Genomic DNA, 139933 nt, shown 5'->3' with positions numbered 1-139933 from the left:
ATGTGCATCTGTATACAGTCCAAAAGTTATTGTGGATGCATAACAGTTTGCGTGTGTATGTTTGGGGCGCCGATTTGAAATGTATAATTTGAATGATATGATTGATTTCCTTTAAGGCACTTGGGATCCTCGGCCAGACGCCTTGTCAGTGTTCAGGAGACCAGGCTAAAAACTCAAGGGGACAAGTCAAGGGGACCCTGACTGCTCCTGCAGTCAGGGTCCCTCTCTAGAATGGAGGGAATTAGGCGGTCAGAGTCAGTGACATCTTTAATGTCCTCTTAAAACTACTTCTGCCTAATAGGTTTTCCTGATTGTATCTGAGGTGTCTTATAACTTTATTATTTTATCTATGCAAAGGGCTGATAGAAGTATCTCAAACTGTACTTATACCAGACAGCCTTCTTTGATTTTATCTAGGCTTTTTTAGGGCCCAAGCACTGACAGGCACTGACAGACAGCGAGGCCCTATTGAAATTGTTAGGATTATTATTATAATTTTTCAGGCAAATGAATTGGCTTTTTGAGAGCTTTAACATGCTTAAATTCTCAGCAAAATTTGCAGAAAATTCGAAAGTGGTTAAAATTTACTTTTCATTTATTTTCTGTTATTTTGTTTTTATAAAATATATATATTTTTTTAATTTAATTACATTTTTTTAATTTACCTCCTGCGCAGAAGAGAACTGCGCACATCCTGCGCAGAAGCGGACTGCGCAGGATTCATATTCAATAAAAATTAAATTTATTTATTTATTTTTGTTTTTAAATTTACAAAGTGTAAGATATTGTGCAATTCATAGATGGTTGTAGCCAATTTTAGGGCTTCAGTCTTGAATAAAATAATATAAAATAGAATATCAAAAATGTTAAATAGAAAATAAAATATAAATATATTTTAATATATATATATATACACATGAAGAAAAAACAATAGTGCATTATCTGCAATAGTGCAAATATGCTACGGTGCTGGTTTAGTGGAGTTATTGCAGATCGGAGGAGTTTAAAAGTCTTATGGCCTGGGTGATGAAACCGTCGCTATGTGTTGTGGATACATAAGGAGCAGGAAGGTTCAAAGTGTAACTGAAGTCAGAATTAGTCATTTCGCACGTTGAAAACAACGGGATCTGAGTCAATATGATTTACAAACATGGCAAAGGAGGAACAATTGAAATATGGATTAAAAGAAAGTGAAAACAGAGCATTGCCTTGAATTAACCTTTATGCCTGCATGGTAAAAGCACATCTTATTATGGGCGAATGTAAGAGTCAGTGTGATAGCTGACAGCAAATGTGGAGATAAATAAGCCATGTGAGAGTATTTTAATAATATAGATCAGTCTTATTCTATGTACTGTCATAACGTGATAGTCAAGACTGATGCTGCGATCACAGCGCCCCCTGCAGCTCAGCCTCGGATCCCACAGTGAACATGGCTGCCGCGGTCGGGATGAGGACGTGGAGCGGTGCGACCGGAGGACTTTTCCCCGGGTGGGGAGTCCTGCTCCTGGGTTTACTCAGCTCCATACACGCGGCTGTCGCAGCTCCAGAGCGCGGACTGTGGAGGAACACCCTTGTAAATGTGAGTAGAAGCGAACCTGCTGGAGAACCACAGCACCGGGCTGCTAGCGTTAGCCACCTTAGCCTTGTTATGCTAGCTCCATGTCAGCTGTGGGAGTGGGACCTGTCCCGGTATCTGTCCCGTGTTAACACCACCGCTATAAACACTCTTTTACTCCACTTGATATCCTTCATAGGTTTTGACAAGGTGCGCCAAACAGAAATGGTGGAGCATGTTGTTAAGCTGGCTAATTAGCCCAGAGGAGTGAGGCTGATGAGCTCCAGCTAACTAGCGCCCACAGCTTATGTTTAACAGCAGTTCAAAGGTTTATTGTTTTACTATTTAGCCGAATTAGCAAGATAAACTACAGTGTTTGTCCGTGTCTAATCCTGGTTCCACGCCTCAAGCAATACCTGAGTCCACATCCTTGTCCTTGTTTGAACAGGGGGATCTGGTTTACTTAAATTGTTTGCTTATTTCCTTTTTAACAACCCTGCAACGTGTCATTTTAACAAATTAAACACAGCCTAACATATGATCTACAGAGGATTTATTCACGCCGGTATATCAGACCTATTCCTCTTGATTATCAGCATTAAGACCCGGGTCACAGACTCGATCCGAGAAGAGGTAGAAAGCCTCGATCAATAATTTAAGCAGTGAGAAGTCTCAGTTTCCCCTTTACTGTCGTCTGCGTCCTGCAGTATTTTGTGTGCTGAGAGGCACACACACAACCAAGGGCAGCGTTAAAGTTTCCACTTGGTCTGATCCACACAGAGAGGTCCCAGTCTGAACTCTGGACGCACACTTACCACTTATCCTCCACCCTTTTAAATGATTAATCAGTTCATTCATCTAACCATATCCTGTTTGATACGAAAACCAGTCCCCCGGCTCACAAACCTTGTTTATTCTACAGACCTCAAGACCGCTGCTGATAAGAAAATCCATGTATAAAGACACTGATATTGAAGTGAAAGGTAAGACATTGAAAGTGTGCACACAACCCACCACGATAATTCTAGTCCCTTGTGTTTATCGTCACTTGTGTCCTCTGTGTCATCTTTTTTAGTACTTTTGTTTGGCTGTCCCGAGGAGGTGACCTTCACCATTCACTGGTTTTTAAAATACTACCCCTGTCACAATGAATTCAGCAACATTGATGTAAGTACATGAACTTAATAGCACACTAATTACCAGTCAGTGTATCAGCCTGGACTCTATTGTCTATGAATGTTGAACCGGGACTGCCACTGTCTGCAGGAAATGTATGAGAGAACGCCTCTGAGTCGTGGAGAGAGCCTGGATCCAAATCCCCTCGGACAAGGGGAGTTCATCGAACACAAGTACAAGCCTGTGACGTGTAACGGTGCACTGCGCTCTTTCCCGATGCTCAAAGTAAGTTTGTTTATTTACTCTCCTCAGTGTTGTCACATACATCTATTATTTATTATCTATTTTCTGTATTACAGAATCTAATAACACCCTATGTTTTTCAGAAAGCCAAAGCAGACCCACGTCCAGTTGCTCCGCCTGTTGAGGGCAAAGTGCCAGTGAGAAAATAACATCAATCCACATACTTAGGATTTAACTTTTTGGATGAAGGGGATCTACATTGAATTATTTTTTGTTTGTCACACTGCAGGATGAAAATGAAATCAAATTAATTACTGAGGAGTATGAGAGCAACAGCGCCACAAAGAATGCCAGTGTAAACATTAAAGACGATGTCATTGCCACCACGTGGAAGGATGGGCCGTACCTGCTGGTTGTTAAGATTGTGCCCAGTAAACAGGACGCTAACTGGAATTTAACAGGTGAGATTTGACTAAAGACGTAACGACATCATGAGCATTTACCTAATTTATTGTATTGGCAACAGTCTTGAGCGATACGATCATCACCGGACAGCGTTAAGATCTTGTGTTCACAGTTGGCATTAAAATACGTCCTTTCCCACAAAGCAAATTATGCATTAAACTACATTTGTTTCATTGTGAAACTGTATTAAGTCAGAAGACGACTGACTAGGCGGCCCTTCATATGTGTCTCAGGATGCATTTGTGTTTGTACAGAGAAAATAATCTGGACCCAGTAATAGGATCTCAGGCTGTTTCCAGTACGTAGCTAGTTGCGTTCACTTGTGATCTGATGACTTAGGTAGCAAGTTAATACCAGAGCTGAATGGGATCTAAAAGTTTGCCACAGTGGTGCATTCATGTGCCGAAATGATTTCGGCCATGAGAAGCTGGCTTGTAAATGCAAAGCTGTTTTGCAGTCGTCTCTGAAGCGTCAGTTTAACGGACTCGTCACAACCAGCAAACTTTTCGTTGGGAAACACTGTCGCACTTCATTTGTTTACTGTCTGGGTTTTGTTTTTCCAGTGAACGTGGTGATGAAAGGCAGCCATGGCTACATTTCTATCACAGAGTGGCCTCTCATGATTGTAAGTAGATGATTAATACCATAAACACTAATTACTAATTTGTTAAAATAAATGTACCATGTTATTATATGTCCATAATTCTTTCCTGGCTATAAAAGAGGATTCTATTTTACTGTTATGAGTATGTGCATGTTATAAATGAACTGGTTATTTACAGTAAACTCTACAATTCAGAGTCAACTATTTGTCCACTGCTTTAAAAGGACAGCTCACCTAAAATACAGTAATACATACAGTTGTAGCTCTGGTCAGCCCAATGCATTTCACAAAATAGAGAAGGAAGTGGGTGACAATTCAAAAACGCAAGAGCAACATCTGAATTCAAAGATAAAGATACCATTTCTTGTAAAATTACAAAACCGAATGTGTTCACCAACTACCAGAAAAGCATGGAGGGTTGCTGGATTATCATGTGCAGCTTCACGTGGGAAGAGAAAGTAATACTGCCTTTTCAAATGTGTTTCTGAGTGTCACCATGTACAGACCCTCGTAAATCTCCCTGAAACTAGATGAAGAGCCGGCCCACTGAAGATGGTTTTGGACAGATTGTCAATTTCTTTAGGAATTTGGTTTGTAGCTAATGAAAACCAACTGCTCACACATGTGTTTTTGGACTAACTCCTCTCCCCTTTGTCTCTGTGTCTTTGTAGTTCTACATGGTGATGTGCATCGTGTACATCCTTTATGCCCTGCTGTGGTTTGCCTGGGCAGCGTGCTACTGGAAGGATCTGCTGAGGATCCAGTTCTGGATCGCAGGCGTCATATTCCTCGGGATGGTGGAGATGGCCGTCTTCTGCGCTGAATACGAAAACACCAATGCTGTTGGCTCTGCTTGTGAGCGTCACATATTATTTAAACCATTTTCATCTGAAATATCTGGATATTTGTTTGTAATATTTTTTCATTTTTTCCTTTCCTTTTTCCCTCTGTTACTGTGGCGTTTAGCTTCAGGCTTGTTGATCTTTGCCGAGCTGGTCTCTGCCCTGAAGAGGACTTTGGCTCGATTGCTCGTCATCATCGTCAGTCTTGGCTATGGAATTGTAAAGTATGTCAGCAAACGCTTTGACACAGATACAGGATACAGTTTTTTTAATGAAAAAATCGGGTAAGAAACTCTTTATTTTGCTCTCTTTTTGTTTTAGGCCTCGGCTGGGGACAGTGATGCATAGAGTCGTGGGGCTCGGTGTCCTCTACTTTGCCTTTGCAAGCATTGAAGGTGTCCTGAGGATTACTGGGGTAAGTAGAGATTTATTTCATTGATATTTGTCTATAGAAATATTAGTTATCGTAACAAACTTCAACCAAAGGTTAAATATAATCTGACGAAGAATCATAAAAACCTACAGATATATACATTTTGATCTAAAGAAGAGGAATTGCAAACTGAAATTTGAGATCTTGTGTTAATTAGCAAATTAAAAGTAACTTTTCGACAATCTTACATGATCTTTATCAAGTTTCTAATGATCAGTGAGTTGACTTATTGTTTCACCAGTTTTTGATTAAATGATCAGTTCTAAAGCTTTGTGGTTTGTCAGATTGTTGTTCTAGTAAAACTCATTTTTCAGTTTTTGTATTTTCTTTATTTTCCGTGTGGCCAAAATCAAGGGTACAGACAATGGCCCTTCTCTCATCACAGCTATTTGTCTGGCTGTGCTTGACTCCTGTACCATCTGGTTCATATCCTTCCAGTGTGTACACCTCGGCACCACAGACAATAACAAACAAAACGGACATATTTGTTAGTAGATTAAACCCATGTGACGCTGAGCATTCTTGCATTTTTGTGTTGAATGATTTTTTTCTCTTTGCACTTTTTTGGAATGATCCTATAGTTTTACTTCCTGTGCTGCTTCTTTTTTGTACCATCTATCCTCTCTGTGATTTTTTCCACATCTGTCACATCTGTCCCTGTGTCCTCTGGTGGTGCTCTTCCCCCCCCTCCAGGCGAAAGACTCTGACTTGGCCCTGCTGGCCAACATTCCCCTGGCTCTGCTTGACTCCTCTCTATGCTGGTGGATATCCTTTTGTGCACTTACAACCTTTCCCTATGTGGTTCCCCTCTGGTCCTCTCCTCCTTCACACAGGCCCAGATTAGACCAGGATCGTTTGGCCAGCAGCCGTTCACATCTCTGAAGATATGGCCTTGCTTTAATAATCATACATCTTCTACTGAGTTTTGCACAGTGTTTTTTTTTTCTGGTTGGTGGTTTAACTCAAATTTCCTGCACTCACTGTCTCTCTTTTTGTTCTTCACACAACCAGTGCTATTTTGCTTTGTTGATATTAATGGACTATCTAGGTCTGAACGGGCAAAATTAAGGATTTGCATGACCCAGCGACGCCCATTACACATGCTCCTGTTTAACGGTGAAATTCCACCAAGGTAGGAATTATGCATTATGGTTTAAGTATTTCAAATTTACAAACAATGAATGGCTTAAAATAATGATACTATTTTTCCGCATAATTAGAACACTTAAGTACTGACTACGGGTAAATTGATGGTGTTAACATGTGGTTCCATCTCATTGTAAAGGTAAAGACTGTCACAAAACTGAGTCAGAACCACATTCATCCAAAATCACACATACGGTAACATACAGTCTGATAGATATACTGGGTAAGTGAAGAGACCACTCTATCCTTTACTTCATTCATTTATGAGTCAGTTAATGGACACAAATTAAATATGTTATTGCAGGCAGATGCAAAACATGGATATTATCTACAATATCTAGTCACATGTAGAGGTTATAAGGTCCAATGGTGTCTGTGTAATGTTTCCCACATATTTACCTTGACTGCAACTAACATCTTTGTCAGCCTGGCACAAACCATCAAGACTCTGAAGCTGAGGAGAAACCCTGTCAAGTTGTCTCTCTACAGGCACTTTACAAACACGCTGATATTTGCTGTGATTGGTAAGTGGTATGACAGTACAGTTCCAATCAGACTAGAGTGTTTTAAGTATTCTGTTATGATTTCTAGTTATTTGTTCATAAAACCTGTAAAAACATTCAGTCTCTTCAAAACAACAGAAGATTTGTGTCTCAAACTTTGCTTTTGCTTTCCTCAGCTTCCATAATTTTCATGGCCTGGACAACAAAAAAATTCCGGCTTGCAGATTGTCAATCTGTGAGTGTGTGTTTTTAATCATGTTCATCATAAAAAATAAATTTAATATTTTAGTTTGATTGATATTTGTTTTTGTGTACAGGACTGGATCGAGCTGTGGGTGGAAGACGCTTTCTGGAGGTTCCTGTTCTCCATCATTCTGCTCGTCATTATGTTTTTATGGAGACCATCTGCAAACAACCAACGGCAAGAAATACATTATGACTGTAGATTTCCACAACATGAACTGAATGGGACACTTCTTGTCTTTACTGGCACTTTATGATTAATCACTACATCCATCCTCCACAGGTATGCCTTCACACCTCTCATTGATGACTCAGACGATGAGGTCGAAGAGTTCATCACCTCTTCAAATCTTGGTACAGCAACCTCACAGACATCTTATATTTAACCTGAACACTGCAGACACTTGCTGTCTCTAATACTCTTGCTATATTTATTTTTCTTTGTTGTTTTTTCAAAATTCACAGCAGATGGCATTAAGTTGAGATCAACTAAAGGTGACACAAATGGCACAGTGAAGCCTGCAGAAACAAACCCAGTGAGTATGCCTGTTGTGTTTGGTGTTGTGTATTGAATATTAGGAATACACAATAGGAGTTGTAAGTGTAGTCCACATATCAGCAGATGGCAGTGTTGACTTATTTTTTTTTAAACCCTGTTTCTACTTATCCAGGAGGATGACTTGAAGTGGGTGGAGGACAACATTCCCAGCTCTCTTGCTGATGTGTAAGCATCATATCACATTGTTTTTTATTCATCCACTGAGATTTGTTCAGACGTTTGATTCTAACACAGGGTCTCTTTGGTCCTTTTTTGTTCCTGCAGAGCTCTTCCAGTCCTGCTCGACTCAGACGAGGTATGAATTCACTTTTAAATACTCAAAACAGGATGTAGACATAGCACATAACCACAGTTGGTGTAGAAACGTGGAGCTTGGTAACATTCAACAAACACAGTAAGAAAGAGAGAAAGAAAGCATCATGATAGTGATTCATTTTACATTGCTGTATTAGTAGTGACTTTAGGACGCAGTGACAGGACCCAGGGCGCCTTTTATAAATACCTTTCAACCCTTAGAGGCCACTGTGTCTGTTTTTCCTCCCACTATAAAATATAGTGTGGAGTTAAAGAATTTGGGGATGATGTTTTACTCGTTACACTAGCTCTACACTGCAATCCAAGATAAATGTTTTTTTCTTCTTTTCCATTCTATCAGCTGGTGAGGATGATGACGTTTTAGTTTGGGAAATGCTTTAGCCTTATTCTTTCAGCATGACATCATGTGTGTCGCCATAAAAAGTATGTAGGACGACTTTAACAAGAATCCTCTTTTTAAAATAAGTTTGCAAAAGTCACCCGGGGGCAGCTTTTTCACCCAATTTTCATTAATTTACCGGATAAAATCTGAAATTAAGGAGCCCTAGATAGATTTGAGTGGTAAACTGCTGTGGAAGAAAGAAAACCTTGACAGACAACATTACATGTGGTTCTCTATATTCTATTCACAAGGCAATAACAATTGAAAATTCAAATTTGATTAAATAGAATGTATAGTTTATATTCTTTTATTTTTTACAGGAAATCATGACAACAAAGTATGAGATGTCAAAGCTGGAGTGAGACAGAACATTTCTGGCCTTCGGCTGACATGGAGGGAGAACAGAAGCAGGTGTCGCTGACTCTGCACCAGGGTCTTCTCCAGGATTTCCATTTGGGTGGTGGTGCAGTGCCATTAAGCTTTTTCAGGGGATCCTCCTGAATGTCTGCTACTTCGCAAGTGGTGCAAGTCGCAATTCAGGAGGAGCTCTGCTCATTTCCTCAACTTCTGAAGAACTGTACCAGAGGAAGAAGGGTCTTTTCACTGACCAACTGGTTCATCATTTCCCTTATAAGAACAGTTCTGAGGCTTTCTTTCCAAAGAGAATGTTTCATTTCGTATGACACGTTGTATTTATCTATGTTATTTGAATTTATTTTATCAGCGAATTAAGGACCACATGCATGGACGTACTTTAACTTGTAAACATTAAGTGTCTTTTTGAGGGTATTCACATATAATGGGTTGGTTGTAAAAAAAAAATTAAAATAATAAAGGCCTATGATGAGGAAAAATTATGAAAAGGCCTTCATTAACATCAAGAATGAATTATTGCTTGATTATTTTCCAAAAATTATTTAAACAGTTAATTTAGCAAACGTAAACGATTTCAGTGACACATGTGACTTTGTCTGATTAATCCTTTTTTTGTTTTATGCTACCATTTCAAATCTGACACTAGAAAATTGAAAAACTTTAAACAGAACATTTGCTCTAATGCACTTTTGAAGATCAAATCTGTGCCTACATGTTGTTCTTGTCTAGGGTCCCAATCTGTTCAGGAATCTGAGAGTATATAAAACTGTTGTTCATGTCTTTGAATCGTCCCAGCATCCTCTGTATTAATGTGTGAATGATTGAGAGAAGCACAAACCAGTGATTTCTACAAATGAGAGTCAAATGTTTTCCGTCAATTTGGTTTGCAGTCATGTTTTGAATCTACTGTAGGTGTGTGTGTGGCCTGGTGTTGTGTCTTCTAAACTAAGGAGCAATATACTGTTTGTATGTAGGTAAATTTAATTATTTATTTGTTTTTCAAGTGTACTTATAAGTTGTTAAAACTTTGCGTTCAACCAAGTGTGTTAACAATGTGTGCTTCCATGGTTTTTAATGACTTGGATCCTGAACATTCTCATGATGAATTAGGCAGATGGCAAACTGCAGCTTGTTTCTCCATTGTTTGCTGTCTTTGCCAATGATATCATCGTGTTGGTTTCAGAGACACTTTAATGACGCTCATGTTCTTTCAGATAAGTCTTAACCTTTTTTATTTTGTATGGTTCTCTTTAAAAATGGCTGGTGCAGTGTTTTTGTCGAAGTGGTTTTGGAGTTGGAACACTGTCGTCATCTTCTTCATGTTTGTTGTCTCGAGTAAATGTGACAGCAGTTCCTCTGTCCGGGAAGTCCCATGTCATAACACACTAGTTAAAGCGATGTGGTTAGCACAAGCACAAGCTGATCATCCGAAGGAGTTTATGGTGTCACTTTTTGAAGTTGGATACATGGAATAGTTGTGTTTACGATGGCAAGCTGTCCTCCTGTTATATAAAACTGCAGACACCTGCAGTGGACCTTTGATTATTTGTACAGATGGGTCGTGGCTCACTCCTGTTATTTCATAACTCCAGAGGTGGAACGGTGTCTGGATAATATGACTTTTTTTAATTTATTATTTTTCTCGAGTGTTGAATAACTGGGCTTAAACTTTTCATACCAGCAGTTTTCTTGTCCCTTCCTTCTCAGGAAGTTTGTACACTCTGATTAAATATGAATTGAATACACATGAGTGTTTGTTTCCTGATCTATGCTTTTCAGTATTAATTTGGCAATAAAAACACACCACATATTTTACTTGGATTTAAAGTCTTTTTTTAAAGCTTTCTTGCAAATACCAGATTTAAGAGGTTGGATCTGTTGAATGAAAAGGCTATTGTGAGGAAAATTATGATGGATAACTGAAACGCAGGGACTGAAATATTAACAGGCAAGATTGAATGAAGCCCAGTTGCCGTATTTTTTCTCTCTCAAGCCAATAGCCCTTAATGTGCTTGTAGCTAAGAAGCTGAAACAACAGAACATATAAAAACAGGCCAACAAATTTGTCATGTCAACTTTACAAGTAATTTTATGGAGACCATTCTGGTCTGACTTTTAGAAATTGGCCTGCACAATAACGTGATGATGGGTTTTAACGACACTTTTAAGAACCCTTGTACAGTTCTCAGTAAAATAAGACACATTTGGAAATCAGCCACAGTATTTGGTTTAAAAGACCAAACAGTAAACTTAAACTGCAATGACACTTGCATGAAAGTAGAATGCTGAATACCCACCAAGGATCCCATCACCCCATGTTAAAGAAAGCTCCTTCGTCCAGATCAGTGACAAAATATATCAAGTGTACTGTGGTGGAAAAAAGCCCCCTCACACTTAAATCCACAAAGGATCTGCAACAAATTGTACACACTCATAAATATCCATCCCCTTTAACATTTTTTTTTATCAAGATCTATGAGTTATTCCCTAGGAAATTGTGGAAAATTATTTTTTAAAACGACCTAACTTGGAATGTTAAAATATAACATCCTTTATCCGCCCGCTGATCTGGATCTGCATCAAATTTGAATGGGTGCTTCTTTGGTCCATATACCATCCTCCCACCAAGTTAAGCAAAATTATATTTAGGAGTTTTTGCGGGATTCTGTTCACAATCAAACCGACAGACGGGTGAAAATATAACCTAGTTAAGGTAATAAAACCATCACTATGTCTTTGAGGGGAAACACTATAACATAACTATAATATAATAGCTATGTGGGCTCATAATGAGAGAGGTCTGGTTCCTCTCAGCTTTATATTGAAGTAACCTGCAAAGTAATTCGATTCTTATACAGTTCTCATTAACTTAACTTAACTAAAAGACATAATTAATGGATCTATTAATGAAAAAAATCTGGCATGTTTTGGGGACTTATTTCTATAAGTGTGTATAATTTGGTGCAGCTTGATTGATTTTACTACTGAGGGCCATCCTTGTTATGTATACTTCTGTCTAGCCTGAAAGTAACACTGGTCATATGGTATTGTCTCATTCTCACTGTCCTCATTGTATTGTAGATTACAGGCCACTTCAAAAAGCCAAGAGACAAAAGCAAAGGGACGTTCAGTCTGCTTTCCTGTTCCTCTCACATATTTCTGGACCTCCTCCAAACATTTATCCCACATGAAAGTTGATCCACAGACGACCTCTCTCCTCTCTGGCATAATAAAAGTGGAGCTGAATTCCTCTACTGTGCCTTTTCATTCTGCGCTAACCCAGCCGCAACAACACACGTGCCTCTTTAACGGTTTGATGGCGATCCATAAAGTGAAAACGTTTCTGCTGTTTCACTTTCACAAATGATTTACGGTTGGGGTATGAATGGGCAATTTTAAGGGATGTTTCAGAGAGCTACTGCATTGACTGGAGTTCGACATTTTACCGCCCTTGGAATTTCAAGAATTTCTGATGAGGAGATTGTTTTCATCCTTTTTTTTTGGTGAAAAAATGTGCAGGAGCTTTAAAGTCCAGCTACAAATACACAGTAAAGCCCTGCAGCTAAATACCAGACGTTCTCATGTACCAAACTTCTGCTGGTTTTGTGCCCATTTCATGCAAGAACTTCACCGTTGACATTTAACAAAGCACAGGGTGCCTTTCATAAACAGAAGCAATTGTTCAAAAACAAATGATAAGATCTAAAAAACTGGAGTTACTTTGCTGTATTTTTTTTAATGGGCCTGCGTTTATGTATGATGATGATGCTCTGAAGTCACCTCGAGCATGAAGAGGAAGAGCAGACAGAGAAGGAAAGTCATCGTGTTTCTGTGACCACACTGTGCTGGCTTGGCCTCAAGGCTCCCACTGTATATTTTCATCATTACCCTCCACCAAATGGCTTGTGTTATGTAGCTCAGCGCTCTCCAATCGTCGCTGGCAACGTCCCTCAGCCAGAGAATGGATGAAACATGTGAACATCAAACGGCCTGAGCGAAAAGCTTGAAACAAAGGCTGCAATGTGAGCACTCCTGGTCCGGTTACTGAAGGGAATTAGGTCCTGCCATTAAGGCACGATGTCACTTTCAAAGCAGTGCGTGCCGTCGCGGCATGTGTTTTGATTCTCACCATCCACTCCCTCACCGAAAGCATGAAGCTCCTCTGGCCTCCTTTTATTGCAACGTAAACCCCTGGATGGAGCCGGCCGAGGAGTGAGGGAAGCTGAGAGAACACATGTGGGGAGCATTAGGCTCTTCTTTCTGAAACAAATAGACACACTGAGATATGTTTTCGAAATGTGACATCTCGTTCCTTGTGTTCAATTCAAACAGGAATACTGAGAGGCTCCTTTTGTTGCCATGTGTTCACTGTGAACCATTGGCTCAGAGTCAACGTATGAAAAACATATTTCTTCCTGTTTTAACCTTTTTTATCCACTCATTCAGAGAACTGTTCAGCGCCATCCAACCATTATATATCAGCTATGTGTTGGTTTGCGGTGTCGCTCATTAAATTTCGCTCTCAGCGGATGTAAAATGAGAACAAGCACCGACACAAGAACATTTACTAGCACACTGTTCAACATCAAGTGAGGTAGTTTTAACAAATGCTGAAAAGTTGGACTGGCTTTATTTGGTTTATTTTTGCAGAGACAATTAAAATTCCAGATAAATTATGTAGTGCGCCGGCAAGCTCGCTAAATCATCTATGAATTCGAAAATGAGAATATGAAGCTATTTCTGGGTAACATACAGAGTAATGTTATATTATGGAGTTTTTTTCTTATCTTTTTTCAAGAGCTTTTGGACAGGACTAATGGATTTCATGCTCAGATTTGGTTATGCTTTCACTCAAAACCCTGCGCTTGCACTCAAATATGCGCTGCTTTGCTCAAACTACACCCTTGTACTCAGTTTTTATTTTGTTGCTTTGAAAGACTTTCTTTACTTGAGCTTCAGCTTTTATTGTCATGCTGCCTTCTGTGCGTGAATAAAACCAAAAAACTACTTTGCACAAAGAATTTCAAGTGCAGAAGAAAGAATCCACGAGCAGAGGAGAAATCCGAGACGATTACGTTCACAAAAGCTTGAGCGTGAGAAGAAGAGCTGAAGTTGAAGAGCAGGAAGTCTGTCCAAGTTCAAGCAAGTGCACAGTTTGGGCACAAGCTGATGAAATATAAGCTCAAGCAGGGGCTATTTGAGTACAAACGCAGGATTTTGATTGAGAGCAATATAACATTTGAACGTGAAATCAATAAGTCCTGCTCTCAAACTAGAACACCACACTCTTGAATAGAGAATGAAAACAAACGCCCTGGTACAATACTGCGTCTACTTTTTTAAAAAAAACAACTCCCATAGTTAAATGACCGGTACTTTAAATGAAGCAAGCTAGTACAAAAAAAACAAATATACAGAATATTATAGAAGATAAACATGTGGCATTACAATGTAAAATCCAGCAACAATATTTCCAATAAATTAGAGCCACAGGAGCACTAATGTCTTATAGGGATTTATCACCAATAAAGCGAGGGCAGTGCATCAGCCCTGGGGCCGGACCCTGAGCTACTCAGACATGATCTATGATAGACAGAAATACAAACATAAGGCAGCAGTAATAGTTTCATCCCTCCCAATATGTTCATTATGCTTCAGCTAGATTTCATGCATTCATACTCCCTCAGTCAAACATCATCAGTCATAGCTCATCCTGACTAAAGAAGCTTCTATGATGTGTTTCTGCCATATACTGTTATATTCATAATATAACTGTTAAACTATGTCTTGTCACTCTCTCACGCTTTTGGTAATTAGGCCTGCGACTGGCAGCTCATATAAATTCATCTCTGATCGGGGATGAGGAAACGCTTTCTTTCTTCTTCCTCTTCTGTGTCCAGTCTCCCTCCTCAAACCCTGCCCTCAGAAGTTGTTAGGTGAGACCATAATGTGGACCCTGGCCACGTGCTTGGCCTGAAAGGCGCGGTCGCTGTACTCGGACATGTCCACGTCAATGCTGATCTCCTGCGGCCCGCGCAGCTGCTGGACCAGTATCAGCTCGCCAGTCTGTCTGTCCGAGCGCTGCATGACGAAAATACCCCGGGAGTTTCCTCCCACAATGCCGAATCGCAGGCTGTCTGGGCCTGTGCGCCCAGGAGCGGCTGCGGTCGCCATACGGAAGAGCGTGGCGGGAGTCTGAAGGTTGGAGGGCAGAGGCAGGTAGTGGAAAGACACGGTCTTTGGGGCCAGATGGCAGGAGCGGCTGTCCATGGGGCATGGGTTTCTCTCACACTGACTATAAGACAGAAATACAGCAAATGTTAATGAGGGACCATGACAGGGCAGGTTCTCTGTGTGTTAAACAGTTGTCATGTAATGACAGTGTTTCTTTGTGACACATACATACATCACATATGAGGTCAAGGGCCTGAAGACTCTAAGCTGTTTTGAGCAGAATGTTGAAACAACAAGAAAGTTTTGCTAACGTATATGAACCTTGCAGGTCAGAATCTTACTTCAGCTCTGACAGATGAATTCAAAAAAATTCCCCTCATGTTGTTTACTTACTTAAATGTAACTCTTCACCTTACTAATATGTTACCGCCCTCAAAGTGCCACCTGAAGCCGAGGAGCCTTTTCCAGTAAGCCCCACCCACAAGTTGACAGGATTGGTTGGTTAGGTTTGTGACTTTTATCATATAAAAAGCACAAAGGGGACATTTTGCCATGTTTGAAAACTATCTTTTTACCAGCGGGGGGCTTTCATTTCTCGCAGCTGTGAGTAACAATTTCATTTGGGCATTGCATTGTGGGATATACCATTAATGAAGTGGATTTTGATACACAGGCATGCGCATACAGCATGGAATCCGGACACAGCTACTGGCCTTCTCTATTTCCTGCTTTATTTCTCATTGCAAGTGTTAAACTAAACATGTATCCATTCCCTTTGCTGTTAGTGGAGCAGAATTTCACCACAGTGATGATTCACTAGAAGAAGACAGAGCTTTGTTTCATGCCTTGCTGAGGGCGATGAAAGATGCGATGACACAGACGTTCTACGTGGTTTCAAAAAACAAAGCAATAAATTACGTTGTCTGGTGAAGTTTTGCTGAGTGTGCCTGTTCTTTGTCAGAAATCTGTAATTCTGATAGAACCACAACTCTTAATCTCCATTACTTCGATTAGTTTTAATAACACCAAACTCATGGAAGTAAGGTCTGGGAACATCTCTACGATGCCACATTATCCAAACCCCTTTATTTGGAGGTAAAACTGAAAGTGAATGCACCAACATTTTTTGTAATAGTATATAATTGCACCGTATTACTGTTAATGCACAACTACAGCAAGTACAGTGTGCCAAAGTTGAGGCTGGTGGCTAAACTGAGATAAATGTTTACAGCAGTTTTCATCATGGTTTCATTGGCAGCTTTCAAGTTCACCCCCAAATGTTTGGTTAACTTGGCCGGTGGTGATGTTGCTGCGATGCCAGATCTAAGCTGTTGCCATGGCGGCTTGAATGTTATTTCAACCAACAAAAAAGATGACCAGAGGTACCAAAATAAGACCCAACTTGTATTAGACCTGGAGAACTTTAAATGCACTTCTGTAATGACAGATTTTCCTCTCCACGTCACCCATTGGCATCACAATGTTGAATATGATTTTTATACAGAGGGTCATGTGAAAGTTAACGACAATTCTCTACTGAAGCTTGGAAGATGCTTAAGTGTGGAAGATGTGATCCTGGTTTATTCACTGAAACCACAAGCGAGGTAGAAAACAAAAATGCCACCCGGTGCTATATCCACTTACAAGGGGGACGTCTTGACGTAGCTGATGTTGCCATGAGAACGGGGACACTCAGGGTTGACGCACTGGAAGCCTCCCCCCATGTTGATACAAGTCGTCCCTCGGCTACAGTTGTGCTGCTGGCTCAAGCATTCGTCCACATCTGGAGGACAAAACAGCAAAGGCACGTAAGAACGAGGAGCGGGGAGAGAGACTTGCCAGACTGACTCCCTGCTTCCTGGTTACCACAGCGTGAGCAGTGGGTGCTGTGCAATGGGTGTTTATTTTTTTTATTTTTTTTGTGTTTAGTCTCCCACAAACGCCTCATGCCCCAAAGATTCTCTCTGCAGGGAGACGGTGAGGTCATTCATTCCACTGGCAAAAGCCCTGTTAGCTTCAGGGGTGCTGATGGAAGCGGTAGCGAGGTTTGCACAGACACCTCTGCAGAAACCAAAAGCTCTGCGGCTACGAGGCTTTTTTTCAAGTCTTTTTAATTCGCAGGTATTGCTCTCTGGAGCTGCATGCCCAGTGAGACCAGCAGCCAGGGCCCTTCTGAATGAGCCTTTGTGCTCTGCTGCCCCTTGTCACTCACCCTCGCAGCTCCGCCCATCTGGGAGCAACTTGTAGCCGCTGGGACAAGAGCAGTGGTACGAGCCGGGAACGTTCACGCACTCGTGGACGCAGAGCTTGCCTCCTTGGTCTAGCCGGTATACTTCACACTCATTCACATCTGTCAAGGAACAGAAGCAGAAATTCATGTACATGTCCACCTTTAAAATGTAATCACATGACAAGACTGAGGCTGTAGAAGTAACTTGGGATATTGGTAAGGATCTGTAAGGACAAAAGGTACACTTGCACCATCTTTATGCATTTTCATCATCTTGCACATAGACACATTTGTTCCAGCTGCATGAAAAGTCTCATTTCAAAATCTTACTCAACCAATTACATCTTAAAAATAGCGCAACTGTGACCTAAATGCTAATCAGCCTGTGACCTCTCGAGAGGATTATTTTGTTTGTCACAGACTGGCTCTGCAGATTACTACCCATTTGTAACAACATTAATCACTAGAGGAGTGAAAGATTCACGCGTTCAGGGATCATCTCAGCATCCAAGTCCAAATAACATCTACTATCTGTCCAGCTCTGCAAGACGACTATTCAAAGTTCAAAGTATCTTAATTGTCCCTTTCAGGGAATCTGATTTGAAGCCAGGATAAAAACAAATGAACACAAACCCCAAACGTCAACCTACATAGAGCACTAACACATAGGTGGACAACTGACAGAAACAACAGGACATGTAGTTTACAGAGTGGTTCAGAGACTCTATAACGCACCAGTAAAATTGATATCTCAACTATCCGCCTTTGTTCAGTCTTAAATTCAGTAGAGAGCTGAAAAGCACTTCTAGTTCACATTCCTTACAAAGTTACTTCAGTTCTATTTGAGGGTATTATTTCGTTTTTACTTGTATGCGCCTGTACATTTCAGGAAGTACCAGCTACAGTGTAATCTTTTGCCTTGATTTGCCTTTCTTTACCAGGAGACTGAATTTTCCTTTTTGTTTTTTAATGCGATTTAACTTGCATTCTGTGTGAATTTCAAACCTTAGCTAATTTGCAATAAACAACGAACAAAGGACAGTCAAAGCTATCTGCCGTTTACCAAATGGCAACCGGGAAGAAGGAAATCGTATATCTCCTGTTTCTGGTAACAGGCACCTTGAGACGGCGATCTGAGGGTAACAGTTCAAACTCTGACCTATCATGGCTCTCCATGACCGGATAAGCCTTCATCAACACATGCTTGTTGTATAGTTCTGTGAGCTTGGCTTAAGTCCTCCCTGAGATCTTACTTTCTACTTTGGTGAAGCTACTGACCCTGTATTTGTTGGCCAAAGTCACATTACCGTACCAAGCAGCAATGCAGAACATCAGTCTCCGTGCAGGGATCAAATAAATACGACTTCATTTCAGCTCACCCTGACAGATGCTGTTTTCAGAGGTGCCGCTCATGTGAAAGCCTGCGTCGCAGCTGCAGTGTTGGGCTCGGTTCACCTGGGCACAGCGAGGTCTGCGGCTGAACGCAGGGTCATTCATGACGCTCCACTCAGGCGGTGCTGCATCAGGGGAAGACATATGATGCTTAAAATAGACATTGTGAACATGTGCATTAGTAGATCTCAGTATGGACTGTAGCACTGACCTGTCTGGGTCTGGTGCTGGCAGTGGGAGCCGCTCCAGTTCTGAGGGCAGGTGCATTTATACTGGTTCACACCTTCCACACAGGTTCCTCCGTTTTGGCAGGGGTTACTTGCACACTCGCTTATGTCTGTGGGTATAGAGGGAGGTTAACTTCTAACCTGCAGCTTCTTCAACACCTCCAGTGAGTTTCGATCTGGAACCCATGTTCTCATTTTTGTCATATGGATGTATATGTGGCCCACGGTGTTTAAGATGATTAAATCTGGTGCTGCTTTAAACCCCCTCAAAATAAAAATATCAACCCTAAATTGATCATAAATACCTAATATTTATTGATTAATTTTCAATTTTTTAACCCTTTAAATGACAGTTTTTAAAAAAGTAATTCCACATTTTCTATATAAAAAACACCCTAAATTTTCCATACAGCCAGTTACATGTCAATTTATATTCTAGGGTTAATACAGCCTTGCATATGTCACTGATTCCCAACAACATTTACTTTTATGCATAAAAAAATGTTTGTGCCACATTTAAAAAACTCTACCCTCTCAGCACCTGGACAAAAGTGTCCCATCCCTAAAAGTGCTACAAATCATTATATATATATTTATATTCTTTTCACTTTTAATGAATTAATTAACTAACCAACATCAGTCCTCATCATGAATACAAAATATTCAATTCTTTTCATTATTTTAATCTTAAAATACCAGTTTGTTTACATATGTTTTTATAGAATTTTTATTTTTTAAATAAATGATTTTCTACCTACTAAATGATGATGGGATTTCCTATTCATCATTGACATAAAGAAAAGCGATAGTAGGATAAAATCCTGTTTGAAAGAATATGAATGGATATTAATATGAAGAATTCGTTTCAGGTTTCACAAAAACAAAGTCTGACACAAAAAAAAAGAAGACAGGAGGTGGAATAAAGTGAAGAAGCCTCTAAGTCTTTCCTGTCTGCCATCCATCCATCCAAAGAGCGGGAATGAGTCCATGCATCCAGTTTTGATAAATGATACTTCAGAATGAGAGGCTGCTACTGTCATTATGGGCACAGCATGTCAACAGTTAGTCAGTAATGCCCTTTTATTTCTTCCATTTGTGGAAAAGTAGCGACTATATTCAAAGAATCAGAAGGGTATCATTATTAAAGTGTAATTCAATAGGATCCATCTGCAGCTTCAAAGTAAAAGTTGTTGGTGTTATTGGTGTATTTGGATTCATACTGTATAGTTCACTTTATACCGTTTTGAGAATTGTAAGGAAGTAGTTGTTTTGAAGATGTTAAGACCTTTTCTTTTTCTGTTCTGTTGACACCTTCTCAATAACGTCTAACTTTATTTATACTTTGTTAAAAGCTTTATATTACCTCTACCTTAACAAGTACAAAGTGGTATAACTGTAAATGCCTTACCATGCCCTACCAGTGCAGCAATGTAAGAGGTAGATACTTATATATACTTAGTACACACAGTATAAATTGTAGTACCATTCATTCACCCACTTATATTAGGTTTGTTAACTTATCTTTGGCATGTTTATAGTTACTAAGGGAAAACCCCAATAACTTTTGGTTTGGTTCTAGATCAGGGGGCAAATCCAAGTTTTTTTTTCTCTTTCCTTAACATTGTGAAATAGGATGTTTTTCAACATCTTTATTGATTTCTCACAGAATCATGTGTAAATCTTATTAAGGGAATGAATGGGAATCTTTTCATGTCGATCCATGAGTCGATCCACAAGTGTATACTATTAAATGATTATTGCAAGATTTCTCCATCTAGCTATACTGCTTTTAGCTGTAAGTAAGAGCACAGTAAAGTTGGAAATGACAGCATATAAGAGTTGTAACAATACTGAATACATACGTACACGTAGTGTAAAGTGCAGATCCATCCATTAATCCACTAATAAGTTTATTTACTTATCTGGTATGTAGATAATTAATCATCAAACAGTGGTCAACAGAGATTATCCTGAGTAAAATATACTCTTTTCTGAATACAGAAATACTACAAACTGCAAACTACTGACAGTAACAGAAGGTAAATGGATGAATGAATGTCCAACTGGATAAAAAGAACGTCATGCCTCATGATCTTTGTTCCTGTCGTCAGGACACAGAGTTGTGCAGATGTTCTCTGCTGCTCTTTGAGCTCCAGCACTGAAGACATACGATACTGGATGACAACCAATCCCTCTAATATTTATTTGGCTTCCTCAGGGGCCACCCCAGAGCCATAAGATGAAGAAACCCACTTCACTCCGCTGAATATTTTTAGACTCTTCTTAACTTTTGAGGGTTTCACACTCTGTCAATGCTGCTCTTTTGACATGACTAAATATAGACCTCTGATTCCAGGGCTGAAAAACTTGAACAGGGATAACACTGTGCAGAGTGGAACTTTCTCATGTTGGTTTAACCATGAATGTCAATAAACATATGTGCACATGTTAAACTGAGTGTGCCACTTGGAATTCTTTGGAAGCGCGCAACCGGAGCAGGCTGATGGGGCTATCGATAGCGTGCTTAGCATACTTGTGTGCTATCAGACGATGGTGTGGGTATAATGTCTGAACTTAACCCGTCCAGTGGGACCGCTGTCACAGAGCCAGGGGAAACATGAGCAAGAGAGGGAGGGCGTTATCTTACAGTAACTGTTCATGAGGAGGACAAACCTGGAGGGGAGAGCGAGCCTCGGTGGAATGCAGTACAGGTGTTTTTCTGTGTTCAGAGACATCTAATGCCATTTTAACGAGGGCTTCGTTCAGGATGCTGAGGAGTTCCAGCCCCTCTGAAGAATGGCCCTTTTCTTTGCTTGTTATCTCTGTGCTGTGTGTGTGTGTGTGTGTGTGTGTGTGTGTGTGTGTGTGTGTGTGTGTGTGTGTGTGTGTGTACTTGTACAAATATCTTTGTGAGACCATTTTGAGGCTTAACCTTACGGAGTGAGGACATTTTGGCCAGCCCTCGTGTTCTGGATCACTTAGGACTTGCTTTTCGGGGTAGTATTTGGTATAGGTCAGGGTTAGGGTAAGGGTTAAGGATTAGTATTAAGCTGTGGGATGGTTCTGGTTAGGGTAAGGGGGCTCACTATGTCAATGAGTGTCCTAACTGAGAAAGAAGTACACAATTTGTGTGTTTGTGTCCAGATATGACTCATTTAGTGGGGACCATAATCTGTTTACATAGTCACAATAAGGGGATTTGTCCTTCTTATGGAGTCCCCATAACGTTAATCATTACATTTTAAGGTGTTTAGGTTAAGGTAAGGTAAGGTTTAAGTTAAAGTTTAGGTATTAACAGTAGCAAGTTGCAAGTATTATGGTTAAGGTTATACCATGTGGTGCGTGAGTGTGTGTGTGTGTGTGTGGGTCAGGGTTAGGGTTTTTCAATAGGCCCGGGATTTCTGTAAGTTGCTGAACAAATAATAAACTCACCTTTACAGATGGCACTGATGCCGGTCCAGGTGCCGTTGTCCAGGCAAGCACGTGTGGCTGAGCCTACGAGGTGGTAGCCCTGAGAACAAGTGAAATGGACCTCGTGTCCGACAAGGTACTTTGAGCCAAACTTGGTTCCGTGAGCTGGGGCCTCCAGGGAGGGGCAGGTGGTGGAAGCTGTGGGAGAGAGCACGAGAGGGAGGCTGGTCACATGTGGAGTGAGCCTCCCGACATCCTCTGGCATTCCCTGCCCGGGGATATACACATGTCACTGAGCAGTCAGCGGAGCGCCTTCATGGGAAGGTACGCTCCAAACGCTTCATTTGCAGTCAGTTAGCAGAGAAACGGCCATTCCTGTGAGTCAGAGTTGCACCACGCAGGGGCCAGATGCTATGCTGAACGTCTGTAATATATGTATATATATAATGTAATCACATTACATAACAGTGTGGATGGATTACATTTCCGACTTTCATGAGCCATCACTCTTCCTTCAACTTGGAGGATTGTGAGAAATTGTTTCCTATTCTATCAACCTCAAGTGAAAACATTACATTTCAGATACTATATTATAGGTTCTGAGTGCCAGACCTCCATGTTGTCCAGCTCATATTTATTATTTCAGTGCAACGACAGCCAACTTTGACTCATTGAGGCCTTTTCTGACCAATTTTTGTGTAAGATGTTTTTCAGACAAATGTGAACAAAATGGCAGAGCCCAGGGAACACTTGGAATCAGTGTCTGTAAGGGTGATAAATGCATCATGTTATTAGAATACCCAAATTCAAATACTTTTGAATTTGATCCTGATCTGAGGTCGTACAATGATTTTACTTGTCTTTTCATTTTCCTGGGCCTTTATTTCTGCGAATGTTAAGTATCAGCCTCCCACTGTCTGGCCAAGTGCTCTCCACAGAGTTATAGACAAGACTGGTCCATCACTAACAAATTGGCTTCATGCTTGTCCACTGCCAAACAACACAATTCCACAATTCCACTTCCCCCTGTCGAGTGTACGCAGCTCTGTAACTGAGATGGCCTCGTGCAGTTTTGATGAATCTGTAATCCCATAATATGAGAAGCTATATCTGGCCCTCTGCTGCCACTGGTTGACAGGGGGAAAAAAAACAAGTTTGAAGATCAAACAATCGAATTTTCCCAAAAAAAATGTCATAAATCCTTATTCCGAACAGGATGTAAATTAATAACTGCTCATTGGAAGGGTCCTTTTTGGTGAAGCTAATGCATAAAATATTCCAAAACATCACAGTTTAAATAATGATCTAACTAAAGTTCTACAGCCAACCTCATACTGTGTGTGAGACTTATTCTGTCCGATGAATTATAAATATCTTTTGATAGATAGATGGATAGATAGATAGATGGATCAGAAATCGGATTAATGTTTATATTTATATCTTAGTAAATTGCACGGCGCAATGTGTGACCCAAGTATTTCATTGACAGTGACTGCTTCATGTTATCTCTGTGCATTTGACAATAAAAAATCTTGAATCTTGAATCTTTTGTAAAACAAGGAAGAGAATGTAATAGTTTCCATTTTGCTTGTTATGTATGAAATACTCTAGTGAACTATATGAACATCCCAGCACAGCTCACTGTGAAAAACACCTGTGGTTTTCCTACAAAGGCAAGTCAATAGTCTGCTGTAAAAAGAAAGGCCTCTATCATTGACAATGACATTGATCATGAGGTGTGTTTGATACCAGTTTATTAACTCACCGCCTGACTGGTCTGCTTGAGGCAACTTGGACACAGAGTTCTGCAGCGTCGCCAGCTTGGACTTCATGATCCTGAGGCCCTCGGTGAATCGCATCTCCTGACCTTTCAGGAACTTCTCCATCTGACGGAGCACCCCGACCACCTGGTGCTTGTCCATGCACGTCTGTGAACACAGGGCGAGCAACCGTGAGGGAGCCGCAAGAGAGCCTTGGCAAAATGTGACTACATGCAACCACTTTCCAACAAGTAAAACACGCACAGAAATAAAAGGTTTGCCTCAGTTAAATGGTCATAAAATATATTTAAAAAAACATGAGTGGTCAATAAACATTAATGTGCAGCTGTGGAACATGATGTCATTGAAACTGAATCCATCTTATTAGTGGGCACATGGTCGTTAAGGTTACAAAATGTTTTCCTTGATATTAACCGACCTTATGTAAGTCTGACGAGGCATATTAGTGACATGTTTTTATTGTGCTCACATGGCACGCTGACTCACCAAGATTTATTTTACTGAAATCGACTTGGATCTCATTGCACTCACTTTTGAGATATTCAAGGCCTCCCATCTCTTCTTCCATCTCTTTCCACTTTCTACCAGTTCTAGACACAGCTGGACAAAAGCTGCCTGGCAGATGTCGGAGGGACAAAGTGTTGTTCCTCTGTATATTTTCGCGTGGTGGCAGGAAGGCATACGCTCAGTGGATAATCCTGCGAACTGGCAGACTCCAAACAGCATGGGTGCCACTGGCAGTTATAGTTGAGGGGGGGAAGCTTGTCAAGCCGATGCAAAGTTCTTCAGAGAAAGAGCCTCTAATCCTTTCAGCAGGGTTTATTAATCACATGCTCATTGGAACAATTTTCTCTGTGAAAGCATACCTTAAATTCCCGAACAGGCATTCTGAGGGTAACGACCAATTTCGATGCATTACAATTCACATTGTTCACATAGCGTGGACCTGTGGGAGATCAGATAGTGCTCTGCCCCGGGCAAAGGGAAAATGCCACCAGCTGACAAGACATGAGAGGATTCAAATCCAGATGCAGCCATGGTTGTTCTTCAAGCACGAGGTTTTGAGGGATTTCTCAAGTAGAAACTGTGAACTGTGATCCCAAACCATGCAAAACATAAAATGTCCCATTACACAATGATAACAGATGGGAGCCGGATAAAGCAAAAAAAGAGAAAGAATGTGTTGCGTGTTGTTGTGAGTCTCTGTGGATAATATGATTAACGTATTACAATGAAATACTTCTCAAAAAGGCCTGATATTAATATTTCCAGAGGTTGGTCAGATTATATTATTTGATATAGTCACATTCACTTTATTTGTGCCAGATTTTCAGGCTCCAGATGTTCCTGGACAAGTGTCAAAGTCGGACAAGTCAATGACAAGAAGTTTTTACATAAACTTTTATAAAGTAAACTGGACTACTCTTACCTGGACTGCAGCATGACCACTCTGGATCACTGTCAAACACAGCAGCAGGAGACACCTGCGTCGGAAAGACAACTCCATCTCTCAAAAGTCCAGTTTCCAATTCAGTGCTGATGTTCTCCAAGATTTAACAGGCTTCTCTCTTTATGGGGCTGGGATAAAAATCCAAAGGAGCAGTTGTGGGATGAGGTCCTGTGTGGAAGACGCTCCTCAGGTGTCAGAGGGAGATGCGCTCTGGTGTGTGGAGCTGCGCGCTTAGAGGCTTCAGCCTGTGCGCTCTGCACAACACCACCAAGGGTTCCTCCTGCAGCAGGAATCCCTCCCACCGAGATGGACCCAAACACTGTAAAGCATTTCTTTATACATGTCTCGGAGGAGGAAAGTCCAACAAAATGCAAAGTGCCACAGTCTGCATCTGGCAAAAAGCACGACAAAGCCATATTAGATTTTAATACAGGGCAATTAAGGATTAAGATTGACTTGTTTGGTCCTACTTGAAAACTCGAATAAATATAAATGTATTCGTGTCAACATGTGTCGCATATAACAACCAAGCTATCGATCTGTAATATCTGTATTCACTGACACAATGCTTTGAAGACTTGAAAGAGGAAGAGCAATTTCCAGCCTTTTCCATTGATTTCACATACAACACTGCTGGACATGTATTATGATGATTGGCTCGTTAAAGTTGCGCAAGCTCACTATAGGCGAGTCTTTTACGGATTTTAATGTGTGGAACTACAGCGACGCCGGCTGGCACCTGACGGGAGGACAGCGACTGAGCAGAGGAGGAGAAGGAGGATGAAGAGGAGGAGGTGGAGAAGGGTCTCTCCATGATACGAGAGACCAGCCTGGCCTGGGGAACTCAGACTGTTTAGTATATTCAAAAACATTATTAATCCAAAGGGTAGTTCTTGTGGTAGATATGCTCCAGAGTTACAATAACAAAGTATTATATAATAGCATAACAGTACAATGGTACATAGTATAATTGATGTAGTATACAAATATCAAGTGTAACGGGGAGTAAGTTACAAACATTTATAATTAACAGAACAGAAATGGAAATGACAACTGAGAATTTCCTATTGCCCATGATAATTACCGGTTATTGCACATGATATTAATAACAACGAACATGATATAATAAAGGAAGTAATCAGCTTTTTTAAGGGTGACTAAGCTGCTTTCAGTATAAAGACAGAGGCACATCCAACATCTTATTTTAGCTTCAAGTTTTATGTTTAAATCAATTGTTTTAAACAGTTTTTAACTTTGGTCTAAACTTCACACGTCTAGACACACACTCCTGACCTCTGTGACCCTCTGCAAGACACTCACACACTGCTGTATTATGGTTATTTACATGTGTGTCCAGATGTGTTCTCTTACGCCACTGGTTTTAAATTTTTAGCAGAACATCGTGTAACTCTAGGGTATGGTGTATGATGTGTGTGTGTGTTCATGAAATGATTTATCCTTTTCTTTTCACATAGTTGAATAATTAAGATTTACTTTGACAATGTGTCATAAATTATGACACATTATTAAAGTTATTCAAAAGTCTCTTACGCCAATGCGGTTCATTTAAGCTGTCTCTCTACCTAAAAGAGAGGGGAAACCCTGCCACCTGCTGGACAGATAGCACAGATGCTACAGCTTGTCTCTAATCCACCTGTTTAGTGCGTTTGTGTCTCCTGTGCCACAATGATCCTGTGATGGGGCTCACTCCACACATGGAGGAGAGCCTGGCTCCTGGTGGAATAGTGTGAACAACACACACTCCGATACAAACAAACAAACACACTAGCTCATAGTTTACACAAATATGAACCTGTCTCCAAACACCTTTTCTCTGATTTGATTTCTGTAGGAATTATACTTTACGCATATTCAAAAGCAAGTACACACTTAACTATTTTTACTCAAGAACAAAAGTTAATGTGGTAATTTTTCTTTTACTCATACATTTTTGTCTATTTATTTGCATGTAAAAATGTTTGATTAACCTACTTGACCGCTTGCAGCAGTCAGGGTGGAGCAAAGTCATATTATGCTCCACAGGTGCCTCTTATTGTGAAAACTCATCTATTTATATATATGTATTTACAAATTTGACACTTACACTCTACAAATAATATCCATAGAATAATGTGTGCCTATTCTCTGTATTTCTATCTCATTTTATGTTCTATCTATGCTGTTGCATATATTAAACCATCACGTGTTCTCTTGTCTTCCTCATTTGTACTTCCTGATACTGTAACAAGTGAACATGTGAGCGTGTTATTGTTGTTGTTTGCGTGTGTGTGCGTAAGGTGGACGTCACCTGACTTCGTTGTAAATAACAGTAAATAAAAACGTATCTATAAGTAAAGCGATGATCTCTAATAACAACACATTACAGCGCAGTAACACACGCACAGAGGTGAATAACATTATTTACGCGGGAGCGAGCGTCATGTGCGCTTCCTGGTTGCAGATGTTGAAAGTTACTGACGTCGCTTTGAACCAATGACATCGCGGCTGTGTCGGCCCCCCTCCTCCCCCCCGAGCCGAGTCTGACCAATCAGCGGCGAGGACTCGCTGTGTCCATGTTAGATAGATCCGCATCGGACTATAAAATGAACGGAGGAATACACGGGCGAGGAAATGTGCCGCAGAACTCAGAAGCCATTTTGAAATAATGGTGGTGTCGTCCCTGTTGAGAGAAGCCGAGAAGATGCAGAGCCCCAGCGAGCAGGGCCCCTCTCCTGTCTCCTCTCCTGTCTCCTCTCCCGTCTCCTCTCCTGTCTCCTCTCTCCCTCCATCAGGGCAGCTGCTGTCTTCCGACGGGACACTAGCCGAGCGGCGCTGCTCGCTGAGTTAAAACGTCATTGACATGAGAGAGGACGGTGTCCGCTCACTGTCTCTGTGGGAGACGGGTGACACCGTGAGTTTTTCTCCAGTCTGAGACATCTTCCAGCATCTCTCCCAGTCTCCCCTCTCTGTCCCCGGAGCGAGGGGGGAGGCAGACCCGCTGTCCAATGGCCTGTGCGAGCCTTGTCTCCAGTCCCCCGGCCCCTGTCCCCGACAAAAACATGACAGACTCTGAGCTTGCAGGGGATGAAAGGTCGAGTAACCTTCTTGTGCAATTGTTCGATTACGCTCATATCTGTGCGTCGTGTCCGTGCTGTGGCTCTACGTGCTTGTGCTTCCTGTGTTCTTCTTCTTCTCTTATTCGGTGACTTGCAGGGTTCAGAGACATGTTCTCCCCCCCTCCTCCACAGAGGAAAAGACCAAACCTTCTCCATCTTTGCATGCCTCTGTGGTGCACTTTGAACGATCTTGTCCAAAACATCCATGGTTGTGTGTCCGCCCCCCCCCCCCCCCCCCTCCCTCCCATCACCGTGTCGACAGTCATGCTCATCCGCAGACCTCATCTCTTCTGTGTTGTTTGTGCGATCGTGGGCGTCACCCACCCTTTTGCCATCTGCAGGAAACTGTGCAAAAATCATGGAGGGGCCACGCCCATCCTCGCATTGTCACCCACCCTCTCCCATTCCCTAGCGGACACACGGCGGTACTGCTGAGACAGGGGTCATGCAAGGTTGAGATTATGGGGCCTTCCCTTGGTTGGGTTAAGGGCCGTGCGTGCTTGTGACTACTCTGTAATCCTGTAGTAGGCTAAGGACTTTCCAAGCTTTAGGGCTGAACTAGTTGTTTTCATTGACTTCAACTGGAGAAGAAGAATCAGTGTTGAGGGGACTGTTTTCTTCTTTTCACCGTTCATTTCAGGGCACAGAGACATTTCCACCGTTTTCTCCCCCCCTCTCAAAAAGAGAAAACCATCTTTGCATGGCTCCTTGGTGCATTCTAAATAATACCGTCCAGATAAGTCTGTTTTCCTATCACCATGCCGACATTCACAATCATTTCCATGCAAGACGGCAGGGTTCATCTCATGTGGTTTTTGGGTGATTGTGGGCATCAGCAGGAAACTGTAAATGTGCCTGGTGGCCACACAGCGGTACTGCTGTGACAGGGGTCATGCAGGGTTGAGGTCATGCACCTCTGGCTGGGTTTAGGGAAGTCCAAAAACAAGACTGCATCAAGTGGAGCACTGACTTCACCAAAGAATCAGGGGGTTTAGTGTTGGGCTTGGGGAACAAATCGGTTGATGGTTTATTTGACATGCCTCATCCTGGACACCTGTTACTCTCAGAGATTTAGACCTGTGAGTTATGTCCCTGAATGGGGGAAGACAAGTCATGAAGGGTTTCAACAAGGCCTTCAGGAGTTCTTCCTCTCCACAGTCACCAAAGTGCTTGCTCATTGTGGGAACTGCTGGGTTTCTCTATAAACTTTTTTTAAGTTGAGATAATGTATATTATGATTTGGCGCTATATACAAATACAATTAAACTCAGGCAAGACTTTTGTGCTCAGCAAGGAGATTGTTGTTTTTCTGCACCTTGTTGTGTTACTGTATAACTATGGTATCACCACCGAATACATATTAGCAGGATTGGCCACATTTGTTGTCAGACTTCTGGGTCTAATCACAGGCGAAATTGAAAATAGGACAGGGTAGTTTTGTGCCATATTTCCTTTATTATCAAATGATTTAAATTGGCAGCTGTTTCAAGGACTGTGCTGCTTCAACTGGATTTAAAGTGATGAAGTGTAGTTACAGTGTCGTGGTTGACGGGGCTGGTGAAGTGCCAGGTTGAAGCCTGAGCTGCACCAGTGTCCGAGGACAGATCAGCGGGTGGACATACTTTTCCTATTTCATAGGGGTTTAATTTCCCCTTCTCCTGCCCGCTCTGTATTTTTCAAGCAGCTGACATTACATGAAATGAAAACAATACCACTGTCACACTTGGATCGGAAACTGTACTTTAAACACACTCTTCAGGATATACTCTTACACAACTTAATCTGTATTGGCCATCTGCTATAACACAGTGTGAGTTCATTTCAATTTTATTTATTTCAATCGGATTGATGTTAAATTTGGACCAAGTGTTGTGAGAATTTGTTTCTCTGGTGCCTGCCAAGCTTTATTGTTCGAGCCAACTAACTTTATACAACTTAGCCTTAAATGGGAAAACCTATTAAAAAAAAAGTAGTGGCCAGACTATTTCCCTCTATGATGTTTTTTAAATGCAGCTTTGGGTTGATTGTAGATCCATTATTGGAAATTGTGTTTTCTAAACATTTGGTATCAAAAAAGTATGGATACATGGGCTGAAATCCTATTTTAATAGTTTCTGACAGCAGCTGGGTTTTGTGTAAAATGCAAATAACCCTAGTCTTTGAAATGGGAGGTTTTTATTGATGGTTTTCAACTTGAGGTAGAATGTAATTTAGTTTTCACAAAATAACTACACTGGAAATAAAGACTGCCTTGAATTATTAATATGATGGTTTTAGTTCAGGAAAGGCTTAGGGGCATTTTTCAAACTGTCTGGCATGCTGTTTGGTTCTTTGTTCCAACTGAAGGGAAAAAACATCATGTTTTTTTATTTCTTATCAATTTATTACAGCAGTCTCATCTGTTTTGCTCATGTAAAAAACATTTTAATAATGTCTGAGGCTGAAAAAATACAGCATATAAATCCCTATCGCTGGACTCATTGTACTGATCTGTTTTCTTTCTAGAGAGGATGGGGAACTAGAAGATGGAGAAATTGATGATGAAGGGATTGGGATTGAAGAAGAAAACAAAGAGGCCACAGAGGTGAATGAAGATAAAGAAAAAGAGCGAGTTAAAGAAAAAGAAGACAAGACACACAGGCACTCCAGGAAAAGATACAAAAAGACCAAAGAGAAGAGGAGGTCGAAGAGGAGGAGACGTGACAGACAGAAAGTAAGATTCCATTATACTTGTTGTAACAAATGAATATGAATTAAATGAAAATTCACTGATGTTGTGACCTCTCCTCAGCACCACTCCCCCTCCAGCAGCTCCAGCTCCGACAGTTATGACTCCGACTACGACCGACCAGAAAGGCCTAAAAGCAGGAAGAGCCAGGGATCTAACCGCGAGTCTGACTGCCTGCCCCCTCAGGTGACCTCAGCTCCACCGGCCTGCTGACACGTCATATTCATATGAGCATTATTGTTTGACATTTCTTCTCTTTTCCAGCATGGACGGGACTCAAAAGGAGGCCACGGCAATCCGCAGAAGTCCCCGCCGCACAAGAGCAGTGACTTTGACAAGTACAGTGACTACAGTGATGAATATGATGAAGAGGAGGGCGATTACGACGACGGCATGTCCGAGTATCCGCAGTCAAAAGATTCCCCAAGTCAGGGAAGGGGGCGCTACGCTAAAGACCAGATGAGGAGAGGAGGCATGAGGGGGATGAAACAACAGTGTATGGAGGCTTTTTCCTTTGTCATAACTCATATAGTCAATCATCTGACTGATGACCACTAACTTCACACTGTACTTTTCAGTTGGGCAGAGGGGAAGAGGAAGAGGGAGCGGCCCAGGCAGAGGACGTGGGATGCTCAACAAGAATAAGAAGCTGAAGGGAAAACCCTGGTGTGGACGTGGGCGAGGCCGAGGATGCGATCCGGGAATGGAAGAAATGGTGAATATGCCCCTAAAAACTAAGCCAGATGTATATTATATCTCTCATTTCTGCTGAATGGATTGCACTTCCATAGTGTTTTCTATGGTACTTGTGGAGAATCAAGCTAAAGTCCTTTTTTTAGTGTCTGGATCTCAATGTAATATGAATTTCACAGTCAAAATACAGAAAGCTTTTGTTTGACTGTTCATATTAAATTATGTCTACTATTAATATAACTATTAGACAAATTAATTGACTAATCCTTTTGTTTCTTTTTCTGTCACAGGAAGGAAGAAATTGTGGTTTTCAAAAGAAACGACCAATAATGAGCAAGGAGTTCATCAGTCAGCACACAGTCGAACACAATGGTCGATACATCTGCAAGTATTTCCTGGAGGGCCGATGCATCAAGGTACAGTAGTGCTAATGTTAGCAAGTCGTAAGCAGATTTACAGCTAAATATCTGGAAAAGATAACATCTTTTTAAATTGAAAGATAAAATCCTTTTGTCTTCTTCCAGGGGGAACAGTGCAAGTTTGAACACGAGCTGGTCGTGCCAGATAAGAAAAAGGAACTGTGTAAATTTTACCTCCAAGGATACTGCAGCAAAGGAGATAACTGCATTTACATGCACAATATCCTTCACTTCTGACAACACCTGTTTTTAATTACATTTGTATGTGTTGCACAATAAACAGAGATCTCATTACAACTTTGAACCAGTCCTGATCCTTAACCAGTGTTTGCACATGAATACCCGTGCAAGTTCTTTCACACAGGAGCCAAATGTTATCAAGGCGACAACTGCAAATTCTCCCACGAGGAGCTGAATGATGTGACCCAGGAGTTGCTTGATAAGGTTGGTATGGTTTTTTTTTTCTTTATTTTCCTCCTGGTAAACATCTATCTTATATCTGCTCTCTGCCTTATTCATCAGATAATTAACACTGAAGAGGAGAATGCCCGTGAGGACGAACTGGAGCTGGAGGATCTGAGAAAGCAGGGTATCGCCCCGCTTCCAAAGCCTCCTCCTGGGGTGGGGTTGCTTCCCACTCCTGGTCAGAGCAGTCCCACAGACGGAGCCTCCGGCCAAGCTGGGAAGAAGATCCCCTCCCTGTTTGAAATCAATGTCCAACCTACTGTCGACTTGGTGCAAAAAATTGTCAGGTAAGCAAAATAATCCGCAATTTATAATCTGTAAATCTGTAAACTATACAGTGCTTGGATCTTATCCTCTACCTAATTGTGAACTTTTATTTTTAAGTGGAACAAACTACTCCCAGAATCAAGACGATGGCACCAATCAGTTAAGTGGCGGCTCAGAGGACACGCAGAGTGGAGGTATGGGGCCTTCGGGTTCCACTGCTCCTTCCGCTCCTCCTCCTGGTTCACCTGGTGCCATGGGTCCCCCCACGGGACCTCCATTGCCACAGAGCCCGCCAGGTCAGCACCCTCCCCCCGGATTTCCTTGTCAACCGCCACCCTTCCACGGAAACCGACCCAATATCAATCCTCAGATGAATATGCAGAGGCCTCCGTTCCCTCCGATGCCAGATCTACAGATGCTGCAAAATCACTTCCCATTTCCACCGATGGGTCAGAACCCAGTGGACTTATTTGGCAGCTTCCTCCAGAACCAGGCCATGGGTCAACAAGGAGGTCAGTGTTATACCTCTTTTTATATTAAGTGGAGATATTGAAACAGTTTGCCTGTTATTTTTTTCCCTGGTGAGTCATGTTCGACCTCACAAACTTGTCGGAAGCGATCATGACCAATGTTTCAGAAACCTTGCTGCTTTCCCAGTGTTGCGTCTTGTATAATACAAAGAAACAAATTGCTTTTGCACATTTTTCCCAATGCTTAGAAATTCAATGTGCCTCGTAATGCCGCAGAGAAAAACGTGCAGCATCTAGGCTGCCAAAATAAAGAAAACTTTTTTTTTTTACTTAAGAGTCATTTGACCTGGAAGTGAATGACAATTGTATCCATTCCGATTGCAAACCAAACCCAGATGTTAGTGGGTTTTTTGACCAGCTAAATATGGTAAAAAAATGTGTTTAAGACGTTAATTAACTTTTTAGCTATCAATGAAATGATAAAGAATTCTTTTTTTCAACACAGTAGACCCTGGTCTGGCCTTCATACAGAACCTCCAGCAACATATTGGTGCAGAGACCCAGCTGCAGTCTTTACCACCAGCAGTGCAGAAAGCCATCTTTTTACACCTGACACAGCAACAGGGGAATGACCCACAGAGAGCAGAGGTTCAGGATGATAACAACACAAACAGAGGTAAGCGCATGTGTGAAAAAAAAAAATAAGGATAAAATAAAACCTAAAAAAAAAAAAAAGTCAGACAACCTGTGAAAAATATCCAAATACCTCATAATAATTTACGAAAGTGCACTGAAAGAAACATTTAAATATGATGTCTATCTTCACAGATGAAACTACAAACTGGTACTCGAGCGATGAGGAGGATGGGAGCTGTCTTGCTGCCATCCTCAAAGCTCTGAAAAAGCAGTGTGAGGAGCAGCAGTCTCAGTCCAAGCTTCCCCAGGCTGCGGTTTTGGTTCCGGGCTACCCTCGGCTTGTCAAAGAGAGGGCCCCACCCAGCGACCCGCGTGTGAAGACAGACCCTCGACAGCGACCTCCCGATGTGAAAAAGGAGTCGGATGGAGCTGCAGATGCCCGGCTCTCCAGAGACCCCAGGAAGATAAGGCCAGTGGAGAAAAGTCCATATCGCCAGCAGAGCAACCTCGTTCCTCAGAAAAATCCTACGGGAGAGGAGGATGAGGAGGGAGAGAGGGAGCTCAGGGACAGAGCTGTTCTCATCCCTCTTGAAGCCGGCCCCAGTGTGGTGCTGCGGGACCCTCGTTGCCAGTTAAAGCAGTTTAGCCACATCCGGGTCGACATTCTTCTCCAGCGGCCGGCCTTTGCTCAGACCGTGGTGTGGGGCCCTGAGGACCTCATCCCGTCCCTGATCCCCAAACAGGAGCTCTCCATCAACCTCCCTCTGCCCCCCCTCATCGCTGATGCTCAGATGAACCGAGCCAAAATGCCCGACCATCCCCCAGTGTCCAGCCCTCCGCTTTCTGACCCCAGGTTGATAGCTGCACGTTTGAAGGAACGTATGAACTGCTTGCCCTCTGGATCTTTAGAGTCTCGATTCCCCACAGAGAGACCAATAGACCCACGCCAGCAAAAGAGTCTAGACCCCCGACTCAAGCGTACAGGAAGTCTGGACTCCAAGCTGCAGGTTCAGAAAGAGCCCTCCTCTGGGGGAGGGGGTGTGGACCCAAGGCGACAAAAAGCCAACTCCTCTCCTCAAGCCGCTCGACTCAAGCCAGAGCCAGAGAAGCTGCCACCATACGCACCTCGTCTGGCCTCCAGCGGTGGAGGGCTGGAGAGTCCGACCACAATCCTTGGGGGCATCAGCCTGTATGATCCTCGTGCTCAAGCAGAGCAGGCCCAGAAGGAACAGGCAGCGCCTACTAAAAAAGCAGGGATTCTGAAACATCCTGCTAAGAGGGACAATACTGCGCCTCAGTCGCTCTCACCGACCCAACAAAGCAGCTCTTTTGAAGAGGTCAAAAGCACAGACACTGCCTCAGACCTGCCTCCGCTCTCCCCTTCTCCTGCAGTGACTCCTGCCTCACCTGTCAAACCCCCTGCGGTTCACAATCTCCCCATACAGGCTCTGGCCGGACTGATCCGACCCCAGTACACTGACCCCAGACAGGCCAAGCAGGCAGCACAGGGCACTACTGGAGCACAAGAAGAGGCAGAGCTGAAGGAGGAGAAAGTGGAGGAGGTGGCAAAGGAGCAGACGAACAAGGAGCAGCAGCAGGACGAGGAGGTAGCAGCTTTGAAGGAGGAACAGAAACCGCAGGATCCAGAGGGGGAAGCAGAAGACAGGACACTCAAAGATGTCTTCAAGACCTTTGACCCCACTGCTTCCCCTTTCTGTCAGTGAGGACTTTGGAGAAATGGAAAAGCTGCGTGAAATTTGTACATTGAGGAGACATGTCTATTAATCTTTATTTAGCTTTACACAAATCTATTTATGTCTGTATATGAATGATGCTGTATAGAATCACATATTGTCTCGTGCACAACATGTTTGTCAGTACAGAGATTGTGATAGATATGTGCACACACACTGTATAGTTCCTTTGAACATAATCACATTAATGCAGTGTTTTTTTGAAAGTGTTTTTATCATTCTGAATATTCTTGTTTGTTGTAAACAGTCCGAAAAAAAGGAATAATTTAAAGTTGTACAGTTCCTGAGGACTGATCCATATGTTGGTTTCTAAGCGTTGGGTTATTCTAGGCATTAAACCATGTCGAATACAGTCATTCATTCTCTACATACAGAGGTTATGAGAGTAATTGACTGAACAAAGGTGTTTTTGTAATTGCTTATTTATCTCAAGAGACTTTTATATTACGATGTAGTCATGTTTATGTTCACATTGTTTGAGAAGGGATTTTTCACGATAAACGAGGACAGTGATCAGCCCCTAGTTGCTTTTCACTGCTCCCTTTTTACAGTTTTTCCCTTTTCTCTATAATGACGCTATGTTGCAGAGTTTTTGTGCAATGCCTTGTGCAATATGTTTTGTTCAGACTGCTTAGCTTAGAAGAAATGTGTAATTTCCCACAACATTGACGTTTTTAAGTTTTCTACATTGTTGGTACTATTGTCAATTTAATTGGGCTGAATGCTTTGAGGACATTACTGTTGCGGCCTTTTCTGACTTGCTGGTAATGACAGTTAATGGAAAAATTTATATTGGATACCGAATTTGATTTATCATTGTCATTCCTCAAAATGCTCACTGCTGACAAGCTTGTAAGTCGCTTGTGCCCTTAACTTCAAAGAACCAGATAATCAGAAAAAGACGTCAGCAAAGAAAGAAAAGTACTATCATGGTGAAATTGTATTGTGTGTATGTGTTTAATGTGTTGAAAGTTCTGGCTATTTTGGATCTTATTTGAGTTCATGTTATCACATGGGGTATTGTGTGTTACAGAGGTCGATTGTTGTAGACCTGTGGCGGCATATCTGGGTTGACAGTTGTTTTTAGTTCCACTGAAACTAAGCTATTTCCCTTTTTTTAATCGTTTTCATAATTCACAATGTAAATGCCTATTTTGTATCACTTATACGGTGTGTTTTTTTTGGGGAGTGTTTCAATGAATACTGTTATATTTTTGTTCCTGTCAGTATGGTGGCTATAATAATACTTTAAAATATTGTAACAACACACATACCCGTCACATTTCAGTGATTTTATTATCATTATCTTAAATAAAGACATAAAACATCAATTTTACTTTGCATATACAGTTGAAATGTTACATTTTAGTGTGCATTTCCAAATATTATAACGTATCATTTTCAATACAATATTAGAGCATGGCATTCTGTGGAAATGCTGCAAGGGTTTAGAAGGTGTCAAATCAAAAATCTGATCAGTGAAAGTACTGGAGACTGGCACTACTTTTTGAAGCCTTCTTGCACATTAACTGGCGGGGCAAGACTGGGAGCTACAGGGTGCGATGAGGTCTTCCTCAAACCCAGCTCATCAGTCTTTGGGTTCGAGGTCTGCTGAGCTCGATGCATCTCCAGATTCCTCTTCCACTGGAAACACAGAGCTGTAGCCTCAGCGCCGTCCGAGTCTGGCTCAGGCTGCTTCAAACCCTGGAATAAGAGAGTAACTACAGTTTTGCCAGCTCAGGATATGAATCACAGGGCATTACATAAATAATGTGGGCTGAATCACAGAGGTGCTCATTACGGTTTTGTCAGTGTATGTCTGTGCTGCTAAATTTACTATGATGCAGGCTGTCTCAGCAGCATGGACCCCACGCAGCACCGTCTGGAGGAGATTCTGTGCGTTCTTCACCAGGATCTCATCAGAAGATTTGCACCCGGGTGTTACAGCATTGACGCTAAAACATGAGGATATTCATCACATTTCTTTGTTATCACTTTAGCCAAGGACCGTTCTAAAACATTTCCAGGAAACTTGGTTTAAGGTTGCAATATGTGTCTTGAATGAAACCATTACATTTTAGCGAAGATTCAGGATTGTTCCCACTTTCTTTAAGGGGATAGTGTCAGGGTTTAATGAGTAGGTGGACCCAAAAATGCAGGAGCGAGATAAGGTAACATATAATGTGTCCTTTAATTAAGGCTAAAGTTCTTACAAAACAAAATCCACTAACCGAAAAAAACACTTAAAACTAGGAAATTACTCAAAAAGGCTAAACTGAAAAAACATGGAAAACACTGGGGAACAAGGACAACTCAAGCAAAGGGTCTAAGGGTGAATGACGTGAACGGTCAAGATGTAAGACGGCAAACTGAACAGAGGGGCTTATATACACGGGAGGCAGGGATAATTGGACACAGGTGAAACACATGAGGAACAGATGCAGAAGACGAAAGGAAGTCAAGTAGAAAACACAGGGAGCAAAACTTCAAAATAAAACAGGACAGAGAAAGAAAGAAATGAACAAAAACCTAAACACAAGGAGACACAGGAAAGTCAATAATCTGATACAATTGAATTAAATGGAGACATACAATTCAGAAGTAATAAAACAACAGAATAAAAACATATCATGCCATCTCAAACATATCCATTCTGCTTGTGTGGTGTCACCCAAGCGTCCATTCATGTTCAACTCGAAAAGAGGTTGTTTACACTGGTTTTAAGCCTAAATGATGCCCTGATATCCCTTTAACATTGTTATATAGGCTGTTTTTCAATATTTTCATAATTTACATGGATCCTGATGAAAAAAAATCTGACATATTTATCTATCAGTGTGTGAAATTTGGTGCTGCTTGATTAAATGTAGGTAGACTGTCGCGCCTTTGCAGACAATTGCGCTCTACTTTGTACCATTCTGGTAATATTTTCTAGGTTTGTTTTCAGTGTGACTTTTGTGTTGAACATTTCTGACCTGGAGACGATGTGGAGCTGGTTGGTGATGGTGAGAATCTGTTCAACAATGAGTGACAGCTCGACTGTGCACTGTTTATCCAAGCAATGATTGGCAATGACTCCGATGAATTGAGTCAGGGATTGGCAGTTTGAGATCACATCTTTGGCTGCAGTGACAAATCCCTGTTTATTCTAAAAAGAGAAATCCTTGCATATAACTGTGTCTGCAAATATCAAGACAAAATGGAATAAGTGGCCTCTGATGGCTCTTACTGGTATTGGGCCTTTCTTCTTCAAGTACTGAGTCATGTAGCATATTGTGTCAGCCATCTTCCTGGTCACCTGGACGATTCTGTTGTCCTTGGGATCCCAGCTGTTACTTTCTTGTTTTAGAAACAGGGAGGTGTAGGTCAGTGAAGAAGCTTTGAATGCACCAAACCCGGCACCGTCCTTGTAGAGAAAAATATGAACTTGATTTATTGTGGCATTAAGGAATCTGTAAAATCTTGTCAATCATTAGATACCTACAAATTTGTGCATATATCCAGGTTCATTTTTGGCCACAGCTGCCACGTTTCTATTTTTTTCTGGAGTATCCACACGTTTTGTGTTGCCTTTCGGCCACAATGTCGTTGCCTTGTCAGAGGAAACGTCTACTTCTTTGACTTTAGATGGAACTGCAGCCAGCACGTCTTCAGGTGTTCTGCCCTGTAGACCAGTCCTGATGTGATCTTTGGTGTCATGGTGAACCCTATCCTGCTTCCTGATCTCCTCCACCACATAGTGAGCCTTAGCTGACCAGCACTGTATCTGCACTTCCAAACTGAGTGTGTCACATATGTATTGAGTCTCTACCACGAGCCTTGCCCTGCTGATTACATCAGAAACCTGAAAGGACAAGTGGTCGTTGATAGACCTCAGATTTGAACGGGCGCGTGCATCCTGGATGTAGTTTAAGCAGTCCTCCACTTTTTTTGTTGCAGCCTTTACATTTTCTAAAAGTTCTTCTGACGCAAATTCAAATTTTTGCCTTGTATCTTCTACGTCATTCTCCCTGTAGTGTTTGGCTGCAAAATAAGCAATGCTGACAATATTTTGCAGTCCAGCATCATAATCCCTATTTGCTTTGCTTAAATGACCACAGAGGACTTTAATTTTAATCAAAAGATGTCTCTTAAGGAATTCAGATTTTGCAAGTTGCATCACTCTTGGCATGAAGTCAAGCTCATCTGCAGATTCAACGTAGGCCTCACTCAGCATTTTCAGTTCATCCTGGTGGCCTGTTAACTGTTTTGATTTGAAATCACTTCTACAATTTAGGCTGGTGATCCTTGCGGCCTCCTGGATACGAAGTGAGCTTTCCGACAACGCTGACAGCTGCTTCTTAGGGCTCAGCTGATTAATTGCCGCTGATGTCCCCAAAATCTTATCGAGAGAATTTAGCAAAATCTGAATAGAGAGGCCCCAGAGGATACAGAGTCCCTCCAGCTGATCTACCTGTCCATCCATGGAGGCGGAGAACTCGACCAGATACTTTGTGTTGTTCTGGGCTTTGTTGAGCTTGTTGTGTAAAACACTGAACGTTTCTTGGCCGTCACTGTGTGAGGTTAAATCCGATGATGTCAACAGCTGGACAACGTCAGCACATAAATTCATCACTTCATTTAGTTGCTGTGTAGCAGTAGCTGCCCCTGTTGGCAGATTTCTTTGCAGCTCCGTGTAAACAGCTTGATGCCAGGATCCAGCTACTGGCAGTAAAACTTTCCTTATGTTGTTAATAAGGTCAGAAAACTGTGTGCTGTGTTTGTAGATGCTCTCTGTGCTCATTGCTGAGCTCATTGCCGTCTCTTGAGCCGTCTGGACGAGCAGCGGCGTCAGCGACACCAGCTCTGCTCTGAAACCTTCCAACGTTTGACAATCAACCGCATCAACAATAGCCAGAGCTTCCTTTGCAGCTCGAGCGTAACAATTTGACACCTCAAGAACACAAGTGCACGCCTGGTTGAGAACTGTCACATCTTTCTCTTTAGTCACAGTCACGACTTCATACAGGAGGGGTAAAAGGTCAAATTCTCTAGGCTTGTGGATCAGTTTGGGTACTTCGGAGACAGCTGGGCACTTTAAATCATCATTGTCAGATTTATGAGGCAGTTCCGCTTCTATGGTTTCCTCATCTGACTGCTCCTTCTCATGCTCGGTATGGGAATCCTTCTCCATAACCTCCAAAATAGGAGAATGAGAGCCTCCTATTATATGATCCAGGTTCAGTTCACAGGTGTCTTTTACTGGTAAATCTAACTGTGAGATTTCAGGCTTACGTGCCCCCTCTCGCAGTGGGCTCAGGAGATGTGGATGCTGATGGCCATCCAGTCCCTCTCTCAGCACTTTAAAATGCTGAATGACTGTGGATACATTGTCTGAGAAGGTAGAATATACCTCTACATTTAGACTGGTACCAAAAAGCATGTCCCTGATTGACTCAGCCACTTTGGTCTGAGATGACTGAACCTGTTTCAGCAGGACCAGGAGGCCATTCCTGTAGATGGGGTTATCACTTGTGTCCAAGTGCCTCCTCACTGAGTGGATCACCAACTTCATGTGACAAATAAGGTTTGTCGCATTTCTATCAAACCATCTGTAGCTCTGCTCTCTGTACGCTTCGTCACATCCATGTCGGTCATTGACCATCTCATTAATAGTAATAGTAGTGAACTCCCGCACATCCATTATATCACTTATAGCATCCTGAAGCTGACTAGTCTCCTCCTCCCATTTCTGACAAACCTCATGAAGCTTTTGAACAGTTTGCATCGAATTATCCGCCAGCTCCAGTGAAAGAGGCGCAATCCGAGCTCTGACTCTTGTAAGGCATGCTCGGGAGTTCTCCACATTCTCCAAACTCTTCGCGTCAACGGCCACAGCTGAGATAAAATTTGCCACTTGTGCTAGTCCATCAGTGGAGGTTATGAAATCCTCCACTAGTGGCTGAAAAAAGTTGAGATCCATCTTTGTAGAGGAATCTGCAGCAAGGATCTGTCTCATCGCACTTAATTGCTCCTCATGTGCTGAAGATGCTGTGAGAAATGTGTCCAAGACTTGATAGAGAATTGCACTCATCAAATCTTTGTCAAGCATTTGTATTTGTTGCACCAACAAAGTTGAGGAATTCTCAAGACTCTGATCATCAAGATTCTCCGACGAATTAAAAATCCTTTTCATGTCAGACCAGAACTGCAGGATGTGACGACAGTGACCGACCACTCTTTGCTGAAACTCTCTTCGAGAAGAGTTTGCCACAAGCATACAGTGAAACACAAGATCTCTTACCATGCTGTCCAAGCCACTGCTTCGGATTGAAGAGGGGGAGGAACTAGTCAGTATTTGCAGCAAACTGGTTTTCCTCCCTGTGTAATAGCCAACAGGACCCAGTGATCCTATATGACATTCCCTATTTAGAGTTATAATTATGTCACTCACTGTGCTCTGCACCTTGTACAGAATGTACCTCTTGGCTTCCTGTGCCTGTTCACTTGCTGGGTGTTTGATGATTGTGCACATGGCCGTGTGCAGCATGGAGATGCACCTCTTTAGTGTCTTCAGTGAGTCAAGAAGCTGTTTGGTTTGTCTAGGATCCTGTAAGGAATGTGCCCTCTCTATTGTCAGACTGTTGAGGAGTAACAGGGCTTCAGAAAACACCTGGAAAGATCTGAGCAGAGACTTCATGTCTGAGGAAGAGCAGAGCTCAGAGAGGCACTCCAACACTCGATCAGCAGCGGCAACAACTCTCCTGACAGTCGCGCCATCGTACACTAATAGAACCTATGAGCAGAGAAATAGATGAGGTCAATATGTTGCTGCTGCTGCATAGTTTCTTATACTTTCTTATCAATGTGAGCAGCGTGAAACTGTGGATTGATCGATCATTGGTTCTCAACTTCTGTTATATTGACATTCTGGGTCTCCGGAGGACAAAGACTTTTGGAAACTCTCGGCAATACCTCTAACACCATGATGAGGTTGACATTTTTATCTTTAAGTGAACAGTTTTGACAATACTGTTTCATGGTTTGACAATGAGCCTAGCTCAGCCAGTGCTGTAGCCATGTAAGCCAGTAGATAGCGTGGCTGATTCTTGTTTTGTCAATATTTCACACATACTATATTAATGTGAAACCTAGACTAGCTTCATAAAACATATAGGGATCAAACAGCGGCTTTTGGACATGCACTGAAATCCGCAGTTCATCCGTATTTTCTCCAGAGGAGGTGCATATGTGAACGCAAATGTCAGAGTGAGGCGCTCCGTAGTTTCTATGGACTTTCTCGGAAAACATTTGCCCCCCTCATATAATGTCTGTAGAAATCCAGGAGAAGTCAATGTGTGAACACTGCAGGGGATCCCCACCAGGATTCACAGTGAGTGACTAGGGGGGTTGATGACACTTTCTAATATATGAAAAATAAAACAAATGTGAAAAAGTGGTGACACACATAGAATGATTTGATGCTGTTGCAGACAAACTCAAAAATCGTACAAACTCTGGAAATACAGTGGGTTCCAAATAACTTGCTTCCTCTCTACAAAGTGCAGTATAAGTGCATGATCGAGTGCTGAAACAGATCCACAAAGAATTTAGGGAGAAGAGGAAACAGTTTGACTTTGAAAATTAAGCTATAACAGCTTATGACCGTTTTAGGACATTGGACTTGTGTCCTTTTTCCAGCACAAGGAATAGTTGATGTGATCCCTTTTCATAAATTACAGACGGTCTGTACACAGACATGACAACACACATAACCATCAATCAGTAGCTAACATTTGGAAAACATTTGCATTACAAGAAACCTTGAAAGTGAGCTAAGCAGATGCAGCTGCTGAAGATTAATCCATTGGAAGCCATCATTGTTATTAATCAGTCAATGTCTGGTATTGGACAGGGCAGACGTTCTTTTCTGCATATCCCTGTTCATTTCAGGATAAATATATTATTCCATATGGACTATTTGGTAAGACATTTGCAGACCCCCTTTTTTCAACCAGGACAAATAAAGGTCATACTATACTTTTACTACTCCCAGGAAGACGTTCTGTGTAGCGGTGATGAGTTCCTCTCTGTGCTCAGCCAAACTGGGCTGGATGCTGAGTTTCTGTGCTGCCAGCAGCACATGCTCTCCAGACTCAGTGACCGACTCCAGCAGGGACGACATCTCCATCTGCAAAACTTCATCGTCTGTCTCACGTATTCGCCTGGAAGTAAAGAGCCAGGTGTTGGTCTGATGATATACACTCACAAATCAGTCTCTTACGTAATTTAAATTAGATTATATGTCGTAAAGGGACTTTTACAATCTGTTGCACCTCCAGTAAATGTCCCCCTGTAAGTACCTGGAGGCCACTGCTGCCATGTTCTCAGTAGCTTTAGCCACAGCCTGTGCCGCTTCCTCCAGGTGGCTGAACTGCTCAGGCTCCTCCGCACTGTCACACAACAGCACCAAATGGCATAAATGACTCGCGATTGGCGCGACCACCTGCTCCACCGCTGTCGTCCTAATCAAGCCATGTCCCGGTAAAGAGGACATAGTTAGCAGAGTGATACTCTCCGGTCAATAGAATGTGAGCAGCCCCACTTGTTTCCTTCTCCAGTCAGTGTGGAAGCTGTATTAATAATTCATTGTGCATTACAGGGGAGCTTGGGCTAGATGACAGTGTTTCATAGCAACTGCTGTCACCTGACCAAAGGAAATTTAGCATTCTCCGTGTTGTATTGTTATGTGTACAAATGTGGCACAGCTCTTCCCTACAAGTGTATGTCATGCGCTTCAACTAAGGGTTATTATGAAATCAATCAACTTTTACATTAATCATCAACTTACTGGTTACTCATTCAGGAAAGTGGGATTAGAAAAAGTGGGACATCAAAGCTTTGACAGTTAATCTTTCTCAAGTTGAAATGTTGCCTCAACTTGTTATTGAACCGTAAATTCTATTTGTGACATGGACTTCATAGTTAAGCAAATGTTCAGGGAAAGTAGACTGAACAATAAATGGGGTCTTACCAAACATTGAGTTCTATGAGTAAAGTGGTCAGTTATTACAGATATTTAATAAAGATGCATTGTGTCTGATCACAAATCACAATCAGATCACACAATACCATGTTTATTTGACTTGGAAATCATTTTTTTAAGAAATGTCCCCACTACTGCTTTAAATGAGACAAAATTTGCCATAAGTTGATTGAAGCATTATTGATTAACACATTATCTAAAACAACACTATTTATCTTAGCAGATGATTGCCTAAAAAGGTTTGTAAGGAAAATGGGGTCTTATTAGGTATTGGAGTTTAATAAACAATTCCCAATTTATGTTCGGAAAAGTTCCAAAAATTATTATATTAAATGTTATTATATTTATTTATATATATTGTTGTAGTTAGTGCTCAGTAATGTGACCCACTTTTACTTATTCCTAAAAGTACAAAACCCACTTGTATTCAAATTATAATGGTATGACAGTGACAATACTCATATTTGAAAAGGTAGAAAGGTTATAACGATGGTGCTGTTTTCCATGCTCGTTAATGCCTTTACATTTACAGCAGAGCAGCCAGTAGAGAGCACCACACACCTTCAGAAAAAAACGGCAGACGGGAGCCATGAAATTTCACTCTAAAATTTATCAACAGATAAATACACAGCTCAAACATGACTTTAAAAACATACAGCACACTATAATGGAAATGATATTCAGTGACAGTAGTATACTCAGAACAAACCCCCAAATAACGGTGAGATTAACATTGACAACAAACGAACATAACAAAACAAAATATAACCATCACAGTTAAAATGTTACCAAAAATGTCAAGTGTCGGTTTCTCTGCATACAAGTGTGGCATCGCTTTACAGATGCAGAGGGAAGACGTGATTGTGTACAGTATATGCCATCGTGCCAGTGGAATTAAATGGTGAAATAAAGTGTAGCGTATCAGTAAAAGATCCATTCAACACAATAGAGAGTGAAGCAATAGTGAGCCATAAAGTGACTTAGCACTGACGTCTAAAAATATACTTTTTTTGTTCTTTGGCATTGCACATTTCAATCGGACTCAGGGCTGCTTCAAAATTACCCCAAGGTCCTGAGACTGCAGGTTTTTCATTAAAAAAATTATATTCTCATTTCATTCATTTGTAAATAAAGCTCTTTAACTGTATAAAATAGTTAATATTCTTTTTTGAGTGAAATTTAATATCAAATGTAATTCATTGTGTTCTACAAATTTATAGTCACGATCTAGCCCAACGTTTAAAACACATAACAACCATGAACGATGATGAGCCACAGACTTTAGTGGTGGGCAGATTTTTCGGGGCGCTGACATTCCTCCATGTTGACTTAAAATGAACGTTTCCCGTGAGCCCCAAAGAGCTCGTTTATGTGTAGTGATTGAGTGCAGCACATTCCCACCTATTTTTAGGGCATTAGTCATGCCATGGGCCCCTGAAAATGACTGTAGGTGGACTCCCATCACAGACTTTCATCTGGCCGGGGAGAGTAATGTATCTCATATTTCACGTCAAAGCCCAAGACCTAATAATATAATGGCAGAATTAAACAGTCGACTTAGCTGAAGTCTGGAAAGTTTTGTTTTTTTCAGGTCTTGTGTCTGGACATTTAGGGTTCCCTCTTAAAAGCCAGCTGTATACCTGAGCAATAGTTCTTTGTAAAAGCAGCTTGAGCTCCAAAACCTTTTACGTTACATCCACTTCAACACCTACAAACAACTTAGTTAATAGGGCGACCAGAACAAATGGAATGCTAATGGTAAGTCGCAAACCTTGAAATGTGAACAGCGCCGTTTGCAGTTGAATTTACAACCCATCGCGCTGCATTTTCAGCCGTGGATAACAAAGGAAACATGGGAAATAAAAAGTGTTAACGGAGAGCTCAGTACAAACAGAGGACTGTTGATTACTGCATCCTGAACAGGGGCCGAATGACCTCAGAGGGTGTTCTCTCTGGGCCTTCGCAGCCATGAGACAACTCTAAAAACACTGGTGGATGACATCAGGACACAGCGTCAATCATTGTGTGGGTGGGTGTAAAACAGAAGAATTAGCTCAGTCCGACTATCTGTGGGAGGCAGGGGCGCCCAGATGTGTAGAAGAGATATCCGTAAGCCGGAAACAGCACAGAAAAGATACAATCTTTCACTCGAATCATATACTATACTGGACAGATCTTTGGCATAAAAAGTAAAGCTGAGAAGCCACGGCATTCATTCTTATCAAACATCAGTGCTTTTAGGAAAACATACTGCAAGTATGTTTATAATGGCCTTCATAACCCCAGCTCTTCTCAAAGCCCAGTTTTATACAATATGGCTTAAAGTGAATGTATAAAAATAAAATTTGCTATATAACGCAGCCCTGAGGGTTTTGTTGTCCACCAGTATTCATGCCGTCTCCTTACGGATGTGGGTCTCCATCAACAGCCCCGCTCCGCTGTTCGGGAGTTACCTCCTTTGAGATTAGCTGAATTCTGCAGCAAGTGTCCTCTGGCAAGCCACACTGTCACCTCAGAAGCCTGTTTCCTGGACCCCCACCCACAAAAAAATAAGTCAAGTCTCCAAATAAATATGGAGAATATTCTTCTCTTCCACATATGGAAGACTGAAGGGCCCGGTGCCACGGTTGCGGCTGGGCCTGCGAGACCCCGTGCTATTGGATCCTTCCGGACCCAATCCTTAATCGCTTTGGCTCCTCTGGGACCCCCAGTGCCGGTTTCAGTGATTCTTTTCCATCCAGTCCCAGCTCTCATCACTGTCCTTCCTGTTCTTCTCAGCCTCGATGATCTCTCTGTAGCGCCGACGGAAGAAACCCATCTGTGAAGGAATGAGAAGAGTGGTGGCGTTGGTAAAGGTGTATCTGTGGTCAGATCTGACTGCATGGGTAAGAAACATGCAGTTTCATATTCCTCCTAAAAATCACATATATATTACATTAGTACTGACCACTTTCCAAAGAGTCTCATTACTTGTCAGGGCAGATTAGTCAGATTTTCCTCTTTTCAGGTGGTCAATGTTTTTTCAGACAAAATTGGATTATGTACAACCCAGAGTCCAACTGCTGGCTGATGTTATCACCCACTATTAAATTACCACAGCGATATTTATAATGGTAAATTTAAATAAGTAGTTTGAGATCATGCTTAATTGCTTTCTTGCAGAGAGTTAGAAACGTAATATTGTTTGTACAGACAGAGGACAAACATGCATGTTCCCCACAACGTAGAATTTTGGAGGTTAGAGCATGTCTTAATCAAAACTCTCTGAAAAGCATTTTCCTGGAATCCCAATCAAAAATATTCATGCTTTCTTGCTAAAAATATATTGTCTGACCCAGTGTATTATGATTTTCATATTAAAAAGTCCTGCAGTGGTCAGACTACAGCGTGAAATTCTTTGTAAAATGTATGTTATCAAGGGGGAACTGCTTCCCAAACACTCACAACACATCCTTTTAAAATCCTAAACTTTTTGAAATAAATATTTATTTACACCTACATTACAATGCATGTGCAACAACATGCATGTGTTTTGTAAACTGATCACTGAGTGGTGGAAGGGACTGTTGTTAAAACCCTGTAATGGTGCATTCAGGTGCACTATGGCACATACGATCTATGATATTTAGCTGCAGAACAGAACACGTTTTTAATGCAAGGGGGGAATTACGTAACATTTTTTTCTTAGTCGTCTTCATTTGATTTGACATATCTTGTAAATGCAGTGTTCTTCAGCAGGTTACTGCTAGGAGTGACACCGAAGGAAAATTGTTTATATAATCTTATTGCAGCTTTATAATTACAATAATGACATATCTATAATATAACTAAAGGAGCTCACTGTGATGGATTATATTTTTCTTTAAGAGTAATATCCTATTTAGAAATATATGAAGGTTATGATTTCTAACGCAATGACAAACATGGAAAAGGAAATCAATTAAAAACCACCATGGCATGGTTTGCTTTGACAAATGCCCAGCAGTGATGTAAAGCCGTCGATAGGCTAAACCATACAAAACCTCCTGCATGGATGGACACATTTCAACTCCTTCCCCTGTAGAAATGTTCTGTTTCTTTAGGAAAGTAATACTGTATTTAATTTCCATTAAACACACCAACAACATGCATTTACATTGTGTAATATAAAGGAGATATGAAGGGACAGAGGGGCCGGTGGAGTCTTAGCGTGTATGTAAACATAGCAGCCACACTGGGATGCCTGCTCCCTCACTGCGACTCCATTAATTTACTGTATCTACATTTGACTAAGTTTATTGATGCAGACCTGTGCTCTCCTCAGGCATTTCCTGAAAAGAGCAATACAGGACATGTGCTGCTCTTGTAAGTGGGGTTTATTTTGGCAAGGTCCGAGGTTCGGGGGGGGGGGGGGGGGGGGGGACGTATCCTAGGATCAACATTCCAAGGTTTAGTTGTGGTATTCCCAGTGGAAAATGAGGCAGTGCAAAAGAAAAGGAGTTTTGTGCTAACAGGGCCTCTGGACATCAGTGTAATTGCCGTTTCCCTTTAGATTCTTCTTTCATGTTAGTGGCATGGTGTGAATTATAGTCCGCTCTGTGATTTGTCCTTTTCACGGTTGTTAAAGGTCCGAGGGCTCTCTTCTTCCCTGGCCTCCAGCTGTCTCTGTACAACTGTATACTGTGCTGACGTCTGATGGGAGTCACAGGACTTCTGGCTGTGACACAAGTTTGTGACAACTCTATCTTATTTACTGTTCAGCAAGTTCTTACCAGAAAAACAAGCAGCCTTGTAAGTTTTTTTGACTGAGGTTTTTTTTGGGGGAGGATGAATCTGTGCTCATGTGTTGCATTACCTTCCATAGTAGCACAGCTAACAGCAAAAAGATGAGGATTCCGACCAGCAGACTGATGGCAATGATCCAGCCCACTACGTAACCCCTTGGCTCCTGACTGTGCAGAGCCTCGAACACCAGCTGAAACACAACAAGACTTCGGTCAGTGAGTGAGTCACACTCAAATACAACACACGCAGGCTGGGACACACACACACACAAGGAGAGCACATTGAGTCATGAGTTGCTAATGATGCAATGTAGTGCAACGATAACCAACAACTAAAACACGTTTGTTTCTGTATGCTTTAGCTGGCGTCAAAACTTGTGACTTGAGTTAACAGATGTAAAGCAAAAATACCATCATACATCAAGAAACTAATGGAATTTATTGAATAAAGTACACAATATTTAAAAAAAAAATGTATTATCATATATTAGATTATTAATGTCAGTTTATAATGTACATTATCATGTTTCGAAGTAAATCTTTAACACAGCCGGGTCAGGACCAGGGTTCTGTGATGACTTTTGTTCCACATGCAACACACAGCCAGTACCAACATCTCTTAGCAGCAAAAACATTTTTAATTCACATTATTAGTAATGTTCTTTAATTACTCTGGCAGCATGGCACTTTGGTAAAGGTTAAAATACTGTATCACAACAGTTTAAATGGATTACTGTAACATTTTGTACACTCGTGGTCTCCAGAGGATGAACCTTGCTGACTTTTACACTCCCTTGACCTTTCATACAGATCTGATTTTGATTTGTTCCACTACTTTGGTGACAGGAGACATATAATGCTCATTTTCAGGTTTATCATTTAAATTTGGTTATTACTTTAAAAGGTTTACATGCGCAAATCACTCATTACTGTCTACATACTGTCCATCGCTGCAGCTCCTCTTTACAGCCTCTGTCTGAAACACTTGGTTTTACCTCCTGTCTCTTTAAGGACCCCCCCCCAAAAAGCCCAGTCTGCTCTGATTGACCAGCTGATCCACTCTGTTGTGATTGGTTAATCGCTTCCAGTGCATGCAGGAAATGTTGGTCCCTGTCACTTTACCTGGCTTCATTAGGAGGCTAGCTAACAGAAGTATTGACAAGGTGTTTTTAAAGCTTCAGGATTAGTGTTTTTTGTGAGGAGCTCAATTTACAGCCGACGTTCAGCTTTTAAACTTTGCAGAATTTCTACATACATAAATCACTAGAGAGAAGAGAAAAAGCTAAAATACTTATATTTATTGCAACATAATAGAGCCGGTTAATAAGCTTGACCATTACTCTTCCATAGTACAGTGCCAAGTATTCATATGATCAGCGTAATTCAAACTAATAAATCCTCAACTCCCCTTTTCAGTTTAGAGATGCTGTTAACATGATTGGTTGAAGCTGCTTCTGAGCGTTATCTTGTAAAATTGGGAATGTTGGGAAACTTTAAAAATAGCTTTGTTCCATAATAAATAAGAACTGCTTAGACCTTTTCCCACGATGACATGAGTTAACACTGACCTCCAGTTAATTCCATCATGGACTGCTAGATAGAGAGTGTATTGCTCAACTACAATGTCATTTAATAAACACACAAAAAAAAAACCTTCTACTTTAAAAAAGTTCTTTGCTGTTAGATATTTGTGTGCATTTGTCATTTACCAAACAAATACTGTCACAACTTAGTTTGATCTGATTGAATTAACATTGGTTTGACTAGAGTGAAATATTGTATTACTCAGCACCACAGGTTATCCTGCACTGACTGGAAACTCCACATAGTATCATGGAATAGTTGATCATTAATTCACTAATGATCTTGAATAAAGGTAAATAATGTGCATTCTCTCAATTGTCACTCACAAGCCTGCATAATATGTCACTGCAGACAGTAGAGGGACACTTTCAGCCGAGACTGAGGAACTTCACTGCTGCACTACACACTGCACTGCTGCATGGGCTTTGAACACAAATGTGGCATGAGACGCCAACTGCGAGCCAAGATGAAACCGAGTGAAGATTAATCTCTGTTGAATACTTTCCCACATTAACACCTCCCCCTTCCCCCGAGCGCTGGAATCTAACCGTTGTTATGGATGCCAAAGTGCTTGTGTGATCAAAAAAGATGAAAGCTCTGCCGGTCGTTGCTCTTTGACTTTCCCAATTTAACATATGACATCGGTTAATTCTGGGAATGTGTGGCTGAAAGTGAGGTTCGTTCAACTCTGCTGTGTGATGCTTAGTTTGCAGCTCGCACACTTACAGCAAATAAATATGAATATACCTGGGTTTGTTTACATGTCATAGTCGATAAGGGGCGAGCGTGTTATTCTGCTGAAAATCCGCAGGCCTGCTGAGAGCAACACGAGCAGGGACCACAAATCATACTTTGCAGTGTGTATTCAAGACAGTAGGGATCCTGAGGGATGTAGTCAGTGGAATGAGCCCACTTATTGTGTGCTGAGAGAGTGGCATGGTTTGGATGTATACATAGCAGGTCAGAACTTTCCGGGCACGTCTGGAGCTCAGGGTCGGCAGAGCTGCGGCCTGGTCAGCACCCTAATCACTTATGGGATCCCACTGAGAGCGCACTGGGTGCTCAGTGTGATCATCGCATTTGATCTGCTGGGCCATTCAATCACTCAGCAAATAACAGTGGAGCCAGGGTCTGTCCTTGAGCACAGCTGAGGGCCCAGAAAACAGCCAATGGACATGGCCCCATACATTATACCCCCAGTCCCCAGCTGTTCCCTGGAATCACATCCTTGTGCAGAGTGAAGCACATCAGCGGCTCGAGGAATGTTTAACCACAGTCTGATAGACTGTACTTATAAAAATAAATATGCCTTATATGTGCTTATTGATGTGGTGAGGTCCGAGCCCAAACCTGCCCTGGCACAGTGCCCTATGAGCAAGGCACACTTGTTTTGCCGGCTGTTGCAGTTTTGCCCTGTGTCTTAACCTGTGACTTTAGCCAAGAAAAAAAAGGTAATGTAATTGATTTAATCCAAGGTTTAAAGGTTCAGTTCACTCAAAATAGACGAACACAATTTCGCACTTACCTTTAGTGGATTTAATTTCGGTTCTATTTCACCAAGTTGTGAGATATAATCACAGTAAACAGTTTCACAGTTTTAATAGAATAATTTCTACCAAATAAATAGTTACCATAAACACAGGAATTTGTGTGCATTATTCAGGGTAACAAAGGGTGAAATCTGTAGTTTAGAGCGGCAAAAGCACAATTCCATTTATCTGTATTGAATTGGCTATGAGAGCTTTAAGACACAGTAATGTTGAAATATTGTAATCTTACAAAACTCAATGTGATGGAACAGTTAGAAAACACAAACAGGGAGCTAACTAAGTCTAATATTTATTGTCCTATTAGCTACTGTTCTGGTTTTCATCGATTCCTGGGAAAATCCATCAAGCAGCTGAACGCTCTGCTTTATTCACCAGCTAATCTGATTTAGTCTGTGTGCGGTTTTGTGTTTGATAGATTGTGTTTTTTCGAGTTTGTCTATCTTTAAAGAGTTGTGCTGTTGGTGATGAGGTGGATGAAAGCATTGCAAGTGTCTGAAAACAATCAAATTAAATAAATGAGCTGAAAAGTGCAACAAGGTTAATAAGACCTGAAGGCAACTGTAGAATGTGGTAATAATTCTCTTATTACACATAGTCACATATGTGTCACATAGTCTGAGCCATTGTTATTGTAAAAAAAAGCAGCTTCAAGTACGTTTTGCACAGAAAACCTGCCTTTTGATGCACTGGAGATACATCATAGTCATTTGGGTGCATTATTAGAACTATTGCTGTCAGTGTAGGTAGATGCATTGACTACGATATACTCACAGAAATGTCCTCTGACAGACCATTTGGCACCTCCACTGCCCTGTCATTGACTTGCACACTGCCCCTCGTCACAAACTGGATCACCGAGGAGCTGTCCTGTGGGTTAACAGAGGTAGGATGAATGTAGCTGTAAGATATCACAACTATATGTCCTAAAAACTAAATGTATCAAGCCGGGGACACGCCTCTTACCCTCTTAAGAATTTCAGTGTTAAGCAGAAGTTTCATATCTATGCTCAAAGCTTCTTCTTTTAACTGTGGACCCAGAGTGCAGGAGACCGTCATACACGCTCTTCCAGGTCGGTCACAGTCCTTTAAAAAAAACAACACAGAGTAGGGAGAGTGAGGGGGGGAGCAGGAGAGGGCGTGTGGGAGAAAGAAGCATGTGTGATAAACAGATGTTGCACTGCAAAATAAAGAAACGAAGAATTCTTCAGGGGTCGACAGTCCGTGAACTCTGAAATGTCAAAGTGCAAAGCGAGGAGCTGCATTTTTACCAAGACTTTGCGTCCTGATTTGGTGAAGAAGGCGAATATGGAGTGGAAGATGCTATCTCTGTCCTGGGGGATGGTGCACGGTGTTGGGTTTCTGTGAAGGGAGCAGTTTCCTCGACCATCAGCCACCTGCAACATGACAGTGGTAGAGAAAAAGTGAGCTGTGTTGACTTTGGGTAAAATCAATAGAATAGAACTCAGTAGAGTGCAGACCTCCCTCAAAACACAACAGTCCCCTTAAATTAAAACAAGCCTCATAGCTTGGGCCACATTACCTTTCTCAGCAACACATTATAGGTTTAGTTACAGTTACCAACGAGCAGCTGAAAAAAGCCTTTTCCCCCTTGATACCACACAGAGTTTCATTTGGATCCACATGAAATTGCACAATGTTGAAGGAAGTGATGAAAAATTACTGGATCTGACCAAAATTGAATGGTTTCTTCCTTGGCCCATGGCCCATCCTTTCACCAAGTTTTGTTTGAAATCAGTTTATTTGTTTTTGTGTAATCTTGCTCACAAACAAGCACAAACCAACCAAAAAGAGGGGTGAAAACCTCACCTCCTTGGCCGTATGGTGTGTGGCATGTAGGTGAAAGACAGCAGGACTTTTGTCACGTGTCAAAGATCGGTTTGTATTTGAATTCAACATCAAAGATGTGGACACAATCAATTTTGTCACCTAAACTGGCCCAATCCCACTATTGTCACAAGTTTCCAGTGATCACAGGAAGTTCTCCCCAACAATAAGCCTGTACCCCTCCCTGACAGAATTCCCATATGGAGTGATTTAGAGGTGTCTGCTTTACTGCCCGACCCCCCCAGGGAACACTTCCCCTTTTCCTTCTTCCCAATCTGACCTGAAGCTCCTGAGGTGGAAATCTGCTCCATCCTTCCTCATTGTTTGCTCTGCAACCACCCAGCGTGTCTGAGCTTTAATTACTTCCACTTCCTCACGTCCTGCTTTCTGCCACCATTGTTGGTGTGAGGAGTCTTAGGCTACACTAACATTAACCTTTGGTGAGATCCCCCCCAAGCACAGTAAATAATGCAGCATAAGCGAGAAGAACTAGAACATATAGAGCAACAGTCAGGAACTTGTGTAGCATGTCCGAACAAATGGAGGTCTGTGTAGGTACGTAATAATATCTGGCAATAAAATATGAGTGTGCAACTGTCCGGTGCACCACAGGCTTGACGTGGTGTTAACAGTGTTTATGATGTGTGGTTCGAGACTGGGGATGGTACGAGGCAGTAGCCAGCTCCGCAGGTGTCCCATTCCCGTTTCGTGCAAGCTGTCTGATCCCCTGAAAGTGATTCCAGATGGGCTCTAGGAGGGTGGGATACAGTCTACCCTGTCGGCCCATTCACAGCAAATACAATTAACAGCTTGAGCTCCCCCATGATCTACCTATATGAAAGGGCGCAAAGCAAGGGTTAAGAAAACATTTCAACCCAGCGGGAGTATTATGTTTCTTTATCTAAATGCAAATTGTTGTGGGACAAAATGGTTGCACAGCTTCAGTAGCAACGTCAACACTTTCACTTAAGATTTTCACTGGCCCGGTGGTGCCTCACACTAAGGTAATTGCCCGTGCCATGACACAGAGGCCAAGTTTAGCAGCTTTCTGTACTTAAAGGTGGAGTGGATACAAACAGCTGTGCCATGAAAGGCATGAGCTGGAGAAATAAAAAGAATGTGGCCGCCTGCAGGTGAGTAAACTAATAAATAAGGATTTGGGTGGGATAAATGATGTAGATAGACTACTGTTGGCATCCACCTGTGTTTCTATGATGTGGAACATGTCAGCTCCGCTGCCAGCCAGCCGGTTGGGTATCCTGATGTCCACAGTGGAGCCAGGCAGCCGACTGGGCCCCTTGTTTATGGCCTGGAACCACATCACAAAGACACAGGGAGAGGGAAAGAAAAGTTATTATATATAAGGAACCGTAAAAATGTTGAAAATCCTATATACTCTGTGAAAGTTGTACCTGGAAAGTGAGATTAAGAGGCTGAAAGTTGCACTCCATGTCTTCCAGCTGGACGAAGCGCGAGGCGTCGATGGAATTTCCATAAACAAAAGAGCTTGGTGTCACCACGCTGCAGACAACAGTGTTCAGGAGAGAGAGACCAGACGATACATTAAAATAAAATAATACATTTTTACTGAAATGCACAATATATATTTCCTTTAAAACGCTTCATTAAAAAAATCTCTGGCTTCAGTCATGTTATTAGCTGGACAGCAGGGTTTTTCTTTCGGGGCTGAGATGTAAGTCAGATGTGTCCAGCTTTTCTCTAAAGCCTCCCCTCACTTTAAAGACAGCACACATTGCGGCCTTATCAGATGTCAGAGTTCTGCTGGATTTGGGCTGTTTTATATCTCTCTCCCGTCTCTGTGAAGCAGGGCTACGATAAAAGCGCTCAGAGATAAGGCCTTTCAAGTTGATTTGCTCCGTCCTGACAAGATCACTCCCTCTCCTCCCAGCAGATGGGCAACCAGCTCTAGTCTGGAAACATTCTTGTTCTTACCCAGTAATAGTTGTGTCAGTCTCATGAACCAGAGGGATGGACAGATCCAAGCTGTTGTCGGAGAGCTTGTGCTCAGGGTTGGCGCTAAAACAAACAAGCAGGAATAAAGTCATTCAGGATTTTTGTAAATCGTTTCAAGTAAAGGATTAAATTCAGCAATCATCTATGGGGCGTAAAGTCAACACATTTATGGGGATAAATAAGCAATTTATTTGAAAAGAAACATATTTTGGTTGGATTCTTACCTTTTTGCTTGAACTAGGAATTGCAATGTGTCGTTTTCCCCAGAGAGCTGACTTGTGTCATAAATTACTGCAAAATGATACTGAAGAGAAAAAGACAGATTAAACCTGAGTGTCATTGACTGTACTCTCGACTGTTTTCTGTAAGTTTGCTGCAAGATACTGAATTTTCCTCCAGATGCACAAATGCTTTCACCAGGTGGCTTCTGCATAACACTAGCACACACTCTACCGTGATAACAGCAACCTCTTAAACTGCGTGCAGGCATTTGTCAATTTAGTTCCAAGTCACTCACGCGTGTGTTCTTACCTTGGTCTGTGCTCTCATGAAGGGAAATCCCACGCTGCATTTGAGGAAGTCCAATTCAATGAGTTCACAGGAAATTCCCTTCTCTTCCTGCAAAAAGACAGATAGACATGGGAGTGATAAAGACAGACAGACTGGAGACAGAGTGGGTGACACTTGTGGAGACAGAAGAGATGAAGAGGAAGAGACTCAGTAGACAAGACACAGACTGGGACAGGGGCACAATCAGTTCAGATAACAGGAGGAAAGCTTTGGCAATGGCTTTGGATTGTAAACTAAATGCAAATCTCAAAGTTCATGTCATTGATTACACTAGTGCAGTGTCTGTTTTAAACCTGCCTGTGTTAATACTCCGGGGATATGTCAGAATTATTCATTGTCATTAGTGAGACTGCCTGAAACAGATCTATAATATATTGTCACTTTTCATTGCTGGACTTTGTGAGCTTTTTATAATCATTGGTGCAGAGTGAAAACTCTGTGTTTATCCTGCCTGGTTTATCTGCAATGAAGATTTAATAGTCAACGTTTTCAATAAAACTAAACAGAATTTGCCTTATTACTGTTCAAGTGTTGCTGATAAGTTTGAATGATTTACTGACCTGGTGTCATTTTTGCATATATATTCCACGTTGGCTATTTCAGATGTGAGTTAGGCATCTGAAACAATCATCAGAACCAAGTTCACAACTTTCCAAAATAAAAGTTCTGCATTTCAGCTTGATGCTTGATAGAAAGCATTGCAGGAACAAAACCAACGTGCTCTTACTTTGTAGAGTCATTGGTAAAGAGGAAGTGATTAAATGAATGTTGCTGCCATGACGATCAGCATCAGACTCTTGTGAATATTGAACTTGTCACTTATCCAAATCACACCAAATCTGACAGTGATGTGGAATTAGAAGGTAGATATACATGACAAAAAGCAACAGTCTTCTGCTATAGCTTTAAAAAAAGTACATATAGACACACCCCAGGCCCAGACACCATTTACAGTATAAGCAAAGTTTAAAGTTAGAAAAAGACCTCTACGTGTTAAAGAACAGGGTCTCATATCACATTGTAGTTCCAAATTAGGTTAAATGAAGAATGTACAGAGCAGTGATGGCACACACACTTCCTAGCAGGAGGGTAATTGGCCGGCCTCCAGGCTGTGTGTTTGGAAGCTTGTCTAAACAAAATGGAGCTTCACCGGCTGCGCTGTGTAAACACTCGGGCCTTGACCCTGCGAGGGGTAAGAATTCTTTTAGCGAGAGAGTCCGCTGAGAGTCTGTCAGCTGAGCTCGTGTGCTGGGAGCGGGGGAAGAGGGCAGCCATACTTTCAAAAAAGTGAAATAAAGAAAAGAAAAGAAGAGACAGATGGGTGCTTCTGGAAGATTTAGAAAGGGGCTTAAGGTAAGTCATACAAAATATCTGCGTTCTTGTTCCGCTGCCCAGTGTCAGCCTGTGTTTATAACATGTTTCCAAATACGATTAAAGAGGTGTGAAGGTCGTCTCTGCTGACAGATCTAGTGGTGCACGGCATCATCGGCACTCCCATTCCCCTTATTCAGCAGATTCAGGGGGTGTGGCTGTGCCTTCAATCTTCATTAAGTCATCTTAAAAAAGCAGCGTCTACCTTTTGCACGGAGACTAGAGCAAGACCCTCAGGGGGTGGTGGTGGGGGTGGGGGGGTGACGGCTCACAACTGGCAATGATGGAATTTCCTCTATTTCCTGTATTCCTGTGTGCTGCTGTGCAAACACCGCCTGTCCCTTGGGGCTGGGCAGGATCTGGGGAAGTCGGCCTGTTTACCCATCACCCACCTGCCAACCCCCCCGAGAGGGAGCAAAGCACTCAGGACATGCCGTCAGTTTGTGTTGGGCCTCCAAATGACAAAGTCTGTTTGTTCAGCACTTCTTCACTTTCTTTCTCTTGCTCACTTTCCCTCTGTGTCGGGAACAGATGCATGCTGGGCTTTTCACAAATGGCAGCACCGTTAAGTATCACAGCGGGATTGTTTACTTCTGCTCTGGTGTCAGCTGAAGCCTCTGCTGGAGCAGTGTGTCAGTGAGGATGACGATTCGCAGGAGGACCACTCTCAGCATCTCCTGCTCCATCACACGCACTGTATATAAAGATCTTGTCTTGGTTTAGTCTTCATGCTCCATCTACTCTTGTTAGATCTGACATTGGTATTTGTAAATGTGGCATTACTTTGCTCAACCCTTTCCAAATCACAGTCATCCCAATCTTTTATTTATTCTCTGCACAGGTATATTTCTCAGCTGAATTCCCCTATTTCTGGGCCTTTCACCACAGTGCTCCAACTGATAAATCACCATGTGTCAGCAGCAGAACAAATATTCAGACTCTACTTTACTCAAGTACAAGCTGTAATACCACAACATAATACTATTTGTTTAACGGTCAAAGTTTAGCACAAGTAAACAAAAGCATTATCAGCTAAATGGAGTATTAAAAGTAAAATTAGACTCATTATGTTCTGCAGTATGTGATGAAGCTTTAAAAAAAACACTGAAAACAAATGTATTCTTTTGTCTCACCATGCGCACAGTAAAGTTTGTTTTTGTTGTTTTTGTCTTTAATGCATGTATATATTAGGTTTCACTACTTTCCGGTGTTATTTGATTTATATGCAGCACTTTGTTATTTTGATCTGGGAACACGGTTGTATTAAATAAACTTTACTTTCTCGCTTGCTTATATTATGGAAGAAGTCCCCCTATAGAGATGTATATACAATATTTATACACCAATAGTTTAAATTGCTGAGTTGGGTTGATGAAAATTAAAAAACTAATGGCTTATGTAATACTGCAATGGAAGAATAGAAAAAAGCTTTTTATTGAATGAGTTAATAGATTTGTAGTAGTCCTGTAACGTATAAAGTAAGTTTAAATTTCTTTAGATATTTCTTATATATGTAAAACAGGAAGAAGATGTACTGTCGGTTTTTGAAAATTTTGTAGGGGTCTTGTGATACCAAGAAGAGATGGGCCGAATGCTTTGGCATGACACAGAAATAAAAGCTATATGAACAGTATGTACAAACACCTATATATATATATATCATAAAAACATTTTTCGAAATATGACCCAGCTCATGTCACATTAACGTAAACACTTTTTTGCAGTCTTAACCTCTGCCAGAAAAACATCAGCACAAATATCAGGCCACAGCTCTGTCTCTAAAACAACAGACGACTCAAATATTTTTGCGATAAAAAATGAAAACACAGGAGCTGGTGCGGGGGAGTGGAGGCTCCTGAAACCAATTCACCGCCGCAGCTCTCTGACAGCTTGTGTTGCAAGAACAACAGAGGAAACGACACGCCCCACTGTTGAGAGAACACGAGAGGAGAAGTCCACGCTCCACTCACTGGTGCAAAGGCCACGGGGGAGTAATGGGGCTGATGCTAACTTTCATTTCATAAGCTCGGGCTTCTCCGGCAGTAATTAGAAATGTCTAACAGGAGCATATGGCAGCAAATCTGCTCGGTGGCCTCTTTGTCATCTCCTCACTTCCTGTCCCCTTTGTGCAGCAGGTCTTCCCCGACTTATCAGTTTCCCCAAACACAACAAGCCTCTGTGGCTCCTGGAAACCCGACACTTAATGTGAGCCTGGGTAATTAGATTAGCTATGCAACTGAGACTGAAGCGCTGTTATTCTATAAATTCAAATTCAATTTCAGCTTTGTTGGGGGGTTTTAAATCATGTCACGAGTTTGGCGCTTGACAGAGATGGTCCTATCCATCACTTGGGGGGGGCAAGCCAGCTGGAGGATAAACACGAGGTCCATTATGGGAAGGGGGGGGTCCCGCTGATGGATGTGGCCTCTACCCTGGAGCATCTGAGCTGCTGAACCCGTGCAGGGCGCTTTCTGACGTGGCGTCTCTCTCTGTCGGCTGCGAGCGGACCTGCTGCTGCTCTTTGCAACAAGTGAGCAAACAGACGTGAGGCAGAGGCCGAGGTGGGCGCTGTGAAATCCATCCACACGCAGTGAAAGGAAAATCTATCAGGTTGAATGTGGGATGGTAGGGGGCAGATATTTATTTAACAGACTGTTAGTTCTGTTAGAGGTCGACGAGTGTGAGGAGAAGGTCTGATCAATACCTGGGAAACTTTGCAAACCTACGCCATTTGGCTTTTATGACTTTTTTGCTGTGATGCCGGTGTCACCTTCCCTGTTCCCCTGGGGCTGGTGACCCACAGGAAATAAAAAGCCCAAACTTCCTATGAGAGTCACTCTCTCACCCTCCTACTCTCCAACAACCTTGGGTTCTGTTTCATTGTATTTTAACTCCACATCCCAAATTTTGATCTGTTGGTCAAGCCACCTTTCACACCTGTCAGTTTGGCTCGGACAAACTGAAAAGTCCAATGGTCTGGACCAAACGAGGTGTGAAAGCTCTCCGACACATAATAATGTTTTTTATTAATTTACATCTGTGTCGTTTTTGTCATGACAACATGAATAACGACATTGGAACAGTGCATGCATGAAGCTTGAGGTAATATAAAGTATGGGATTTGTTCTCATGCACACAGCTCGTATGTTTCAGACACGCTGCGTCTGTCTTGTACGATTCAGAGAAGCTTACGACAGGTCGGCCAGAGGAGCCGATGTCTGACATGCGGCAGCTGCAGTTTCTGCTGCTGTGGCTCGCCTGCTCTTTATCCTTTCATCAGGGCTGCGTTTATGGCTCAGACACGGCTTTAAATCCAACTGTCCTTTCCCAGGTTGGTCCTTTTCTACGCTTCACTGTTTAGGCTGCACTCCTGACATATAATCAGTCTTTTTCTTGAATAAACCATCTTTGAGAAAATGGACATCCCCAGTGGAAAAACTTAAGATATTCACCTGAGTCTGTAAAATACGGTTACGTGTAACATTTCTACTTTGGTTTCAGCTTTCGGGAATTAACATGAGCACCAGAAAAAAAACCAATAAACAGATGATTCCCCAAGAGCCACAACTGACCTTCTGCCAGAAGTTGATGTAGAAAACCTCTCGGGTGAAGTTGAAGTAGATGTTGGTGTCGTAGGCGTCGTCTCCAGCGTTAGAGATGGTCAGGTTCAGAGAGACGTTCCTCACACCGCCGAGGGCTAAGTGGGGTTTGCTGTACAGCCTGATGGGAAAATGAAGTAAACAATGTCTTTCAGAAAATAAACAAACTGCTTATAAATAAATGTGAGATGTTAAAGGAAGGGAGAGGGCAAATATTTCTATCAAGACGGCATCTGAGTTTGTTTTACTTTGAAGAGTAAACAAAGAGAAGTGATCTTCAAGTAGTAATGTATGTTGCAACTGGTTACCATGACAGACGTAAACCTTTACTAAACTCCTACAGGGAGCAGATGATCCACAACAAAAAGAAAGGGAACTCCCTAGCTATGGAAAAACATATGGATATCCTCCAAGCATGTGTCATGGTTCCACTACCCACACCCACATGGCCTATGAAGTCAGCTTGCACTTGAAGAAAAGACAAAGGAAGAGAATTTAAACAGTGAAGTCAGAGGTTGTTGTTTTTTTTTTACCCAGAAAGCAACAGTTTCCCATGAAGCCTCAGGTCTGCGGCGCAGTCGTCCGACAGGCAGTTCTTCTCAAACCACGTCTGGAGAGGAAACAGCAAAGTACACAGTTCATATGAGCTCATGCTCACAACACACCAACTCCATGTTCAGACTAGGGGGCAGTGTTGTGCTGATGTTGGAGCCATGCAGCAGAAGGGCCAAGACTCTTTGACTCTCTCTTTTAATTAGTCACAGGTTGGTCGATTGGTTTAAGGCTCAAACCCTGAAAGGAAACTCGCAGTCGAGCGTTCGACTTCGATGAGTTTCAGATAAATGGATTCTGTAGCTGCTGAGAGACGCAAATCCCGCCGCTTTAGCGAGAAGTGCAGACAGTGGGGGGAAACACATGTGGGGCAGGTTAGAGGTGGTTGCAAAGAAAATAAATGAACCGGCCTTTTTTGGATTCCACTCAAGAAAAGCTAACACAGACAATAATAAGCTGGTAACTAACACCGAATCATTATAACCTCAATTTTGAGCTATTTCCTTCATTCCTTCTGTGGCGCTGCAAGGTGTCAGGTGTGGGCGAGAAGTTCAGGTTCAGAAGCAGCTAAGGTGATGAACTGTATCAGGATTGATGGAAAGCAACTGGGATCCTCCGAGTACAGGAGGAGGATTAACATTAAACAAAATGCTGTTGTAACTCGTCTGATCTCAATCTTAATAAAAATGCAGAATGATACATTAGCTGGATGAAGAGGCTTCGTTCCGGGGTAAGAAATCCTCTCTGATGCCTGTCTGGCTCAGAACAATAAATGAGTTGCATGATATTGGGGCTAGAATGTTTTTTGTTCATAAATAAGTTTTTTTTTTACTCTCAATCCCAAATTAAAAAAGAGATTTTTCAAGGTAAAGTTTGAAATCACTCATCCCTACCCATCTTTAAGACCTATTTTTCAGAAGCTAAATTTAGAGGGTTTGGACATTGAATAATTACTGATCGGTATTTCACCTCATTCCTCACTGCGATCTTGTTTCCTTTCCTCCATCGCAGCACAGGCGTGAGCGCCGGCAGGTCTCGCTCCTGGTGTCCGGCCAGCACGTGCTTCCCGAGGCTGTACGCCACCTCGAACGTGATGGCGGTGAACACGTCCTTCACGTCTTTCTGCAGGGAACATGAACAAAAAATAGAGGGCTAATCCAAAGAATGTGTCCTGACCATATATACACAAAACTATTAAAACTAATCTCAACCTCAAAGCAATAACTTGTAAGAGCCCTGGGCAATTATAGCAATTTAACATCTTTCTCCAATTGACGTGGGGTGCACACACAGATTGCACTGCAGATTATGAGATCACACAGTCGGGATATGATGTTATCAATCACCGAGCCAGAGATCCACATGGATGATTGCAGATGTAAGTAAACGATAAACCACAGAATCATCTCAACTGGTTTTAATGGCCGTGTGACACGACTCATCAATTAATCTTTCTTTTTGTCATTCTGCTGAAGCAGTAGAATTAGGGCCACTGTTCTCAGCAGAGTGAACACATGGACCTTCTTATTAACAAAAAAAACCTGCTGGCACTGCCTCTGAGAGCTATCTTTGCAGTTTCTGGCAGCTCCATGTGAGACCACAGAAGAAGTGTTGGATTTGGCATCCGTCTTGGAAACAATGCAGACAAAATGAAAACCGAGCTTGAACGTGATCAAACCCCATATCTTCATTAGATGACAGCGCTGAAATAAAGACATGGGAAAAGCAGATACGAATGTTGCTTTTTCAACTCTCCTTTCTATCACAGCTCCACTCGGCTCTTTGAAGGCCGCTCGGTGGGTCTGACTCTGAAAGTGATGCCTAAAATCTGCCGCAATCATACAGCAGGCAACCTGTGCCCCTTTGCCCAACTGATGTCTGCCGACACGGAGCCGAACCCAAAACGTCAACACAAAGGGCTTCCCGGTGTTTTCGTCTGGCCACTCGTACTTTTGCCCTTTCTCTCTCTTTTGTCTGTTATCAGAGTGTTTTTCCACCCATCCTCTTTCCTCAGGCTGGGCCGGTCTGAGCTTTGAATACATTTAGGCAACAGCAGCGGAGGACCCACCCAACTCATCAACAGTGAGGGAGTTACAGCAGGAAGGAGCGGCCGTTAGTGCAGGACATGAGTAGACAAAAACAGAAGATTCGGGGCTCATTTGGGAAACGGTGGTGCACACAGATAAAACATGCGGCTGCTGGTAATATAAGAGAGTTTAAGTGATTTTCTGAAACTATCCGATTTTCATTATTAGACTGACAGACCAAAATATGTCTATTTCATTGTTAATGAATCTGTTTTTCTTTTGATTTATTAGTTTTTAGTTTAACTGAGAACTTTTTTTGGAGTTTTGAGTTCAAAACCAAAAGATATTCACTTTACTTTCAAAAAAGACCAATAAGACTGCCAATATGCATATTTGAAACGTAGTAGAGAGTTTTTTTCCTTTCATATATTTATTTTCTTAAGATATTTTGGGGTAGTTCACCTTTATTAACAAGACAGTGCAAACATAAGATTGGGAGAGAGAATCAGGAGGACTCGCAGCAAAAGGCCTATGGGAACCAAACCTGCGGCCCTATTCAAGAGGACTGAAACCTCCGACCTGACCCATTTTGAGCATCTGCAGCCATTCTCAGCTCTGTGGGGCTGAACTCTTCACACAGCAGCGCTTTGACCTTCATGTTAAAATCACAATGTTAACATATTCACAATGACAGCGCTAACAAGCTGATGCTGAGCAGGTATCAGCAGCAGCTGAGTCGAGTGCAGTGTACATTTTTGTCCGGCTTTGCCGGTAAGAAGGGAAAAGTAATCAGTCACTACCTGCACTGCTTAAGACTAGAATTGGTAACACAGTGCATTTTAACCATATATATGGTTATAAATGCTTCCAGTTAAGCAGAGTGGACAGAAAAAGGCGAGAGCATTATTCAGTTACCATATCAGTTATTACTACGCCATGAAAATTATGTTTATTTTGCAATGATCAAATTGTGTGATAATAATGTAAAGAGATGTAAATAATTGAAGACTCACTGTTTTTCTCTGAACAGTGATTTTCATTGTAACTTAGGGGAAAATAAATCATGTAAACAGAAAATGCTTAATGCTTGACATTAGATGTGTCTGACTTGACAAACTAATGTTTAAAATAACGATTCTATATCCTTGAAGTGGATGCTTTATAGAGAAGTCGATTAAGATTAAGATAGTATTATTTGTCCCAAACACATGCACAAGCACACTCATGCAAGGAGGGAAATGTAACCTCTGCTTTTAACCCATCAGGACACACAGAGCAGTGAGCAGCCATGTACGGCGCCCGGGGAGCAGATGCTGGGGGAGTAAGGTGCCTTGCTCAGGGGCACTAGACAGGGTTGGGAGAATCCTCTTGGATTTTTGGACAGATCAATCCAGGTTCGTCTTTTTGTTGTTTCTCCGTGGAGTCGAACCAGAGACCTTTTCTGCCCATAGTTCAAGTTTCTGCCACTAGTCCCCCGCCTCTCCAAAAGAGGCACCACTGGGAATTGAACCCAGGATCTCCTGTTTACTAGACAGGCGCTTTACCAACTAAGCCATAGCGCCGGGTATCTTAGGTCGTCAAATGTAGTGAGACAAGAAAACAATAATCAATATGTATGGGATAATCTAATAATCTTATTTTAACAATTACACTTGGTTAGATCTGCAGTTTTTGCGTAGCCAGCAGATACGGTTGTAAACTTTTTGTATCCTACTTGTTCTTTGACGTTAATCTTGGGCCCAAACTACCCACTAAAACAGTAGCAGTGGTCAAGTAAGGCTGGGTAACAAAGCTGTTAAAAAGTAATTGACCTCACATCCATCCCTGGAGTACAATCCATGCCTCATTGGAGTTACAGAGGTGGTGTTGTTCTGCTAGTGTGTCGGCTCAACTGGGCGGTAACATGACACAGTGTGGCAGTCAGCGCCGGACAGGAGGTGGTAGACTATGTGTGGCACTGGCAGACTCCTCAGCCTCAGTGGCCATTAAAGCAGAATGCCTGAAATGGCCCCTGTCCTCTGGCCTCCGGGTGAACTGACCCCCTGGGAGTTGGCTGCTCGGGTCTCCAGTCCCAAACTCCCACCGCTTATCTCACATTTTCACAGGCCACAAGGGAACTGAGGGCATAATGACCTGAAATGAAATGTGTGTTTGCAAAATCTCATTCTTTAAGAGGGACTGTAAACAGGCCCAATCCTTCCATTAAACCAGTTTGACTTTGAGGGTTTTCCACATTTCTTAACAGAGCATATGTTATTATAAAGATACAGGATGGTTTTCTTCTTGAAGCACAGATTGCAAACTAACTGGGGAGCCCCCAAGACTCACAGCGGGCTCACACTAAAAGTGTCGGCGGCTGTTCAGTAACACTTGGCCCTAAGTTTTTATTATCCCTTTATCAATGCTGCCAATGGCCCCTCCCGCATTTACCCCCCGCTCCTCTCATTTACTCCCTCCCGATCCTGCTTTTAATTCGTTTATTTATGGACCAGAGGAATTCCTGAGCTCCAGCTGAGAAGGGAAACGGCTGGTGTTAACTGCCTGCCACACATTATTTAATGGAAAGAAACCCAACAACTGCTCCTTACATGACGGGGAGTTCACAAGAGAAAACTTTGTCACAGGTCATTTTCTGCTCAAAGGCTCCCACTGGTTTACTACACATTCAAACATAAAGGCGGCAGGGTGTGTCCCTGATCTCACATCACACAGAACAATGCTGGGATTTATGCTTCTTAAAGGTCATAACAACCAGAGTGGACATAAGAAACAGCAGGTTTATATGAGTTTTTAACAGTTTTAAAGCAACAATATATGATAATTGAAAGATATAAATAAAACATCATTCCTTTTACATATGATAGATGTAGGATAAAGTTCACTAATGTTAGCCAATATAAGATAAGATTCAAATAGGTCTGGAGTTGTGTTCATTAATGACTGCGTCAACTGCTTTGAGAAACAATCGACCAATCAGAGGCCTGTAGGCGGAGTTGACAATGTTGACATTGTACGTGCAGTTTATGTGATGCTTTCTGCAAACAGACTGTATATTAAGATGGACGCAAAAGTAGAGCCAAGCGTCTTGAACACCAGTGGCTGGCTGCAGTATGGATAATACTATACCTGCCTCCTCCATGATAATGGATGGAACATGGGCCCAAACTAAAAAGTCAAAATACGCATCAAATATAGATGCTGTCTGTCATTGTAGGTGGTTCCTCTCGTATTGATCTATATTCATTTACTATTTTTTCCAAAAGGTTTGGTTTTAATTAGTTATTTGATGTGATAAAAACGGGAATAAGACTCAAGAGAGCTGAGACCTACTCCTGGAGGTGTGTGGTTTAACATTGTATGATTCAGTCCCATTCATCATGCATGTATTTCTGCGAGAAACCTTCAAAATACTACTAGTGAAAAAAGGTACATTTCTGGCATGGTCACTTAGAAATAGTCTTATTATTGGTTCCAGTCACACAACTGGAGATGCCAGCACACTCAATAGGAAGCGGCTGTTTTCCAGCAGTTTCCAGCATTCTTTGGAAACTGTAAATTCTCAACAATGGGGTGAAAATCTGCATGGACAGCAGTCGGGAACATTAATGACTCACTTGATACAAACTCTTCATCCCAGAATGCATCTTCATATAGTTAACTCATGGCATGGGGGACAGCTAGCTACCCCTGCATATTTTGAAAGAAAACAACTGGGAGTTAAACCTTCACCTACAACCCCCCTCTCTGTGGAACAAGGTCTCTGCCAATATACTATCTCTGTGTTTATCTTCACACTCAGGACCCATTTATTTAATACTAGGGCTGAATTCGCCCCCCCTTTCCAGCCATTCTTTCCCCTCGATTTCCCTCTCTGCAACATGTATGACTTTTTCCCTGCTGGCATATGTTTTTGAGAGCATACACACTGCTGGTGTATGAATGAATCTGGCTAAGTTGAACATATTTTATAGATTTCACCCTGAACTCTGGTTGAGCTGCAGGAGTTATTCTCCTGTGCTGCGAGCTCTGATTCTCTCACATGTTAATCTGATCAACAAGATGGCAACGTACCAAGCTGCCCCCTTCATGCAGAGCAGCTCCAGCGTGGTGGGTGACTGGAGGATGACGTCAGGCTGCGAAACCCTCTGATCCTCACTTTAAACGCACCACGCTTGGCTGCAATGCACAAGAGCTCCTCTCTCAGCCAAACCATTCTCCGAACAGCGTATAGCCTACGGGCTCGGTCATGGGAAGTCTTTATTAACTTGTGAAGGAAACGTGCACACAGCACTCCTTTTAAGGACAATGCGTGTTTGGATGACTCGCAGGTTGAGGCCATTTCATTCAAGGGCTAAACTCCAGGGATTCTTGGTTTGAATGGAAAAAGCTTTTTAGCTAAGTGATGACTGGGTTCAGCCTGTCAAAGGGTTGGGGCTATGTGTGTTTACTGAGACTAATGGAGACAACTTGAAATTGAAAGTATTTACAGTAACTGCAGCACATTAAAGACGTCCTTGAAAATAGACAAGACTGTTAGTGAAACTCAGTGTGTATCTCTCTGCTGTATTGACTGGATGTCAAACTATAGCAGCTGCTCAGCTCTGAATAGGTTAGCAGATGTTGGGACGTTTAGAATGACAAACTACGTAGGAGCAGGAATGAGTATCATTGCATTGTTTTTAGCTAGAAACCTTTTTTTGGAGAGGTCAACTATAAACAGCTTCACTCAGTCAGTGAAAACGATCCCATGGCTCCTAAATCTTTCTCGTCTCGTGTCTTGACAGAAAGATCAGAGTCTTTACATGCTTCGCTTGACACCGCAGCTCCTTGAAACAACAGAACAGCTTCATTCATTCTTAAATCCGGGAAATTGCACAGCCTCATACTCAACAGACTATTGGTTTGATCTCCTCTTACTTGATTGAGCGTGATCCTTAGTTAACTGGTGTTGGCAGTGATGGGATATTAAAAAACAATCTGAATACCTTCTTCAAGGACATTGTCAAGGACTTCTCAGTAAGACTGAATGCAGCTGCATCTCAATGTGGTGATTTTTTACTGTTAAAGTCCTCAAGTGGCCGTTCTATTGTTTTGTTATATTAGCTGTGCTTGCTTTCATTTCCTGTGTCCACTCATGGGCTGTTCTTTTAGTTTTAAATACTCTTTTGGGAAGCAGCAGAACAAAAAACCAGACACTGACATATTCCCACCATATAAGCTGATATTGTGAACCTATCCGCAAATTATATAAAACAAAATTTCATAGTTATCATATTCAATACTTATAAGTCATACATACCCAGCAGACACAAAGTGACCTAATAATTTATTTGGAATCATGTTTGTGGCCTCCAGGCAAATCTAAGTCCAACAGTCCCTGTCCTATTTTCTATATTTTGGTCTCTGCCGTCTCCATCACTTGATTGTTTAGGGAAAACAATTCCCGAGGGAAATATCTGGTTGTTTACCTGCTAAAAGCTTCACTATGTTCAGTATAGGTAGACACTAACATTATCTGCTTGCCACATGGTCCAGGGCATGTGAAGCACAGTCAGTGTATCAGAGCTGCTTCACTGAAAACAGCTGCGGCAGTGGTGAGAGTGACCTAAAGCAGTAGGTCGCAGGCTGTAAAATCAGGCTGTTGTGGTCAGTTTTCTAATCCTCAACTAAACTCCAGATGAGGGAGATGAATTGCTGTGCGTCTTGTTCTTTTATTTCTGTTTTGGGGGAAATATCTGGCTCTTTGGTTTACAATATCTAGCTTCATTTACATTTCTTTGTCATAAAGATTTGATGAATGCATCATTGACAGTTTTGTTTTCAATTTATTTGGATAAATAACGGCCGATAAATTGGTGTCAGACATTTTTTACCTTAATATCCGTATCTTAATTGGTGCCAAAAAGTCCATATCAGTCGGGCTCAACTGAAAAGCGCTTAAAAACCTTAATGAACTACAGATTTAGAAAAAATGTCTTGTCCAAAACAATTACATGAATCCGTGAAAGTAACAAGTCTGGGAAAGTGTTACTAATGAACCAAAAATGCACCTAAATACCTTCATCCTGTCCAAACCCAAATAAATCTGAGTAATATGAAAACGCTGCACTACCAGTCATACCAAATGTGTTCAGTATGCCTTTGAAAAGCGGTTCCCGCTCAACATGAGCCATTTTTACTCCAACCACAGGAAAATCTTTCAGTCTGTCTGATGTTAGTAGTAGACAGTGATTCTCAGATGTCTGTCCAGCCTCAGGCACCGGGACGATACATCACACACTTCACACACTCGGCAACCTGTTGTGGATAAAGACACACACACTGTGCCCGAAAAACAAATTGAACTGACAGGGCATTTCAGCAGAAAGAGAACAGTAGAGCTCAGGACTCACTGAACTGTGTCTAGTACAAAACCGCCCCAAATATGTACTTATTACTGAGAGCTAATCTAGGGATGGTTCTGCTTATTAAGGTAATTTAGTTAGAAATGAAAACAAATGTGTGGATTTACAGGACATTGAGCGTCTTTGCCATATTTTCAACTCTTGCACAAATAAATTCTAAACCTCTTCTGACTGACAGTGAGAACCCTTCACTTGTTTCTGTGGCAAATGGACAAGATGGATAGATATATTTTTACATCAGACTTGCTGCCATATGAAGCTTGAATGATTCTCAATCTTCCCCAGTTTTTAAATCACAACGGTCAAATTTGTTCTCACTTCTTCCTTGATTTGTGTCAGTTTGATTTTAAGGCAGTCGTCGGTCACCGTTAATGCCAATATTGACAATAGTCCCTAGTTAGGAATTCTCCTTGAATGTACAACATGTAATTTCAGCTGCTCGGGGTCTCTCACTCAAAAGACTAACAATAGAATAGAGTTTGATGATATGGTGAAGCAACGTGGGATCATGGGAGATGCTGCCATGCTGATGATAATCCAAATGATGTGAACCCGGCCAAAATGATGTTCGAGGATGAGATAATGTATCAAAGTTTTAAAAAACAGACGACTAGCTATCAAATAGTTTTTTCTTCCTCATCTGTTGTTGGCTCCAGGAGTTATAGCAGAGGCAGACAAAGCTGCAGCAGACACAGATATGATGAAACGACCCCTTACTTTGAATAAAAGTTGAAATTTCATTGATGGAAACATTTTGGATACTGTAAATACAGTCGAGAAAATATATAAAACAGGTCTAGTCATGTTCACACATTTTAATCTGACAAATTATATCTTCAGTGTCACATGGAAAAAGAGAAGCGACACAAAGAAACCTTTAGCCGAGCTGCTGTACATTTTCAAAAACACATTTTTGAGGAGAACCATTTCGGCCCGCTGTTGTCATGAAAACGTAAATCAACCAAATCCTAACCGTTTGCAGACTGAGTGTTGGTAGATACGGCCACGTGCTTTAGTGTCTCCCATGAGTATTCGCATATTTCCTCCCATCTAAAACAGAGGAGCACCATCACGTAACTGACAGGAAACGTATACCATCTGCACTGTCACATGCAAAACATGTATTTGTCCACACTACCTGCTGCGCACACACACCAACTCTCAGTTAGATGACTCTCCTTCAATAAAGATCCCAAGGGAGCAGATAAGGAGATATGCACCTCGGAGAGTGTATTGAATTTACTGCTTTTTAAAACAATGGTCACGTAAACACAAATTACAAGAAACTTTTACGGCCTCGCATGCATCATGAAGAAAGCATTCAACATTTGACCCTTGGACAGTTAAAACCACAGCTGGGATTTATAAAGGAGAAGAGAAAAGGTGCCTCACTACCCCCAGTGGAAATTGGCAGATGGAGTAGGTTTACGGCTGAAACATACCAAATTCATCAGCTTGTTATTTTTACTGCTTACTATCAATGGCTTGATTTAATGCCAACGCGAACCAGAGCTGCATTAGGGCAATATCTGGAGCTGAAATCAAGCCAGAAACAGTAAATACACTGATGTGTTCCCTCATATCTGGGTTCCTCCTCACTCAGCTCCCATACTGTGATATTCTCAACATTACTTGTGTCTGTTCTATTTTCACTCTCATTTGAGGGAATTGCAAGGCTTTACTATTGGACATGACCCTAAAGTTGGCCTGTAGAAATTCAGGGGGAGACTTTGACTTAGATTGGTCTAAAAGGTCTTGTATGCTAGGCTGTTTGTTTCCCAAATTCTTGACCCGGGGTCTCCTGTCATCTTTTATCTTTAAGCCCCTAATGCACCCATTGCAACCTGACTGATGAGTCTGGAGTCACCACAAGGACACATTCACGCGGTCCCTTGAGAAGCAAAACAGACCTTTAAGCTGAAAGAAAAAAGGAAGAATCCAGATGAGGTCCTTTTAAGGAAGCAGCTCTGTGTTTTGAGAACCGGGAACAAGGTGGATTTAGACACCATTTAAGTCTGTGTTATGTTTTTGGAAATAATGGGGAGAATACTAATACTACCACCACAAATAACAAGAGCTTTCGCAAAAATGTCACACTCAAATAGAATAGAAGGAGGTAAATATAGCGCACTAAGTAGCAAATATGGAGCAATTTCAGGCACCGTCTTATTGGGTTTGAACTCTTTGGACTGAAGGCATCAGGATTTTGTTGCCATTTAGGACGAACAACAAGCATCTGAAGACTTCCTGTCTATGAGAGATGAACTACCCTCAACATCCCGACAAAGATTCTTTCTGTGTAAACAGGAAGCTCGTAATCTGTGCTCTTGTTCATAAAATTAAAGAAGCACAGTGAAAGAAGGAGGAGGATTCCTTTACAGAAGTCACAGCTGATGATTGTCACACCACGTCCTGTATTTTTAAACAATACTACTTTGTAATTGCAGACTTTTGTTGTTATATTATATAAATCAGATAACTACCCGCTGGAAGATGAGACACCAGCAGCTCAGATTTTGCAGTTTTTTAAATATAGTTCAGTGTGTTTGAGTCCATCCTGGTGACAGAGGAAGTCTCCACATGCTTCCTTCATCTGATTTCATCACTGAGCCCAAAATCAGAGGAATTGTTTTACCCATTTGTTGTTGTTGGATCTTTTGTTTTTAGACAAAGCCCCTGATAAAAACTCAAAACACAAATTGGTCAAATCCACCTGATTTGTACTGGACGGTAACATCACTCCTGCCTACAAACATATTTCCTCTGTATATATTTGCTCCACTTCCTGTGTGGTGGATCTCGCCCATTTAGACAGGAAGCAGAATTTGATGCTGACGCAACGTCATAAGCTAATATTAACAAACGGGTCAAGCAGAGGGAAATGAGGGCGGTGGAGTCAAAGAAAGGTGGTCCTGGAAGCTTTGTGGATGGGGTTTGAGGAAGCAACCTTTTGTGTTATCTTGGTGTGGTGGAGCACAAGCACCATCACATTATCACATTCTGACTCAACATACATGTTTAACCATAAAACATGGAGAGAGAAACTCTTTCACTGCGGCCACCCATGACGCTGCCTCAAAATGACATTGCAGAGCAGCGATGCGGCCGAGGGACTTTGGAAACATTTTTGCCCGACACGCTTTGCTGCCAAAATCAACATGTCGTCTAATCTGCCCAACCTCTGGTCACGTCTCGATAAAAGCAACAACGACGGATTTACTACGCCGGCAACAACAAAGTAGAACTAGGACTAACAAGCAGCGTTAACCACAAGTAATACCGCACTTCCATTTTCAGTGCAAATTCATGAACTTCACGAGGAATCTGATTTGTTTTACTGTAACAAAAGCCTGTCGGAGTCTGTGCTCTCCCAAAACAAGCCTGTGGAACTGTTGAATGTTCACTCTGGCATGACCATGTAGGGAAATCCTGACCAAAATATTACCCTGAGCTAAAATTAACCTTGATAGCTCTTCCTTAGTGTCTAGTAAATACTATCAACATACCTGCAGACCAAGCATTCAGACAATCTTATCTATGTGGAAGGGTCTAAGACATTTTACACTTGATTTATCATTACAGTGCAGCGCTCGATTATTTTTGTAATACATTTTTTCATTGTGTTCTCTATAAATACTATGGGTGCTGCCAGTTGTAATAGAAGGCAGCTGGATTTCATTAACTCCCTGCTATATACTTTCATTGTATCAGCTCTCTTGGCCCGAGCTAAATGAAACCAGGGGAACAGCATCAAGGGAATTGCACGTTTCTATTGAACTGTAAGGAGGCAAACAAAGCCGGCAGTGTGGCAGCGGCCCAGCTCCGGGTTTCCACGTGCCAGACACTGCTCTGGGACTCCTGTCTGACTTTAGATTTCAGTGACAGGAACTCCTGTTCTTGCTTTGCTCTCCAGAGCTTCCTGTTTGTCTGTCGGGATCAGACTTGGGTCAAACAGTAAGTGTAAATTATTATTCACGTTCTGTTGGCCTCACTTTGAGGAACAGATTAGTGGATTTAACCACATAACACACTTAAATGATGTCATGTAAGATGTCAATCACTGATAAGAGTATTACAGTGTGAGTTTCATCATTTTGATCGTACAGATCTTTTAACATTGTCATTACATGGTATGAGCCACAGGTCCCTGAGGGAAAGCAACAAGTAAAATATCTGAAAAAAACAGTTTCCCCCAGTTTGTTTGTTAGTAAGCAGGACTACAAAAAACACAACTGAACGTATTTCTATAAAACTTGGTGGAAGGATGCACTATGGGCCAGGAAAGAACCCATTAAAGTTTGGCGAGGATCCGGGATTTTTTTTATCACATTCTTCAACATTGCGAAAGAGTTACTCAATACTTTCAATGTTGTCCCAGACAGTGATTCATGGATCAGGCTCCTTTAGGCACATTCATCAATGGCAATCAAAGCAATCTCTTGAACACTATCTGTTTCTGATCAAAGCAAATTTCAGACCTAGGACCACGACACACTCAAGCTACAAACATTTATACAAACGATTTGTTTCTCGATTTGTCTTTTCGTCAGCAAAATCTCAGAAAACTTGGAAAAGGGGCTTTTCATAATTTCCCAAAGATCTAGTTGACGTTGACAATAACTTCTCATGCCTACTCAAGGACCCAAGACCCAGACCAAGTCAGTTTTCAATGATAAAATGAGTTAGCATATCGGAAGCTACAACTGGGGAATGTTTGCTAAAAAAGTTACAAAACGAAACACAAAAGAGATATAGAGAGATATCAGACGATGTTGACAGTGCAGTCTCTTGTAGGTAACCGATCATAGAATGGAGTTCTCACTGCTTGCAGTAACATAATCAGCTCGTCTAGGGGACCCTGTCCCAGCTCGGGGCCCAATTGACCTCTTTACCTAACCTGTTGCAACACCCCTGGCTGTTACAGCTTTAGCATTTTGTCGGTGCCCAATTTCAGAAATCACCATTTGTGGATGCAAGCAGGCCGTTAGATAAGATGAAATTACATTAATGAACTTGATAATGCACAAAAACACAGGACAGATTTATTCTCTTTAAATTGCAAAAATGCAGTTTATATTTGTCTTCCCGGTTTTGTTTTTTTAACACAATACAGGATATAAAACATTGATCATCCAGCCAATTGAGCCAAAATTAGCCTTCAACACTATTGCCTTCCAACTCAATTTCCAGAGATAATCCTACAAGTATCCTGGTTCCTCCTGTTACTTCATAGAACATCAATCGTCTATCTACCCGGGCTGAAACTCTCATGCAGTGTTGTACTCAAATCCAACATGTCTGCACAATCAAATTTTTCCATTCAGTCAAAGGCAACTGGAGACTTGCAGATGCCATAAATGCATTTAGCTTTCACAAATAGATATTCATCCTGCAGATGCCTCAATAACAACAGCAGTCTTCAGAATAAAGTTTGATGGAGCTTTAAATACTCCGCTGGTGCCAAGCGAACGTTTCGGGGACATGAGATATATGGGACACACACTCAGTGGGATGTAGGCCAAAGGAAAGTGAGAAGGATACTTTACATGCTAAATTAAACAGACAACTGTTACAGGCAGGGCCCAAGCCGCCTATTTTAGCTCCTCCACGGAGACCGTGCTGCATCTACAGCGCGGCATCATACCACTCGTGACCACAAATGGAAGTGGCTCTTGGCCCGAGTTCAAGGCTCACGTGTGCTGTGGCCGCTGGGGGACAAAACACGTCCACGACGATGGATGAACCGCCAAAAATGTAAACACACCATGAGTTGCCATCGAGGAAAAAGTGCTGAACGTCCAAAAGAGGAATACTTAAACCGTGTTTACCGAGACGAGCAATACATCAAAGCGGAGTGAGCAGTAAAATCCAGCCTGCAGTCAAATTGTATGTGACACAATTGATAAGGAATGTTTTATTGTTTGGAATAAGATATACAACACTCTGTAATGTTGACATGACACCTGCTGCACTGGTAAACTATGAGATCCACTAATAAACTCCACTTCACATAGAGTATGCATAGTATAGAATATGATCTTATTACTTTCACCAAGGACGTTATGTTTTCACTTATTTGTTGTTCATCTGTTTTGTTGTCAGTTAGAAGGATGTTAATAAGTAATAAATACATTTTGTGGATGGGTGGGGTATGACCTAATCATGTAAAAAGTAAAAACCCAGATTGGTGCAGATCAGGAGGCAGATCCAGGACTTTCTTCAATGTTCTGTAACATTGCGTGATAAGCATTTTCGTTGATTTCTCAGAGAGCAATTTGTATATGTGCAATTTGGTGAAGATCTGATAAAAATGTTGATGTAGTAAATTTAAATGTGGTTTCATAAGTGCACTGTTAGGCCTTGGCGGTGGTATGTCCTTAAGAGTTTTATTAATCTGTGCTAGAGTCTTAAATATTTTGATGACGTTAATCCTCATTTCCACCAACTATTATAGTGTTAATGGTAAATGGACTGCATTTATATACAGTGGCACATTTCTTGTCCTAGTTGGTACAGTGGTCAGCAGTGTTGTCCCACAACAAGAACATTCTTGGTTCAAAATCCCTGTTTGGCCAGGGGTCTTTCCGTGTGGAGTTAATTAGTTTGCTAATTGTTCATTGGAGATTAAATTGTGCGTGGTTGTGAGTGTGAATGGTTGTGTGTCTCTGTATGCTGGCCCTGTGATTTGCCGGTGACCTGTTAAGGTTGAACCACTTCTCTTGCCCAATGTCAGATGGGATTGGTTCCAGCTCCCCTGCACCCTTCAAAGAACCGTCTCTAATGAATAGTCGTAGCGACCATTCAAAGCGCTTTACAATACAAGTGACTCTATTCTATCACACATTCACCCAGGGGCAAGGAATCAGTGTCTTGCCCAGGGCCACTTGGAATACCTCGGAATACCTTGGAATTAGTAGACGATCCACTCTCCCTCCTGAGCCACAGCTTTCCCAGGTTTTTGTTCTCACTGCCACTATAATAAAGTTCAATTAGTTAGGTGAGGTATCCGCTTGCAGGTGAATAATTCTACAAACATTCAATCTATTTCACTACAACTGCTTCGCCTCACACAATAACATGGAAAACCAATCCACACTATGGCACACCAACTAAACAGAATTACTTGAAACAACACATTCAACTGAGGAATTTCCCCAAACAGATGATGATTCGATTGCTAAATGACTCATTTCCATCTCACGCACAGCACCTCTGGTTATAGGAGCCCTAATCATTCTTCAGTCATCACTTTTAGGAACTGTTCTCCCTAATGTGATCTACAACCCAAGTAGAAGCCTGCGTGGAGTTTATTTAGCTATAAATAACCAAACAAAGTCCATCTGGAGGGGCCGGTATGCTGTCAGCCGTTGCCAACGAAAACATGTTTAAAATGATCAGAAAGACTTGCATAATTTCAGAAGGAATTAATCCAGGACAAAAATGTTAGGATTGAATTTTTACCGTCTGAGCTCTGCGAATGTCTCCTGATAAATTATTTGTGTTCTCGACAGTAGATGATTTACTGAGTAGCCCGTCCAGCTTTTTACTCAATGTCAGATGGTTTCAGATCAAGCAAAAACTACTTTAACAAAAGTGCATTATTAACTTTGCTGTTCGCTGAGGTCCATAAAAAGTGTTTAATTTAAAAAGTCAACAATCGGGGGGGTCGACAGATGGTCAGAGCAGTTACAAACGTGAGCGTGGCTCAGAATAGCTCGTGCCTCATGCCTCCAGCGGCCCCTCACGCATCAGGACTCGAGCAATCAACCCTGACGTGAGGGTTTTCCATCAGCGGTGCCAGCATGCAGCCCCTGTTGACACAACAGCACCCTCCCGCCCTGCTGTGACGCTGCGGCCCTGTGTTTTTCAATGCATGTTTCAGCTGTGAGCAGGGAGGAGTGGGCGTTCAGGCCGCCCCTTCCTCCACCCCCACCACCCCCTGCCACCCACCCTTAAAGATGGCAGGCAGCTGGTTTCCATTAGCATACCTCTACTAGGGAATGGGAAGAACTGGCTCATGTGGGCTGGACACAAGAATATAAATGATGCAACTGGTCAAGCAGACGTGACCCCAGACAGATCATCTCTGATTATGGTGATCCTTCCTTTCTTCTGTTATCATGATAGGTCACTACTTTTCATACATAAACCAGTCATTCAGCCCGTAAACAAGTCTGGTAAGGTTGTGATTTGGGCACCAAACCTTCCCCATCCTGTGTGGCTTTTCAGGGTTTGGTAGCTCTGGGAATCTCGCTTTAGTTTTTTTTGCTGCTGAGCAGGTGGAATGTGTAGATACATGAATACATACAGTGAAAAATAATCCACACGGCTGCAGCTGCACTTCACACCTCAGTCGAGGCCAATCCAAATATTCCCACAGAGGAAAGATGTAATGTTGTCTGTATGAAGTCAGCCCAGAAAATGCTCGTCATCTGTAAATGTAAATATTTACAGAGTATTTAAAGTATAGTCTACCTTTCTGGGATATATATTTATTTGACTTATGACAGAGACCTTTAAGGGCATAGGGATCCACACTAATACAGATATTTTAAGAAACAAATTCTGCATTCAGGCCTCTTCAGACAAATGCCTTCCATCAAGTCACATCTTAAATTTAGCATCACTGCAACAGTTTACCAGCAGGTTTCAGCCTCACTCAACATTACTTGGACCACAGCATTCTTCCTCGGTATTTGACGGATCATTGCATAGACTATAATGCTATCTACTGGCCCGGCATCCTTGTTTGAGCATTTGTAGACAGAGTGGAAAATATGCAGACAAGACTTTAAATGACAAGGTTAATCATCATATTTGTCTCTTTAATATAAAGCTTAATTCAGGAGAAAATTGATGTAGGTTTATGTAAAGAATGGAAACATGGAGAAACAAATTCACTTGCTTTGTACAAGGTTTAACAAAAACACACGCGCTGGAACCTTTAAAGGTCACGAGTTATATCCCATTTACTTAATTTGTACTAGGTATGATAGCCCAGAAAGGTGCAGCATATAGCTGCTCGCAAAACTTTACCTTTAGATAAACTTTTCCCCCTTTCCAGTCTTTTTCTTAGCTAACTATCTCCTAGCTCCAGCTTCATAGGAACAGACATAAGGGTGGTCTTTTATTTCCCAGAATTTCCCCAATAAACGACCTACTCCTTTAACTACATCCAAGTGCAACTTTATCCAGCAACATAAGAGTCTCAACTAACCAACATAGCTGCAAAATACGGCTCCTCACTGAAGCCGGTGTCTGCCTGATTGATGGCACTTAAAGTTTAAGTGCGTTTATCTCACCGCTAGGAAGATGCCACAGATAGGTGGCAGCTACGAGGAAAGACTGAGCGATAATTCACTCGCCCACCCACAAACCTGAGTGTATTTGGTTCAAGTGTTGAAATTTCCGAATTACTTTGAGTAGAAACACCACTTTACATGACTTAAAACCCTCCTGTTAATGTCCTCTGTGTTGAAACTTAAATGAAGAGAAGGGAAAATTACGTCTGAAAGGTGCCATGCAGTTTTAATGAAGAGTCTGGATAAACACACTCCAGGCTCTTCTGAAAACACCTTGATACTGGTGTGTGTGATGTGCACTCATTACAGAACAGGAAGAGAGGCAGGCGCCGTGATTCACAGCTCAGCCTCCCACGGTGGAAGTACCTGGAGAGGACTGTTAGGAACTCGAGTGAAATGTACAGGCCTGCAGCGGGCCTCTGTATTACAGGAGGTGATATATACATGGTGACCTCAGGACGAGGACCCTCTGTGGCCACTCGACCTAATCACAGAGGAACACAATGGAGGGACTGTGCAATGACAAAGAAGAATCTGTTTCCTGTTTCTGCAGACCCACAAATGAGCAGCAGGGTTTCACGAACCGCCAACTGCCTGACTGTTACCTTTAACCTAACCCAGCAGGGGGACACATATAACTTCCCAGCAGATGCCTGCTCATCTAACGCCTCTGCTCTTACATCACTCTGGCTGCTTTCAGACGTGCATTGAACTCCGGATAATCTCCCTTTATTATCAAAGGAGATCAGCCTCAGTTTCATTATTTCTGAACGCTTTCTGTGTTGTTGTTAACATGTCTGAGCAGAGAATCTCCTGCTCATATGTGAAAGGAAAACTCCAGAGAAAGTCCACAGCCCATTGTGTGGACATTCTCCTGAGTTCATGTCTGAAAAAAGACTTGGGATGTGTGACGGTCCTTCCAGCATATTGACATTCAAATCTTTTTCTCTTGGTTTTAATCTGTTCAAACATTAAAGATGTAAACATTAACACTACATGAATAAATAAAGAAGAAAAACAGAGCACATAAGCAAATAAGTCATATCACTGATCAACACTGCGGAGTGAGAGCACTCAAGGTCGTGGGAAACGAGCGGACGACCCAACACAAACTCAGCAGACGATCTACACGTACCTTGACGTAGGCAGTGTAGGGCTGGCACTGCTCCCTGTTGATGTCCAGGCTGAGCTGCTGGCTCATCTGGCTGATTTGAGATCCGCTGTGAATGAAGTAAACCCGCGCTGGCTGGCTCTTCTGTCGCTTATCCACATCAGCCGTCAAGTTATACAGCAGCTCTGAAAGGAGACAGAGACGCTGTCACACACGACATCGGCCGACAGCAGCCGCTCACTCAGCGGAGATAATCTTGAAGTATGCATGGTTTGGTTTTCTGCTGAATGTAACAAATGATCTTAAGTGCTGTCAAATTAGAGGGAAGATGGGATGTTTCCTGGTCAAATCATCTGATATGACTTGAGATTAACAGAAGCTCTTTGTTCTGTGTTGCCTCAGAAAATCAGAAGCAATTTCAGTCGATTTAATGTTATTTCCCTGTAGGTTTCCTACTGTGATGAATTTCGATTTCATCTGAAGATCTTTCATTCACCGAGACATAAGCTATCTTTAATAATGTTAGCTCATGCTAGGATGGATACTGACAAAATGCTCTTATATTTAAAAATAGGCCTTTTGTGCAGATATTTCGGTAGCTTAAGGTAAGCAGACAAGGATTAACCAAAAAAGGAAATTAATTTTCCAACCGGTAGAGCAGAACTTCTATTGCTGTGAAAGAAAACATCTCAATAATTACATTCCTGCAGGTTCCACCCCTGGCTTAAGTGACGCTGAGACACAAAATCTATTTTGAAATGAGAAATCATGAGCATGAAGTCAAACATTGCTAATGTTTCCGAAGAACCCTTATATGGGCCTCTGGTCATTGAAACCCAGTTCTCTGAATGAATCAGCCTCAGTTTGTAGTAATTGCTTCAAGAGGGTGTCATACTGGTAAAAGAGTGGGAGGGGCGGCGCACACACTCCAGTCGGACCAAAGCCTACTGTTTCCTCCCTTCAACAGAGGGAACGCCATGAGCTCACTACAGAGGAGGCAAAGCAAGGTTTCATTATGGGAGTCACCAAACACATAGTGCTGCATTTTCCATGGCGTTCGCCAGACGGCTAAACAGAGAAGCTTTATTCCTGATGTAGTCATTATGTAACGCCAGGACTCCTGCTCCCCTGGGGGCGGCTCCGAGTGACCACACCCAAACACTGGAACAGGACTGCACCTCAGCCATCAACAGGCACCGCACCCAAGAGCCAGTAAGCAAAGGCTGAAGGGCAAAACATCGGCCATAAGCAGTGACAGTCAACAACAGCCAAGGTCTAACCACACTGAGGGTGTGACCCTATGATCATGCTCACACATTTTCCTCATTTAAATGATTGTCTAAACGTTATGAATTTCACTTTAGCATGAATGCATCTGCAGGTGCATGATAGAGCAATGACAAATCACAAGCCCAAGCATCTCGATTGCCACCTCCTCCACATTAATGGATGGGACATGGGCCAAACTAAAAAGTCCCAACACGTCAAATACATCTTTCTCAAAGATGGTTTCTGTCAGTTTAGGTAATACACTTATGTATGTTTGAGTTTTTACAGTAGGTTTTGTTTTGATTGGTTATTTTCCACAATAAAAATGCAAAAATAGGGTGAAATGTCATTATTGACTAATGAGACTGACTCCTGATTGGTTCTCCAAATGCTCAAAATGATGGTGTTTGTATTCATGATATTTTAGTTTCGTTTCAGGATAGTTTGAGAAAGTGGAGACAATATTAATATACACAATTATTGTGCACTGACAATATACGATAAAGTAAGTAAATTACTCAATTATTGGTGAAAATATTGCTGTACCCCTTAGCTTACAGTCTTGATGTCATAAAACTCTCCTAAATAATAAGAATAATTAGCAAATTATCAAATATATTTAATAATAATTCTTTAAACTACAAATTAAATATGAATTAAGGACTTTCTATCACAGTGGCAGGCATGTTTCTTCATCTCTTCTCTATACCTATCTGTCCGGGCAGCTGTCTTCCCCGGAAGCGCATGCAGACGGTGGCGTTGAAGCAGTTCAGGTTGTGGTTTCCCTCGTGGCACTGCGGCACCGAGATGTTGATGGAGACCGGGAGGAAGATGGAGACGTCCACTGTAATGACAGGCCGGGACCTACGACCACATCAGCCGCCACAGGAACACGGTGTGGGAGAGATCAGACATTTAAACGACTCGGGCAGAGTAGAAAAAAAACAGGTCTGTGTCCAAGAGTTTGATCCAGTCACTCACCTCAGCAGCACCACGCTATCCGCCATGAACGCTCCGATGGTGACATCTAGAACAAACACATGAGCATGATGGATTAATAAGCAACCACAGAGAAGACATGATCTGCTGACAGCACTCTTTACACCTGCAAATCCCAAACAATGCACAGAGGTCTTTAACTGTCATGCTGGCTCGGGCTGGAAGTCAGCTGTGGAATGCAGTAAACGAGATGCTTCTATCACGAGTCTGAAACTCTGCACTTACAGCACAATGAGAGCCTAAAACCAGGAGGGTGCAAAAACAAATATTTAATCATCCTTTTTTTATGTGTTATGTTTTTACTTAAGGTCCCTGACGCCCCCTCTTCCAGTATGATATGACTTCACCTGCGTAACCGTTGCCGTCCATGTCCACGTTGCCGGAGATCGACTGGCCAAACATCTGCAGACCAGGGTTAATGCTGCGCCCAGACAGTTTCTGCAACAGATGAAACCAGCCTTCAAACAACTGGTGAGCCATCATGGACACAAGCACATTGTGTAATGTGTTTTTTTTCCTGTGGGTTCGCTTTTTTTTTTTCATACATAAATCATTGCTTTTACAGACTTGTAAAAAATAACACATGTGGTACCTCAGCTTGGCATTAGGACTGTAAACAGGGGGAAAGAGCCAGCCTGGCAGTTTCCTGTGCTCAATTAATTGATGTATTATATCTTGTTTGTTTAATATGAGCACGAGCAAGTGTAAAAGAGACAACTATTGGTTTTACTAAAGAGAGAATAACATTATGAGATTTCTTTGCTTACTACTAAAACACAGTATGACACTAGTGCTGGTTTTAGACATGCATTTTCCTGTAATTTTCCAAGGGGTCTCTATGTGAGAATGCAAACGTCTGAATCAGTTGTTGCAGATATTTTGCAGAACTTTGCCTGCCTTTCCCAGAGAATAAAATGGTGTTTGTAACATGCAGCAAACGCAAGACTGAATACCAAAAGAAATCAACAATCTCAAAATGCATGAAATGCCAGGTAAAAAAAGAGTTCGACACCTTGAAGACGCAGACAAATATGTCAAATTGGAAAGATGAGAGTTTTGGGGTGGTAAGTGCCAATGTGCTGGAAGCCAAAAACATTGCCTCCTGCATGTTCTATCTAGGTACCGCCCCTCAAATGAATAGATGGACATTGAGAAAAGCAAACCAAAAAAACAAAAATTTCCATGTCAGAAAACAGCTCAGGAGTTGTCTTACCATTGAGTACTTGTTGATTATTCCAGTGGCGTCCCCGTGGTAGATATAAACAGCTCCCCCATAGTCGTCCTCTTTAGGTGCTCCAATGGCTACATCTAACAAATAAAGCACAAAAAGTGTTTCTGTGTAAAAGCTGGAACAGAAATGAATGGGTACACAAAAGACTGTGTTTGTTGGTGTGTGTACACAAGCCTTCATTAACTCTGGGCCAGTGCCTTGGAAACAAGCTTTTACAGTAAGACTCTTAATAGACAATTATGTGATTTTAGTGGCAATAAAACGTGTGCGACCTCTGAGAAAGTGGAAACAAGGCTATAAAGTGCTGGCAATGGCAGTGAAACAACGTCTCCTTATCCCATTTCCACATAGTCCATATGTAAACGTTCTTTTTATAAACCAACACACTTCCACGCCATGTGGTGAAGCAGAAACTGAAGAACCAAAAATATCCGATAACAATCAACTCATTCTGTGGAAGTAGAATTATACAAGTCTTTTGTTGTTGGCGAAACCGACGGTATAACATTATTTCTACGGTAGTTCTTTCAAATTAAATGGCAGCAGTTGAGCTGTAAATAATATTTTCAGTCATCGAGCAAGTCTGGCTATTTCAACACTTTGAGAGTGATGAGTTACCAGATGAGTTATACTTACCAGCTGCCATCTTTCCCTACACACACACACACACACACACACACACACACACACACACACACACACACACACACACACACACACACACACACACACACACACACACACACACACACACACACACACACACTGTGCCAGGCTGCAGGCCTTGAGGCATATCTCACACGGAGATGAAACCAGGCAGCAGCTTCCAGCTTCCAGCCCGAGAGGGATGCCAAGTCAATTCACCGGGGAAAAAGACGGTGTAAATGTGAGTATCCGTGTATGAGGCTAATTTGGATTTCATCCGAATGAACCCGTGCACACAAGGGCACCAGAGGGCAATATTTCCTACTGATCCCCTGACGGAGCAGGGTAATCAAAACAAAATGACGACACCTACTGGGAAACTCAGCTAGCCAGCAATTGACTATTGGCTGATGTGAAGAATATAAAGTGTGAGACTTTATTACTCTCCAGAATACAGAGGAAATGGTTTTGTTGCATGAGGACGGGACAAAGTGGTTGCCTCTGCCTGGGTTGTAGCTTCATAGACCACTAGAGAGCTGTAACAAGCTTTATACCTATAAAACATGGCCCCCAACTTTGTTTTGACCTCTCACCAGAGGCTAGTAATAGTCTGCATGCCCACAGATACTTCAGGACAATGCCAATTGTTCTGCGTCTTGGGGATGTTTTGAAACTTTCCTTCAAGGACACTTATTTCGTGTAGCAGACGTTGACGTTGACGTTGGAAGGAGACTTTTCAAAACAGTCAATGCCATGGTTGTGGTACTATACAAGTAATTTGTGTTTACTGGACTGAAGCATGTTATATCCACAATGTGCTTCTTTTCCTTATTTCCTATTCCATTAATAATATCCTGACCACTAAAATATATTTTTTTAAGGGTGGGGGGTCATGACCCACAGGCTGGTCTCAGGCTGTTGATCTACAGTTTGTGCGTATGCCTCTGCGTTCTGCTGTGACCGCCAGAAGTTCTGTATGAATTTGTAATTTTAACTTTTCTATCTTATATATCTGAACTTTTAGTACCGAACCTATCGGCTCGTACCATGAAATCCTCAGGCAGAGGCCTGCTAACTGTCCCAGACTCTCAGCTGAAAACTAAACGAAACACAACCTTTGCAGTCAGAGCCCCGAGGCTCTTGAAATATTTGCCTGACGAAATTAGGTCGGCTGAAACAATATTTTGTTTTTAATCCCTCCTGAACATATACTTTTATCCTGATTTTACTTCAATTTTTTAACTGGCTTCTAACTGGAGTTTTGCATACCTTGATAACCGTTCATTATATCGTCTTCACAATATGTTCTTATTAATAAACTTTGAATAAACAGGCCACCAGCGCTTCACAGCAGTAGCGGCTGGGATTCATCAATGTTGGTGATGTTGCGGACTGAGTGGAGCTTCACCGATCTTTGAATTCACAGGTGAAAAGCTCTTTTACATTCTCACAAGAAAAATTACCCAATAGTTGGATAAAATGCTGAGAATAATACAGCATATTCAGGTATATGGCATTCGCTGATGTAGCCCATGTGATAGTCTAAAAATAATTAAGAATTGCTTAATATTAATATATAATAAAAGGTCTAGCAGGCAGTTTTACAAGTGTCACTTTGTACTGACCTTGATATAAATATAAGACTTTGTACTGACCTTGATACCCATCGTCATCTATGTCTCCTATAGCAGCGATGCATTCTCCAAAGTGAGCATTGAAAGCGCTGTCGCCGGTTAAAACGCCGCCTTCCTCCATCACTCCCTGAGAACAGAAGCAGGGGAGAGAGAGTTTATACAGAGCTCACAGATGAAAGAAGAAATGTCCCACAGTTTCCTGCAGCAGTGAAATGACTGCTGCTTCTCTCAGATAAACTGATTTGGCCGCGGCTGCAGACAGTCAACTTTTATATAAACAATTTCACAACCAAACAGACAGAGAGTCCTGCGATAACTCATAAATATAAGCTGCACAAACAGTAGCTCTGTTCTTAGTCGGTAAAATTATCTCACTGCTGAATCACACATTGCGCAACTGTTTTAGTCTATGAACATGATAATAAATACGGTCAGGAATAAATCAAACAGGAGCAAAGCTAAAGATCAACAGTGTGTGAATAATAACAGTTCCGACATGTACATCTGCGTGGAGAGACAGAGAGAGAGACTGCAGCAAGTCAATCTGTGCGTCAGGGTATCAAGTTCCCCACTGACCCACAGATCCCACTCACGTTGCCCTTGCTGAGGTACACAGACACCTGGCCCTCATCCCGGAGCTGGCTGTGCATGGGTGCCCCCACCAGCAGGTCCGACAGGCCGTCCTGGTTCAGATCAACTGCACACAATGAGGAGCCAAAGTAAGAGCCCATCTGGAACCAAGCCGAGCCACAGAGCAATGGGTCAGATCACAGACACGTCTCTTTAAGGTTAAACAGTAAAAATATACCTTCCCACTCTACCCCCTTAAATAGAAACATACATATACAGTACATATAAATGCATATATGATATAAATACACACATATTAAAGGAATATATACACAACTTATGTCTTCAAGCTTTCACCCAGGAAAAGTCAGGGCATCATCACAATCATTCGTCATTAATCATAGAAAGGAGACATATTGTGCAAAAGTCCTTCCAACATAAAAATAAATGTTCAGACCTTAAATAGGATATACAAATAAAGAAGAACTAAAAGTACACTGGCTGCTTACGTCTCACTGCACTGCTCACATCTTGTGTCCAAATGAAGACCATAACCTGCGTCTTTGTTACCTCTGCCAAGGAGGTTGTGTTTACAGCCCTGTCCGTTTGTTTGTGGTTTGAGTGTGAACAGGATAACACAAAAACAGCTTAACAGATTTCCACGAAACTTGGTGGAAGGATATGGATTGGCCCATAACATTTTGGCCCAGACCCAATTATTCATAAATTTCTATGAGTGTGTGAAACTTAGTGCAGCTTAATTGAATCCAAGGGGACTGATGGGCGTTGGCAGAGGTTTGCTTTCTACTGAGTGACACTCTAGTTTACTCTGAATGAGAAGCATGAGCCAACTCCCTGGCCGTGTTTTCTGGCGAGTGCGTTGCTTCTTTAAATCACTGTTACTGTTTAAGCGCTTTAAGGAAAAATAAACACAGCAGCTCGGACAACAAAGCAATTACGCCGCTGTGTCTGTACTGTATCTTGAGAGTTGACTACACAATCCCTGCGGCAGATACGGTTAAAAACAATGCTGTTGTACTGTTCCTAACAATATCTCAGTGCAAAATATGTGCTGCGTATTGATTCAAAACAGAAACGAGACGAACCACATCCGAGCTCATACCATTTTCCCTGAGGCCTGAAAACTCTTCACCAGAGACCCACCGTCGATCTTGAAAATGTAAACCTGTGTCGGAGAAAAACGTAAAAACAAAAAAATCACTGCAGCAACCAACTAAAATGAGGACTTCATTTCGACTGCTGGAAATGAAGAGAAAAGATGAAGTCCCTACTTTCCCACTGCCGCTGTGCTGGGGCGCCCCTGCAGCTATGTCTATCACATTAGGAGAGGAGAAGTGTCCCGCTGTCACAGCGTAGCCTGCAGACACAGAGAGTAATCACTGACAGATCCTTAAATATTACATCCTCCACACAAAGAGTTTCTCAGTGACTGTCTTCTCACCAAGGTAGCTGTATCGGTGGGAGTCCACGTCTTCTGTGATTGGGCTGTAGAAAGAGTCCGAGGTCAGGTTGTACACCTTGATGGTCCCGGTCCAGTAGTAGGACCCCGGAGCCCCCATCACCACCAGCTCCTGAAAAAGAACAAACCCAACATTCATTGAGTTTCACCTTCCGTGTGGGAGGGGAAAAAAAGGGAAACCCTGCTGGGTGCAGGTCTGGTTACCAGTGGCCACAGACTGGTTTGTGCTATCTGCTCGAAACCACATCTCCAGACTTGGCATGCCAGCTGAAGCTTTGATGTGACGAGCACTTGGGAGCAGACCGACGGCTGTAAAATGAGCTGTTCACGACTTCTTCTTCTTGTAACGGGCCTAAGCTGTGACAATTAGGATGCTCTGTTTCTGCTGCGGCCAATAAAAGGTGCTGTGTTCCCACTGGAGCACGTCTCGTCACCACCGAGACCCCCCCCCCTGCTTCACACAAACAACAGTGGAGAACCCAGCAAGCGACCTGACTCAGCAGGATGCGATCAAACATCTGGGCACCACCAGACGGGCGGCCCACAGTTCAGACAAGGATACGGTCTAACAGTTGGACATCTTTTCTTTAAATTCCCCGCATTCTTTTCTAAGGGGGGGGGGGGTCATTCAAATGCTTTAACAGACCAACAGTGACATTCTCAGGCGGCGAAAGAAGGAAGTGGGTGTGAAGATTTCTCTCTGGTTTTAAAACAGTGGGTTCATTGTGGAAGCCAGCGTCTCCAGGACCTTTTCTCTTTGGAAGACAAATGTCTTTTTACAGCCTCCACCTGACGACTGTTGGAACAGATTGGAATAAGAATGCGAACCCGTGAATTCTTATTTTTATGGAAATTAATGGGGAGATGTAAATAAAAGTGTTACCATTAATCTGCAGCTTTTTCTCTATGAATCATCTGGACTCAGATACCAGTGAAGAATTGTCAGTTTTCCAAAGTAAAAAGAAATGTATTTAAAGGTCTTGTTCAATCTGTCCTACAGTTCAAAATATTGCGTTTACAATGATAAAACCGGAAAAAACAAATGAGTGGATTCGTTGATTTCGATTTTTTGATTTTGATTTCGTTAATTTGCTTTAATGGATTGAATGACAACTGTTTTTGAGGAGTTTTGAGGATTTTTCTGCTCTATGACTATTTCAGTCATTTTTTCGTCTTTTCATGATTTTAACAGGAGGTGAAGTGAAAAAGCTAAACTCATAAAGTTATGTATTATAATTAAATTAATCTTCAATATGCCTTTCTCCCCTGAAGGCCCATGCCAAGCCCCAGGACACATTTTTACATTACTGTAATTTGATACTTTAAAACTGGTCTTTGCAGAACATGCTGCACATGAGAAACATCAGGAAAGAATCATAACGCTAATGTAGAGAAAACAAAATGTCTTAAGTGATAAAATTTACATTTTTCACATTTTAATTTATGCCTAATATGCACATTTTTGTTCCTTTCAAACAAAATTTGCTCAAAGAAACCTTTCAGAAGTTAAACCTATTTGACCTTCCTCTCGCTCTCTCTGCTCACTGCACCAGGTGCTCTTTCTAGACTGCTTACAGAAAAACATTTGGAAGACCAAAGGGTGTTTTTCAAAGATACAAAAAGGTTAATACAAAACCAATAATGAGTCTGTGCTATAGAAAAAAAGGAAAGTCATATATTCTCAAGCAATTGAATCGCACCAGAGTTCAGGTGAGGCCGCTGTAGTGTTTGTGCCTGTGTTGGTCTCCAGAGCGCTGACTGTAAAATTCAGAACAAGGAAGGAAAGAAATTCCCCTCAGCTCCATATATAACATCTCTGAATATCCTCAGAAAACCAGAGAGTCAAAGTCAAGAAGAAAAAAAGGTTCTTTGAAACATCAAGCATGTGACAATATTAACGGAGAAAAATGAGTCTCTACATAGAAAGTAAAAATGAATACTTTCTTTCAATACTTGATATGAAAACGCAAAGAACAGAACATGACTGAAGCTGTGACTGAACTGCTGCTTTCACCAAACAGTGAACTGATTAATGCAGCTTTATACCAGTGAGCAGACAGCAGAACTTGGATAAGCAACACAAAGTGAGCGTCACACAGATTAGGAGGATGAACCAACAGTGTTACTGACCTCTGTGAAAACTCCCGCTATCCCGGCTTGGCATGAGCCGTGCTCTTCCCCATACTTCTGCTTATAGTCTGTAAGAAAAAAGAAAACCACAAATTATTTCTCTGCGCTCGGGCCAGCGTTTACTGGAGTTTTTTTTCCCCCTGCATTCCATATGGAGCTAGTCAAAGTCCCTGGTCCCATCCAAGAGGAATCTGGAGGCAGAGAAGCAGACTGAGAAGACCTCTTACTTAAGCGAGGGCTTTGGGGGGGTGACAGTGCTCTCAGGTTACAAAAATATTGAGTTTGGATCCGTGCAAAATGCAGAAAATATAAAATGCAAAGTCTGCTTGGCTTCTCCTCTGTTGGCAACAGGAGCTACGGAAGGAAGTGAGATCCTGACCTGGGAGCACAATGAAGGTGTAAAACAGCCTTTGGTAAACAGCCCTGAGTCACATCAAAACATATGTGGGAACACGTTTGCATTGAGTCAGCTCAAAATGTTACGCGCAGCCTATTTTCCAAATGGAAGTGGATTTTAGTGTCGTAGAGTTTGACCAGAGGAAAACAACCGGAAGAACGAATGGATTTGATTTGTTACCGTTATAAAAAACAATCACATTTTTGGACTTTGCGAGTAAATCTTTTCTTATAAACACATGACTTCTGGAGAATCCTATGAAAACCTGTGCTCATACAACTGCAATTATGCTGTAATTACATCTTTACAATAATATTAATGTTTTTCTTTTGCAAAAAGGTGTGTTGGAAATATAAACTCTGCACCTCCATTGGACAAATGTTCATATATCTGGTTAAATAAACTGCAGTATGGTGGGAGCTGACTCCTGCCAGAGAACTCGTGAGGATGAGAGATCACACCTCAAGGCTCTCGTGGTGCTGGTCCTCTGTGCCAACAGAGGACCAGTACCAACCAATCAGAGGCCAGGAGCAGATGTGATGGTGCTGGCTGTAAAGATCACGGGCCGTAATAAAACATAACCACAGAGGAGGATAAACAGGTGAAAGCGGTGCTTCCCAAAATTGGAGGTCTGGACCTCTCATGGGATCCCAACAGAAATCTGTGTTGTCACAATACTATTGTAGGAATAAGAAATAAACACAACCTGTGGGCTTTAAAGTTGAATCTTCTTCACTAGACCCACAGCTCAGGTTGAGAGACATTTGTTCAGGGTTAGGGTCAAGTTATTTGGTCATACACCAATGAACTGGACAAATTAAAAGTTTGACCTCATGATGAAGAGTAAAGAGATTAGAGTTCATCCTCAGGAGGACATTACATTTCACAGCAATTAATTAAATAGTTATCAGAGATTCGGCTGAATGATGTTGACCTCACAGTGGCACCAAAAGGGCATCATCAAAACCATCAGGGCTCATCCTCTGGGGATCCGGATAATCTCTTATCATTTCATGTTTTACAAGATTTTTCTTTGAATTTTCTTTAGGGGCAACATATTGTGCAAAATTGCCCTTTTGCTAATGAGGCTTATCGCCTGTGTTTTTGTTGCCTCCACAATATTTTTGTTTGCTGGTCGGTTGGTGTTTTTTTGTTTGTATGTGAACACGATATTATAAAAACTACAGAACACATTTCCACAAAACTTGGGTGGAAGGATGGGACATAGAATTTTTACTTGATTTTAAGGGGTTATCAATTTAAAGGTGCTAAAAACACGTCTCTTTTTGAGTTAATAGTGGTTGATGTGAATTTGAAGGGAATTGTACCTTCGTAACAAGGGATGAGCGGTTTGCTCCGGCCCTGAAGCGTTGGAGGAATGATGGAGCAGTATCCATGTGGAAGGATGTGCTCTGAGTCGTAGTAGACGTTTTTCCAGCGGTGAGCACAGGCCTGCAGGAGAGGAACACAAATTCAGACAACATGCTCGCTCTGTAAACACAAACATTTCAGACTGCACGCCGACTGATTAAGCCCCTTCCTCGCCGGGCTGGAGTCAGAGCGTCGCTGTGGCTGTCAAACCATCATTAATGAGAGGGGGGGGAGTTAAAGCCCATCCATAACCCTGACCATAACAGCCATGGTCTGTGGTGTGAATATCTCAGCCTGATGGCCTGAGATCTGGGTTTCTCCAACTGGATTTAATGTGCAGCGAGAAAATCCTCACATTAACATTTGTGTTTTAAACGTTCTCACTTCAAAACAGCTCTGCTGGGTTTTTACAGGCAACTCGAGAAGCGAAATTTAAAAGCAAAAAAAAGAAGCGCTGAAAGATCAGAAAAATAACAAATTTAGCCTTTAATGTGCCGCTGCTAAAACAGGGTTTACATTTCTTATTTCTGGAGTATTTCTTAAAACAATATTTTATAAAATAAAACATTTGACAGAGAAGAAAGCAAACGGGGGGGAAATGTAGACCAGAGTTCAAGCTCGGCACAGATCAGGCCACGTACAGTATAAGTGTGAATGTGGTAATAATTTAGTACCCGGGGGGATGGTGGTGGGGGCTCCTGTGGCTCGGGGGACACTTCATTTCCCCCTTCACTGTTTAACTCCCCCACTCGGCCTCCCACACACACACACAAACACCACACACACACTTACACAGCCAATCCAAATGAATAAAAGAGTTTGGGCGCACACAAAGCGTCAAATGTCTGGAAGCAAGACGCTATGTTGGGAAACAAACAACAAGCTTGGCCAACAGTAGTAGCGACGCCACCATGAGCCGTTGAGTAGAAGCAGATTCCTCTGAAAGAACAGACCAATCAGCTGATATAAACATAGCTGAAGGAGAGATTCCAGCAGTTGACAGGTTCTGTCGAAGCAGCACATGGAGGCATCCATGGCTGGAGTCTTGTATTGGACTAATGTTCTGCTGTTGTCATGTAAAGAAGCCAATCGCAAACCAGGCCTTCCCCGTCCGTCCAAATGAAATCACCACTGCACACATCTGCCGAGCAGCCTCTTTCTCTCCTGTTGCACGGCAACGTGAGTCCATTCACATGAGATAGAGAAAAAAGGAAAAGTAACATGTGGCTCTGGGAAGTTACGACCTATTCATTTATCATACCTCTCTATGGGAAGCCAAAGAGTGTGCACGTAACAGGTCGCTGCTACACATGTCTACGCTCTAATCCCAAAGTCCGACAACTCCAAGAAGTCTGGAGACTTTCTGACGTACCGACTGTCAAGTAAAGCCGAAGGTAACGGTTTGTAAATCGTGCCAATACATTCCACCGGGGGGGGGGGGGAGAAAAGAAGGGAGCAAGGACACACATATTAAAAGGAATAAGGGCTGAGCAGTTACCTCAACCTCTTCAGGGGAAAGGGATTCCTGTGACTGCCAGAGCCGGAGGTCAATCAGTGAAGGTATTCAAGCACATTCCCACTTGAAGGGCTCAAGAGTCGTCCAGTCCACCTTCAAAGTGTCATGGGATGCCTCTTGCTCCCTCGCTGCCCATCGCAGGACACCAGGGTTAACATTAATGAAAGGCTGCCCTTAGATGGGACCACCGCGGAGGGGCCGAAGCCTAAACAAACTCTGCCAGCTGCCCCTGTGATCTCTGAGCAAACACCCAGCGAAGCACGTCTGGGATTAGCACCACTTTACGTCTGATTTCCTCTTAACGCTGCTCTCCTTTTTTCGCCTTTTTTCCTGGTTTCATAAGCAACAATCTACTTTTTGACAAACCCCTTGTTCCACTGACTCGTCCAGCTCCAAACACGAGGTGAATGCTTCACAGTGTTATGTAACCACGCGGCACTTTCCAAATCTGGCTGGCTTCAGCTGTGACTCCAGCTCTTAGTATGCAAAGAAAGAGTTGAAAATCATGGACTTCCACTCTGCTTGTAAGCATGTGGCACAGAAGGGAAGCAAAGGACTTTTTGTTGCTAGGGACGGGTTGTAATGTTGAGAGCAGCTGTGGTTTAACAGTGCGGTTCATGGTAAGACGTTTGTTACAATGATGTTGATATAATCGAGCCGGTTTTTGGGGGCATGCATGGTTCATATTAAGACGGCTTTGCTGAAGTGGTGGCAGCGGCGTTTTTGAACTCACCAGTATTTGTCCGTTGGCTCTGTCCTGACGGGCCAGGCTGACTCCCATCCACTCGTTGTCCCTGTCCCCCTGGCACGTCTTCCCACACGACTCTCTGGGATTGTTTCCTGAGAACACAAGGAGAGTCAGGATGGAAGACTTCTTGTAGCGAGTGACTTGTTACTTGTCGGTTGATGTCAGCTTTCTGAGCTCTGGTCTATATTAGTCGTTCCTGCTGAATGTGCAAGTTTACTCAGTTGAACATGTTAACTCAAAGAGAAAAAATCTATCATGAGATTAATTAAAGCTCCATGACTCTAGATGTTTGAAGAAGATATCAATACCAATATTAGAAAGTTGAACAAGTCTGATAACTGGTTGATACAGGACACAAACTTTTTTTTATTGGGGTCCCAGATGACTATCTTTACAACTAAGTGATCTGTCTGTTCTTCTGTTAATCAATCAACTGAACGTCACCTTCAAACATCAGAAAGCTAGAATAGCAGCAGCAGAGAACAAACCTCCTCTAAGAACCAACAGTCTCCTTAAATCCAATCAAGCGGCTCCAAATGTCACACACAAATAGATATCACTTCCCTAAATGCGTTTTTTTCTTCTGAAGATGTATATAAATGATTCCCTGGGGAGATTTCAGCAAACGCCTGATCTCAAAATGTTAAAGAAAGAGATAAATGAAATTCCTGGATCCGACCGCTGATCCAGATCCCCAGCACAATGTAAGTTAATTTTCCCTGACCCATACCACATCCTTTTCTTAGAAATCGGCTCAGTGGTTTTTTGTGTAATCTAGCTCACCAACAAACAAACAAACAAACTAACAAACAAACAGAGGTGAAACACAAGCTACATGGCGGAGGTAAAAATGCTTGCCCCCAATTCCCTTGAGCCAAATCAAATGACCTCACGTCATGTTTTCTCCCGACAACATTGAAAAAACTGAAATATTCCTTTTACAATAATGTTCGGACGAAAAACAAGCAGCAAACTGTCACCTTAGAGTTTGGAATTCCTGCTTAAAAAAAGATTGTTATTTGTTTTTGGACAGCCAATGAAATATGGCTGTCTGTCGGTGTGTTATTAGCTTCCACTGACCCGTCAAGGTCACGCTCCTCTGACCCATGATTCACTGGTCACAGCAGCACATGTGGTCCTTGCCTCTTTCTCTCTTGGTGATACATTGACAGAGCACGGGGGTTAATATTAAAGCCATGCGTGCAGCCCGGCTTTTTGACCACAAAAACGGAGCTGGGTTGGGAGGGGTGGGGGGGGGGCGGGTGGGGGGGAGAGGACGTGCTGCTGCTGAACCTTTTGGCTCACGTGCTCGGAAAATATTAGCAGGGGCATAAATCATATTTATCATAATATTTATGGACCTCTGCACACAGAACGCTCTTGTCTCTTGCATGTCCCCATTATCGCAGGTTGAGGACTAAAAAAAGAACAACTGTCGCTCTGTGAAAGAGGAGAGAGAGAGAGAGAGAGAGAGAGAGAGAGAGAGAGAGAGAGAGAGAGAGAGAGAGAGAGAGAGAGAGAGAGAGAGAGAGCGCGAGGAGCATAAGGCTGCATTATTCTGATAAAACAAAACAGATGCTGGGGGGAGTTTATACACAGAGTGGACGAGAGAGGCAGTGTGTGTGTGCGTGTGTGGATAGTGAACTATTCCGTGTGTGTACAGTATTAATTTCTGCACTGTTCAAGCTGTGTGTGTGTGTGTGTGTGTGTGTGTGTGTGTGTGTGTGTGTGTGTGTGTGTGTGTGTGTGTGTGTGTGTGTGTGTGTGTGTACTGCAGCTCCTGATAGTGAACTTTTCTGTGTGTGCGGATAGGGAACTTTTCTGTGAATAAAGTGTTAATTTCTGTACTGCTCCTGCTGCTTTCGTTTGTGGGTGGGTGCATGTGTGTGTGTGTGTGTGTGTGTGTGTGTGTGTGTGTGTGTGTGTGTGTGTGTGTGTGTGTGTGTGTGTACTGTAGCCCCAGATAGTGAACATTAGTTTAGTGTAAATTTTTGTCTGTGTACATGTGTGTGTGCGTGTATGTGTGTGTGTGTGTGTGTGTGTGTGTGTGTGTGTGTGTGTGTGTGCACTGCAGCTCCTGATAGTGAACTTTTCTGTGTGTGCGGATAGGGAACTTTTCTGTGAATAAAGTGTTAATTTCTGTACTGCTCCTGTTGCTTTTGTTTGTGGGTGGGTGCATGTGTGTGCATGTGTATGTGCGTGTGCGGGTTTGTGTGCGTGTGTGTGTGTGTGTGCGTGTGTGTGTGTGTGTGTGTGCACTGTAGCCCCAGATAGAGAACATAAGTTTAGTGTAAATGTTTCAGTTCTGTTTCAGTTTTGTGTCTTTATGTAAATGTGTCTTTGTACGTGTGTGTGTGTGTGTGTGTGTGTGTGTGTGTGTGTGTGTGTGTGTGTGTGTGTGTGTGTGTGTGTGTGTGTGGCTGTGAGGCTGCTGTGGTGATGCTGCGGGCTGTGGTGACTGACCTCTGCCCAGGTCCATCTCTGTGCAGCGGCGCTCCGGGTTGCTGTGAACTCGACACTTGAACACGGATCCAGGAGAGTGCACAGAGCTACTGTAGGTGGAGTTCGCTTTCGGGGCTCCGACTATCACCCTGCACACATGAGGAAGAGTTTTCACTTTACAGAACATTAAACTGTGCCACTGCAGCCTCTGAATAAAGACAATCTGTATGCGCACAGGAGAAGTTAAAGTACAGATTACGCAAGGTTGGTTCACATGCACTGGCTGTGGATGCAGCCCAAGTGCAAACATGTCTGTTCTAAAAGTACAAATTCATGATCATTGATAGAAACTTGCATCATTCCCAGTCACAGCACAACATGGGACTCACCAGCGTGTGTTGTCATGATAATGCTCCAGCACCGAGTATCCAAAAAAACTAGAATTTGGTCCGCGAAAAACTAAAGGATGTTCTAAGTCTATGTTGTAAGAAGAAGCAGCTGAAATAAAGAGACAGACGTGAAAAACATTTAGTCCTCCCGTGTTTCGTCCCCGGAGAGGAGCCATCCCTTTGCGCACCGTGCGTAAAAACGCGGTTAACGTGTCCAAAAAGAAGAAAAGGGAAACAATGAGGAGCAATTGCCAACACTTCAGAGTTTGGAGTTGTGAAAAAACTATCTTCCCCCTGGTCTGAGACAACATGCAGGCTGTGATGGCATGAGGGAAAGCCGGAGGAGCAGAGTTAACGGTCCGGTAAATAACGGTGCGTCAGCTTCTCTCCATTCTGTGTCAATCTGAGAAAGTTGCAGCTCGCAGGCTCCTGTCGGGAGATAAACGCAGTCAGATGTGTCAAAAAAGCACAGTGAAGGAGAAGAGGAAATACAACAACAGGGATCTGACTGGAAAATAAAAGCACAGGAGCTGAGGGCGCAGCGAGGGTTTTATTGTGAAAGGGACCAACCGGGCCGTGTGTCGTCACTGCGGGGACATGACGCTGGTACCGAGGGTCAGGGGGAGACGCGGAGAGTTTTTGAGGCGCAAAGCATCACATTTCAGTGGAGAGTCAAACTGAGACATGAGGGCGCACTGCTGCCACCTAACGTTTACCTCCAAGAATCAACCGACAAATAGTTATTGTTTTATTCCAGACTTCACTGATTTATCCTCAAGAGGAGGAACCAAGAGTTCAATAAAGTCACCCAAGCGAGGAGGACATTGGGTTCACTGTTTTAAATAGAGGATTCGTCATTTTTATTATAAGAAAAGATTTTGCTGCATCATTTTAAATTGAAGAGATCCCAACGTGTTAAAAAGAGAAGTGTCTATTTGCCACCCTCCTGTCACAGGCAGTTGTGACCAATCAACTCATCAATTACTGACTTGACAAAATTTCTATTAAAAAAGGCAAATATTACAAATATTTTAATAAGCATAACACTGTAAAGCAGATACATTTATTTTCTGCTCTTCTCTTTTGTAACAAATCCTCCACATCGTGTGTGGGTCACAACCCCCGGAGGTGAAGGAGCACACTTTGTTACACATTAACATGCGCACATGCTTTCATTGTAAATCACACTTTCTATACTATATAATATCCTTTCATTGTGCACATTAACAACCTCTGTGTGTAGTTTATTAGCTTTCTAAGCGATGTGTATCTCTACCAAAGTCAGAGTATAAACTAACAGTCGGACCTGTACATGCTGTCTCATAACAGACCAGCTACATGTTCCAGTTTGCTTATATTTGTATAGTGTGTCTGTATTTGTGTGCTTCTGTTGTTGTTAGTACCATTCCTGCTCAAACTGGGTTTAGATTTTGTTCTGCTGGATGTTTGACCTTCACTGTGCATAACGGTGTATGTGCAGAGTGTGACACCATGTTTAAATTCATCTGCTGAATGTGGAAACTTTATTTGAACCAGATGTAAGACTAAATGTGTGTTACGTTTTATTCAGTTTCGAGAATGATGATCTGATAAATATGCTACCTACATAAATGTAAATGCATATTTATACACTTCATAAGATACTGTGTCATTTTAAAACACCTTGTCGGTCACAAAATGTTAAATGTTCATAGATGTCTGGAGAAGTTTTAAATGTTTAAGTTTACTGATGTAGAATTCATTTAATTCTACGGTGTCTCTGTGTGTAATTCTCTTGTACATTAGTTTTCTGTGAGGTTTAAGTTTACTTAAGCAACAGAAAAGGAGTCAAAATCCTTACTTACTCATTTATAACATTATTGACCAGTACAGTTATTCTGGTTCTCATCAAATGAGGGCGTTCACAGTCTAATTCAAGTATGTGTGTGTTCTTTACATGAATACAGTGTTTTAAGAAATAAATGAAAGGTCAAAGAAAGGTCACCTGCTGGTAGTGGCTCACCGTCGTATAAAGTAACACAAGACCAAGAGGATCTTTACGACCAATGTTTGTTGAGTCGTCTGCATTCTACATGTGTCTATTTAAACTGTCTGTTATCATTCTTTACCCTCTGTGAACCGGACTAAACTATGTGAAAACAGCTAATGAGATAAAGGTCTGGATTTTACATTAAAGACACCGGAGACAAAGGAGTGACAAAAGTGTTCTGTAAATAAGATTTAATCTTTTAGTCTGAAAATGTATAGCAAGTCATATAGTGCCCTACCTATATAGTACAGTTCTCATAATCACAGGACAATTTACAGTTGTGACTTTTGGGGGATTTCTATGTCAGTGTCAGAATATCAAGCATAAAAAGGCTGCGTCAGACAAACCAGGTCCAGAATCTTAACGTGGTGCGAGTGCACAGTTAAAGGGTCGATTACAGTTTTACACAGGAAGTGATTCAGACAACGGCACGACACAGAAACCTATTAATCAACTGACCGTCAGCATCAATACATTATTATGATAATATAATTTATTGCACAAGCCAAACCATATTCAAACATTCTGAAAGAAAGATAAACTGATTTTTTCTTCATCTAAAACAAATAAATTAAACCTAAATCTTAGAGTAAAACTGGATTCATGGAAGATTTGTGTTTCTGGCATATTTTCTCTTAATTCCCTCATACCTTTACATATATTCACACATACAGCAGCCCAGCCACACCCACACAAACACACACACACACAGAGATATAAAATGACAAGAATGCAGAGAGAAGCGCTCGATCAGGTCCATGGCAGTCTTCCCCTTCATCATCTTCAGCAGCAGCGGCAGCAGCAGCAGATTCTCCTCCCAAAGTACCCAAATTATTCAGCAACTCATCGTAACCAAGGCTGCAAAGAGACGGACATGACACCAACTTGGTCAATCGATAACAAATCAATGAAGAATTCATTCATCATTTATGTTTTATATAACAGCAAAGGAGGCTGAGGTGAGTTCAGCCAATGAGCTAATTGAAAGCAGAGTCCTGCACGGGGTTGGCGGACACCTGCAGGGTAAACCACACAACGGTTGCGAAAGGAGTAAAAAAAAATACATTTATATAAAATCCGGACAGGTAAAAATGAATTAATCAGCGAATAAAAAACCTAGAAAGCCGCACGGTTATTGATATGGTGAAAACCTACAAACAACTATGAACGAGCTAGTTCGTCGAAATAGCTCACATAGAGTAAAATCCAGCCAGTTGTGAATATGTTCTCAGTGGCTTTGCTGCCGTACATGGTGTGAAAAAAGTTGATCTTTTGAAAGCCGCAAGATAGGCACATGGTCGCTTCGGAAACACAGTGGACAAGAAGACAGAAGGACCAGGATTTGAAGTGAGTCGCTGTGTATATAGCATGTTTGTTAAACACATGGGTCAAAGCGTCGGACATATGTTAACGGGTCGGGATTTGACGTGGATGTAATAGCGGGTAACGGGCTGGGTCTGATATGGAGCTTTGCTCGTGCAGGACTCTGCATCAAAGTATCCTGAGGAGATAAAGAGATGCTCACAGTCGTTTTCGAGTCTTCTATATCCAAAACCTTCTGTGCTTGATCTGGAGAAAACTTCAGCATGGAGGTAATCACTTTGGCCATTGTCTGCGGATGAGAAGGAAATGAATAAATGAACAAACAAATCCAAACGCTTCACAAATGACATTTGAAACAATGAACTCTGAACTTCCTCAACCTCAATGAAGAAGAGTTTGTCATCTTCATCTTTCATTTCAATATCCCTTTGACAAACACCAGACACACACACACCTCTTACCCTGACACCCTGATGTAATTATAATGTACTTGGTCTGAGACAATTTAAGTCCAACAGGACAGAGAAAACGAAAGGGAAAAAACATTATCTGCATAATCAACTCCAGGCCTATCTGCCAGGGAGCATGCATTTCCCTGTAAACGCCGGGGATAATCAGAAACAGGGCTGCTGTGTAGGAAACCTAACCACTCCACTAACACTGAACAAGGCCAGCATGTCTTTAAATGGCAATTCTGCGTCATGCAGGATGCATGTGCGAGCAGGCAGGCCGGGGGACATCCTCCTCCAACACTGGGGAGGTCTGCCATGAGGCCATAAAGACTAACTGTTTGCTGAGGAGCAGAGAAAGTCCCGCTGACTTTAGGACCATGTCAACAGCACTGTTAATTAAAGAGATCACTGTTAATGTTACCAGAGCAAACTGGACATGACGTGACTTCTACACGACTTTCACACTCGCTTCAAAAATAATGGGATGGGCTGATATCATAGGTGGTCATTTTGATGAGGTGATTTTGAATTGTTAAGTTTAATTTACTGAAAAATTATAAATTTATAAAGTAAAACATATCAAACTTGAACTTGAACTTACATACATCATTTTTGTATGTACATCATGCATAACCTCATCCTATTCTGTCTAATTTTCTAATTTAGTTTTTTTATGACATTGTGACTTTACATCAATCTGATTATAACCTTGGTTATATCAGGTTTTGAAAGGTTTCCTTGGGTGTTTAGAAAGGTGCCATGAAAGGTGCCAGACATCCAGACAATCATCCAGTGCTTGGGATTTTGAAATATTACAAAATAAGAATAAAGAAAAGAACACTTAGGAAAATTAACAATCCAAAAATATTTTTTTGTGTATAAAAATGCAACATACTTTTGTTTCCCGTCCCATCATGTATTCAAAAAACACTTTCCTCAGGTACTCCAGCTCAGTGGTTTCTGAAAGAGCATCAGTGCTGTTGAAACCAGAATCTGTAAAAACAAGCAGAGCCAGACATTTCCTTATAAATCCACTATAAAGTAAATGTTATATTTAAACAGTTACAGTAAACAGTTTTAAATTATCAATTTGTTTATAGAGTTTTATGAGACTATGTGTAAATACTCTGCTACCAATCTGTCCAGGTCTCTGTTCTAAGATATAATTTATCTCCAAAGAAGATTTCCATGCTTACTACAATAAACAAATAAAGAATAAAACATTGCTTTGAGATCCAAATTGGAATATCAGTCTAAAAACTTAACTAATTTGGTTTGTAAACGTACAGTGTGTGGTTTTTCTTCTCCAGTTTTGAAGTATCACCATTAGACATTTAAACCCACTCCAGCTGAATTGTCACAGCCGACAACAGCATGTTTGTTTTAGCAACCAAACACAGAACCTCTTTCTGTGCAGGCATGGGTCCGAATTAAGCTCCAAGCACAGGAAAGAATGACGAGACTCAGCAGGAGCATTTTAATAATACAAGAGTCTGAGAATGAACTGTTTAATTCTCAGCCCCAAAGCTATAACACCATTATCCCTTTAAAAACTATGAATCAGAGAATCAGTGGGACAACTCGGGCAGGATCTGGTAACACTTAGGCTTCCGCTTCAACAACTGAATAATCCCCATCATTTATTTAATATGGAACGACACCCAAATCGCAACCTGCTTCGCGGGAATACAAATTCAGACGCCACCTAATGTCCCTGAATGGGCCGGGAGAGACCGCACGTTTAGTGTAGTGTAAACAACTCTTTTATCTGTGCTGGGAAGTAATGCGTCACCAATAAATCCTCCTCCTCGCCTTTGTCCTCCTGACCCCATGTTGCCCCAGGCAAGCTACAGACCTGAAAACACTTATCAGCAGCAGTACACCTGAAACCACAGCTCGGTGGGTTAAAGCGGCTCAACACAATGAGAGGCGGACACTTTCACTGATAAGCACAGTGGTCCAAAGGAAATACAGGATGCAGCAGGCGTTAGGTTGGAAACAGTATGTGTGTAGGGGATGAGTTGAGGAGTCGGTGTGTGCTGCAGGGTCTTGTGTGGGAAACATTAAGACCACGTTCTGCAAAACCCATTAAATCCAAGGATGGCTTCTTCACTGCCCCCCTCCCCCCCTCTGACAGCAGCTCCTCTTTATTACACCAGCAGGAAAGGAGGGGAGGATTCACTCCGTCTCTCTAAACACCGTCTGTCACACACACGCAGGCACCACGTTAAGTCGAATATATAGTCGAGGATACAGCTTTAAGAGGTTGATCAAGACCTCGACAACAAGAGCTGTATGACGAACCCCGACTCCGACCGTAACCAAACCCTAATTATATCCACAGCTCTAACCTTAACTCTAACCAGTCGACGTTAAATCACATTTAAATAAAAATGTCCTCAAAAGCATAGTTTAACCAGTCTAGAAAATAACACGTTAGCACACATTACTCAGGATCTGCATCTCTTGCCTCATCTCTGATTCAAGTTGATGTGTTTACTAGAAGATTAGGCAGGAGACAACTCGGAGATCTGACAGAGCAGCAATGGTTCTGAGACAATTACTATAAAACCATAGTAACACGATATAAAACTATTTTATCAGCACAGTATTGGGACCATATTGAAAAAAATAACCAGTAAGAAGAACATGTGCTTTCGGGGGCTCCACTTCTTCTAGATCCAAGCTCTTAAATCCCAATAAGGTAATGGTTTCTTGAGAAACTATGAAACCCCCTTTAAACAACACACAAACTAACGATAACCTTACAGTCGACCACAACCAAACATGTCCTCTTCCACATTCCTCATTTTAATGCAGGTGAAAAGCTGATCCCGCTTTAAAATGACCAAATGTCGAAGCTACACAACCAAAGCACACAAACATGCACTGCCTTACAACTGCTAGAAGCCCACTTTTATGTGACTCGCTCGCTAACTTCTGGATATTGTCCAAATGAATTATTTGACTGTTTATTACAGTGAAAGGGCAACAGACACCGGCTTTGTTTGATTTATTTTTTCCAGCTGACTCTATTTATGGCTACAACTTCAACAAATAAGATGTGTATGATAAACCATCTGGCCAACCCTACCTTTAAGTAGCCCTTATACTTGCCCGCCCTAATAAGCTGTAATAATTATGTGTTAAAAATCCCTTTATAAATAAACATTGGGTGACCTATCGTTTACTGTAGGTTTGTTGTTAATGAAACTCTCCTGCGTTCAGATGCTGTGTACGGGATCTTTGTTTAGCTGATCCCAGGGGACATATCTTCAAAAAGCAGATCTAATTGATTCATGGTGTTAACATTACCTTTGAATGTGCTCCCGAGATGAGTTACAACCGTCTTTCGGGTGAAACATTTAATCTTGTCCTCGAGCGAGTGAATCTACCGTGGAGAAACACACAAGCATGCAGAGTTTAACAATACAATAGGGCTATCGGACCCCACTTGGTTAATGCCATGTATTAGCTTAAATTGTTGCATGTGATATAAACATTTTGTTGGTCGTCCTTTGGGCATATTTGTGAGAGTGACAATGTGTGTGAGAAAAACTGTAGGAGGCGTTGCTCTGATTGTTTATGGGGTTAAACCAAATGTAAACAGATGTGCTGCGTAATTAAGTTGATGCAGCGGGAGAGCAGTAGCTGCTCTTGCTACAGGCCACAGAACCCTGGGAATACTCTGTGTGGGATTTGCTGTTCACTTGTCCCCGCAGAGAGCGCACACACACACATACAAAAACACAAAGACACACACACACAAACACAATGGGGTCGACACTTACTCTCTCAACAAATTCCTGCTCCTTCAGCCGAGCCTCGCTCAGCAAGGTAGTCTTCTCAGCGAGATGAGTCTGAGGTGAAGGACAGAACATTAATTATCAGAGAACTGGGAGGTGGAACAAGTAATACAACACACTGATAGTATGAGCTCTCGCATGATGCATGCTTCCTCGATCAAAGACCGGCTTTACAGTGATAATGGGCTGAGATGATATGACTCATAAAACAGTGAAACCAGTGAAGCTGCAGACGTACCTGTAGTTCTTCTGAGCTCATCTGTACCAGAATTAAAGAGAAATAAGAAGATACTGGGAGTAAGAACAGAATATTTAAGATATATTTGTGGTAACAGTGAAATAAAATTCAACAAATATCAATCAAAACCAACAATAAATTTGTCATATATATTGTTTGTGTATGAAAATCCTGCTTGAGCTGATTCCTCTGTGCCACAGCTCCAGTGTTATCCGTTCACACCTTTCATCTTCACCATGAACATAACTTTAAACCTCACTGCCGCTCTTTTCATGGGATTTTTAGCCAAAATGAAAAAGTAGAACATAACCTGCCTCATCTTAAAATTTCACAGTGCAATGAAAGGACTTTTAACACACTGAAAAGAGTGTGGTCTCTACGGAAAGACATGCAGACCCCCTGTCTAAATGAAGAATGGTTCGTGAGCCCCGTGGTAAAGAAAAGCCTCCTGGAGCGTAAACCCGTTCAATCCACCCATAAAAATTATGACCTCACTAGGGAAAAATGCAGCAGAGGGCGCAACGTAACTCTTTGTTTGTGTGCATCTGGACAGGAGTAGAAGAATCAATGAAGGGGTCTCATGGCGCCCTCAGCACCTGGGTAAGGGCATCTCTCAGAACTACTTCTGTCCTTTATGGACTCTTGCCAGTAAACACATCTTGAATGCGAGTATTGCTGTGGTATAAATCTTCGGCTGAGAATCACCTCGCATGATGATAATTGAGAACAGGGATTGAGGCTGGCTGCTGCCTCGCGATCTCGGTTTGCCGAGGAGAACATTCCTGAGCGAATCAAACGAGCTTCACAGCATCCGGTGCTCTTTGGAGAGGAGCCACGCGACCGGAGCGAGACACTGATGGCAGCAAAGAGCGAAGGCATATTGTCTCCAAGCTTTCAGACAAAATCCTTCAATTACGAAACAAGGCAAAGGAAAAGATAACCGGTAGCTGCTAAGTCTATAATCCTGAATATGAACTTTCAACAATAAGGCGACTGAAGGGGCCATGTGATACTGAAACTAAAACGCACCTGGATTAAGCTGCCATTCAAAACTAGAAATGCTTCTGTCAAAATCCCAGAAGAAAACTGAAAAAGTGATTTCATACAGCTGTTGTTATTTCGTGCAGCCATTGTTTAGTGACTTATGACTTCAAATCAGTATATCAATTTAATCCTAACCTCTAGACTCATATATAAAGAGCTGATAGCTGCAGGTATGAATTTCTACATTGTGTAAATGGGAAAATGTCCCTAATGCATCAACCAGTCGTAAAACCAGTCACAGATGTTTGACGAGCTGGTGAAAATGTACAGAAGGTCAGAGCTGTTTGTACCTCAGCCGGGCCGTGGCTAGTCGCTCGCAAATCCTCCAATTCCTTCTGGACCTGCCACACTCGGTCTCCCATCTCCTCCTCTCGACTCTACAAAAGAAAAACAGATAATAGTGGCTGAGTCATTTCCTATTTTCATCTCAGCATCACAACTCAACTATTTTAGGGCAGGTCAGTGCCTTATTTCCGACCTCTGTCTTAAATTACATTTGGAGACAGTAACAGAGGGAAATTTCATACCAGCCACTGACTGCTTGTTAATGATCATTTAACCAGATCCACGAGATCACTGATTGGTTTGAGGAGCATGAAAGTTACGTGTGCTACATTCTTCACAGTCACCAGATCTCAACCCCGCTTAACAGCTAGGTGAGATTGAGGAGGATCTTTTAGAAGATTGGTGTTGAGTCTTCTAATATTATTCAGACCTCAGTCAAAATGAATGCCATGGTTAACTGAAGCTGTAGTGGCAGCGCTCGGTGGTCATACACCTTCCTAAGAAACTGTGTGTTGTTTTATCGTTTAGTCCTTCCCCTGTCTGTGTTTATCATTCTGAAAGTCTTCACTGATAATTAAGTCAAGTTCTTATAGATCCTGGTAGAAGGCTCCATGGGGATATGTGAAAATACTGTGTATTAGAATAATCTATGAATTAAAAAGACATATGTTTATCATGTATTATGTCAGTTTAAAATCAATAAATGAAATCAGATGACTAATGGTATCCAGGGGTTTTGAGTTTGGGTCCAAGGGAACATCTTCCAACTAGTGCAGTGATAGCTTCCAAATGATGAGAGAATTCAATCTCCTTTCTACAGTAAAACTATAAAAAAAAATGTTTTACTATACCTGTATGACCTCTTCATATTTCTGAACAGTTCTGTGCAAATCATCGTCCTTCTGCGTGATCACCTTCCTGAACTGACTGGCTTCTTCACGGTGGCTGGTGATGAGCTCTGCTTCAACACTCTGGGCCTTCGCTGTGTCGAGGAGCGGGACAGAAGCCAGAGTTAGCAAATTAAACCAGAGTCATGCTCCAAACCGCTCACTCACAACCCATCTGGAATTTAACAGGTTTAACCAGGGAGGAAATAGGGAAACATGCTAAATCAGTTCCACTGCTCCAAGTGCAACAACCCCTTAATTTTGTTCCACCCAGTGTCAAGAGGAAATAAAACATGTTTCCATGTTCCTCCACACTATAGTTGTACATGGAAGTCATCACCTTTGCTATTATAAGTCAGATACTTGGAAGCTTGACACATGAGCAGACTGCATTGTACCAGAAGGACTTCACCACAACAGAAATACTTATTTTAAAGGAGACATATGATGCTTTTTCAGTTTTTCTTTCATGAAGTGTGTTATAATGGTTTTTGTGAATATTTAATGTCTGCAAAGTTAAAAAGCCCAAAGCCTGTAAAGTGAGCTCCTCTCTCCAAAAGAATACACTGAAGCTCCTGAAAACTGATACTTCTGCATCATCTTGATGTCATGTGAAGTCACAAAGGTCTGCATTTGCATAAGGATTTTCAGCCACACCTCCAAAGAAAGCCGGTTAACCAATCAGAGCAGACTGCTCTTTATCAGGAGGGGGACAGGAGCTGAAACCAAGTGTTTCAGACTGAGGCTGAAAAGAGGAGCTACAGCAATGGACCGAATGAGGAAAGTGATGTGTTTTCTGACCATGAGAGCATGTGAATCTTTACAAATTATAACACAACTTAAAATGATGAACCTGAATGTAAGCATATGTCTTCTTTAATCACTAATATCCAGTGATTCAAATCTCATCACTTTGAATTTGATGAATGTAGATTTACTTTCTTCCGCCTCACCAATGGCTTCCTTTACTGCCGATTCTAGCTCCGACTCTTTTAAGGCCATTTGTGTGTTGATCTCTCTCATTAAATGCTTGATGGCAGAATTGTGCTTCATTTCCACATCTTCCAACTCCATTCTATTACAAAAGAAGGTAAAAGCAGTGTAGTGAATCAATTAGGACAACACAAGCATGTGTCTAAATATTACAAAAGAGACAAAAGGTCAATGCAAATGTAGGATGTCAATGGTTAATTACACATTGTTACAAATACCTTGATATCATGCACTTACTTCAGGTTTTTCTCGTTCTCCTCTAACAACTCTTTCTTCATGTACTCTATGTCCTGTTCATGCTCCTTCCTCAGTAATCGCACGTCTTTCTGTAACCTGGTGAAATCCTTGTGGATTTTCTCCTTCTCGTTCGACACCCGACTCAGTTTGCTCTTGAGCGACTCCAGGGAATCGCCGTCCTCTTCTTGCAGGGGAGAGTGGTTGTGCGTTTGGTTTTCCATCACGCTCTTGGTTTGCTGTGCGCTGCTACATTCGACCGTCATCTCAGCCACAACTTCTGGTTGTTTAATAGTTTCCTGATGCTGATTAAGCCGGGCTTCCCTCTCACGCATCTCTTCTTTCAGATGATTTATTTCTGCAAGGAGATTTTGATTTTGCTCCTCTGCTTCTTTCAGCTTTGCTTCGATCTCTTGCAGCGCTGATTTAGCTTCTTTGAGTTCCCCTTGTTGAGCTGTATCTGTCTGAAGTAAGGTCAACTTCTCTTCATACATGGTTTTCAGTTCTTCCACAGACTTTTCTTTCTCAAGCCTCTCATATCTCAGCGTCTGCTCAAGTTCTCTCTCCTGCTCCTCTCTAAGCTTGACAAGAGCTTCCTCCAAAGTTTTCAGTCTCTCCTCTAATGTTTCTATTTGTTGTTGGCCTGACGTTTCGCTGCTCTTGATTTCCTCCACGCTGGTCTGAAGAGCTTTGATCGTCTGCTCTTTCTCCTCAAGCTGTGAGGTCAGCTGTTTTTTAATCTGACCGATTTTCTGCTCAGCTTTCTTCTTCAGCTCTGATACTTTCCGAGCGCTCTCTGCTGATAACTTCTCCGCAGTTGCCTTCAGACTCTCCTCTTTGCTCTTGATAATCTCGCTTTTTATTCTTTCAAATTCTTCCCTCTGACTCTCAAGCAGGAGTTTACACTTTTGGTTGTCTTCTTCGAGGGAGTGCAATTTCCCTGCCATCTCCTGCTCTGAGTTACCGCTCAGAGCGCTCTGCATCTGGGTCTGCTGCAGCTGCTCCTCCAGCTCCCTTTTGTTGCTCTCCCTGATGCTGTGTTGCTGCTTTAGATCTGCTGCGAGTTGTTCGCACTCTTTTGACTTTAAGGCTAGCTGCTCCTGAAGCTCGGCGAGTCGGGAGACACAACTCTCCAGCTCCGAGGTGAGTCCGCTGAGTTTCTGCTCTTTCTCGCTCAACACCTGGTCCATCTCAGACTTGCTGATGGACTGATTGTCAATACTTGCTGTCAGGCTTCGCAGAGCCTCGTTCTTTTCAGACATTTCAAGCTCCAGCTCTTCCAGCCGGGCCAGTAGAGACGTGATAGTGTTGTCATTCTGGACGAACTTGATCTCTGCTTTATTCTCGTACTCAGACAGTCTGCTCCTGAGCGCGTCTGCCTGCTCCGACGCAGACTTCCTCTCTTGCTCCAATCTCTCAATGGTCTCCTTCATCTGAACAGCCTCCTGTTGTCTCTCCTCTTCATACTGCTGCTTCAGATGATTTATGGCTTCCTCCTTCTCTTTTACGCAAATTTCGAGCTGATTTTTCAAGTCACTGACGATGCTCTCCAAATCACTGATATGCGCCTCGTTTGCTTTCATACTATCTGATATGATTCTGTTTGCTTCCCTCAGCTCCTCGATTTTCTGAACCTTGTCACCGATAGACATAGAATGATTCTCCTTGACGTTTGTTAAGGCTTTGATATGCTCTGCGTGAGCACTTACCTGAGCAGACGTCTGTTCTAATGAAATGCATAGATTCTGGTTCTCCTCCATCTGCCGATGGAGAGTCTCCTCTAAAGTGCAAATGCGATCTGCTTTAGTGAGGATAGTGTTTTTGAGATGGCCTACCTTTCTCTGACTACACAGGAGCCTGTCCTTCAGCTCGTTTACCCTACATTCAACTCTGTGACGGAGTTCATTAGATCCACACTCCACTTGAGACTGAACCTCCTGACAGTAATTCTCCAGTTGCTTATTGATCATAATTAATTGCTGCTGGAACTCTGCTTCCTTGGCTTGGAGTTGACGGGCAGCTTCCTCACATTTATTCTGCAAGTCATCACTTTCTTTAAATCTGGAACTTTCCAGTGCTTTCAGCTGCGTCTCGGTTTCCTCCAATTTATCTGACAAACTCTTCATCTTCTCTCTGCTCTCTTCCTCTTTTGCGCTCAGCTTGTCTTGCAGGGCGTTTCTCTCATTCATAGCCTGATTCAGGTTCCTCTCCACTGACTCCATTTGCTCTTTCAACATCGCTTCACCCTGGGACAAACTTTCCAGCTTCACTGCTGCTTCGTTAAGCTCTTCCTGCAGCTTCTGCACGGTGGTTTCTCGAATCGCCAGCTCTTCCTTTAAGTCCTTCATTTCACACATAACTTGATCAGTGTCCTCTCTGCTTTTGCCAAGTTGCTGAGATAATTCCACCAATTCCTGAGCCTTCTCCTGCAGAACGACTGAGTGTTTTTCCATCAGTTCCTCTTCTTGCTGCCCAAACTTCTCCTGCCACTGGCGCTGCATCTCCTCAGCCCCACGCTTGTGGCTGTCACGTAGCTTCTCCACCTCCTCCTTATGGTTGGCCTGCAACTCTGTCATTGCAGTGCTCAGGCCATGGGAGCTTTTTTGGGCCATCTCGAGAATTTTCTCTTGAACTTGTTGCTCTTTCTGCTGAAGCTCTGTCGCCTTCTTCGCCAGCTCCTTCTTCATGGTCTCGTCGTTCTGCTGAAGCTTTTTCTTAAAATTCTCCTGCATCTCTTTGGCCTTCTGCTTGAACTTTTCCATTTTTGTTTCCTGTGATTTTACCTTAGTTTCCAACTCGGTTATAGTGTTTTTCATCTTCTTCTCGTGGGCATTTTTTTCATCCAGCTGTTTCTTAAAGCAAGTTTGTTCCTCCTGCTTAGTGTTCAGTTCTGCGGTAAATGACTTCTCTTTCTCTGAAATATCTTTTTTGGTCTGTTGTAACTGATGTTCTTGTTCTTGAAGCGACTTTTCTTTCTGTTGACAATCTTTCTTTGCAGCTTCCAACTGATGCTCCAAATCTGCCAAATCTTTCTTACACTGATCAAGCTCCTCCATGATTTTACTTAACTGTGCATTAGACTCTTTAAGGCTGCTGTACTCCAACTGGGATTGTGATAAACTCTGTTGCAGCTCCTCCAGTTCCTTAACCTTGACATGTAGCTCCTGAATATTGGAATTTGATTGTTCTTGTAGTGTTTTTTCTCGAAGGACATGTTCCCCAATTTCCTTTTCCTTTTCCCTCAAAACGATCTGCATAGCGTTAAGTTCCTGCTTCAGAGTTTTCTCCACACCTCCGAAGGACTGCTCATGCTCCTGTTTGATGTTTGCAAGCTTGACACTGTGCTTTGCCGCTTGATCCTGAAACTTCTTCTTGTGCTCCTTCCGAGCTGAATGATGAGCCTCTTCAGCTGCCACCAACTTCTCCTCCAGAAGCTGTTTAGTAGCCAAAGCCTCAGAGTGTTCGGAGGAAAGAGCCTCCAGTTCTGCCTGCTTTGCATCCAGTTTCTCAAATGTTTTCTGGTTCATATCTTCAACATGTGCTTGGAACTGCATTTCTTTTTCCTTCATGAGGGTTTCCACTTCGACTCTGTGGTTTTCTTTGAGCTCCTCAACAACGGCATCGTGGTGCTGGTTGACGATGCACTTGTGATTTTCCATCTGCTCCTGGTGCTTTTCCTGTAATGCGCAGATTTGCACCTTGAGTTTATCTTGCAGCTCATCCATCTGACTGGAAAGTTCATTGGACAGACTTGCTCCCTCTTCTGAGAACTTCTCCATAGAACTCTCTAGCTCCAGTATCCTCTGAAATCACAGATATGCAGGTCGTTATTTTTTTTCACTTCGTCATCACAGTTTATCATTTCACATGATTGATACTTCTATATAAACAAACAGTTGATGGATTATTTTATATCGGTGGGGCTTCAAAGAATCGGAAGAAGGATGTGTTTGTAGGCGATTCAAATATTTAACTTTCTATTCAACTAAATGTGTTGTGCTTCGTAGTAAATTTAGCTTGAGTATGTATAGTGAGTAGTTTTTACAATGAGTAAATCATTGACAATTGAAGGTGTATACACTTTGGTGTACACTGCATTTACTTAACTTGCCAGATAAACAAAATCAAATGATGACATTTTTTTTGTATTCATCAATTAAGTTATTAAACAGTTAGGGATGGTAATCCTGGAAAAAGAGCAGGCTACACTTTAAAAAAATGCAACCCCCATCCCAGCCCCTCCCATTAGCCCTCTGAAAGCTATGCCCCCAAAACACATGAACATGAACTCCCTGAGAACTGCTTGAAGCCGACCTTATGTGACTCGCTCAATAAATTCTAACCATGATCTCTGCTTCAACAGGGTGTGTCTACACAGCTGAAGATTCTGCACAGTGAGAGCACAGGCAGTGCAGGCAACACAGGCCTGCATGTCGGTAATGACAGTCACTTATTTAATTTGGACTGAATTAAATGATTGGTCGTGTTTATTACACTCCTGTGAGGGGCCACTGACACCAACTTTTTTCTTTTTCTTTTCAGATGACTATTTATTGATCGGGACGTGCAGAAAAAGCTAAACACCTAAAGCTTTCACACAGACGTAGTTAATAACTGCATTAGAAATAGTGAAAAATAGACTCACGGTTCTCGCAGTTTCCAGCTCCAGCTGTAACTCTTTAACCGTGCTCTCGGCTTCCGTCCTCACAGCAGTCTTCTGTAAATCGGCATCCTCCAGAGCCAGAGACGACTGCTGTTCCTGCTCCTTGGCTAACTGGGCAAACTCTGCTTTGCATTCCTCCTAAAAAGCACAATCATGTCAAATCCAAATTTACAGAGTAATTGTTTTTCATCTGATTGCTTGTTTATACTGTGAAATGATATTTGTGAAATCTTTTGGCACCTACCACAGCTTTGCTGATTCTGGCATTTGTCTCTGCTTCTTTAGTAGCCAGAGTTTCAGAGTGGAGTTTTTCCAAACCAGCCACCGTCTCCTCAGATGATTTCTAATAATAACAGATCTGATTTATATAGCGCTCTTTTTTGTTAAACACACATTGTAAATATCAAAGTGCATCAACAGTCAATAAACAGAATAAATTTGCTTTACACTGAAGAAAATGTGAAACACTGTGATAACGACAGCAATTTTAATGTATTAATGACTTCTTCAGAAAGAATGTGTCACTCCCTGACCTTCATGATGATGACGACCTCCTGTTTGACTCGTGTGAGTTCCTGCTGCAGTTTCTTCCTCTCCTCTTCACCCTCCATTTCAATATTTTTCACTTGCTCTTCCAGCTGAACCTGCAGCTGCTTGCGGGCCTCTTCCGCCTTCTGAGCTACACCCAGTGCTCGTTCAAGTTCTTCAAATGCTTTTTGGGAGAAAAACAACATGACGTTGGAATATATTTATAAAGCATATTTTTGCTGACTATTAAGAGAGGTGAATTCCACTCACCTGATTTCTCAGCCTTTTCTTTTTGGTCCTGTAATTCTTCTTTCTTGGAAGTAGTCTGCTGGAGCCTGGAGCGAAGCTGCGCAATCTCCTCTTCTTTAATTTCCAATGTCTCATGCATCTGCCGCTTTGTCTCAGCAATGACCATTCCCTGCGAGCAATGAAAGAAAAACAACCATATGAGAAAATGAAACTGATGATGATGTGATCTCTACTATATCTGTATATTAAACCCTAACTCAAGCCCTGTGTCTCTTTTCATTCAGCTAAGGAGTTTATTTTTGTCCACCTATTATTTTGCAGTACTACGCAAAAACAGAAAGAACTGCATTGCATGCCACTTAGGGGTACACACACAACGGCAGCTGAAACTATGAGATCTGAACGTCTGTGTGGATGGTAACAACTTATGGGAAATAGCACGAGGGAGCATGAGACAAATAGCATTGCAAATAATGCTGCACAAAGCGGTACAATACAGCAACGGAACACAGCAGTAATTTAAAGTTCTCCTATTATATTATGAGAAGTGTAAAAAACAGTTTGGCTCATAATGAGACTGTAGTAGGACATATAAGAATATGGCAACCATCACAGTCTAGTTACTAAAGGGGAAACACTGCTTTGACATGGTAAATAGGGCATTCACTTTGGCGGACATATGCTGGTTGTTTTCAACCTCACAAGCCTTCAGTCTACATCACAAGAGATATCATGAGCTGCTGTCCATCCTGCACAGCTGAGGTCAAAGTTTAAGTGAAACAACATGGGGCGTCAAGGTGTCTTTACTCAGGGGCAGAGTGAAAAAACGTGTCCAGTCTTCTAATACAACTGAATCTGCAGGACCGCCAATGAAGATATGACTAGAGACTTAAAAACCTCCTCACCCACCTTGTCCTGCTCTAGCTGTTCAATTAGGTTCTTGGCGTCACGCAGCTGAGTGATAGACTTGGTCTTTTCTGTTGTGTGCAGTTCCTTCAAACAGAAAACATGAGAGAATTACAGATGACAAACATCCCACTTTACACTGGGCTGTCTCTGACTTTCAAGCTCAACTTCTGTTTACACTTTGGTCAGACAACTTCTAAATGAGATGTTTTCTGCACCACACAGGATTCCTCACCCACAAGCCGAACAATCATAGTGTACACAAGCCCTGCTAGACCAACAAGTCCACCCAAATTACAGCCCAGTTTAGCAGCAGTGGCATGTAGTTGCTATGTCTCCCTGCCACCACAGCTTAACTGGAGGTTACTAAACAGGAAATGCTGGGTTGTCTCTGTTTCTCAGTTGTTTGATGTGTGTGGACCACCAGGCATCAGTGTCTACGTTGCCTTTTTATCAAAAGTTCAAAATAAGATAAAACTAACATGAAAAATCAATATTTTCCCTGTGAATGTACAAAAGAAAGAACAGGATACAATGCTCTGTACACCAGATTGCAAATAAAGATTCTGAAAACCCTCGTGCCATGGGACAGGAATCGCAGACAGATGGTTTGTTTTATGGGATATTTGTCTGAGGCAGGGGATGAGCACAGCCCAGCCCAGCGCTTCCAGGATGCCTTCATGCTGCTTAAGAAGGCTCTACGCCAGTTAACCTCTGCTTTTCCAGACACGGCAAAGGCCACGGCTCTCAAACAGGGTGCAGGTTTAACATACAAATCATGGCATCAACTGAAAGCACCTTGATCAACATACAGCCGGTTCTAACAGTGTCTTTGTAACAATATCTACAGTTTGGAGAAGCCAAATAAGCCGGCCATACCACTGAAGCTAAATCTTCTGAAATCGACAAAAACAATGGTTCAGTCATGTCACGCTGACATGACCTGAACCCTCGTCCTGGAGTGTGGCCAGAGAATTTGGATGTTCGGACACTGAGAACCACAGCAATGCACAGTGTCACTGAGATAATGGAGTCATATTATCAGTGGACCACAAAGTCTCTGGCACACATTCTGCAGCCGAACATGAATTACTATAAACAAACTGATCAGTCATCCGAAGCGGCTCGGCTCGGCTCCAGTTTAATCAAACCTCTTCGTAATTACAGTTTACTGCCACATCAATTTCTAATGAGAGGCTGTTGCCATGAAATTGCTTTTAAAAAACCTGACTGCCTCGAGAAGAAATTGTGACAAAGAGTCACAGTGTATGGGCAGATGTTTTCTAAACTTTTATGGATCAATTTGGATTAAAATGTGCTGATATTTAAGTATGCATGTGGTCACTCCTCAAGCATAATAACTATCATCATATCATATCTCCTCTTAACTACCTTCATCTTCTCGAGCTCCTGCAGTCTTTCCTGCAGCTGCTCCTGCAGAGTTTCATTCTCACTGCCCAGCTGGGCGCTGCGCTCCTTGTGTGTACGAATCAATTCTTTGCACTTCTGCAGAAGGCTCTCCTGTCTCGTCACTCTCTTCTGCAGAGCCTCCATTAGTTTGGCTGGATCACTGTTGCCCTCTCCTGCCCAGAAAATACATTACACTAATTAAAAAGTAACGGTATAGTTTCCTAGACATGTCACATGAATATAACCCACAATATCTTCTAACTGATTTTTGGAATTTGCCATCAACTAAAGATGAATAAAAAGTATGCTGACCCTCAGACTCAGCTCCTTGCTCCTTAGAAGGACTTTGTGCGGCAGAGGCAGAGTCTTCAGTATCTCTAGACTGAGGGACTTCATTTTCAGGCGGAAGAGTTTCATCAGAGAACACCTTGACTCGTTTCTTCAACAGAGCAACCTGACAGGAAAAAACAGAAATCACAGTTAGTGAAAAAAATCTCTCTGACTACTGAAGACAATAACAGGTTACGTTCTGCTTACTTTCAATTTAGCATTTAATGTATGGCTTTTTTCCATAACTAAGGTTTTTATCTGTACAGTTTTTGCAGATGTTGCAGGAGGAGAGCCAAGAACCAAGATTTAAAGTTCTATAAACACATCAAAGAATAAATCATGTTAATTTATTATTGCATTGAATTTAAGTAGATAAAAACATCTGTACAAATACATCTGTTGACAATGTTGATTGCTAACATATATTTCCTAATGATACAAACATAAAGTCATTATTTTACTATTTTTAACCTCTGTAGCACCATCTTTATTCCTGTGTTTTAGGGAGAAAAACAGTCCAATGCTACATCTTGGACTGTGTGTGTCTGTGTGAAGTTCCTGATCATTGACCAGTCGAGTGTTGAGTGTTGCGAGATAAGCCATTGGCAGCTGATCTTTCATGATGAATTGGCACGAGCCATTTCTATTTTTGGATCTGTACATGTCAATGACATTTCTATCATTTCTCCTACACGCTCTACCCAGGTGCCACCTCCCTCTCAGTCCAAACAGCATTACCAGTATGTTGGAACACGTGTCATGTGAGTCTATGGTACATGTGTGAAAGGGAAATTCTGGACGATGGCTGGTGGTTCACTAGTGAAAAAGGCTAAAATAAGACGTCTCATGTTAGTTCTCAGTTTCTCTCCGAGTGATCAACTTGCAAATATGGTCAATATCACAGCACAGGCTTTGTCGTTTTAGCAGGATAGAGCAGCAGCTTTGAAACTGCTTGGAAGGGACTGTAGGATAACTTGTTGTCTTAAGGTTTGTCACAGTGTGTCTGGCAACAGGAGCAGAAACAACCATTTAAATGAGAGCAGCTTTATTGTAAATCCAGTTGTATTAAAATACTGTGTATGTCAAAACAGAGAGAAGCAAAGAGATAAAGGGCTGTAAACAGACTTGACACTTGGCAAAATACAATACGAGATGACAAATACGCTAACTGGCATTTTGTAGATTCCTTAATTTGACACACTGTTCTTTTGAATGGTTCAGCTGTAAACAAGGTTTAGACTTTACTAGGTTTAGTCAAACTTTTTGTCAGTTTTCTCTAGCAGGGTAAAAACTGAATTTATGTGCAGTATTGAGTCAAAACTAATAAAGGTATAAACTCTAAAAGCAGTTTATCAGTCACAAATAAAACTGACCTGTGTTTGGAGGACAGTGATTCTCTGGTCTTTCTCCTCCAGCACAGCATCAAACTCTTCCTGTAGGTGTTTCTTGGCCTGCTGATCCATTTGAAGCTCCTAGACATCATTCAATATATAAAACTATTTAATTAAACAGGCGGACAGATATCGATGCATAGAGACATAAAATTTAAAACTTAGAGCCGCACCTCCCGTAGCTCCCCTATCCTGCGGAGAGCTTTGTCTTGACTCTGACTGAGGATGACCTGAGGAAGAGGAGAACAGAAATGAAAATCTGATCAGCTCAGGATGGTACATTTGTTCGGACCATGAACAAATGACGAAGAAAAAAAACTTCGAGAAAAATATCAAAAATAAAACAAGCAAATTTACCTGTGTTTTTTCTTTATCTCGCTGGACTGTTCGGTACGCAGTGACCAGCTGCCAAAAAAAAAAGGTGGAGGTAAAAGAAGAAGAAACGGAGAGAGAAACAAATCCTCAATGAGAATACATAACAGAATGTTTGTTTAAACATTTGTATAAAGATTTGAATCTCTTTGGGACTTGTGCAACTCTCACCTCTGAGTACTTCCCTCTGTACTTCCCGAGACTACTCTCCACCTGGAACAGTCGGTGCAACAGCTGCTCTTTGGAGAGGGACTCGGCGGTTCCTTGCGGCTCCTCAGCTTCGCTCTCTATGTCTGAAGGGGGATCGTATGTGGGGGCACCTGGGGAATCGTTCTCTCCCAAAGGAGTCAGGGACTCACGCGATGAGCTGCGGACCAAGTTGTCTTTGGAGGGGGAGCGGAACAGACTTTCTGCTCGACTGGCACCGCCACGAATCAGCGACTCCATCGAGGGAACTTTGAACTGGAGTTTCTGAGCAAATGACTGCGGCTCCTCTCTCTGTTAGGATGTTCAAGATATTGCATGAAAAAATAAACTAATCAAATAATGAGACAGCATCAGAACATTAAAGTGAAACCGCAACAATCTACTTTTATGGGTTAAACATGTCTCATAACGCCACCCAGTGTTTCAAACCGTCTTAGACCTTACTAGGCCAATGCTTACGTAGAGAGTCAACTGACATCTCTACATCATGAATTAAGTATATATTTGAAAAAGTTCACAGCCTATGATCAAAGGTGGGTGCCCCTCGCACCGGCACCAGCGACAGCTTGTCAGTGGGGATCTTGAAAGCGAGGCTCATTTTTCAAAATCTATGCTGAAACTAAACCCCAAACCCAGGTGGTTTAGGTTTATAGGAAGGTGTGTACGCGCCAGTACTGCGTTCTCAGGTAATTTTCGGGAATTTCCAAGACTTACGTGAGGAGAAGCAATTCCGTCGCCATTGATGCTGCCTCTGGGAGACCTGACTGGTCCTTTAGAGGCACCCTGCAGATTAAAAGACATAATGAGAGGAAGGAAAGGTGCGCTAGTGAATTTGTCCTGGACCAGTTAGTCATCCACACCCAGCGTGGCTCTCCCTGATTACTCTGGAGGGAGCAATATTAGTATTGCTGGGAGCAATGCAGGGGCAATGGGTACCCTCATGCAACTTGGAAAAAACAGAGGGGTTATATACATAAAAGAGAAGGCATCTCTACTGTACATGAAACAAAAAAGGGTTAAAAATAGACTCTACAGAACAGCCATGAGGACAGAACAAACAGACAGTTAAAAGTCAAGTCGAAGAGCCGGTATTTGAATTAAAGATGCTTGGCAATGCGCTCGCAGCTGTATTATAAGAGCACAAAGACATAACCGAAGTGAGTGAACATTGAGCAGCTCAGTTGGTTTAGTTGACTTGTTAGAAGCAGGAACAGAGTAAGCACATTTTCTCCTCCTCTTTTCCATCTCCGAGCTTCTCCCTTACTCAGGATTACTGTGCAAAATATTTAACGTTTATTTCCTGTTTCATATGAACATTTTCTTCATGGACCAGTAATCACTGTTGGCTCTGTGTTTTAAGAGTCACTGTTAAAGTCAATAATGAAGAATGGCTTATAAAGTATTCTAGTTATTTTTCCAGGGCGTGTTTTTTTCTTTCAAAAATATTAAATAAATGTAGGTCATTATGTGTGTGTATGTGCATGTGTGTGGGGCGTGGAGGTGAGGGACTTCAAGACAGAGCTTCATTCAAGCAAAAGGCACTGTCCCAAGGATTATTGAAGCTCTAATTTCACACTTATGGTTTCTGTAGTAGAAATGAAAGTAGACATTAGTTGCATTACACCCCTATAAAGACACACAGGTCTCAAGCTTTTAAGAAAAATTATCTTTGCAAATGGTTTACAAAAGGAAATAAATTCTGTATTTTTGTTACTTATCAAGGACCCATACCAGGCTAAATTCTCAATGGCAAACATCACTTGTGTTCACTTGAACCTACATTTCTTTGACATTTTTCACAAGTGTTATTTCACTAAGATGCTGTTGAAGGTTGGACCTCGACCAATGGAGATCTAGTTCAAGGAGGGCAACAGTAAACTTGACTTTTATTTTTGTACTGCATGCTTGATTCACAATACACAAAATACGAAGACGTTCTGAATCCAAAATCTTACCATGACCATTAACTTGATAAGTAAAGCACAACATTTTAAAAGATTCCTTAAATAAGTTTTGGCTCAAATGACAAACATGGCTAGCAAGGTTGTTCATCTAAATACAAAAATCTAAAAAACGCAAATAATGAAAAAATTTGATTTGATTATGATTTATATCATGGGATTCAGCAATCAACATTGTATCAGGACATGTTGATCAAATTTTGTTAAGATGTAGATGGAACATGACACAGACATTGTGATGGATTGAAGATATTTATGGTTTATAACAATCTGTAGCTGCAACCCGATCATAGTCTGCAAACTATAAACGATCCACTGAACTCTACAGACAAACACCTGATAAAGAGTATATAAGCTGATGAAAAGGTTATAGACTGACCAGTTACATAGAGTACAGCTTTTTCAACCATATTTAGCTTAAATGTAATCAATCAACAGTTCAAGGCTCAAACACTGACACAATTCACCAGCATTTCCTCACTAGTATTATTCAACACTGACACCAGGACAAGACTTTTATATTCCTTAAAATTAATGTCATACAGTTTTCTAATATAAACTATTAAAATACCCATATTAATGGACAATTAAATCAGTCCAACAAAGAGTGGCTGAGGTAAACAAACCTCAATAAGCATTTAAATTCAGAGTTTTAAAATAGATAGTGCAAAACAAAAATTACAAATAACAAGCTATATTAAATACACACTAAACCGAAACACACATTTCTGGCAAAAATGAATTAATTCATTAATGATTATTGGAGCTGTCTGACGGTAAAACGTGTTGTTTGTGTCACAAATGATGCCTTCAGTTTTCTTGCTGCTTCCACAAATAAATATATGCCATCCAGTTTTTAAGCTCCACGAGAGCAAAGGGACGCTGCTTTGTTTGTTTACTTGGAAGAGTTACAAACAAATTGAACTCAACTGCTTACACAGCCTGCCTGCGGGTTGCAAAATGAGAACATCAACTCTCCAAATAAACAGTCTTGTGGGGAGAAGGGACAAAGGCCTTCAGGCAACATAACAAGGAGTTGAGGGGCTATAAGGCAAGCAACTAAAGGATCTCTAATAACAAGGGGGCAGTATTAAACTCTATGGCAGGTCATAAGAACTGAAAGGTGAGGCAATAAACCAGCATACGGCAGAAAGCACACAAAGCTTCTATCCCAAACTGTAAACCCCAGTAGATGCAGGTTTAGCCTACGTATGAGATGCCTTCTTGATGCTACATCCAAACGAAACAGGAGACAGAGAGCAGGGAACAAGCTGTCCCTTTTCGGGCCACAAGTCTACCAATTCCCCAAAGGCGCGGAGACAAGAGGAAGGATCAGGGCAAGAGGAGGAGGAGGAGGAGGACGAAGAGGAGGAGGAGGAAGTGAGGACACACTCACCACACTGGCTACCTGGGCCGTTTTCGGTCGATTTGAATGGTCCAGAGCAAAGATAGTATACTCAGAGAGAAAAGCGGGCTCTGCTATCATCCCAGCCAGCACCTGACCCCCCCGTCAGTGCCGTACCGGGACGAAAAGGTGGGGGAAAGGAGAGGGACACAGAGAGCAATGAGAAAAAAACAACACCATGAGAGTGACATAGCGCTGAAGGGAGTGTCTGGCAAGACTGAGATGGATGGAGAAACAGACAGTGTTGAGAGGGGGAGAGAGGTAGAGAGAGACTACATGAAATAGGAAGAAAAATAAGAAAAGCGAGAAAGTGAAACACTCAATCAACATCAATGTCATGAATAACAGTTTGACATCTCTGCATGTATCGTCTTAGGTTATGGTGTCATCGCAGACAGGTTTAATCTGTTCAATGATCAAATAAAAACACAATTTCAGAGTGTGTCAAAGTGTTTGAGAAGAGAAAAAAAGATGCTGTGATGATAAGAAGCTTCTAAGTCGAGGGTACGCGAACCCAAACTACACCTGAGCCTGACCTTCCAAAGAAGAAGGGAGAAGGTATAGAAGATATAACTGTGATCAAATGAGGACATGGTCACTTACACAGTGGTCTGCTGGGTTGCAATGTAGAAAACTTGTCATGAATAGGTCATTAGGCCCATATTTGATCTCAAGATCAAAAAGACTGTAAACATCAATTTATGCTCTGAAATATATGTATTAACCACACATTGCATCATCAGCCTCACAGAGGTGGTCAGTGACACGCTGCAAGTCTACGTCTGTCTAACGAATCAGAGACGTCTTGTCCACCAGGGAAACATATTGCAGCAACACACCCGAGAAAGAAAAACACTGAGAGGAGGATACATCAATTATTCATACACACGCTGAAATACGGTCTGCTCACCACCAATAAAATGTCCTTCCCAATGCTTGTAAATGGGAATCTCTCCTTGGCGAGCAGTTATGGTTCAACTGTGAAATATAATGTGTGCTGTATTGTTAAATGAGCAGTCGTAAAATTATATTTGATTTCATGCAGTGATAGTTAATAATAATAATAATAAATAAAGAACCATAAAAATGTCTTGAATTTAATCTAAATACATCTTAACACATGCAGTTAAGATGAAGAGAATACTTAAGAGACCATACCTGTATAAGAAATGATGGCAATACTGATTTGATCTATAACATCAATTATCACACGGTAATTCCATTTCCATGTGTTCCTTTATCATCCGTTAAATTATAAGGACCCGTGATGAGAACCTTTGCTTAAAGCAATGGAGCAGCTTTGATTGAGTAAATGTGTCTTTTATTATATCAAAATCAAAGTAATCAGTAGCGACCAGATAATTGTGGATGAGTGATAAATAATATAATTATCTTATACTCTCAGAGATCGGTAACGGATTTAATTTCACTTGGCAAAGCAATCGAAAGGGACTGGTTTGTTATTGGGAGAACATCAAGCGTTGCAAAAAACAAGACAGGTTTTTGAGCACTGACAGAAACATTACTCTGCACTGAAAATAGGAACACAAGCTGGGGGGGAGGACGTGGCATCTCTGCAGGCTGCTGCGGAGTTTAAATATATTAGACATTTACACAGGCTGACACCATGCTCACCTCTCTGTCACTGGGAGAAGGTGATCCATCGTGATGGAACGGCGGAGTTTGGCTGCTGCGCCGCTCACCAGAGCCCATCTGTTAAAATCAATGAGTGCATATAAGTATATGTGTGTTTTATGTTACCTCTTTAGGACCTTTTTCGGTATAAACACTGACATGTCAGGAACAACAGATATCATAGGGAACAAAGCCTGGTCCAAGACTGAGGTAAATCTAAATGTCTGACGCCCTGGATAGGTTCCTGGTAATACATGAATTGTGGTTAGGTTGAGGATTGGCATACATTGATTCATGGTTAGGGTTTGGAATAAGATTTTGATTAGCCTGACCACAATGAATGGAAATCAGTGCAAAATCCTGATTAGGATAGCTGTGCAAACTGTACGTATGTGGGTGTGTTATCTTCTTCCTTATTCAAATAGGACTATAGGAGATTTTCAAGGATTCAGGTTGAGACTTCAAACTCTGCTCTTTGTAATTGTGACCCCACTGTGTGTCAATCTTTACCTTTGAACCCAGTGAGCTTAACATGCTGGTTGTGCAGCAAGACACTGGGTGTCAGGAACTACAAAATCAGACAAACTTTAGTTTCTTTAAACTTCTTTAAGTGAAGTTTGCATACTACTGTAGAGTAAAGTCGCCATTACAAAAGGCTGTAAAAGGTAGTCAAGGACAAAGGAGGTTTAAAATTAATGAATTTTACATGTTATAGCTATATCAGAGTAAGACTAGGGGATAAAACAATATCTATGAGAATTAATATAATTTTCATCAATTGCAATAACATAAACCCCAATATATGTAACCACATACCGTTTAAGCATTGTGTTAACACAGTGAGCACTATAACACATAATTGATCAACCCCAGATTCATCAAATGTGTTGCTGTTTATCAAATGTTTGTCATTCTCTGCTCATAAAGACAATTATAAAACTACAACTTTCACTCAGGAGCAAAAATGTGTCTTTTAACTTGACAGAAATGATGATGTGACATTTAAAATCATAATGCATCGGTCCACATTGTTGATGTAAGTAAGCTGAAAAAAATCTGTGTTCAAACTGCAGGGCAATAGTTAAAACATGTAAACACCAGAGTCAAAACCCTGATCAACTCCACAGACATCTGAGGAGAGGTCGAACCAGGACAACAGGGAAACTAAACATGAAAGCAGCTCTGGAGCATCGTTTCCAGCGAGTATTCACTTTGACCTTTACGTTGGAATCAGAGTTCGGGCTTCTCCTCATCTTTTATATTTGCATCCTGGCCACACACAGGCAGGATCTGTATGTGACAGGTGAAGCTGCCTGCTGTCATCCCCACGCAGCCCACATAAACAGACACGCCCATGTTGTCTATCACATTTTAAACGTGTTTCACCCACTCACAAGTTCACGGACGATTAGTTTCTTGTTATTTGACATGGTGGGACGACCAGATATACCAGTTTGTGGGTTATCTACAGCAGCTAACTGCCTTAGCATGGTGCTAACCTTTAAAAAGCCCCAAGAGCCGACTCATGGAACAAACTAAATACAGTTGAAAGCTCTATTAGTCAATTATGTATAAATAGACTCTTCTCGATGAACTAATCAGTGACGCGGCCTCACGCGTCCTCGTCGAGCAGTGTAAACAGACGTTAGCTTAGCCTCTTAGCTCCCAGCACCACAACCGACCTGGGCCTGCGGCGGTGACTGCGCATTCCTCTGCGGCGACTGCTCCTCGGTGATCTTCTGCTTCAGCTTCTTAAACATGGTGTCGAGCGGACGCGGCCTGGAGCCGACGAGCAGAAAGTTACAGTCCTCCTGAGATGTGTTTTCCTCTAGCTCAGCTCTGACAGCCACGGACTTCCTTGTTCGGCCCTGATCCGCCGCAGGTGAGCGGCATCTCTGCGCATGTGCGGCCAACGTGGAGGAGAAGGGAGACGTCACAGTTAAAGGGATAGCCCGGACCCGGACTCGGTGAGCTGCAGCGCCTTCAGTGGAGGAAGGAAAGGACACCCGACAAGGGTTGCAAAATTCCGGGAATTTTCGAAGTTGGAAACTTTCCATGGGAATATACGGGAATTAACGGGAATATACGGAATATACGGGAATTAACGTGAATTAACTGGAAATGTTGTGGGTCATTTATACTAACTGTATTTACCTGGTGACAAAACAAATATAAACATTTTGTTTTGTCATAGGCTGATTTGAGCCCTGAGGAAACTTTGGGCACTTGACTGTATGCTTCGGCATCGTTGTGTCATTCTTAACATAGGTCTTTGCACAGTATTTGCTAATGTACACAGCCTTTCCTTCTACATTGGATGGGGTGAAATGTCTCCTTACATTAGATAGTGCACGTAGCATTGTTCTGTAGAATAAGATGAGGAAAAAAATTGTAAAAAAACACTAATGCAATGCCAGAGATATAAATAGTTAGCCAAACAATTGGAACCGCTGTAAACATATTTTACAATTGATGGATAAATGAATGTAAATAGGCTAGATGAACAGATGAACAATCCTCAATCAACATGCTAATATATTTCCCCCAGTAATATCATCTAAACTTACCTGAATATAGTCCTGCACACTACAGCAGGCCTCAATAGCCCTGCTGTAGTGTGCAGGATGCTGGGAATTATCTGTGCATGTGATGGAAGAATGCACAGTGGAGGGTTGAAATTCAAAGGGGAAGCGTGTACTGCATTCCATACATCTTTAAAATAGAGTTTGGAATGATATTTTTATTGCTCAGCGTTTAATTTGCGTAGTTGTTTTTTTTTCAAAATTCCCCAGCTAAACTTCCCATGGAAAGTGTCTGGATAGTTCCCGGAAATTTACCGGAAACTTTCCGCCCCTTTGCAACCCTACACCCGACTGATCAGGTCACTGAAGGAACATTAACTTTTATAATGTGGTCCAATGGTGGTTTGTTTTTTAATAACAGGATTCTATATTGAGAGAAACTTATTTTACTAGTCTTATAAACATTAGGAGATGTTACAACTATGTTATAATACAGTTAATTAAAGGTTTGTGCAGCTACCCTCATGAGGAATAAGCTTCTATTTACTTATTAGGGCCCGAGCACTGACAGGCACTGACAGGCAGAAAGTCCCTATTGAAATTGTAAGGATTATTATTTGTATAATATATTATAAATTATTCTTACCAAAAATTTGCAGAAAATTAGTTGTATTTCATTTCTATTTCCTTTTCTTTTAAATGTAATTTTAACATATTCTTATGTTACTTCAGATGTGTATCTGTTATTTTGTTTTCTGATATTGTGAATGTTTTGGAGAAGCACAGTAAATAAAACATTGACAATAAAGGCATTCTATTCTATTCTATTCTTTTCTTTCCATTCATTGCGGACAGGTCAATCAAAACTTTATCCCTAACCGAAACCATGACCAATTCAGGCCTTACCCTAAACCTAACCTGACCGCGATTTGTATTTCATCAGTAACCTTTACCAGCATCTTTCTTTCTCATCCCTTTAATATTCCATTCCAGATTTGTTTAATTTTCGACCGCCACTTTGTTACAAACTCTTCTTGTGAGAATTTACATAATTGCTTAAAACAGCACAACATGTGTCTCCTGATGTTCCACGAATAAAATAAATAAATGTACAACAGATAAATACATAGCGTTCCTTGAACAGAAGAGGGCGCTGCCTGAGCAAGTTTGCTGCAGGCCAGTTCAAAGTATCCAGACTTAGTTAATATTTCATACTGTATGAGCAATCGAGGTTTCATGACTAATACATTTAGTATTCTCTCTTATCTCCCTGAAACTTCATAATGAAAAGTGGTGTCAAAGCTGAAGTAAACCTGGACCAGTGTCAGTTTCACCTGTGGGATGATTAATCATTTTTTATTATTTCTTGGTCAAAGCTCATAGAACTTTTAGTAGGAGCCTTTTCATTTCAGGATAGTAAAAGGTATAAAATAGCAGGGTCCCCCCCATTATTTGTTTTGTGAGAGTGAAAAATATAGAAACATATAAGGCCCAACACATTACACTGGCACTGCAATCATTTTCAAATATTGTAGGGGAGACTTTGTCTTGACAGTAGAAACCAGGTCAGTGGTCATCACACAAACACCAGTGCTCTTGTTGGCTGTTTGTTTCTGTGGTGGAGCCCCTGCTCTTCAGGGTTTCATAATAATCTTATCCATGCATATCTAAACATTTATATTTCTCATATGACTCATAAGGTCTGTGGGTAATATATTGAAATCTGTGACAGACAGAGGGGTTGATAGAGAGGATCACACAGTCTGTGTGAGTCCTGGTTTAAAATAAGTGGTATTTTCCTTCCTTTGGGATCCTGGCTAATGTGAAAAATACTTGAATGAGTCAGACTTTGTCGTCCAGTGGAGGATTCAAATATAGGTCATATTGAACCCCGTAGACAAAACACAAAAATGACTGAAATTAATATGCGATTTGCATTCTTTGACATTTCTGACTCTAATGCTCACAACTCAGTGCAGTGATTTTGATCTACGATGGGAGCCTGGAACAGAGGATATGAATGATGGGTGTTTAATGGCAGAGTGATGGAGCTCCCGTATACGATACTGCAGATTATTCTTTCCCCGGAGCAGCACAGATGATATGTGGCTCAAACAGGGGAATTGGCTGCTGTAAGTTATTTGGGACTTCTTATGAACAGCAACTTAAATTCAGATTTAAGGGAGCTTATGGGATAATGCACAAATATGAAGCTGGGACAAACACCGCAAAATACACCTGGACTGCCAAAGCCCAATTTAATTCAACCACACCAAATTACACACACTTAAAGATTCAATGTTTAAAGGCTTTATTGTCACATGCAGAAATAACAAGTTATCAGTACAATGTCATTCTTATTACCCTATGTCTCTGCCTGGTGCCTTAAAAATTATCTACATTTAACTAACTAACACTCATCAAACACATTATACACACACATTCAGACAATCTGAGGTAGGCTAATTATGAGAGTGCTTAAAGGGAATGTACAAAACAAGCATGTAAATAGACGGTTATGCAAAGAGACAATGTCAGTAGTGAAAGATTTCTTTTTTTATGTAGGGAGGGTCAGTGGTTTGGAGATTTAATTCTGTGTCATGGACTTTATGAAGAAAAACATTGGAGTCCTGAATGTCAGTGTCCTGCACGTAAAGATCACTGTATTATTTCTTTAGGAATTCACAAAAATGTCAAATAAAACCCCATTCTGTATTTCGCAATGTTGAAGAGAGCAACATCTGCCTGTGATCCAGATCCTCTCTAAACCCTCCAGTAGGTTTTGCGTAATCCTGCTTAATAACCAATGAAACAATGCAGATGAAAACATAACCTCCAAGGCAGAGGTAATAAGGGATCTCACAGTTCATTTTTGATCTTGAAAACACATTGTTCTGTCATTCTTGGCTTCCGGAAACAGCAGCTGAGATTATATAACACATTTCCATCACAAGGTCATTTAATAGCTGTTATGTAGCTTTGATACAAATTATATTAATAATTTCATGTTGTGTAGGGACGCCACCTATTCCACAAACAGCAGCCTGCAGACATGCGTTTTAACCAGCTGTACTAAAAACTGGCAGTTTAAGAAACAGCCTCTGTTGATCCTCAGGTTTCTGAGTGGGCAATCAGCACAGTTGACTGACTGCTGCAGGTGTTAAAGTTCTTTGTCACTGACATTTCTCCACACCACTGCAGGAACAGCTCAGGGGTAATTGATCAAATAAATGGTGTTTGAATATCATCCTGTTGTTGTGCATGTATAGACTTGCTGTCAAACTGTTCACATTTATGGGAAACTTGAACAGAACAGAGTCGTTGTTGCTGTTTTTAGTAACTTCTGTGCTTTTGCTGCTGCAGGGATATGTCAGCCTCTCTGTCTGCTATTGAGTGGATACAGCTGTGTTATATTATGTAGTATTTATATAGTCTACAAGGGTTTGACCCTTTTAAAAAGTATTGTAGAAGCTTTGTTTTGCTTGAATAATGTTTCATATTTTTTAGCTTCATCATTTCTAGTTTCTCACAGTTCTAATTTTATGACTCATTTTGTGGATAGTAGTTTGTGTAATGTATACTTTATTTTATAAATCCTAATTTACATTTCTGTTTTCAGGTATCTTTCTCAACAGCAAAAGGTTTAACGAGTCCAATACATCCGAACACCAGGAGAGTAATATGCACGTCTCATTCACTGCTAACAACAGTGGGCTTCAGGGACCGGATCAATAAGAAGAAAGCTGCAAATCCTCTGTGGAGTTCAGTGATGCCCAATTAAAGGCAGATGTCCAGGAGAACCTGAAGACCAAGCAAACATACACCCGCACTGACCGCTGGCACCAGAAAGAGGTCAAAACTAATTAAATATTGATACTCTTCATCCCCTGACTTGATGCCCATACCCACTTCCTACCTCTCCAGATGCCTCTCCACAGTGTGGATCCTGGGTTCACTGGTCATCTGAAGCAGAGCCTCTCCATGTTTATTGCATAATTTCTCCTGTTCCTGTTCTGTCCTGTATTAAGTTGCATGAAAAATCCTCCAATGCACCAACAATCTACCTCCCTGCCCACATTTTGCATGCGCTGCAAAGGGCTTCAAACACCATGACGTAAATATAAGTGCTAAAGTGATACTTATAACCTTGTACACTAAAGTTGCTCTAGTGTTACGTCACACTCCCTTTAAAACTGTGGGCGTCTTGTGCTGAGGTTGATGCAACAACTGTTTCAAACACAGATTGATGACTCAGGGCTGGTACACTGACCAGCTCATGCTCCTCTCCCATCTCCCACGTTGTCATCATCTGGTTGTTCTGTGCCCATGCCTGCTGTCACCGTGAGGCCGTGCCAACTAGAAGGGCCTGTTAAGAATGTAATTCCTGCAGCATGTATTTTTCACAGCTATGGGGAGAAGGATTACTCAGCTAAGAGCACAGCATCAACCCTCGTGTCCCCGTCCACAACACAGATATCTACACGAGGCTGCACCAACCTTTTCATGTAGCCTTGCAGTGATGAATGTCTGCGGAGGACAAATGCCAGTGTCAGCACTAAAAAGTCCATCAGCACCAAAAGGTCATAGCTTTTGAACAGAGGCTGAAATGCATTTTTCGTGTGTGTGATGTTTGTGTATTGTAAAGCATTCTATGATCACCAAAAGGTGCACATATACAAGCAATATACACACATATAGTGTAAGGACGGGTGTACACATATAGAGTCCAGTCATGCCCTGACATTCATCTCCAAATTCACTTTCACACATGCATACACATTTTTCATGGATGACATATTGGGCAAAACTCAAAGCAGGTCGACAAGCAATTTGCTTGTCAGGATTGGCTCATATTCCTCTGAAATTCAATCAGTTATGAAATAGAAACAAGCCGGGTTTACAAGAATTTAATTTGAACATATTTTATTTCAGGATGAAAACATAAAAATACTGGAACTAATAGTACAAATGGATGCAGCCTTGAAAATTGTGAGTTCCACAAATATACATTTTTTCTTTTGAAATATCTCAATAACATTGCCAGTCTAAATTTTTAAAAAATTGCACCAAACAGGCATCTGTAATCTGTGTGTATTGTATGTTAGCAGATGAGCTAAACTGTCATTACATAACCCACCAGGCCGATTGAAATGAGGGGATGAGCACTGTTGTGCAAATGGTTGAAAGGAGCAAAAGAGAAGAAAAAAAAAAAATTGCCTGAAACTTTCATCAGAGTTGATGTTGAAGTCTTAAAGAATGGAGGCAACTTTTGTAATGTCTTGCATGAGTTACAGTGGACTCAGAAGTTCTTGTGTTGCAGATCTCGGAAATCAAAGTAATGTAGGTTACTGCTGCTGGTTAAAGCTTTCATCTTGTCTAGACACTTCTCTTTTGGCCTGTAACAAAGTAAAGCACTTGTCTAAGAAACCCTGTGTGTTGGATATACTGTTTTGTTTTAGTAAATAGCAGGGATTATCATGAAAACAGGATTAATAATTAAAAAACTTCCATATCTTAAAAACAATTTGAAAATACAATTGTTATATTCAAATGCAATCTGGGCTGATTATACAGACTCATTTGTATGATTACATAATCCAATTATCCATATACTATAGACAGTCTATAAAAAGATTAACACTCAACCCTGGCCCTAATGAATCAGTGACCTCTATAGAGTATTTTGACTCTTGCCATTGCTTAATATAGGATGGATCCATGTGATTGCTCTACACCTGCATTGACACCCACCCGCTGCAAGGCCTTGTGTCATACTGTGATCGATTAGAAACAGAGAGAGGGACCGTGCAGCTCTGACTGTCTCATAGGACTAGTTGCATCTGAAACCGATATTAGCTGATAATTAAGTGTTGCCTAAAGACACTCACATGTATTATATATAAGAGGGAGCTGTTACTCTGCTACACAGAGAGCAGTAGTTCACATAGCTGACAGCATGCTGCAGTAAAAAAACACAACAACTTGTCATCAGCTTCTGAACAACCTCCCACCACATCTGAGTAACTGCTCAGTTTTGGAGGCTCGTGATTCTTTGGGGATATATTTCACACACACTGCACCTTGTAAGAATGTATATATAACGGACTGACAGTCAAGGTGTTGTATCTTTGTCCACTTTTGGTTAACTTGTATACATACACAGCTTGGATCCATTCTTACAGTGCATGTCAGCATATTTTACAAGAGATCTTTATGCTTGTTTGTGTGTTCACAGCCTGCATGCATGCACTGAAACGTCCAGTAAATCCCTTTAAGCCAGCATGAACAATGTCAGGACCTTCAAACAAAAGCAACTCAATGGAATTCAAATGACATGAATCAATGTTTTTCCTGCTGTGGTATTATATTATGTCTTCAGTGAAAAAGGTCTATGCCACAGTTCTGTACCTGGATCAAATAGCTTTTAGTTTTGTATACACAGTCTATTAAATAATATTGGAATCTCGAGTCTCATTGAAATTGAAATCTCTTTTTCAATAAAGGCAGAACCTGTTGCACCTGTGATGATGTTTGATGATCAACACACTAAACCTGCCTGACTTCTGCAAATTGAAAAAACACCTAATGGCTTGTTCCGACCACCATGAACGGTCTCCTCGGCTGGACATCAGTGTATTGATCTCAGCAATCTTGTGAGGCTTTTCAGTTCAAGCCTGTGAGGCTTGTCATGAATGCCAAACAGCAACTCAGAAATACAAAGAAATCTCATGACAGCAGTTCTTTTTTTTTGCAATAAATGAGAAGAAACAGGCAATAGAAAACATGTCCGTCGGGCTGGTCTCTCCTGGCTGTCAGGTCACAGACAGGAGGAAGCAGGCTCTAACATTGGTGTTATATCGCTAACAAGCATCATGGTGACTGTCAGGAAAAGAAAAGTGGACACATCTCAAAATCTTCCAAAAGGAAAAGACAAATCATTATTTTTTGTTAAGTAAAAGAAAAACCAGTGTGCCTAGTCGATGGGGATGCACTCTGACTGATGGAAAGGCCAAATCGCCGGGATGATTCTAGCTGGAAAAAGTCTCATAGACAAATATGTTCAGATGAAATGAACACAGTTTGGTGCCCAACAAGCAACTTTCACAACACCAGATTCTGGAGAAATGCTTTGCCTTTAAAAAAACAGTGAGTAGCATCCTCACCACCACTACTACTGAGGCCACATGCATTGTTAAAAAGGAGTTCCAGCAATTACATCAGAGACATGAATGTGATCTACTGTATGTGTTCAGTTATGTTCTGGTAGACTGATGCCTATATGGCATATGCAATTTAGAGTATATACAGAAATGAATGTCCCATTTAGATATAGTTTGGCACATAATCCATGCCTGCATCTCATAGACCTGTGCTTTGTCATTCAGATTCGAGTCACTCCACCTTACAGCAATGCAGAGCCTTGGGAATACTTTTGTAAAATGTTTGGGACACACATCTGATTATCTTTAGCATGAGTGTGGTAGGTTCATATCTCAATGAGGTTCTATTAGTAGGCTAACAGGGCAGGTGGCAGAAATATTTGTAAAATATTTGTAAATAAAAAACCGAGTTTTTTTTGCCAACACAGATTTCTAGTAAATAATAATGAAATTAGACTTTGGGTAAGTTTCACAGTTTTTCGACATCATAACATACATTTTTCACCTTGTAGTGGCGTCAAAGATGTGATTCAGCACAGAAAACAAGCAATTGCTTCTATTACAAGATAAGGTCTCTTGTGGTCATGAATACTGGTCCCAAACATCAAATGTTAAGCAGTTCAATTGCAGCCTGAAGCCATTATGAGGCCCTCCCCACAGCTGGGGACTCATGCAGAACTATACATCCCTCCTGAGGACATAATTGCTTTTTTCAGTTTCTCCTCATTCTGTCATCAGTCGGTATATCATAAGTTTCTGTATAATTGCTGTGGGATGGGGGAAAAGATGTGCCGTTGCTCTGCTCTTTTGGGGTGTTGACTCCACAGCCACGATTTGTTCTGCTCCCATATCGATATGACACATTTGGAAAAATTAAACACTGGAGTATTAAGAAGAGAAAGGATGGTGGAAGGTTTGCACTGTTAATTATTTAGGTCTCTCTGTGATCACACCTGGGGAAGGTTCATTTTTTCCATTTGTCTGAGTAGAATGATGGTGTTCATTACAAAGGCCCCAGCTGTTAAAAGATTCAGTATCTTGTTGGGAGAATGGTTCATGTAGGTGAACGAGTTTTATATATGAAGGTTAATCTTTCCAGAGGGCTCGTCTCGCTGTTATTATCTCAAGCTCCTGGATTCCCATTCTTCTCTGCTGTCAGATCAAGGCGGCATGAAAACCTTGGTGCAGCAAACTCTCTCCAGTCAAAGCTCATAGTGCTCACACCCATTTTTTTACTATTAAAAAAACCACTGTACAGTATTGCATAGTACATATTTTGTGTTTCATTGTTTTTCAGGGCTGTGGAAACGCCAGAGGAATGGGAAAAGATGTGTGAGCTATCACATTTTATAAAGAGAAAGTTTATAGCCAGTATTTTAACAGCTGATTTCAGTATCTCCTGAGATACCTCTGGGGGAAAAAGAAAAACATTTATGACATTGTAGAGTTTTAATGCATAATATTTCAATCAAACCAAAAAACAGAAGTCATTGAATTAGATACAAGTTTCTAAGCTTGAAAATGAATATGAAGAGGTTGAAAAGAAAATAACAAACCTACCTGTCTTTCTACTTTAACAACAAGCTTTGTGATTAATGTGAAACACATATTCATTCACATCAAATATGAATCACACATTGTATGAATCAGTCAGAATAAATACAAACCTGCACACAAACAATCCAAGTAATTAATCACATCTCACATCTCCCATTCAATATATTTTTAGTGTTAGTGCTATTTCTTCTGTTGTTCCATAACTCAACTAATTTAATCGTGATTCAATATTTTGTATTAGGCTTCACTAATTGTTTCTTCTACATTAAAGTCCTCATATTAATGTGACTCATTTGAAACCACCCCTGTGTGGTATTTCTGAGACAGCAGCTGTTGCAATACTTATTAGTATTAGACTGTTCCACATGTTACACATATCAGATCAAGGAGGAGTCAGAATAAACTCAGATCAAACTTAAAATGTTGTTAAAATGTGCATAATTAACTGAATTTTAAACATTAACCAAAATATTGAATTAATTAATGCATTTAAGAGACTTTATTTGATCTATCTGATCAGAATTCAATTGAGTTCAATATTTATAGTAGCTCGGAATCACAGTATAGTACATTATTTACCCATGGCACATCACATACTGTAGTAAGGTCAAGTTCTTACAAAGTAAATTTACATTTCATAAAAATAAAAGTGTTCCAAAGTAAAAGTATCTCAATTACTTTTCTACTTGAATTAAAGTAAGTTAGTACTTGCTTTTGAATATACTTTTTAAAAGTTTTAAAAGTACTTGCAGAGTGTGACCCAAGCCCGGACAACAGCTTAGTCTACATCTTTATGGCTGAGTCTTCCTCCTCTAAATCCATTTCAGGTGATTCTTCTTCACCAGTGATGCTAAAACATCTGGAAGATGAAGACCTAGTTATTGATTACTTTTAAAAAATCTAAATGTGAACATGTAACATTTACAAATGTACTGTAAAAAATATAGTGGAGTAAAAATTACAGATATTAAGTGGATTAAAAGTGAAAAGTACCTGAAGAGAAATCTACAGCAAAGTCTGGATACATGACAAATGTACTTGATTACAGTGACAAAGTAAATGTACAAATGTGTTCCATCCCACCACTGGAGAAACCCAACAGTTCCCACAGTGAGCAAACACTCAGCGACAGTGAAGAGGGGGAAAAAAAGAGTGGGCAGCCATCTGTCTTGACCGTTTGCTTTGAAAGGAGAAGGGATGGAGAAGGGATGGAGAGCAGGAGCAGTTATGAGGTCAACCTGGTTGTTGTAATGACAATAAAACCAGTGACAGTTACAGCGGACAGAGAGATGGACATTACTTCTGAAAATCTGGCATCTTGCATTGCAGCGCTGATGGTTTTACAGTTTTATTATGCAGATATAATGGGTTGCGTATGAATACCAAGCAGCAGGAAGCGGCGCTGTATAATAACTAGTGAGCTGAGACTTGTCACTTATCCCCATGAATCAAGTGAGCTCCAATTAGTTTCTACTCTGACATGGATATGAGTCCAATTAGACTCACTTTTATGTTTTTTTTGGAACACTACTAGGCATCTGCCGCAACAGGCCGACCAGCTCATCTGTTACTGACAGTACGATTAGACAAACATCGCTCTTGGTGTATTAAAATGTCTCCACTTTGTCCTTGCTGGGGCCATAATGGCACAGCCTTGAAAGGGGGATTGACAAAGGGCCGAGCTGAATGAGCACCAGCGAGTCGGGCTTCACAATGCACAGTTTCTTTTGGCTAACGGTGCTACGGGTTATCTACTTGCCCCCTCATCACCAGTGATAATAAAACGTTGCTGTGTGGCGGAGGATAAAAAAAAGCGACCCTGCTGATAACTGCTATTCCCCGCCTGGAGGTGGGGGCCGAGACAGAGAAGCCATTACAGAAGAAAAGGAGCAGTAATCTGATTGTGTCCTAAAGGGGCCAATACATCATCGGTCAGCTGTGTCATAATCTCAAACCTTCTGCCCCGGAGCAAACATAAATCTCCCATTTGTTCTCTGTTTACATGAGATGACATCTGCGCTTTTCTGCTCGTATTGTCGTGTGTGTGTCATCACGATAACCCCTCTGCTCACCTGGCCCACGGACAACCATGTGGTCTGGCTCAATGAGTGCCGCCTCATAAAGTTAATGATTTGCTGAAGGAGTGCAAATGACGACACAGCCATTGATAAAGATTGAAAAGGCTGCAGAGCGTTTGTGTTGAGGTCGTCTAAACTGATGCCAATAGGGTTTTAAATCCCCAGTCCAAGTCTGACAACGCCATCAGTTTGGAAGGTGGAAATTTAATCATCTCCTCTTCTCAAAACCTTCATATTAATTTCAGATATGCAGTTTAAAGATTTTTACAGTCTATTTGATTAAAACAAATTTATATAACTTCTCAATCATTCAACTCCACAATCAAGGGCATGCCTCTCTTAAGGTTTTTAAAATAAGAACAAACAAATGTGAAAGGGTTTGTACTCCACCAAAAAGCGCTTCTATTTAAGAAAATGTGCTGATCACTTTATAGAACATTTATTCACATTGTCCCCTGTTGTATATTTGATGAATTTAATATTTTTCGAAAATATTACTGTACAGTATCCACACAGAAGGATGAGGATGTAAAAATATGATGCTGACCACCATGTTTTAGGAAATCAGCACCAGCATGAACAAGTTTCTGTATGTTCAGTCAGGTGCGGGCAATAAAAGTCATAATTATAGCAATATAATCTTCACCAAGAGCAATATAACGAAAGTCCAATGTATACATCAATATAATATGTATGCATTGTATTCACACATTGAGGAGGAATAAAACTAAATTGATATACCTTAGATTTGTAAAATATTGTCCTGTTTATCAATTGTTTTCTCATTCTCTGCTCAAACAGTTTAAAATCACAACCTTCACTTAGCGGGACAGAATCTGACTTTATACTTAAAAGAAATAATAATGTGACAATTATCCCAATTATCGATATTGACTGGTATGATCTTGATATCGTTTTTGTCCATGTCGCCTTGCATCCTTTGTTCAGTGATTTGGTAAGTTGCCTTTATGTCATAATACAGCAGCATAATTTTTTTGTTTCTTTCGTGTATTACTCTAACAGTGAAAGAAATATTCATTTTGGTTTTTAAATCTGGCTGTGAGGAATTCACACATCACTTGGCCATGGAGGCTGCCTTTGAATGTTAAAAGCTTCAAATCACAGTTTATTTAAAAAAAAAAAAAAAAAAACTGTCAGAAAAGAGGTTTAGCATTTTTTACAAACAGTGTGTTTCATAATCTGCTGATTAAAACGTCTGCTAAGAACGCAACACACCTTGTAAAATCACTATTAGAATATCTCCTGCTGCAGCTCAGCACACAGACTATTACAAAGAGCATGTTGTAGAATTCCCTAATCGCAGCGCAACATGATTATTAAGCACTGACAGCCTATTATTATAAGGTTGCATAAGGGCAGTCACTGCAGTTATTTAGGTTGCCTGTTTATCTCCTTCACCTCTTATCCCTTTTATACTGCAGATTACAAAACCTGCTGGAGGAGTAAATCCTGATTGGAAGGGTTAGTTCTTTTGACAGGTAGTAGATTCAACTTAATTTGGGTAAACCATCCACCCGTTTTCTGTTGCTACAGGTCGTGCAGCAGTGGGCTAAGGTAGTTATAGTCCTCTCCTCAGCAACATTTTCCTGCTGCTGCTTGGTGATCCCTTGGGTTTGCAAACCAAATGAGATACATCATCTCTGCAGCATAGTCGGAGGCTCCCCCAAGGCCTCCTATCAGTTGGCCGTGCCCGGGAAAACCTCCAGAGGAAGCCTCTCAGGAGGAAGCCTCATCATATACTCTATCCACTTC

At 41.7% G+C, this 139933-nt stretch overlaps 5 protein-coding genes and 1 non-coding gene across 9 annotated transcripts; 2 read left to right on the top strand and 4 right to left on the bottom strand.

Moving 5' to 3' along the window:
• The first annotated feature begins 1432 nt into the window (after positions 1–1432).
• On the top strand, positions 1433–10529 carry tmem87b (transmembrane protein 87B). The gene is made up of 19 exons (XM_061087067.1): positions 1433–1582; positions 2481–2541; positions 2634–2725; positions 2825–2959; positions 3061–3114; positions 3207–3378; positions 3946–4007; positions 4658–4841; positions 4953–5052; positions 5150–5243; positions 5955–6028; positions 6825–6931; positions 7087–7145; positions 7228–7331; positions 7437–7507; positions 7619–7689; positions 7825–7877; positions 7977–8007; positions 8730–10529. The coding sequence occupies exons 1-19, from the start codon at positions 1433–1435 to the stop codon at positions 8769–8771; spliced, it is 1716 nt and encodes a 571-aa protein (XP_060943050.1). The 3' UTR covers positions 8772–10529.
• Positions 10530–13414: 2885 nt separating this feature from the next.
• LOC133020656 (fibulin-7) lies at positions 13415–25520 on the bottom strand. The gene is made up of 8 exons (XM_061087303.1): positions 25429–25520; positions 23984–24146; positions 22240–22416; positions 18792–18917; positions 18568–18705; positions 17171–17308; positions 16603–16741; positions 13415–15079 (listed from the first exon to the last, which is right to left on the bottom strand). Exons 1-8 carry the CDS (start codon positions 25504–25506, stop codon positions 14707–14709), a joined length of 1332 nt encoding a protein of 443 aa, XP_060943286.1. The 5' UTR covers positions 25507–25520; the 3' UTR covers positions 13415–14706.
• A 2525-nt stretch (positions 25521–28045) lies between these two features.
• Positions 28046–37333, top strand: LOC133020655 (zinc finger CCCH domain-containing protein 6). Its single transcript, XM_061087302.1, has 12 exons — positions 28046–28540; positions 31071–31278; positions 31357–31479; positions 31558–31789; positions 31872–32008; positions 32277–32402; positions 32511–32627; positions 32742–32849; positions 32928–33157; positions 33255–33649; positions 34113–34283; positions 34436–37333. Exons 1-12 carry the CDS (start codon positions 28455–28457, stop codon positions 35965–35967), a joined length of 3465 nt encoding a protein of 1154 aa, XP_060943285.1. The 5' UTR covers positions 28046–28454; the 3' UTR covers positions 35968–37333.
• Positions 37334–45617: 8284 nt separating this feature from the next.
• On the bottom strand, positions 45618–98947 carry itga9 (integrin, alpha 9). Its single transcript, XM_061086923.1, has 28 exons — positions 98496–98947; positions 98128–98255; positions 95650–95756; positions 93358–93481; positions 91633–91700; positions 89485–89614; positions 89315–89400; positions 89146–89208; positions 88046–88183; positions 87474–87579; positions 85156–85250; positions 84290–84380; positions 83925–83970; positions 83653–83807; positions 81699–81859; positions 63800–63952; positions 62812–62888; positions 62252–62399; positions 57270–57356; positions 56963–57042; positions 56718–56801; positions 56177–56285; positions 55966–56073; positions 54188–54313; positions 53883–54002; positions 53691–53786; positions 49857–49976; positions 45618–47840 (listed from the first exon to the last, which is right to left on the bottom strand). Exons 1-28 carry the CDS (start codon positions 98804–98806, stop codon positions 47742–47744), a joined length of 3216 nt encoding a protein of 1071 aa, XP_060942906.1. The 5' UTR covers positions 98807–98947; the 3' UTR covers positions 45618–47741.
• trnat-agu (transfer RNA threonine (anticodon AGU)) lies at positions 66347–66419 on the bottom strand. Its single transcript has one exon. It is a non-coding gene; the product is annotated as a tRNA-Thr (tRNA).
• Positions 98948–100700: 1753 nt separating the features above from the next.
• On the bottom strand, positions 100701–126724 carry golga4 (golgin A4). Of its 4 annotated transcripts, none has more exons than XM_061087903.1 (25): positions 126526–126724; positions 124844–124921; positions 123200–123301; positions 120557–120625; positions 119807–120133; positions 119621–119668; positions 119437–119493; positions 119246–119344; positions 117855–117996; positions 117525–117715; positions 116136–116219; positions 115248–115395; positions 114983–115161; positions 114694–114792; positions 114432–114587; positions 109790–113589; positions 109498–109634; positions 108524–108654; positions 107678–107764; positions 106344–106364; positions 106091–106159; positions 105615–105690; positions 103195–103292; positions 102050–102136; positions 100701–101382 (listed from the first exon to the last, which is right to left on the bottom strand). In XM_061087903.1, exons 1-25 carry the CDS (start codon positions 126601–126603, stop codon positions 101368–101370), a joined length of 6378 nt encoding a protein of 2125 aa, XP_060943886.1. In that variant the 5' UTR covers positions 126604–126724; the 3' UTR covers positions 100701–101367. The 4 variants fall into 4 exon arrangements, with proteins under 4 accessions (XP_060943886.1, XP_060943888.1, XP_060943889.1 ...); XM_061087905.1 differs by having other exon boundaries at positions 109513–109634; XM_061087906.1 differs by lacking the exon at positions 116136–116219.
• Between the last annotated feature and the right edge of the window lie 13209 nt (positions 126725–139933).

This window comes from Limanda limanda, chromosome 15, assembly GCF_963576545.1.
Source record: "Limanda limanda chromosome 15, fLimLim1.1, whole genome shotgun sequence".
Classification (NCBI taxonomy): Eukaryota; Metazoa; Chordata; class Actinopteri; order Pleuronectiformes; family Pleuronectidae; genus Limanda; species Limanda limanda.
This window is presented reverse-complemented; position numbering and strand designations above follow the sequence as displayed.

Excerpts from the sequence above, each read along its gene's own strand:
- LOC133020656 (XM_061087303.1), bottom strand. The coding sequence starts at position 25,506 with ATGGAGTTGTCTTTCCGACGCAGGTGTCTCCTGCTGCTGTGTTTGACA. Across the intron at positions 18,918-22,239 it reads CATCAGTGCCATCTGTAAAG|ACATAAGCGAGTGTGCAAGT; the intron begins GTGAGTTTATTA and ends CTATACCCACAG. Across the intron at positions 16,742-17,170 it reads AGATGGGCGGAGCTGCGAGG|ATGTGGACGAATGCTTGAGC; the intron begins GTGAGTGACAAG and ends TTTGTCCTCCAG.
- golga4 (XM_061087903.1), bottom strand. The coding sequence starts at position 126,603 with ATGTTTAAGAAGCTGAAGCAGAAGATCACCGAGGAGCAGTCGCCGCAG. Across the intron at positions 116,220-117,524 it reads AGGAGCTCGAGAAGATGAAG|GAACTGCACACAACAGAAAA; the intron begins GTAGTTAAGAGG and ends TTCTGTTTGAAG. Across the intron at positions 109,635-109,789 it reads GAGAACGAGAAAAACCTGAA|AATGGAGTTGGAAGATGTGG; the intron begins GTAAGTGCATGA and ends CTTTTGTAATAG.
- itga9 (XM_061086923.1), bottom strand. The coding sequence starts at position 98,806 with ATGTTGTCTCAGACCAGGGGGAAGATAGTTTTTTCACAACTCCAAACT. Across the intron at positions 63,953-81,698 it reads CCTACACTGCCTACGTCAAG|AAAGACGTGAAGGACGTGTT; the intron begins GTACGTGTAGAT and ends TGTTCCCTGCAG. Across the intron at positions 54,314-55,965 it reads TCCACATCATAGAAACACAG|GTGGCTGATGGTCGAGGAAA; the intron begins GTGGATGCCAAC and ends GTCATGTTGCAG.
- LOC133020655 (XM_061087302.1), top strand. The coding sequence starts at position 28,455 with ATGGCCTGTGCGAGCCTTGTCTCCAGTCCCCCGGCCCCTGTCCCCGAC. Across the intron at positions 31,790-31,871 it reads GAGGGGGATGAAACAACAGT|TTGGGCAGAGGGGAAGAGGA; the intron begins GTATGGAGGCTT and ends TGTACTTTTCAG. Across the intron at positions 33,158-33,254 it reads TTGGTGCAAAAAATTGTCAG|TGGAACAAACTACTCCCAGA; the intron begins GTAAGCAAAATA and ends TTTATTTTTAAG.
- tmem87b (XM_061087067.1), top strand. The coding sequence starts at position 1,433 with ATGGCTGCCGCGGTCGGGATGAGGACGTGGAGCGGTGCGACCGGAGGA. Across the intron at positions 1,583-2,480 it reads GGAGGAACACCCTTGTAAAT|ACCTCAAGACCGCTGCTGAT; the intron begins GTGAGTAGAAGC and ends TTTATTCTACAG. Across the intron at positions 4,842-4,952 it reads CAATGCTGTTGGCTCTGCTT|CTTCAGGCTTGTTGATCTTT; the intron begins GTGAGCGTCACA and ends TGTGGCGTTTAG.